Here is a 131,283-nt window from a genome sequence, read left to right as displayed (position 1 = left end):
AAGCGCCTACTTCCCACAGCTTCCCAATACTGGCATCTTCAAACACTAGGCCTACACCAATCTAAAATAAGAAAAAAATTTCATTGTTTTGTTTTGTATTCCTTTAATTATTTGTGAATTTGAGCATCTTTTTATGTATTTATTGGTCATTTGGAATTTCTCTTCTGTGAACTTTCTATTCATATATTCTGACCAGTTTTCTACTAACTTCTTTGGCTTTATCTTATTTTAAAAAATCTTTATATATTGGGGATATTAGGGCTTGCCCTAATTTTGTGTTCCAAAACTTTTCCCAGTTTGTCTTTCCACTTTATTTACTGAGTTGTTGGGGTTTTTTTTCCTCTCTCTCTTTCAATCTCTCTCCAGAAGTTTTGATATTTTTATGCAGTCCAAGCATCAGTCTTTTCCTTTAAGGCTTCTGGATTTTATTTATATTATGCTTGGAAAAGTTTTCCCTACTTTGAGATCAGGAGACTTTTTTTTTTTTATGAGGAACATCAGCCCTGAGCTAACATCCACGCCAATCCTCCTCTTTTTGCTGAGGAAGACCGGCACGGAGCTAACATCTATTGCCAATTCTCCTCCTTTTTTTTTTTCCCCAAAGCCCCAGTAGATAGTTGTATGTCATAGTTGCACATCCTTCTAGTTGCTGTATGTGGGACATGGCCTCAGCATGGCCGGACAAGCGGTGCATCGGTGCGCGCCTGGGATCCGAACCCCGGGCCGCCAGTAGCGGAGCGCACGCACTTAACCGCTAAGCCACGGGGCCGGCCCCAGGAGACTTTTAACCAGTGCTTTTTTCTAGTTCTTTTATGGTCTCCTTGTTTTATCTTTCAATTTTTTTCCAACTGGAATTAATTTTTACATAAGGAATTTTTACTTAAGAAATCATCACCTTTCAGATATATTCTTCAGGAATCTATTTTTCAGCATTTGGATGTGTTCAATTTTGATCTTTTTTCCCCCTACAAATGAACAGAGTCAACAGGATTAAGTCCAAATACGTGATTGATGCTAGAAGGCACCCCTTCCAGCATATGTAATGATTTCCAGCTTTGTCTCAACTAAATTCATAAAATCTACTCTTCTTATCACTAACATCAACACATTCATTTTTCCATGTATACATATCAATGTACAAATAGATGTACAATCACCAACGTACAAAGATATTGATGCCATTGAAACTAAATAATGCAGCCATTTTAAATGTTCATTCATGAACTCAAGTACAAAAATCCAAGTTCTGGGGCTGGCCCCATGGCCTAGTGGTTAAGTTCAGTGTGCTGCACTTCGGCAGCCTGGCTTGGTTCCCAGGCACGGACCTATACCACTCGTTGGTGGCCATGCTGTGGCAGCGACCCACATACAAAACAGAGGAAGATTGGCACAGATGTTAGCTCAGGGCAAATCTTCCTCAGTAAAAAAAAAAAAAAAAAAAAAAAAAATCCAAGTTCTGGGAGTTTAGGAGTGTCAATGCATAATGTCCAAAAATTCCAATTATTTGAACATCAAACATATGAAAGGAAGGATTTGGGTTCATCACAATAAGACATGATCAAGGCTACATAGCAGGGATCTCAACTGCAGGAACCCAGCTTTCCTAGGAGAGCCACAGAAAATGTTACAGAGAGGTAATCTTTGAGATTGGTCTTAAAATTGAGGAGGTGTTCAACATTTGAAGAGTCCAGCATTTGAAGATTTGGTGACTGGCGTTTCAGGCAGAGGAATCAAGTGAGGGAATGTGGCTAGGCTGAAAGGGCTTCTTAAAGTCCTGATATCATCTTTCTCCACCCCTCCCAACTGCCCCTCCTCAAAGGAGGGAAGGCTCTTATGCCAGACTTAACTCTTACTGATTGTTTATTTGACCTCATTCACAATAAAAGTATTACTCCAATCCTGCACATGCATTTTATACCTTCTTATCTTATCTTTGATTGTGTAATAAAAGGCTTTTCCCTCTTTAAAGGAACTTCAGACAAAAGCAAAGCAGGTCAGGAGATTTTACAGGAGATGGCCAAATGACCTAATTTACTCCTTTATTAGTGTGGTGGCCTGGGGTACCAGGTAGCCTTGGCTTCTCATCCCCAGAAAGCCCCTCCTCACCTGGAGAAGTTGATATTCTCCTTTTTTCAAGGCCTGGACGCTCACCACAGGTCACCTTCTTCTACACCTTCCCAGTTGCACTCCCAGCCTCTTGCCTTCCTCTGTCCAAGCCCCCTGCTTCCCTCCTATTCCCAATATACACAAAAGCATTATTATACTGAAAAAAGTATTTTCTTCAATATTATTTAAAAAGTTAATCCTACTTCCTCCACTCCCTAAGCCCCAGGACTCTGCACATTTGAAATTAATTAAAAGATTTTAATACCAGAATTCCCAATTTAGCAGCCATCAGAATATATCCCTGGATCTCCTACATAACTTATGGATTTTCTAAGAAGTGTGCTATGTGTTGTATTCTTTAGGCAGTGGTGTGATGGAGCTGCTCAGACCGGCTTGCCAGAGCCCTCTATCCAACTCAACATTCAGTGATGTCACTTTGGTAGCTTGAAATAAGCAGTATGGGAAGTATTTATATCATGGAAACCAGCAAGTGCTACAAAATCAGAGCTTTTTAACAACGAAAGCAGATTGTTAAACATGTACCAGCACACCACTGCTTTAAGGATTCTTTTGGTAATAGAAACCCACTTGAGCTAGCGTAAGCAAAAAGGGGAATTTATTATAAGAATCTGCTAGTGAAGTGTCATGACACTTATGAGTGGGTAAACAGATGGGCCTTAGGAATTAACTGGAACCAGGAACTTGAAAATCGTCAGGACTTTCCTTCTCATTTCTCTGTCCTTCTCTGTTTGTTTCATTCTTTTCTTTCAGTTACAACCTCCTTTCTCTGGTTCCCAATCTACACAGAGGGAAATGTGGACCCTGAAAACCTGCTCTAAGCCCAGTCACCTAGAGAGACTTATCTCTTTCCTGGTCCCAATTCCAAATTCTCACGAGGGGACTCCGATTGGAAGAAAGTCCCACTGAAATCAATGCCTGGAGGGGGGAAGGTAGGGTGGGAGCAGGCAAGATCACACTGTACCAACACTCATGAGAATCCAGGAAGAAGAAGCTCCTGGAAAAGGAGAGGGATGAGGGAGTCAACCCAAAAAGGTCCATAACATTTATAAAGATGTTTTCTCAGCTATTAATAGCTCTCACCATCATCAACACAGGCAAAGCGACAGACCTCATCAAAGGAGTACAGGCACTTTATTCACTATTTATTTAACACCTGAAGCATTATAGAGCACCTTCTAGGGAGAAGGAGCTGCTCTAAAAATTATAGAGAATAAGAAGATGACTAAGATCCTGTATTGGCTGCAAGTAACAGAAAGCCAACTTAAAATGCTTAATAAGGGAAATTTTCTTGCCCAACAAGAAGTCCCAAAGTAGAATGGTTCCAGAATTTGTTAATTCAGCAGCTCAAAACCTAGTCTTTTGCATATTCTCACTCTGACATGTTCAGACTAATGCCCTTATAGACACAGATAGCCGTTCCAGTTGCAGTCATCATGTGCAGACTTGACATTATCCACCAAACAAAAAGGGACCATTTCTTCCCTGTGCAGGTCTTTTTTAAGACTGAAGAAACTTTCCTCAGCATGCACCTACAGCGAACTTCCCTTTCCAGAATTAGATCACATGCCTTTGCATGAACCACTCAGTGACCAGGGGAACAGCACCACCACGGTTGGCTTAGACCAAGTGGGGTCTAACTCTAAGTCTTGAAAGGAAAGGAGAACAATGGAGCAGAATGGGGATCTGCTAGAATGGAGGGAAAACAATCTACCGAGGCTACCACAGACCCTTTCTGCATCTGAAGGGATGCAATCAGAGAAAGGAGACAAAAAGACTCTGGCCCTAAGTGGCATTTCTCCAAGCCCTTTTGTCTCCGACTCAACTCTCTGACCTGCCAGTCAGTCTTACTAACCCTGGCTGCAAACCCCTCCCCTGGGACCTGGTTTTTATTGCCCCACTGCCCCCTTTTGAGTTATACTAATTAGTAGCAGAGTTGGCTCCCTGCCTGATGCTCTCACTGCTAAATCAAGATTTTGAACACACAAAACTTCATAGTGAGAGAGGGCCCTGATAAAGACAATTACAGACAACAGGCCCCTGCAATAAGGCAGCCTGAGGAACTGCCTGTGAAAGAGACCAAGCTCAGAAGATAAAGGATAAGAACTAGAAGACAGCATTGCCCAGGATTATAACATTTTTGTTTTTTCTTTAAAAAAAAGTATTTCATGCATTTCCTTTTGTGCACTGAGTGGAAATCTGCAATGAGAAGTAAGTTGTTCAAAAAAGGACAAGTATAACTTTTTACATAATATGTCTTCCCTCTGCCAACTTCTTGAGGCCTGTCTAATAACTTCCAGTCTACATACGAAAAAGCTAGTTTTCCGTTTTCATCTGTAGCTTTGTGAAATTTAAAGCGCAGCACTTCTTTACACCAAAAAGTGCCTACAATCTAATATTCACTTGATATGTGATACTAAAAAAACAAAAAGCATTTTCTCCCTTTTGTCTCCCCTACATGTTGGTGCCTGACTTGCGTTTCCCTAACCCTCCCATGCACCTCTGTGACCACATGTTCCTGACAGATAGAGAATATACAGGTGGCCTGGTACTTGGAAACTTGTCAGATGTTATTCAAAGCAATAAAGAACACATCATGCAAGTCTTCGGTATATTGTTACAGGGAAACCCTGTTTAGAATTCACTAATTGGGAATTTGCCATAATTTGAGGAAGGGCTGGCTGAAGTTAACCTTTGTACTATCTATGGAAGAAAAAGAATTCACTGAAGTTCTGAATAGTGTAAACAAGATTGGAAGGCGAATAATTATCTACTTAAAAGAACCAGTTGTTTTGAAAAGCTTTAGAAGTATCCTTTTACATACAAACAGGATAATTATGATTTAAACAAAGGCTGGCCTGTTTCTAAGGCCCCTTTGAAATGTCAATTACAAATTACTCTTGTCTATTCACCAAGGCAAAACCCACCCCTGTGTACCAGGCAACAGTTGGTTAGCTTGCTTCCACTTAGTCTATTGGAAAATAATAAACCTCAAGTTCTTTTAAAGTAGTATAATTTAATTCAAGCTTTTCACTAATCTAGACAGCACGGATTTACTAGTGTGGGTGAAGATTTACTAATTACTAGCATACATAACAATCAGGAATGCATGGAGTGACAACTCTCTTCACTAACTTAGTGGAATAGCTGGCTAATTCAGAAAGTCTACAAAGAAAACTACTCCAGAGCAGTGGCTTTTATTTTTTATCTTGCCATAGTAAGAAACACATTTTGCAATGCAACCCAGTACACACACACAGAAACAAAAACAATACTTACCCTTATGTGCGATACTCTTATTTTCTATTTATTTTTTAATAAATGCTACTCACAACCCACTAAACTGATTCCACAGTCTATTAATGGGTTACTGTTTTGAAAACACTCCTCTAGAATCTGGTGGGAGACAGCATTCCTTCATGAGAGAAAGGGTGGCTGTGGGGAAGAGCTGTAGCTGCTATCTGGTTTTCTTCATGGTGTCCTCTCTGCATTCTCCTGCTCTCAAACCCTTGGCCATCAGCCTCACTGCTCTAGTCACTACTGCCTCTTGTTCCTCAACACTCAGTGGGAAGGAAGCTCATTCCTACCCTCACCAACTCTTCCAGCTAAGTTTCCATTTCCCCCTTTTTTTCAAAAGATCTCCCTGAGTTTCTACCTGATGTACCGGTGAGCTGGCCAGCCTTCACCACTGCAGATGAGGCAAGCAGATGCCGCCAGGCCTCCCCACTCAATAGTGTGAACCCTCTCCAGCTTTACTTAACTGCTCCCATCTCTGCTCCATTTCTGACTCTTGGCCCCATTTTCCATTAACAGTCCGTCTCTGGTCTCTCTGGACTCGGTTTGGTATTTGGTATTTGGTCTCCCAAGTTCTTACCTAATTGCTCTCCATTAAGAACATGGATAATGTATTATCACGGCGAAAACAAAATCTTTGTGGTCAGAAAAGACCAAGACCCAGCTCCCCCACACTCAACAGCTGTATGACCTTGAGTATGTCATTTAATTTCCCTAAGCTTCAGTTTCACCATCCATAAAGTTGGAGACATACCTTTTTGCAGGCTTGTGACAGGTAAATAATCCTTATAAAATGCTCACTTCAGTGCCTGGCATATGGCAAGCATTCTAAATGTTATCTATTATCAATATTATTATTATTGCTGCTATTATTTTTGGTTTAGATTTAACCTAGTGGCTCATCTCTCCTCCCACGGAAACCACACCACCTGGTCCTCGAGGGCAGATACTGGTTTAGAGTGTGAGACTGTCTACCCGGTAGCCATAGTTCCCAGCTCCCCCATTCTCCAACCCCTCTCCAAACACCTCCTATGTACATATTCTCATTCTTCACCACATCCATCACAGTTGGACCCTTCCCTGCATTCCATAGTTCCTTGTACCAGAATTGTGATGCTTGATATAGGTGGACATTGCCACAGAGGTCAGTTCTAATCATTTAGCTGCATGGATGGGCCACAAATAGGAGGCAAGCCCAAGAATTCCATGCCTCCCCTCAAGTAAGCCACGCAAACAGGTTACAACCTTCTACCATAAAAACCAGAGGCAACCTACTTTATCCCATTCAGCAAGGAGGGATTAAAGCTCAGGGACTCTACCCTGAAAGCTCATACCGCGTTCTGCATAAAAGCAACATCCAGCCACAACTAGTGTTTGCAGCCCTAGTTTCACGAACTATCTCGCACCTCACCAGTTCTATACCTAACTCATTCATCCAGTTCCAACAGGCCTGGCCACACTTGCGCCCCTCATCCTACCATGTCCTTGCCTTTGATTCAGTGTTTTTCTCTCCTTGGCTTTGGATATCCTCCCAGCTGTGTCTGGCTCTGTTTTGAGTTCAAAATACTTACAGATTACCCTATTTAATCCTCTCATATTTATAGCCCATGATTCCTTCTTCCTATAGGCAATCTCCCACCCCCCAACTCTGATCTGTTCTAGCCCATGGATGAGACCATGAAAAGTAGCAGTCTTTGATGTAAATGACTCTTCAGATAATAGTGTCACTGGTTTATAGTCTAGATCCACAAGCAAAACATTTGGGGCATGGGCCCTTACTCTAACATCTGGAAAACAGTCATTGTCCCCCTTTCCGTAGTGAGATTACATCTGCTTGGACATCACTTATGGCCATGCGGGAAGTGATGATAACTTACCTTGAAATCAGGATCTTCCATCTTCAGAGAATAATGGCTAAGATCACAGTAATTAAGAGCCCAAACTCTGAAGCCAGACAACTTGGGTATAAATCCTGCCTCTGCAACTTAATACTATATTTTGAGCTTGTTTTTTGGCTTTTTGGTTTTTGTTTGGGTGCTATTTAGATAAACAAGATAACTTAAGCATCTTGATCATATCAAGCTAGAAATATCAGAATAATTCACTAAGTTTTAGATATTGGCCCCTGCCCTGCTTTCTCTGCCTCTGCTTTCCCCAGCTCCTCCCTTTTGCATTCATGAATCCCTTTGTATATTGGCTCAACTGCATTATTTAGCTATCACGTTGTCTGGCGCTATGGTGGGTCATAGAGATACAAAGATGACAAATCATGGACTCTACCTTTAAGAGTGGATAAATATATATAGGCAACAGAGAGACTTGCAAACAAATACATTCACTAAAATGTTAAGGGTGCTGGATGCAGGACTTTTCAAGGTTACTGGAGCATAAGGGAGGGCATAGTGAGTTTGCCTGAGGGAACAAAGTAAAACAGGGTGTCAAGGAGTAAGGGAAGTCTTCATGGGAAAGGTTGATGCTTAAGCTGAATCTTGAAGTTGTCCTGTTTTTCACCTGTTCCAATCTGAGGAACAGACCTGTTCTAATCCTGAAGCAATCTGAAGAAGACAGTCTCCACAAATCTGAATAAGACAGTCTCCACAAATAGGTTCAGAAATGTTACCCCAAGTCCTGGATTCTAGTGGCCTACTTGCAATAGTAGGGGATCCCATATTGCCCCCCAGGACTCTTTGCAATCACTTAAAGAAACTGCTGTTATCAGGAGTGACTCCAGAGACCAAAATCATATTTCTGTGGTCTCATTCCCAGTCCCCCTTGGAAGGTTCAGTCCTTAGTATTAGGCTGCAGTCTTTACTATGTATAGTACCTAAGTCCTTCTCCAAGATTTAAGCCCTTCTTTGAACTCTAGCCCAGTGACCAGAGTCCCTGCTACTTTTTTCGTCCTTGCCAGCCCTCTCCTCTGGGATCTGAGCTTTGTTTTATATCCCAGCTGGAGTTTTGCCATCTATCTGGAGAATGATCTCCAAAATGGCCACCCATCTACCTAGGCCTGCCTGAATTCCCCACTACTAGGGTCCCCACTTAACTGGAAAACCTAGCCCCAACTATGTCTGGATTGAGGCTAACTTGCAACAAAGACTCTCTCTTTGACCAAACTTTAGTCAGGCTCCTCTGAGCCCTTTTCTTGACCAGAACTCGACTTTGGTGCCCATCCTGTCTTTGGCCTGCCCAGTCCAGTTTTAGCAAGAATCCTGCTAAATAGGTTTAGTGAGAGTCCCCCACCCTTGATATCTGATCACCCTTGATATCTGACCAAGTTCCTCATCCTTCACATTTGATGTATAAATCTTTGGTCTGCCTTTAGCAAGAATCCTGTTAGGTCAGTTCAGCAGGAATCCTCCTACCCTTGATGTCTCCTCTTAGTAATTTTCCATCCACTGACCCCCTCAGCCTGCTCCTTGGGTATAAATCTCTGCTTGTCCTTGCGTATTTGGAGTTGAGCTCTATTTCTCTTCCCTATTGCAACAGATTTAACCTCTATTACAAGACTCTTGAATAAAGTCTTCTTTACCACCTTAATAAGTCAGAATAATTTTTTCTTTAACATTTGCCATGCCCTTTGGACAATCACCATGGACAGTCCATGGCCCAGCTGCCCCTCTGGGTCATGCTGCCTCAGCTCCTTGGTCTACTGGAGGAATCAGATCTTATTTCAGGCTCTTGAGCTCCTCTTCCTCTCTTCCTCACACCTGTGCAGGAACACAGCTCAGGTAAGAGTCACCTGAAAATATGGACCTGGAGAATATGGGCCAATTCTATTCCAACCAACTTTGCCTAATTCATTCAGTCAGATAATCAAAACATATGAATGAATTTAAATGGTTTCTGAACATAAATATATTTTCAAAGAGCTTCCTTATTTGTATTACATACATAAACAAAATACACTCAAGACATAAAATATCTGTCTTGTGTTCTTTTGAATAAAAAATCATAGTGGATGCAGATCTTTGATGTTCCAATCATGCCATAAACAAATTCACTGGCCTGTTTTGGGACAAAGAATTATCTGAAATTTTACCTCTTGGGTTCCAAGTATGTTTTTGTTGTTAGTGTAGAGACTTTACTGTAAAAGCCTCCTCACCTAGAACTCTGGCGATTTTTCGTGCTTTATTCATTTCTTTCATTTGGCTTCAAGTAAGGTAAGGACTTGATAAAATTCAAAATTTACTGAATTTTGTGTTAATGTCAGGTGAAGAATTTTCCTCTTGAATATCTCCCTTCATTGGGGTTGCTACTGAGGTGTTTTGAAGGAAATGGCGTGTCAACCACTCATTGGTTCTCAGGGCTTTGCAGTGGAGGCAGGGCCTTTCCCTGATCTGGTAACTTCCCACATTCTTTTGCCTCTGAGCTATTTTTCTCTTCTTAATACTGGCTGGTGATGGATGGTGTTCACTTTCACTCTCCTTCCATGAGGAGGCTCCTGAGTTAGATTCTTCACTGTCAGACTCCGTAGTATCACTGTCACGCTGGGTCTGATTCATCTGGCTGAATTGAGAATGGAGCCTGGCTCGTCTTTGTTCAAGACAGGCGTTGACCAAAGCCAGTTCTGACTCAGTTACAGGGGTAAATTGGCTCTGCTTTGGTTTTTTCATCGTCTGTAAAGAGTCCCAGGTACCATCTTTGCTTTGCCGCTTATAGGAAGTATCTTTGCTTGCTAATAACAAACAAAACAAATCAACAAGTTAGGCACATTGTTGGTTAACATAACTTCGTAATACCTAAGGAAGCCTGTGGCATGTGCAGCTCACTTTTAGTTGCCATTTGCCAAGCCACCACTTTTCTCCACTCATTTTGCAAGTTTTGGCAGCTGACTGCATTTTTCAGTACCATACCAAATCTCCTACAGGCCAAAAGGGTCAAATAGATGCTTAACATATTACTTTTGAAGTTCTGTGGACTTCTGATATAAGATCAAGGGAAAGGTCTCTAAACTTTTCCAGAGAAGAACACTTTTTTCCTTTGCCTTGAAGTCTTAAAGGTTCAAGTGTGTATATGAATGTGATTTGGGTAGCAGGAAACTAAAGAGGATCTTTTCTTTATACAGTGGTGTGCTGGAGTTGGCTCATACCAGCCAATTCACAAGAACTGATTGTTGAACTTTTCAGGAATTTTGCAAAATTGTTGTTAAACACAGCCATTAGTAAAAATTAAATTATACAGACATACCATTAAATCAGTTTATTACAAATAAACACTCAAAACCCATTACATCTTAATTATTTTACTACATTTGTTATTATGTATGCTCTTAAAGCTATTATGTCTGTTGTATTTAGATATTAGAAATACTATGTAATGATGTGCTATTGTGCATCTCTTCTCAACTCCATATTCAGTGACATCATGTTGGTCACTTGAAATCAGTTTTCAAGACATAAAAATGAACAAACACTAAAAATCAAGGCTTGGTTTATGGTTTTGCTGATTATCTAGGCTTAAGAAAGTGATGGAGAACATGTTACTAACACAGATTACATTTAAAAGTGCCATGCCTGTAGCCACTACATTGTGAATAGCACCCAAAAATGATGAAATATATTTCCACAGTGTTCTAAAACTATTATCCAATTCAGCAAAGAAGTCACCCATGACACTGACAACCAAGTCAAGTTCCAACATACATCTTCCTGTTTCACTTTCACCTTAATCCTTAACTTAAGGAAAACAGTATTCACTTTGGACCTACACTTACTTGTTCATCAATTGCTGCTATAGGTTGGCTAAGGATGCAAGGGTCTGGCAAAAATCAAGGAAAGTATTTTGTGAGAATCAGCAGTCTATATGGAATTTACCATAAAGAGCATTATATAGTTTATTATTTGTAAACTGTGTGATATACATTCTTTATATCAGTAAAAATTTTTTAAAAACATGTATACACACACACACACATATTTTTGGAGAGCCAGTTGTTAAACATTTACCAGTACACCACTGCTTGTAGGTCATTGAAACAGATGTCTTATAGAGCTTATAATCCTAGTAGTAACACCAACAATAAAGATGTGTGAAAGGCAAGCTGTGTGAAGTGAGAATGCTGAAAAATGAAAAGAGAGCTTGAGCTTTACCTACCAGTGATTTATGGCCTCTAGTGGCTCTGCTAAAGCAGCTAAGCTGTCCGCCTGTACTAAGGCAAGGAGCTCATCCAGTGGGCCACCACAGGTTGGGGGAGCCCTATAACACTCTTGGCTGTTCACCTCTGTAGTTTGCTTTCCACACTCAGTATATATTTCTCATCATAGTCCAATACCGAAAATGCACTTGCTCTCACCTTTACTTATTGAAGTGCTTGTCCCACTATCTTCATCCTTTTTCTTCTCAGACATCTGTTTCAGAAATATAGATTAGTAATAATGAACTCGGTTGTTTTTCACTCATATTTACTTGTTAAGAAACACTATTGCCCTAGGCCCTTTGACAATGTCTAATTTTAAACATTCAATGCAGTTCAATAAATACTTACTGAGTTCCTATTATGGTGATCCTACTTCTGCTGCATATCAGGAAGACCAGGCTTTGATAGCAGAATATACCAAAATGTTTTAAACTAAGCAGAATGGAACAAAGACTTGAGAGAAAATAATACTGATAAGGAGCTATAGGTTATAAAGTTTTCCTGTACTCACTTACAATATAGAGTGATAATAATTTAAACATCATTTAAGGGCCGGCCCGTGGCTTAGCGGTTAAGTGCGCACGCTCCACTGCTGGCGCCCCAGGGTTCAGATCCCTGGCGCGCATCCACGCACCGCTTCTCCGGCCATGCTGAGGCGCGTCCCACATACAGCAACTAGAAGGATGAGCAGCTATAACATACAACTATCTACTGGGGCTTTGGGGGAAAAAAATAAATAAATAAATAAAAACTAAAAAAAAATTTAAATATCATTTAATAACAGATTTGATAGTACTAGGATTACTTTTACTTTTTAAAAGACATTTTATCAGGTCACATTATTGATAATTCTTTAAGATCTTTACCTGAATTCATAGACTTAATATCTCCTAAATCCTTCAGAAACTTTCCTCCAAAATGCAACCAAGATATATTATCTGTGAATATGGCAACCAGAATAAATGGATTTCTTTGAATAGTTCTAATTTCAAATATTCTGCCCCAATATTCCATAAATATATTTGTCCCACTTTTCAGATCAGTGTCCCACTTTTTGATGCTGAAAAGGGTGTTGCCAAAAGATACAAATATAAAGCAAGTCTTTCAGAATGTATCAAAAATTTTTGAAATACAACACTTTTGACACATAATAATTCTTCTGGGAAACTATCACCAGGAAATAACCCCCAAAAGAGAGAAAGCTTCGTGTATAGAAATACTCATCACAGTGTAATTAGGATAATATAAAATACAAAAATCAAAAGTAGGTAATGGTTAAATAAATTATGGTACAATCATACAATCATATAATATTTAGTTGTAAAAATTATTATAATAAAAGTATGTCATAATATGAGGAAATAAATGTTATAATATTAAGTTAAAAATCATGATGCAAATTTGTACATGCAGTAGGATCACAAGCTAGCTAAAAATATGAAAATAAAAAAGACTGTAAGAGATGTATGCAAGTGTTGGCAATTGTCGCCTTTGAGTAGTGAAACTGATTTTTTTTGTCCTTCTAATTTTTCAAATTCTCTACAGTTAGGGGAAAAAAATGAATTTATGTAGAAAGTCAAACTTACTTTGGGTTGAAAACTGCCATACTTGGGTATTCATAACTTCAATCTAAGATCCTTGGCCCATTTCTTTCTTAATATCTGATCTCTACAATGGTAGGAAAGTTTCTTTAACAAGGTACCGCTTTGCTTTTTGGGTAACTGCAATCATTCTCTGAAAACTTTAAGAGTAGAATCCTCTTTTAAGATACCTCTTTTTTCAAAAAAATGTGGGGGGCCTTATTTTAAATTTAATACGTATAGAGATGATTATTAAAAGATTAGAAGTTTATAAACCTAAAAGTTAATTGTAGTTGGTTATTTCTATGTAATCTGGAGTGGTTTTTATTTTTTTCTACTTTCCTATAAATTCCACATTTTCTATAATGGGTACTTTTGTAATGGAGGAGGGGAAGTGTTTAAAAACACTTATTAGGTTTATATCATTTTCACAGAAAGCCTCCATATTTGACTTGATGTCAAATCAAAATATAATCATAAAGTCAAAAGAAAGATTCTGCATCAAGCTAAGTGGAATCATATGAACTGTGGTTACCAAAAGCGTCTTATTAACTGTCTTTGTGTGTGACTCAGTGAGTGAAAACAGCAGCAGTGCCTGCCTAAAACATGGAGAGATCTGGGCTATGGCTCTGCCTTTCTGCCACTAACCAACTCTGTGATTTTATCAAGCCACTTAACACCTCTAAGTTCAGTTTCCACATATGCAAAATGCGGTGCTTGGACTGGTTTTGTTTGGAAAAATTCCAACACAAGCAATCTGAATAAACACTAAACAAACATAGAAACTAAATATAGTATGTATAGTTTCTGAAAGCAAAAGGGCAAATGCATCTTAAAGAGTGGCAAATCCAGAGGAAATCAGCGTGTTTCATGTTTGAGGATAATTACCACCACATTTCCATCAGGCTTTTACCATTACTTCAAAGTTTGTAAATAAAGGCTCATAGTTTAGCAGAGAAAATGAAGTTCAAAGTGAAGGAAAACTTCCATCCTCCTTGACTAGCTCTCATATGGTTCTCAGATTTCAATTCTGTGACCCTTCAGAAGAAGCAGTTCAACTGATTGTAGCTGCTATAAGGGTACAAAGTGAAAGACGAAACCTCTAAGGTAATTTAGGTTTTAATCAGCATGGAATAGATTTAATTCGACATTTCAACTGTGCTTTGAAGCAAACAAATGATATTGCAGGAAACCTGGGTCTACTCCCCTCTTTGTCACTAACCACTTGAATGACATTGGACAAGTCATTTAATTTCTTTGGGCCTTATCAATAAAACAAAAGGAGAGATACTGATATCTTACTTGCCTACAAATAGGAGGCTGGACCATATGCTCTCTTGAGGTCCTTAAAGCTCAGGGTTCTATGACTCCAAAGAGCTGATGCAAGCAAGGGAGCAAAGGAATAGCTTAGACCTCTTCAGAGGTCTTCATGATGAAATTGCCAGGAATCAATTTCAATTTTTTGTTAATTTTCTAAAGTAGCTTTTCTTGCCAGGCCAGACAAATTCAATATACTTAGCTAGGGAGTCTAAGACATGTATAACCTATCGCTATTCTAAATCTCCTTTTGGCAAAGTATCTACCTTAAGAAGCATTTAGACTTGAGATGAAACTTCTTAGGGGGAGGAGGTGGTGAGGGGAAGAGTCTTTGATTATTATAATGGAATCCAGCTGGCATAGACATAAGACACCTCCTCTTCTCCATCTAGAGCTGATATAGCACACAGTCTAGCTGACCATGGCCAGCCCAGCACTCTGGCTGTAATGCTAAATGATTTGATTTAATCAGCAGGTGGTTTGATTAATCAGCAGGCTGGTGTTAATGGCCAGGAAGGATCCCATGTCAGCGATTTATAAGCTCTCAGTTACTCATAATATGTTGGAGCATCACAGACCTGATAAAGTGGGCTATCCCATTCCTAAGAGGATGGCATTTTCTTCTGCTGGTAGGTGGTCTGGAGTGATGACTTCAGTTCTGTTTAGCTCTGCCTCTTATTCTATGCGGAGAGTGTACTGCTTCCTTCTAAAAACCCCCAAATCCTACAACATGTATCCTATAAATACGACAACTTCTGTATCTTTAATTAGAATTACGTGGCTACAAAAGGAATTTGGAGGTCATTAACCAGTAGGGAAGTATATTCCAGCATTACGTAGCATATGGACAAACTGCAACCAACCTAAATGTCTCAAAATTGCAGATTTACTATGGCGCAACCACAAGACAAAATTATACAGTCATTAACAGTGTTGCTATGTGAATACAATTTGAGGAAGTGTTACAATATAATATTAAGTTTAAAAAAAGCAGAATGTGAAAATATATACAATATAATGCCAACCATGTAAGATCAAAGAGATGGAGAGATGGAGAGAGAAAAAGAAAAAAACTAGAAGAACATATTCCAAAATGTTAACAGTGGTTATCTCTAGGAAATAGGATTACAGTAGTTTAAATTTTCTTCTTCAACCTTTTCTATATTCTTGGATTCTCTAGAATGAGACTGCATTATTTTTAAAACTAGAAAACAAACTTTTAAAAAGTAGTTTCATCCAAGTAAAGTGAGCTTATTTTATGGAAAATCTCCTAGTATACAGTAAATATATTACTTAAAATGAAAAAGGATATCCTACCCAGACAGAAGCCCGAGAGAAGAACATCAGGACCAATATAATGACAAAATACCAAAGTAGGAAGCTCCCTATTGTCCCACAAGAGTCATCCTTCCGGCATTCATAATCTTGATTTGGAATGGTAAAGCTTAAAGGTATGGGGGGAGAATCCACCTCCCAAAATAGGGAAAAAAGGTCTCCCATGATGACTTCTTGCTTCGAAAATAAAACATACTCAAAGTGATGAAGGTGACTGGGAAGTACTCTCTTTGTGTGTATGACAACTTCCTTGGCAACCTATTATGACATATACTTTAGCAACTGTGACAGGAACTGACGAAGTCTTCTTGGATTTCTAAGTTTTTGGAAGATTTATTTAACTTACTTCTATGAAAGTTTATAGTATTTCCTCCATACCTTAATATGGTGCATTCTGCCTTATCTTTTTTTCATGAAACTTGAGATACTGTATTTTCTTTAAATACAATATTTTAATGTCTTTAAAATCTAAGTCCCTGCGGTATCTATTCATCTTTTTGCAGTCTCTTTTACATGTATCATATCATCGTAAATTAACATACACAGTTCTAATGTGTTACAGACTGAATTATGTTCCCCATAATTCATATGTTGAAGCCCTAACCCCCAATTTGACGATAACCGCAGATAGGGCCTTTATAGAGGTAATTAAGGTTAAATGAGGTCATAGAATGGAGCCCTAATCCAATATGACTGGTGTCCTTACAAGAAGAGGAAGAGACATCAGGGGTGTGTGAGCACAGAAAAAAAGGCCGAGTACACATGGAGAAGGCAGCCACCTGCATGTCAAAGGAGACGAGCCTCAGAAGAAGCCAATCTTGCTGGCACCTTGATTTTAAGACTTGCAACCTCCAAAACTGTTTAAAAATTAATCTCTGTTGTTTAAGCCACCCTGTCTGTGGTATTTTGTTAAGGCAACCCTAGCAAACTAATACATAATGCCAACGATATCTCTAATTTGGGTAGTAGTAGTGTTCCTTTTTAAGCCTCTAATAAATGCACAGTAATTTACAGATTACATTAGAAGAGAAAATATAGACGTGTCTGTTGTGAATTAATCAGATGTATACAATATCTTCCTAGGAAAGAGTCAGAAACCGGGTGGAGAGGAACCTGGTATTCTAATTTTGACTGTACATTGAACCCTTTCACTTGGAACAATTTTCAAATTAGTTTATCTCTAAATCTAAAACTAGAGCAAAACACCATTGCTGCCAAGGCAATTTAAAAATTACAAAATCCCACTTTAAAAAAATCTGTTAGATCTTTAAGAGCATAGCATACCTGCAGATTTTCATTATCATGCAACACCACAAGCAAACTTCGCTTTCTTCTATTTGACCGTAGGCCCATTTTAGGGAAATTTTAGGCCATTGGGACAGACATGATGTAACAACCCACTACCTTATTGTGACATGGCAGATGTTTTTATTAGGGGCACACTTGTCCACATCCCCAAGGGCAAGTCCGCAGGCCCTACGCCTCCTGGCCCTTGGCCCTCTGCCTTAGACCCTCGTCGCCTCCCCCAGAAGTTCGAGGGGAGCCTAAGCTGGGTGTATCGCGCCTCCTCGGGGCTCACGGCGCCCCACCTGCCTCCCCTAGCGCACCTGCCGGCCACCCTCGAGCTGAGCTCCCCCAGACAATAACCAGGGAGCTCTACTTTCACATCCCCGCGTGTGGCTCAGTGGCACATTGGTAGGCGTTTTTATTTGTTAAATAAAACCAAACTCAACTCCCTGATGTACCTTTTCCTGAGGATTAGTACTTCCAAAGCATATGCAGAAAAGTAAAAAAAAAAAAATTTTTTTTTAACCTCAAAACCACTAGCAACTTCGACAACGAAACACATTTTGGTTTTTCTTGTTACTGCTGCACCCTTATTACCAAGATATTTAAGAATTTACATCGGGTCAGGACATTTGTTTTTTTGTTTCTCTCTTGTTTACCACAGAGGTGTGAGAAATGCTTTGTCATTGCTGATAGTATCTGGACACACGGCCACGTACTCTGTATCCTACTATTAGCCGCCCTGCTTAATAAAATCTGCTTAAAAATATGAGTCCATAAATGCCCTAGGAAAGCTAAAATTATATTAACATATAGAAAGTCGGCTTATTATAGTTACTACTTTTTACTGCAGGTTCAGAACCTGGTCTGAATTTTTGCTGCACAGCTTTCTCCACGCAGCTGAGTGGGAGCCACAAATCCGAGAACTGTTTCCTTGGTAACGCTCCTAGACTCCGTCCACCCTGCCCCCAGCCCCCAAATTTCTCGCGAGAGAGACAGTCCTGTTCTTCCGGTAACTGTAGACCCGCGAGCCGGTTGCCTTCGCTTTAGCGCTTGGCTTTGCGCATGTGCAGTAAAGAGTGGCGCGAGGCTGCGGCTTCCGGCCGAAGAACATGGTGCGTTTTCGGGGTCGTTTTTGTGCTTCCTGGACGCGGAGTCCACGCGAGCCGTGGGAGTTCCGCGCTTGCGGATCTGCGGAGGTTTCAGCCCAAGGGGGATGTGGTCACGCGTCCCAGTACGCGTAGTGAGGGAGGAAAGAAGCAATAGGGGTTGCTAAAGTTTGAGCTGGGAGAGCCAGGGAGGGAAGCTCTCCGGACAGGGGAGTTTTCACTCGGGGCCTGGGTGGCGGGAAGAGTAGTGCTCTGTTCTCTATGGGATACAACTCCCTATGGCTGGAACAGGTCTTACACGTGTCTGCAAGAGCTGAGGCTTAGCAAAACAAAGGAAATATAAATCCAAGTGTGGACCAAAACTGAATGCACATTGTTCCCACGCCCTCATACCCTTTACATCATTAGTACTCGCCCTTCTAAAATTTAAATCCTTAAACTTGCTCAGCAACACAAAACAGAGGTTTCTGGTGTGAGCGATCTGAGCGCAGAGTGCAGAGTTGTTTAAGATCGCAGGCAGTTAATGGCTTCTGCATGAGGATGTTGGAGGAGTCTTTAATGGCCTTTAACTTATATGGAATATTTTCTCCCCAAACCTGGTATTTTGAGTTTGTTAAATTAGCCTTTGGGCTAGTCCATGTGACATATTCCAAAAACAATGCAGAGCAATAGCAGACATAATCACCCACCCTTACATTACAAAATAAGACATTTTTATTTATTGGAAGTATTGTTCTCTGAAGTGAGCAGCTAGTTCTCTGTTGATTACAGTATGGTGCCAATGAAGTGATAATTTAAGCTTCCGTTTTCATGTGCTACTATTGAAATGTAAAAATTTTGGAAAGACATTTTAAAGATGAGGAAAAGTGTGTGCAATTGTTAGTTACCGTTATAAAGGACACCAATTTGATTTCTTAAATGGAGAAGTAGTTTCTTTTGATTAATTCTTGTGCTTTTTGTTTTTTGAATAGATGCAAGGGGACCCAAACCCTAGTGCTTCCCTTATTGACAGAACCATCAAGATGAGAAAAGAAGCAGAAGCTAGGAAAGTGGTTTTAGCCTGGGGACTCCTAAACGTATCTATGGCTGGAATGATATATACTGAAATGTAAGTTAATTAGCCAAAAAAAGTAAAACTTTAAGAGGCTAATGGTCGGTTCTACAGGTTTGTGTGTGTTTGTTTTGATTTTTGGTGTTGTTTTTTTAAGATATTGAAAAAATTTTCTAACTTTTTTAGGACTGGAAAATTGATTAGTTCATATTATAATGTGACATACTGGCCTCTCTGGTATATTGGTAAGTAATTAATTTTCACGGTGATTTAGATTTACTACCAATGAAAAACTGCATTCATGTTTAATTCAACTTAGTATTCATTCCTTCAGTCAACAAATATTTGAATGCCTACTATGTTCCGAAAACTGGGAATGCAGCAGGAAGGGAACGAGGTCCCTGCCCTCATGGAAGAAACATTTTAGTAGAGGAGACAATCAAATTAATAAACAGTATAATTCTAGGGAATTATGAGTGCTGTGAAGAAAAATAAAGTTTGGAGGTGGTGAGATTTATATTTGTTACTCTCCCTGAAATGCCTTTCCTGCTTTTCTACCTTTTCACCTTTGAAGACCAACCAGATTTCTACTCCATTGATGCTTTTCTCAGTTTCCTCGTTCCTTCCTGTTCTCTGCTTCTGTCTGCTCTTCAGTAGTCCTTGGGTATAAAGAGTCCTTATGGCCATTAAAGTAAGTTCCATAGTCTATACACATTCATCCAAAGGCTGTGACAGGGAGGTGGTATGGAAGTGGAAGAACAAGAGGTTTGGAAGCTGCATACGTAAGTCAGAATCACAGCTTCAATACCTGGCTGTGTGCTCTTGCAGAACTCACTGGACTTCTCTCCAGCTGTTGATTGATCTTTAAAATGAAGGTGAAAATGTTTGTTGTACAAGGTTGTAAGGATCAGTGATGATATTTTGAAACTCACTGTTAGATGCCCTACGCATGATAGATGTTTATTAAGTGGTAACTGTTAGGAGGAATAAGAAGCTAATTTTCAGTTTCGTCGTTGTTGTTGTTAATTTGCTAACATATGAAGAGTTTTGTTTCATCTCTTTAAATTTTCCACACCCCTTTAAAAAAAACAATTGTTCTCTTCCAGAGCTTGCCCTTGCGTCTCTCTTCAGCCTAAATGCCTTAGTTGATTTTTGGAGATACTTCAAATATACTGTGGCACCAACAAGTCTGGTTGTTAGCCCTGGACAGCAAACACTTTTAGGGTTGAAAACAGCTGGTAAGTGTTTTATATCTTTGCAAAGGTGGTCGAAAGGTTGGCAATAAATCTTTCTCGATTTAATTTTCCCTTTTCATAGACTCAGCTGGAAGGGAATTCTAAGGCCATCTAACTTTTTTTTTTTTTTTAAGGAAAATTGGCCTTGAGCTAACATCTATTGCTAATCTTCCTCCTTTGTTTTTGTTTTTCCTTTTTTTCCACCAAAACCCCAGTAGATAGTTGTATGTCATAGTTGTACGTCCTTCTAGTTGCTCTGTGTGGGACGACACCTCATCATGGCTTGATGAGCGGTGCATAGGTACATGCCCAGGATCCGAACTGGCGAACTCCGGGCCACCAAAGCAGAGCTCGAGAACTTAACCACTGTATCACTGGGCCGGCCCCTCTAAGGTCATCTAGTTCAACTATATTCAACAAGTCTACAGTAAATTGCCTGAAGACAAATGATTATCATTCCTATTTGTATAAATTGAGTGGAACTAACTATTCAACAGCTTCATGAAAGTTTGTTCCATGGTTTAATTACAATTAAAGTTAAAAGATTAACTCTTGCTGTATTGAAGCTCGTTTCTTATTTTGAACTCTGGAAATAGTAAGCAACTAATTTGTGTCCTTTGGTAATTTAACAACGAAGTCACTTTATTACCTCTCCTTTTCTTGAGGAAAACGATTCAGTTCATTAAATCTGTGTTCATAGAAACTTTATTTATACATACACATATATATTATTTATTTACTGACTATTTATTTATTTATTCCTTCTAGTTGTACAGACTACTCCTCCACATGATCTGGCAGCAACCCAAATCCCTCCCTCTCCACCTTCTCCTTCAATTCAAGGTCAGAGTGTGTTGAGTTATAGCCCGTCTCGTTCACCCAGTACCAGCCCCAAGTTCACCACCAGTTGTATAACTGGGTACAGCCCTCAGCTACAAGGTCTGTCCTCAGGTAGCAGTGGTTCTTACAGTCCTGGAGTGACCTACTCTCCCATCAGTGGTTACAATAAGGTAAGGACTCTTTTCTGTTGGTCACTCACTTTATTTTAGAATTGGGAGGTACCTTGAAAAGCATGTAATGAGTTAAAACTCCTCATTTTATCAATGAGGAAACCGAGGAACAGTGGGTAATTGATTTGGCCAGATCACCCATTTAAGAGCCAAGAATAGAACCCAGATTTGCTGACATCCAGTTGGAAGTTCTTTATACCACATCTTAAAATGAGAGAAAAAAATTGAGCTTTTGCACAGATAATGAACTGAGGTTCACCATCTAGGATCTTTCTGCAGGGTCTTTAAAACAAGTTGAGACTATAATAATTTTTTACTATAATAATTTTTTACTTTAGTTTCCTTTACTCGTGTTTTCCCTCTTTTTTTGCTTCTTTATGTGAAACTTTTGTATATTCTTATAGAATTTTCATCATGTTGGAGTATCTTTTACGCTAAAAACTGGGATTGTCATGTAGTTTGACTCCTGAGTATGGACACTCTCCATGGGATGATGAGAAATCTTCATTCCAACTCCCACAGTGAAGGGGGCTTTTGTGCTACTTTTTAGGCCTGATAGAAGCAAAATTGAGGGCTGGCCCCGTGGCTTAGCGGTTAGGTGCGCGCGCTCCGCTGCTGGCGGCCCGGGTTCGGATCCCGGGCGCGCACCAACGCACTGCTTCTCCCGCCATGCTGAGGCCGCGTCCCACATACAGCAACTAGAAGGATGTGGAACTATGACATACAGCTCTCTACTGGGGCTTTGGGGGAAAAAATAAATAGAATTAAAATTATTAAAGAAGCAAAATTGACACATTTAAAATTGTGACTCCTGCCTGAAGCATAAGACTATAAGAAGGGCATTAAAAGGGCGTGGTCACATTTTCAGATGCTCTCACTAGTTAGACTAACATCTCTGTAGCTACTAGTTAATGAGGAATGTCTGGAAATGAAATTAACACACTGTCTGCCCTTACTCTTTTACATAATATTTCTTTATAATGAAATTCCATACTACTGGTTACCCAATAATAATTTTGGCAAGAGATAGAATTTGGAAAATTTTGTATAAGTTAAATATTATGAGGAAATGTGTATATAGTGATAATTCATAACCTATAGGTAAATATGACTTTTTAAAATAGTTTCAGTTTTCATGAGAAAAGTACTGTGTTATGATTATTATAGAAAGTTAGAGAAGTAGAAGAAAAATCATTCATAGTCCTACCACCCAAACATAATTTCTGTTTAATGGCTACTTAGTACTTGTCAAGTAGATATACCATAGTTTACTCTTGAACATTTAAGTTATTTTCATTTCGCAAAAACTATTTATTAATCTGCACTAAATAACTCTGTGCATCAAGTTTATAACATTGTTTAATTATCTTTTTTCTACTAGATTATGACCTCCTTGAACACAAGATTATATGTTTTTATTCATCTTTGCTTAGCACAGTGTATGGAATATAGATGCTATATAAGTGTTTGCTGAACTAAACTAATACCTTGGAAAAGTTAATGAAATGAATAATTATTTTTCTGGGAAAAGAATGCCAAAATTGACTAAGAAGTAGAAAACCTAAATAAATCAAGGAAGAAAATTTAAAAACTATTAATCAAATACACGTGCAGAATATATTAGGGCCCTAAAGTTTTACCATTGAGTTCTTTTAAATTTTCAAAAAACAGTTACTTTATAAACTTTTGATTATGGAAATTTTCAGACATACACAAAAATGAAGGGACTAGTACAGTGAACTCCTGTGACATCTTCAGCAGTTATTAACATTTTGCTAGTGTATGAACAGCTAATTCTGATCTGATAAAACACGTTAAAAGCTTAAACTCTAGAGTTAAAAACTCTAGAGTTAAAATCCAGGTGAAATCTTGGTATGATCTTGAGCAAGTTACTTAGCCTCTCAAACCTAAATTAGCATAGTAGTAATATTTACCTATTATTGAGAGGATGAAATAAGATAATGTATATTAAGCGTTAAACATTACACCCCTTGGGCAAGAATAAACCAATTAATAAACAATAGCTCAAATATAGTCATAGTATATATAAGGATTTAATATGTTAATTGAAGTAAAAGGGAAATCAATGTGAAAGAGGATTAACATTTTTATTTTCAAACAGCATTAAATAATTATAAGATTTGTTAATCTTTAATTTATTACAAACTAATATAAATTGATCATGAAACTCCAGTAGAAAAAAATTGTCAATGTGTTGGAGTAAACAGTTAATAAAATAGGTAATACTGGTGACCAGGAATTGTATTTTTAAAGTGTTTAACTTCGTAAGTATAAGGAAATACAAGTTAAATGTACTACATTAAAAAAAAATCTTATATATCAAATGAACCTATTTTAAAATAGTAATGCTAATGGACATATACCAAAATGGGTACTCCTATCTATTCTCTTCAGATAAGAGTATAGCTTAGTACAATATTTTCATTTAATAGAATGGGAGGGTCGGCCCCGTGGCTTGGTGATTAAGTGCGCGTGCTCCGCTACTGGCCGCCCAGGTTTGGATCCCGGGCCTCACCGACGCACCGCTTCTCCGGCCATGCTGAGGCCGCGTCCCACATACAGCAACTAGAAGGATGTGCAACTATGACATACAACTATCTACTGGGGCTTTGGGGGGATAAAAAGGAGGAGGATTGGCAATAGATGTTAGCTCAGAGCCAGTCTTCCTCAGCAAAAAGAGGAGGATTAGCATGGATGTTAGCTCAGGGCTGATCTTCCTCACAAAAAAAAAAAAAGAAGAATGGGAATATGTATTAAAAATGCTCATATGCTTTGATCAAATCATTTTAGTTCTAGGAATCTCCTAAAGGAAATCATCACAAATTAACCAAGATTTATGTACAAACATGTAAATCATAACATTGTTTACAGATAATCCAAATGTCTAGAATAAGAGAATGTAAAAATAAATTATGGTGTATTTGTATAGTGAAATATCTTACAGCCCAAGGAGCACAATTGTTAGATCATCTGGTAAGAGTATGTTTAGTTTTGTAAGAAATTGCCAAACTGTCTTCCAAAGTGGCTATACCATTTTGCATTCCACTTGCAATGAATGAGAGTTCCTGTTGCTCCACATCCTCCCAGCATTTGGTGCTGTCAGTGTTCTGGATTTTGGCCGTTCTAATTGGTGTGTTCCGTTTTGAAAGTCAAAAACCAAAACAAAAATAAATTTCAATTAAAGAAAAATAAAATAAAGTTCTTTTTTTTGTATAGTTGGCAGGCTACAGTCCCTCCCCTTCTCCTCCGTACCCTACCACTGTTGGACCAGTGGAGAGCAGTGGGTTGAGATCTCGCTACCGTTCTTCACCCACAGTCTATAACTCCCCTACTGACAAAGAAGACTACATGACAGACCTACGAACTTTGGATACTTTCCTTAGAAGTGAAGAAGAGAAACAGCATAGAGTTAAGCTGGGTAGCTATATTTTGTTTTATTTAGATCTAATGTACGTATTTTTGGTGTCACTTTACATTATCCTTAACCCGTTATTTTTGTTACTTTGATACCCGTACATAACTGTTTGTCTCCTTTACTGATATAACTTGTGTAGCTTAGGAGAGAAATGCGTTCTGTTTTTAGATTTTATGCAGTTAGAATTAAGCTCACCAAATTTAAGAAGTAAAATATAGCTGAACTAACTGAGAAATCTTGAATTTTTCATCTCCATCAAGATTGAAAGCTTTTTCGTAGAATGTAATTTATAATTTCTATTTAAAAATTGAGGCTGTCAAATGTTTTTAAAGTGGTGTGTAGCAAAGCTTATTGAAGTGATAGTTGTCTCCTTCCAGGGGGTCCTTGGGAAGGTTGAGGTGGCGGGGAAGGATGAGGGAGAGAGCATGGGTTTGCTCTAGAAGTGCTGCTGTTTTTCAGGACATTTTGAACTTTCTTAGGTTACTTTGGGAAACAATGTTAGCAATTCTTAATCTGTTTGGGGTGGATTTGATTATTACAAAGTCGATTATTTGAAACCGAATTAGGTTATTGAGCCGAGTAATGATTTTTTCCCCCTGAGGAACTCTCACAGAAAGCACATTAGGTGCTAAAACATGGCCACAATGAGGAAACCAGTTATTGGACCATGGCTCTTCGTGTCACCTGAAGTCTCTCCATTGATTTTTAATTTAATTTTGCCTGAAAGTGCTACAAATGTCAAAGAAACAAATCAATGTTATCTTGTTATTTGTTGATACATGCTTTTTCTTCCTTTTAAATTTTGAAATATTTCAAGTATACCAAAAATTATGGGGTAGAATACAAAGAACAGCCTGTATACCCTCTACATATTGTTGTCATATCCAGATATTTTTCTGACTTCCATTTTTATTTCTTCCTTGACCTATAAGAGTTATTTAGAAGTATGGTTATTATTGTTTGGAAGTATTATTGGTGGTTGGCAACTGGTGTTGCTTTTAATTTTCAAACCTGTGAAATGAAAAGCTTGATTATCTTTTTTTTTTTTTTTTAAAGATTTTTTATTTATTCATTTTTTCCCCCCAAAGCCCCAGTAGATAGTTGTATGTCATAGGTTCACATCCTTCTAGTTGCTATACGTGGGACTCGGCCTCGCATTGGACGGAGAAGTGGTGCCTTGGGGCATGCCCGGGATCCGAACCCGGGCCGCCAGCATCAGAGCGCGCGCACTTAACCGCTAAGCCATGAAGCCGGCCCTATCTTTTTTTTTTTTTTTTTTAAGTTAATTACACCGTGGCTAGAGATTCTGATCTGTACCTTATTAACTTTTTGGTGTTTCTTGAGACTAGGATTTAGGCCTGCTGTGTGATCACTTTTTTGTGTGTGTGTGAGGAAGATTAGCCCTGAGCTAACATCTGTTGCCAATCCTCCTCTTTTTGCTGAGGAAGACTGGCCCTGGGCTAACATCTGTGCCCATCTTTCTCCACTTTATATGGGACGCTGCCACAGTATGGCTCGACAAACGGTGCGTCGGTGCGCGCCCGGGATCCGAACCCCAGGCCACTGCAGCGGAGCGCATGCACTTAACCACTACACCACCAGGCTGGCCCCGTGATCGCATTTTATAAATGGTTCTTGGTTTGTTGAAAAGAGTGCACAGTCTCTAAGTATTGAGCTTCATATTTGTTTGCTGAGTCAGGCTTCTTGATAGTGTTCTTAAATTCTTTATCTTATTAATTTTTATCTGCTTGATCTATTAGTTACTAAGAAAGTATGTTAAAAGCTCCCACTGATTATCTCTCATTAAATGTCTCCTCATAGTTCTATCAAATTTGCTCAGTGTATATGAGATTATGTAAATTCAGAATTGTTACTGTCATTCTGGTCAGTTATTCCTTTTGTCTTTATCTCTTAGGCTTTTTACCTTGGAGTCTGTTTTGTCTGACATTAAGACAGCTATACTCATTTCCTTTTGGTTAGTATTTGCCTGGTATGTCTATGTCAGTCCCTGTACTTTTAACCCTTCTGTGCCCATGGGTTTTAGGTAATTAACTATTTTGAACAAATTAATTTGTAAATTATTAATAAGTATTTTATGGGAAGCTACTTTGTGATTGTATAAATATCCTATTCCTTATCAAATTTTGACTTACTAGTTTTAATGTCTTTTTAAGAGTCTTTTCAAAATTAATACTATGTTGGTTTTCATAGTGGCTTTCTAATTCCATCATTCCTTATATATTTATCCCTTTTACATTTTTTAAACTTTTTTTCTTGTAAAATATACAGAAAATTGACCATTTAACCATTTTTAAGTGTGTAACTCAGGTATTAAATACATTCACATTGTTGTACAACCACCTTTTACATTTATTTGTTGGCATTCTACTGTAAGATAGAGCTTTTTCTTCTTCCCTTATTATGTCATTTATTTTGGTGGTTAGATTTTCTCAGATTTGGCTATGGGATCCTCTGGCTTCTGTGTTCTTTTGACATGATGCTATCATTCTTTGAGCACTTTTTTTCTTTTTTTTACTTTCTAGCACCACAGGGTATTGCAGGCTCCTCTTATACTTTCCCTGGCTAGCTAGCTCTGGCGTCAGTCTGTTTCTCCAAGGGACCATGATTGCTTTCAGTGGAGAATAATATTTATAAGTTAATGTCTGGGCATTGGATGTGCCATTGTTAATGGGGTATCATTACTCAGCAGACAGCTAGGAAATATATGTATATACATACATGTACACACACATCTATATGTACTTCTGCATCCATCTATCTGTATATATTAAAAACCATGAGTTCATACTGATACCTCCAGTTCCAATCCAACTATATAGGCTTTATTCTAGCCTCCTCCCTTTCCATATTTGTAATTCCTTTCTCCAATAGTGAAAAACCAGTCACTCACATATATTCTTTCTCTACACAAACACTTTTTTGCTGAATGACCACTTTATCCCTAAATATTTCTCATGCCTCTCTTAAGAACAAGGACATTTTCCTTTCTGACTATAATGTGATTATCATACTTAAGATACTGCTGTTATTCATTTTCACATTTCCTCCAGTTGACCCAATAATGACCTTTGTAGCTTTTTTTTTCTTTTACTGATGCAGGATCCAGGATGGTGTCAAGGATGGTGTATTGCATTGAGTTCTTATGCTTCTTATGTCCTCTTTAATTTAGAACATTTGTGCATTTTTGATTTTTTTGTCTTTTACGACATTTACATTTTAAAGGGGTCAGGCTTGTTGTTTTGCAAATTTGGATTTGTGTGATCATTTTCTCATTATTAGAATCAGTTGAAATATTATTTTTTGGCAAAAACACAGTAGGTGGTGACACATGTGTTCCTTTCAGTATATCACATCAGGAAACTCGTAATATCATTTTCTCCCTTTATTGGTAACATTCCACTGGATCACTTGGTCAAGGTGGTGGCAACCTGATTTCTTCATAATAGCTTTTCCCTTTTGTAATTAATAAATAATCTATAGTGTGATCCTTCGAGACTTGTGAATTTCCTGTTCTCCCAACAGCCTCTCATTTAGTGGTTTTAGCATCCATTGATGATCCTTTCCTGAAGGAGTTAATACAGTGGTGGTTGCAAAATGGAGCCTTTGTAATACTTCCATTTCCTCTACATTTAGTAGCATGGCATTGTTCTGTAAAGAAGAGCTTTCTGTTTTACCCCTCACCCCACGGTTTGTTGTTTCAGCCCATTTGGACTGATGGGTGATTCATTCTTTAGCAGTGTCTAAACTACTGTTTAACAAACTCTTTGAGTTTTTTAATTTGTCATTTTTTTTTTCATTTTTCCAAGTTTTGTTTGGTTCTCTTTCAAGTATGCCTGATTCATTTTAGGTTATCTTGTTTTGTTCATATGTTTTCACTTCTTTTTCCTATTACAATCACTTAAAACATACTTTTTAGGGCCGGCCCCGTGGCTTAGCGGTTAAGTGCGCGCTCCGCTGCCGGCGGCCCGGGTTTGGATCCCGGGCGCGCACAGACGCACCGCTTCTCCGGCCGTGCTGAGGCCGCGTCCCACATACAGCAACTAGAAGGACGTGCAGCTGTGACATACAACTATCTACTGGGGCTTTGGGGGGAAAATAAATAAATTAAAACATACTTTTTAGAAGTCTCTGTCCAGTAGTTCAATTATCTAAAGTTCTTGGGGATTAAATACTAACATTTTAATCTTGTTGACTCTTTTGTTTGGAGGCTTGTTTTCTTGTGATTTATATATTTTTAGTTTGTTTTGGTAGACTCATCTTCAGTAGAGTTTTTATCTGTGCTTTTTCTATCCTGGCCAGGCTGAGTGGAAGCCTTGTCTCCTCCTGGCAGTTTTGTTTGCCTCTGCCAGGTGCCTAAGGAGTATCATTGACTTTGAACTAACTTAAGTAATTTCTGAGCTTGGAGGTTCCTGGACCTCACAGGTAGTGTAAATGGGTGCTCTAAATGTGAAGATGGATCTATAATTTTTTAAATCTCAGAGATTTTGTAAAAAATATCCCAGCAACCTGACTAACACAGACAAGCTTCCTTGATATCTCCTGGTGCCAGGAGACAGATATTTTTCTCATTCACTGAGAATATGGTCCTTTGAGGTTCCTGGCCCTATGCCCGGTGCAGGGGATGGAGGTAGGAGAAAAGTCTCAGTCCATCTCTCTACCTCTGCTGGGCCTACATCTTCTTTTCCCACTTGGGCACTGAAATCCAAGCTAATAGGTTTCCCAAAGCCTACAGAATTCTCCAGAGCAGCCACAGCATCAGCTCACACACAGGCCACTCTGATTTTCAATTCCCTTTTCTTTTTTTTTTTTTTTTTTTTTTTTTAAAGATTCTCACTTCTTTTTTTTTTAAGATTTTATTTTTTTATTTTATTTTTTTTTTCCCCCCAAAGCCCCAGTGGATAGTTGTGTGTCGTAGCTGCACATCCTTCTAGTTGCTGTATGTGGGACTCGGCCTCAGGATGAACGGAGAAGTGGTGCCTCGATGCGCACCCGGGATCCGAACCTGGGCCACCAGCATCGCAGCGCGCGCACTTAACCACCAAGCCACAGGGCCGGCCCCCCTTTTCATTTTTTAGCCACTGGCTGTTCCTCTTACTTTTTGCAAGCTCCATTATTCATTTAAATAATGTTTTTTATTAAATAAACATTTTTAGATATATGTAGTGGGAGATGTTTCAGGTTACCTGGTTTGTTATGTTGCCAGAATTGCAAATCTCTATGTGCTTTGATTCTTAGATCTTTGGGGTTCTCCAGGTACAGATTTTGTGCTATTTTGGTGGTGGTGGTGGTGATTACAGAGAGGCCCTATTTTGTCACTGCTTGCTATATATATTTTGCTTGTACTTTGACTAATACACAACAGATATTAAAAATTCTTATTTCTATCATCTGTATAAAACTCCTTTTGTATCTAAAGCCAGTCTTTATTGAAATTTTTCTCAAGTTCACGTTTTGTCTGAGAAAGCTTGATTATCATTTTTAAAATTAATATTCAAAATGATTAATCAAAATAGGATAACTTTGTGCTCTATCATCACCATGTCTTTTACCTTCCTTTTTTATTCCCTACTTATTAAATCAGTTGTGTTAGTTTAAAAACTTCTTAATTCATTACTGTAAGTCAATTTTGCCAGAAGTCCTACTTGAAAATTTCACTTTACACCAAGTGTGATATTCCTTTGCTGTGCATAATTATTTATTTTTATGCCAGCATGAAACATACTACTGTTCACCAAAGCTACTAGCACAAGACTGGCTAACCTTCAGGGTTTCAATGCTGTGAATTGAAATATTCTAACATATTCTTTTCATGATTTCTCATCCTTTGTGTCTGTAAACATCACGAGAAAACCAGTTTTATTATCTATAGTCACTTCTTTTAGAAATTCTGCTAAGATTAAAAAAACCTAATTTCTGTTTGTGATTTTTCTGTGTGTGTTTGAAGTATCAATTGATATTTTTGATATCGGTTAAGCTCTGAAAAAAATAAGGCCTTCGTAAGTATCATAAACTTGTCATTGAAAATTTGTTATTTATTCAGGTACTGTGCTGGATGCTAGGGGAAAAAATACTCCCTGCTCACAAGGAGCTCAAATTGTATTGGGAAAAGAGACAAACTGTAACCTTAAAGTGTGATAAGTACTTGGTAGAGGCCTCTATAGGATTAAGTTCCTAAATGTAACTATTTACATTGCCTAAAAGTAAATTTATAAATTTAGGGGTGTAATCAGCAGATAGTCCCTTTTATACCACACAGGAATTACTACAGGCTGTAACTAGAACGCAGTGTAGTGGAGGGAAGAGTGGGTTTAGCTACTAACCCGAAGAATAGTTTATTAATAGGAGACTCTAGTTAGGCCATTCAGAAAGAGCTTCTAAAAATTCAAGCAAGTAACTTCCTTAGCCTGTTTTTTTCCTAAAGAAATTTGTCTTGTGTTTGTTTCTCACTGAATCATTTAAAAGTCTTAGATAATAAAATAAGCTTAGTTTTACAACAAAAATAAACAGACACTTTCATCCACTTAGGGTTCTTATGGCTCTTAAATTGATACTGCTCAGGAAATGTTCTTTCTGATTTTTAGCACAAGCAGTCCATGTTCTCTGAAGAGAAGATAATGTTGGGGAGGAGGGAGGAGAGAAGCCCCTGGAGGCTTCATCTTCCTTGATTGATATTCCCTAGGTGCCTAGAGACCCACTTCATGTGCTAACTCCAGACCTCAAAATTACTCCAACACACTGATACTCTTTAATCATTGTAGGGAGCCCAGACTCTGCCTCGCCTTCCACCAGTCCTACTTTCTGGAACTACAGTCGTTCTGTGGGGGATCATGCACAGACTTTAAAGAAGTTTCAGTATCAGCTTGCCTGTAGGTCTCAGGCCCCGTGTGCTAACAAAGATGAAGCTGATCTCAGTTCTAAACAAGCTGCAGAGGAGGTAAATGGAGAATAAAAATGACTTAATATTTCTGATTTACAGACTATTAGAAAGTCTTCTCTTCTACTTCTGGAACTTTTTTTTCTGTAACCTCCACTTTTAGTGTGTAGAAACATAAATCTGGCACACATTAAACAGTGGAAAGGCTCCTATCTAACTTTGGGTACCTAAAACTGAATTCTTTTGTACATTTTACTCTTTATGACACATAGTTGACATTAGTGTCCTGGCTAAAGCATTTTTCTGCATTCATTTATAAAAAGGTATCTCAAGTATCTATTTATACTTAACATATACAAGACTCTTGCTTTTAAAATACATTTAGATTAGAACATTTGAGAGTCTGTAATTTCATCAGTTTAATACCAAATATAAGATTTTTATTTTGTTCTTAAAAGCAAAGAGGAATGTTCTTTAAACATACTAACGTAAGGAATTTTAAAGATATATTTGTGCATGAATAGCAACCTAGTGAGTAATAAGAAAATTACTGCATATTTATTACATCAATATTGATGTTTGTGAAGATTTTTTTCAGTGTTCCAAATATTTTTGAGGGTTGGGGGAAAGAATGACTGATTTCTGGCAACATTTTTCCTCACTGATTATTCATTTTAAACATATTTTTAATAGGTTTGGGCAAGAGTGACTATGAATAGACAACTTCTTGATCATATGGATTCATGGACAGCTAAGTTCAGAAATGTGAGTGCTGACATTGCTCTTTGGACAATATTAGTGCCTCTTAATATGCAAAGTATGTTATTAGAATATCAGAGATGTTAATTGTTAATTAGAATATCAGAATTAATTGTTACTAAAAATGCAATATGGATGGCACATGTATAAGGGTAAAGATGACGTTTACCTTCTGGTGTCCATTTTCAAGGGGTTTTTTTCCCCTCCATACTTAGTAAATCAGTGTATTTTGAGTGGATAAAGGAACAATGTATTTAGTTATTAATATCTTCCCTTTCTCAACGTCTCAATTTTATTTTTCAAAGAGCATTTCTGTCAGAGCCTATCATGTGTATAGAAATGTGAGGGAACAAAAATGAGGTCCTTGTCCTCAGAAAACTTCCGAGTTGGAGAGAGAAGACAACGTATGCTTGAAACTACTTCAGAATATATCAGTTTCTTCGATTTTTCTAGCAAAGAACCCTCTAATCTTTGGCCTGGAGGTGGGAAGGCCAACTTCTCCATATACAGAGTGAATTAGTTCCCTTGGTTCAGTGCCGCCTCTTTCTCTCACTCCCTGTGGTACCTCTATGTCCCAAGTGCTGTTGGGCAGATTGGCTCCTTGTCCCCTGTGGTATCTCCACTTAGATTCTGTAGAGGCGGCCGCTTCTTCCACTGTTCCATCTGTCAGCACTCATCCATCCTCTCTATATCTTCTAGAAATATGTTGAAATCACTTGTACTCCTTTTTTATTCTTTACCTATAATTTAAATAGGGTGTCAAGAGAGAGTCGTGAAAAATAGCAGCCTACTTTCTTGAACTAGAAGCCTGGATGGCTTTTAAAAATAAAAATTCCTGAGCCCGACCCTAGAACTACTCACTTTCTGGGGATGAGGCCTAGATCTCTCTCCTGGACCTGTTAGATAATTTTGTTGCAGCCAAAGAGTGTCTGGCAAGTAGGATGCATTTAGTAAATGCTGGAAGAATGAATGAGGGAAATGTTGTCCTGAAACTGTACTCTCTTTTTTTCCACTTATAGGCTTGTCTAAAAATGCTAATATATTTAAAATATAAAGTCTGAGGAGTTTTAGCTTAGAAGAAATACAAACACAATCCCTTATCTGAATTCCTTAGGCTACAATGTTCTGAAATTTAGAGTTTTTTGGATTTTTTAAAAAAGCTATATACATATACCATATATTTTGTAATACCACTAAAGGAGTCTGGTTAGCACTCAGTAATCAACAACATTAATATTTCTGCAGCAAAGCATTTGAATAGTTACGCTAAGTGGGATAAAGTCAATAGCTTCATGGGAATTCAGTTCAGGTCTTGATATATCTAATTTGCTTGCTAAATGGATTAGAAAAAAACTTTCAGTTTTCAGAGGTTTTTTAATTCAGAATTTTTGTAAGGAATTGTAGACTTGTATTTCATCTGAAACTTTTTCATCCTTCCATTTTATGGTTAAACAGAAGCATGGAAACAGAAATGGTGGTTGAAGTTGCTACAAACACAGACACGAAACACATAACACAGAACCAATACAGATGGGGTGTTCCCTTGGACAGTCTTTTCACATTCCAGAATTAGTCTAATATTAGCCATGCAAAGTGGCATTTGAAATTCCTAGTCCTAAAGTAATATTGTAATATTCACAAACCAGTTTCAAATGTAATAAATCTGTTTTCCACATGGCTAGGGTGAGCCTGCTGAGAGTTAATCAGTTATGTTAGTTTCAAAAACTATCTTATTAATCGTAAACCAGTATAAACACTACATGAATAAATGTATAAATAATTACCCTAGACTTGTAAACTGAAAATTATCTTTTTAGGTAAGTATAGTAATTGTAGAAAAATTTAAGAAAAACTTAACATATAACTGAAAGTCTTATATTTTCTTCAGAAAAAACAGACATGTAATTTAAGAATATAACTTAATAACTTAGACTCCAATAGCATATTTACGTAGCTCTCTCTAGACTTCAGGTAGCTACTGCTTCTCTTCTCTTCACTATACTCTATTAATTAATACTCAAGTACAAGACGGTAAAAAAAAATTCTTAGTTTTATGAAAATAATTTGAGAAATGCTTCAGAATTATGTGTGTAAAATCTTTACCTCATTTCTTCCTAGTGGATCAATGAGACAATATTGGTGCCGCTTGTACAGGAGATCGAGTCTGTCAGCACGCAGATGAGACGAATGGGTTGTCCAGAGCTGCAGATAGGAGGTATGTGAAAAGAGAGCCCAGCGTTTGATTTACCTTCAGTGAATCTGCCAAGAAGAAACTTTCTTCTTGTAATGGGCTATGTAACAACTTCCTTTGTTATCTTGAGGTGAAGAAAAAAACTAAATGTCTATAATATAGTTTTTTTTAATATAAACAGTTTTATTGTGATATAATTTAGTTACCATACAATTCACCCATTTAAAGTCTGTAGTTCAAACGTTTGAGTTGTGTAACCATGACCATAATCAATTTTAGAGTATTTCATCACGCCAAGAAGAAATGCCACATATCTCTTAGTGGCCCCCTCCCCTGCCCCGTTTCCCACCACCCCCTATTCTCCAGGCCAGGCAACTACCAATCTGTCTCTATAGATAGGCCTGTTCTGGATATTTCATATAAATGGGCTCATACAATATGTTGTCTTTTGTGACTGGCTTCTTTCACTTAATTTTGTCAAGGTTTATCCATGTTGCAGCACTTATCAGTACTCCGTTTCCTTTTATTGCCAAGTAATATCCCATTGTATGGATCTACCACATTCTGTTTACCCATTCCTCAGTTGGTTGACATGTGGGTTGTTTTTACTTTTTGGCTATGATGAAAAATGCTGCTATGAACAGTTGTGTAAAAGTGTTTGTGTGGGCATATGTTTTAATTTCTCTGGGGTATTACCTAGGAGTGGAATTGCTGAGCCATGTGATAACTCCATTTTTAACCTTGTGAGGAATTACCAGACTTTCCTAAAGCAGGTGCAACGTTTTTCGTTCCCACCAGTAGTGTATGAGGGTTCCAGTTTCTCACATCCTCGCCAATACTTGTTATTGTCTGTCTTTTTTATTATAGTTATCCTAGTGAGTGTGAAATGGTATCTCACTGTTGTTTTGATTTGCATTTGCCTAATGGCTAATGATGTTGAGCATCTTTTCATGTGCTTATTGGCTATTTGTATATCTTCTTAAGAGAAATATCTTTTCAGATCCTTTACCCATTTTTAAATTGGATTGTCTTTTTATTGTTGAGTTGTAGGTGTTCTTCATATATTTTAAATACAAGTCCCTTATCAGATACTAATTACACAGTTGTCCAAAGCATAAAGAATGTGTAACCATGCTAATTTAAAATCACCTGTTTTCAACTCTCTTATCTACTAAAAATAAAACTGTTAAGGTTCCTTATAATATAATTTACTTGAAATATATATATATCATAACTTATTTAGTGTTAAGTAATTAGGTTTCAAAGTAAATAAGGAATATTGTAGTCAGCCTGCTCTTCTAGAGAATAAAGTTCTCCTTGAAATGTGTAAGGGCTTTGGATTGCTCATTAGCACTTTGCACTTACTTTGGGTATCTTTCAATCAATCTTTATTCTCTGGACTGAGAATAGAATTATACATCCCTAAAGTGTTTATTTATGGAGTATCCAAATGTTTCATGTGTAATTTACACAACCCTGACATTAACCTTGAAAGATAGCTGTTATTGCCCCATTTTATGGAGGAGGCTACTAAGACTCAGAGAGGTTAAGTCACTTGCCCAGTGTCACAGAGCAGTGCTTTGAGGTCAGAGCTCTCTGACTCCAAAGCCAGAATGGTTACTTTCTAGGTCTTGGTAGTGTTATTTGAACCTGTGCTTATCCTTTTGAGCTTTCTTTATAAGCTATAAAAATAGGTATCTTTCACCATATTTTACCAGTGTGATATGCTTTTTTAAAAAGAACATTGCTTTATGACTACAAAAGCAATATACCTATGTTCACTGTAGACAGTTTGGGAAGTACAGAAATACACAAAGAAGAATATTACTCATAATTCTGCTTCCAGAGATAACCATTATCAATTTTAAGTCACAACCAATTATTATTTTTGGATAACAATATTATGATACTAACTATATATATCAATTGTCAATTATACCATAATTTAAGAACATTAAAATGTGAAAACTGTATATTTAGGAGTTGAGAAAATACAGTATCTGTATGTATATATTTTTAATTAAATTGGGGTCATCCTGTTTTTTTATCTTTTTTGTTCCCCCCACTTTTTCTATTTTGTTGAATATTCTCCAGTACTATTTTTATGGCTAGGTTGTATTTCTTTTTTATATATGCAATATATTGTATTTAACTGATCTTTATTATCTAAAATTCAGGGTTTTTTCCCTTTACTGTTATTAATAACACTGTGAGTCAATATCCTTTTACCTAAATCTTTGTGTACATTTATAATTATTTCTTTAGGATAATTCCTTAGAAGTGGAGTTGTCAGCTCAATAGGTATAAATGTATTAAGGCTTTTGATGTACACAACCCTTCAAAAACCTTATAGTAGTGTATACTCTAGCAACCATGTCACACGTGAGCATGGCTTTTTCCCAACATTGGATATTACTAGTAAGGTTGGACATTTTGGAAATTTCTGGTGGTTTATTAATTTCTTTGGATAGTTGTCTTTCATGATACGAGGAGAGAAATCACTGTCATAAAAAGTTTCTGCTTGTCACTGCCATAACTGGCAACTTTTAATTCAACCTGATTTTGAAAGCTATCATGTATCTTTTTATACGTACCCGACAAAAATCTTCTGGGTATTAGTTGTTTATAGATCTGCTGATATGGATTTGGCTTCTGCTTTTGGAGTGTGTGTGTGTGTAAATCTGGCCACCTTGCCAGAAATGGTAAAATAAATTGTAGGTAAAGTAGATAATGACCAGCCCTGGTGGTTAAGATTCGGTGCTCTCACCACTGTGGCCTGAGTTCGTTTCCTGGCCAGGGACCCACACCACCTTTCTGTCAGTTGTCATATTGTAGCAGCCGCATGTTGCTGTAATGCTGAAAGCCATGCCAGTGGTATTTCAAGCACCAGCGAGGTCACCCATGGTGGACAGGTTTCAGCGGAGCTTCCAGACTAAGACAAAGTAGGAGGAAGGACCTGGCCACCCACTTCCCAAAAAATTGGCTATGTGGGCTGGCCCCATGGCTTAGCAGTTAAGTGCGCGCGCTCCTCTGCTGGCGGCCCGGGTTCGGATCCCGGGCGTGCACCGACGCACCGCTTCTCCGGCCATGCTGAGGCCGCGTCCCACATACAGCAACTGGAAGGATGTGCAGCTATGACATACAACTATCTACTGGGGCTTTGGGGAAGGGGAAAAAAAAAAAAAAGGAGGAGGATTGGCAGTAGATGTTAGCTCAGAGCCAGTCTTCCTCAGCAAAAAGAGAAGGATTAGCACGGATGTTAGCTCAGGGCTGATCTCCCTCACCAAAAAAAATAAAAATTGGCCATGAAACCCCTACAAATAGCAGCGGAGCATTGTCTCATATAGCATCTGAAGGTGGGAGGACGACACCAAAAGACCGGGCAGGGTTCCACTCTGCTGTACAGAGGGTCGCTAAGAGTCAGAATTGACTGGACGGCACTAACAATAAGAAGTAGATAATGCAAATTGTTAAGACTATTATTGCTTTCATTTATTCCTTCAACATCTATTGAGGGAAGAGCATTTTCAGTTATTTTAGAGACCCACGTGAAGAATAATCGGTGTGTGTATGTTTTGTTTTTAACAGAGGCTAGTATTACTAGCTTGAAACAAGCTGCTCTGGTTAAAGCTCCTCTCATTCCAACTCTGAATACAATCGTGCAGTATCTAGACCTTACACCAAATCAGGAATACTTGTTTGAAAGGATCAAAGGTAACTATTGATTTGAAGAAGGAAAAAGCAAGAGCTTTTTCTCTGGTACTTTGAGATTTTTATAAATAAAGGTAACAAGGAAAAACTTTCTTTGAAAAAATGAGAAGTATCACTAAGTATTATCTTATATTTTATATAATTATATATATATATAATTATATAATTATATAATTATATAATTATATAATTTTATATAATTTATATATAATTTATATATAATTATGGCTTAATTACGGCTTATATTTGAACAGCTTTTGGGTTTTATATTTTATGTGCTTAAGAATTGTCAAAATAATGTAGTTAGCCTTGAATATGTTAATTAATAATTTTATTCTATATAGGGAAACTTAAATATGAGCTAAATGGGCTCAATTGAATATTTCAGTCATTTTCTACTAAGAGTAGAAACTACCAAGAATGGGTGCCCCTATGACATTCTTTATAATTTCAGCATGCTGATCCTTATTTCTTTGTTTTTATAATTTATATTTAATATGTTGTTTCTTTATATTTTTGTTGTATTGTAATTATTTGGGGGGAATGTGATCTTCTGAGGAGCCTGACTTGAGAATCAGGAAATTTAGCCTCCCTGACACTCCCACACACTCTTTATGCCTCCCTACTTTTATTTGGATAAACTCTATAAAATGTTCTCATCACTAAAACGAGTTTTAGAAATAATATTTCACTCCTCAGAATTATCATAAATGTTAATTTGAAAATTTTATGGTGCCCCCTCCCTCCCCTAGGTTTGGACTGGGGTTCAGGAATAACATTTATCATGACTTTTAAAAACTTTTTATATGAGGAGAATTCAAATGTACGTGAAACTAAACAGAATAGTATGGTCAACCCTCTTGTACACAGCACCTGGTCCCAACAACCCTCAGTCCTTGGGCAACCCCTGCCATAGCCGTGTCCCCACCTACCTCCTCCCTTCCTGTATTATTTGAAACAAATCCTACATGTCGTTATCACTGCATCTGTGAATATCTCTGTATGTATCGCTAAAAGATAAGGCTTTTTAAAAATGTAACCACAAAACAGTGATCACACCTAGTATTTTTTAACAATTTCTTTGTATCATAAAATATACAGCCTATGTACAAATTTCCAACTATCTCATCAAATGTATAATTACTTTTTTGGTATTGTTTGTTTGAATTGGGATTCAAATATTATCACATGTTGTGATTGGTAGATATATTGAGTTTCTTTTAAGCTGTAGGTTTCCTGTCCATCCTTTTTAGTTTACAACTTATTTGTTGAAAGAACTGGATTGTTTGTCCCTTTGAGTTTCCCATGTTGTGGATTTTGCTGAGCACATCCGCATGGCGTAGTTTTATATGACCCTCTGTCCTCTGTATTTCACGTAAATTCGGGTTGCAATTTTTTGGCAAGATTGCCTCATAGATATAAGAGTGTGTGTGTGTGCGCGCGCACGCGCGCATGTGTGTATGTGCATGCGTGCGCACACGCATATATATACAAAGTATATATAAGGTATTATTATATATCAACTATACAAAAAAGTTTAAAAAATACAATGAACACTGCACAGGCCTTCTAGATAGAACAGTTACCAATATTTTGCCGTTTTTGACACGCTCTCTCTCTCTATATATATATGTATACACATATACACACATTTTTTTGCTCTAGTATTTGAAAGTATATTACATACGTTATTATCTTTCAGCACAAGAATTCCTGAAAATGACATTCTCCTATATAACCACAATACGTTTATCAGACCTTTAAGATTAACAATATTTCTATAATATCATCTAATATACAGTTCATATTCAAATTTCCCAATTATCCAACGGATGTTATATGTTCTTTTCTTTTTTCCTAACCAAGATGGAGTCTAGGTTCACACGTTACATTGTGTTGTTTTATCTTTGTTTTTGTCTCTTCGTCTAGAACAGTTCTGCCACCTCTTTTGGCCCACACGACATTGACTTTTTTAAGAATCCAGAATAGTAGTCTTGTCCCGCATTTTGGATTTATCTGATTCTTTCCTCATGGTGATGTTAAAGTTAATCTTTTATATCTTGAATTTCTTTATGTTTGGATGTTTTGATCAGGTTTTTCAGATGATATACTTCCCAGGGCCAGCCCAGTGGTGTCGCGGTTAAGTGCCCTCGCTCCGCTTTGGCGGCCCAGAGTTTGCCAGTTCAGATTCGGGATGCGGATCTACGGACCACTTATCAAAGCCATGCTGTGGTGCTGTCCCGTATAAAGTGGAGGAAGATGGGCACAGGTGTTAGCCCAGGGCCAAGCTTTCTCAGCAAAAAGAGGAGGATTGGCATCAGATGTTAGCTCAGGGCTAATCTTCCTCACACACAAAAAAAAAAATAAATAAATAAAAAATAAGATGATATGCTTCCCTTATTATAACTTCTTAGCCTTTTTCTTCTTTTTTTTTTTTGCATATTCTTAGTTTTTTTTTATTTCACCTTTGTGCTACAGAACTTTCTCAAGGAGGCTGTATGAGCTCATTTCGGTGGAATAGAGGTGGAGACTTCAAAGGACGCAAGTGGGATACAGACCTGCCCACTGATTCTGCTGTAAGTTCCTAGTTTTACTGTGTTTTTTCAGTTTAACATTTTTGTTACTGGATTTATGTGTTTTTATTTTTCCATTATAAAAATAAGTATTAAGAAGAATTTAGAAACTAAGGTAGAAATAAAAATAAAATTGTACAAGCATCTTAACCCAACCACTGTTAATATTTTGCTGTATTTTTTCCCCCTTTACTTAGATTGTGCTATTTTTTAGTGTTTTTATCATAGTTGTAATCATCCCATATGTAAAATTTTGTATCCTGCTTTTTTTCACTTTTGCAACGTTTAAGTATTTTTCCATTATTACGCACTATCATTTAATTATTTTCCTATATTGGACCTAAAAGTTTGAGAAACATGGGAGGAGGAGGGATTTTTGTTTTTATATCTCAAATAATGTTGCAAGGAATATCATGATGCATATTTCTTTCTTGTTTGGGATTATGACTTTAAGAAAGATTCCTAGAATTAGATTTATGAGATCAAAGAGTTTTATAAAGTTTTTGAGCATTTAAGAGTTTTTCAAAATTGTGTTCTTTATTTTTTTACAGTGACTGTTATGTGTGAAAATGAAGTTTTAAATGCTAATATTCAAATTGAGTATGGCATGTGTGTGTATTTTAATCTTAGTTTTGCTGTTAATTAACTCTGTGGGTGTGAACGATCCACTTAACAGAAAACTAAGAACGTCTTTTATCTTTTCATTTTATGGATTTCATCTTATAAATGTAACCACTTGAAAGCATTTTTGCTAATTTTCTCTTTAGAGGAAAATTTAAAAATTGGAGTCATTATAAACACAGATGTTTTTAAAGGGCTACATCTGTGATAGATTTTCATGCTGACTTTGAAAAATTGCTTCCTCCTTGTCAGATCATCATGCATGTGTTTTGCACCTACCTTGACTCCCGATTGCCTCCGCACCCGAAGTACCCTGACGGGAAAACATTTACTTCTCAGCACTTTGTGCAGACACCAAATAAACCAGGTATAAACCTCTCCCAAAAGGATGAGTTGAGCTGTTCACCTGAAATGTATCTAGTGGTTTTGTTTTGTTTTTTAATGTAGCATATTTCCTTTACAGATGTGACAAATGAGAATGTTTTTTGCATTTATCAGAGTGCTATCAACCCTCCCCATTATGAGCTAATCTACCAGCGCCATGTCTACAGTCTTCCAAAGGTACTTCTAAGTGTAGAAGTTGCGGTTACAGGATGTCATGGGTGACTTGCTTTGATAGTATTTTTAAAATTAGATTCTCTTGCTTATGGAATAGGTAAACTTTTTAAATTAGGGAAAATGTGTTTTTTGTATATCTTTTTTTTTTTTTGTACTATAAAAGTAATTTTGGAAAAGGATAAAGAAAAAGAAGAAAAATCACTCATTATTCCATTACTTAGAGGCAGCTGTTATTAACATTTTGGTGTATTGCCTTTGGTAAATTTTATTTCGGTCTTTGTACCTTTTTATGGGTTGAAATCATATTATTTATGTAGTTTTATTTTTTTATTTTTTATTATTTTTTATTATTTTTGTGTGTGTGTGAGGAAGATCAGCCCTGAGCTAACGTCCATGCTAATCCTCCTCTTTTTGCTGAGGGAGACTGGCTCTGAGCTAACATCTATTGCCAATCCTCCTCCTTTTTTTCCCCAAAGCCCCAGTAGATAGTTGTATGTCATAGTTGCACATCCTTCTAGTTGCTGTATGTGGGACGTGGCCTCAGCATGGCCGGAGAAGCGATGTGTTGGTGCACGCCCAGGATCTGAACCTGGGCCACCAGTAACAGAGTGGAAGCACTTAACTGCTAAGGCACGGGGCCGGCCCTATGTAGTTTTATATCCTTTTAAAAATTAACTTTATAACATAATTTTCCATGCCATTAAAAATCTTCATAAAAATACTTTTTAATGGCTATAAAAAACTTCATCATAAGATTGTAACATAATTTATTCAACCATTCCCCTGCTGTTGGACATTTTGGATGTTTCTAATTCTTCATTATCATAAATACAGCTGAATATTCAACTTTATGCATATAACTATCTGCATTTGGGGTAGTTTCTTTAGCCCAAAGTCCAAAAGTGGAATTCTGGCTTACAGAATATTTTCAAGGCTTTTAAAATATATTATCAAATTACTTTATAAAAAAGGTTATTGTACCAATTTACACTTCTACCAAGGTATTTTACTCTTGATTGCAAACATGGTTGCAGTTCTGTTGGTGACCTTTGCCGTTATTTTTGTTCCCAGCGTCTATACTAAGAAATTTTACATTGACTATAATCATAAATTGTGTTCTCCATCAGATACCCAGGAGAGAATATTGATTTCACTTTTTTCAAGTTTAGTATTTCCACTTTGTAAGTGTAAATATTTTGGGCCATTGATGTTCCTGTGACTACACGTGCAAATCCTTTTTATTTTTTTTTTTAAGAAATACTGTCTTTTGAAAATTATACATCCTCAGATTCTTGAGTAACAACACTAAATCAGAGTAAGCAGGGACAAGTTAATCAGTAAGTTGAAAATCTTAATTAGGAGCTATTTTACAGACCAGAAACTACATATAATAGTTCGATTTTAGGGCTAGCAAAATGCTGCCTCATAGTTCCTTGTAGATAAAATAAATGTATATTTACCATGTTACTTATCCTATTATTAACATATACTGTAATGTATTTTGAAGTGTGATTAAAAGTTTTTTAATCCCAACACTTCTGTTTTTGTTGTTAATTTTTGGGATAGAACATTTTTTGTGTGTAGTATACAGGGGCACCAGCCTCGGAATAGCTCTCTTCCAGGCCTTCATAAATGCTGCTCTCCATGTGTGGAGACTTCCCAGTCTGTTTACTTTCTGCTCATCTTTCAGGTCTCAACTTAAAAATCTTTCCCTCAGGGAGGCATTCCCTGCCTCACCGTCTGGGTCAGATGCCCGCGTATGTTCCTATGGCACCCTACACCTCCTCTCTCATAACATTCGTCACACTTTATTGTAATTCTGAGTTTACTGTCTGCCTTTCCTACTAGACTTTAAGCTCCTTGATTACATAGATTCTCTCTGTCTTATTCACCACGATATTCCCATTTCCTAGCACAAAGTAGGCACTTTGTTTAATGAATAAATGAAAGTCTGAATTACATGCATGGAATTCTGAATTAGTAGAATGTGAATTGATAGGATCTGCATTTACCTATCAGACTGAATCCTTGATTTGGTTTGGTTTAAATCTTGCTGTCTTTTTTCTCTTTATTCCAGGGCAGAAATAATATGTTTCACACCTTGTTAATGTTTCTCTACATCATAAAGACCAAAGAGTCGGGAATGCTTGGGTAGGTATCGATGCTTTAAAAACACAAGTATTTAATTTATTTACTGTTTTTCTTCCTATGGTAAGACTCTGCAGAAGGCAGCATCATATACTGAAAAGATTTGTAAACTTTTTTTTTTTTTTGAGGAAGATCAGCCCTTGAGCTAACATCCATGCTAATCCTCCTCTTGTTGCTGAGGAAGACTGGCCCTGAGCTAACATCTATTGCCAATCCTCCTCCTTTTTTTCCCCAAAGCCCCAGTAGATAGTTGTATGTCATAGTTGCACATCCTTCTAGTTGCTGTATGTGGGACGCGGCCTCAGCATGGCCGGAGAAGCGGTGCGTCGGTGCGAGCCCGGGATCTGAACCCGGGCCGCCAGCATCGGAGCGCACGCACTTAACTGCTAAGCCACGGGGCCGGCCCGCTCTTGCCACTTGAAAATTTTTAAAAAATAATGAAAAACTGGAGTCTGTTTGTATTCAAGCCATCCTATTTCAGACACAAAGCCCTCTGCAAAATGTTTCCACGTCCAGACAGACTGAGTCAGCACCTGTTCCATAATGTTGTTAACTGGGGTGGAAAAATGGTCAGCTGAAATGTTTACTTTGTTTATTCTAAATACTTAGTAATGAAGCTCACACACTGTTACAATAAATTCGAAATTGCTGTATTGTCTTTTTTTTTTTTTTTGTGAGGAAGATCAGCCCTGTGCTGACATCTGCCAGTCCTCTCTTTTTGCTGAGGAAGACTGGCCCTGGGCTAACATCTATGCCCATCTTCCTCCACTTTATATGGGACGCTGCCACAGCATGGCTTGCTAAGCGGTGTGTCAGTGCACGCCTGGGATCCGAACCAGGGAATCCTGGGCCACCACAGCAGAGCGTGCGCACTTAACCACTTGCACCACCGGGCCGGCCCCTGTATTGTCATTTTGATGATTCAGGATTTTAGTGTATCGAGTAATATTTGAAGTAAGTGGACCCCAGCTAAAGCTGGGGAAATCTGGTATTGCAAGGTCTGGGGGGTCTGAAAACCTAGATTCTGGATCCAGCTCTGCCCACACTAGGTAACCTGAGGCTAAGAAAATGTAAAAAGAAGGGCTTGGAGTAGAAGACATCTGAGGTCCATTCCAGTTCTGATATGCGTGCATCTTTTCTAAGTTTTGTTTAGGCGTCCTGTTTTATACATATTCTAGAAGTGTATTGTCCAATACAGCAGCCATCAACCACATGTGGCATTGAGCATTTGAAACGACTAGTCCAAATTGAGATGTGCTGTGTGAAATATGTAGACTAGAATTCAAGGACCTAGTACCAAAAAAAGAAGTAAAATATCTCATTAATAATTTTGTATATTGATCACATGTTGAAATAATACTTTGGATATGTTGAGTTAAATGAAATCTGTTATTAAAATTAATTTCACCTGTTTCTTCTTTTTTTAACTTTTTAAAAATGTATATTAAAAAATTTTAAATTGTGTGTGTGGCTTACACTTGTGGCTCACATCACATTACATTTCTATTGGACAGCACAGTTGAGAGAAAGCCAAGCTTCCTGTCCTAAACATATTAGGTGCAAAGATTTTAAAAGACATAAACAGAAATTTATAAACAAATATAAACATTTATCAGCTTCTTTTATATTTTTTAATGTAAGAAAGGTTAAATAAGGAACGCTTTTGTGAGGCATCTGAACTACCATGGTTCTTTTTTCTTTATTTTTTAATTACAGAATAATACATGCTCAATATAGAAATATTTAAACAGTACAGCAGCGTGTAAACTAGAAATTGAAAATTCTTCTCTGATCAGCCTCTCTCAGTTCTACTGCTGTGAAGTACCCAATGTTAACAGTTTCAGGTGTATGTTTCCAGACTACTTTTCTGGGAATAAGTTGATTTTGTTTTTGTTTTTCGTTTTGGTTAAAAATATATTGTACCCAAATATATGACTCTATAATTTGCTTTTTAATCTTATGGTATATCTTGGACATTCTGTGTCAGTAAATACAGGTTTTTTTCCTAAAATTTTCAGCAGTGTTCAGTTATAAATATATGCTTACATAAATATTAGAAAGATGGAATATACTATAAACATATTGTTTTGTAATTCTTCACTTAACAGTGTTTCTGGAAGGTTATTTTGAAGTGAAAAATCAATTTAGAAATATTTTAAATAAGCAGTGAATTTTTAGTTTAATTGAAAATTTATTTTTTCCTACAAAAGATCCAAATGGATATTTTGATGCATAAATGATTTGTCATGATAGCATGAAGCTTGGGTTGAGTGCCATATACAATTTGTTGTATGCATAAAAATGTAAAAACTTTAAAACTACTTAGTGGGGCAGTAATTTACTCAGATGCCAAAAAGAATTGACTTAATTTTTGAAGTGCTTATCTTCTCTTAATGAGCAGCTTATATGTGGAAAATGAAACATTTTACACTAAAATTAATACATGTTTTATTTCTTTGGGTTTTTTTTTTAAAACCCAGAAAAAAACTTGGAATTTATTAACTTTTAAAATATGATTGATTAATCTTTTTAACACATTCTAAAACAATCAAATGATTAAAAGGTACTATCCTGTAACTTAAAGGAAATAAATAAGTGGCTCAAATGTAGTCTGTTTGGAATCATGCCCATAAAGTAGCAGTAGATTGATCCAAATACCTTATCAATTCAATGCCACATGTTTGTGTGGTTACTGCAATGAGGTGAATGTTTTACTTCCAAAAGGGAAAAAAGTCTGGATAGAGTTAACTACACCGTAATTTAAGTGTTCTGTTCAGCAAAAGACACCATAAATAAAGTTTAAAGCTAAATGACAAACTGAGACAAAGCATGATAGTTGCAACACATACAGCAAATCCAAGTTAATATCCATCATATATAAAGAGCATATATAAGTTAATTAGAAAAGAGAAATATAGAAAATGGTCAAAGACACCAAAGATTTTTTCATAGAAAAGTGTTGTGCAAATGATTAATAAAACATGAAAAGATGCTTAATTAGCTTCATATACAAACAAGCTAAAATGAAAACATTTTTTTCTATCAAATGGAGATTTATCATTTGCAGTGTTGGTGAGGACATGAAGAAATGGGAAAGCATAGTTGATAGAAATTACCTTTTGTGTGTGTGTGTGTGAGGAAGATCAGCTCTGAACTAACATCTGCCAATCCTTCTCTCTTTTTTTGCTGAGGAAGACTGGCCCTGGGCTAACATCTGTGCCCATCTTCCTCCACTGTATTTGAGATGCCGCCGCAGCATGGCTTGACAAGCGGTGCATCGGTGCGCACCTGGGATCCAAACCTGCGAACCCTGGGCCGCAGAAGCGGAGCACGCGCACTTAACTGCTATGCCACCGGGCCGGCCCCGAAATTACCTTTTTTGAAGGGCATTTTTGTATTATATGTAACTTCCAATTTTTAATCAAAATGAATACATACTTATGATTTAAAAAGTCATTTCGTGCTAAAAGTTCATGACAGAAATAAGCAATTCTCTGTATTCCCCAAGCCTACTTCCAAAGGCAACCACTTGAAACTCTTGTAGCTTTTTCTTCTGATATTACTCCCATGGTTCCACATGATAGAGGTATGGAGCGCTCTCTTAATTCCTCAGTTTCGGACATTGTAGGTTGATTTCTCACTTTGTTGGATGAGTAATTTCTCTCCTGGCCCTCTCTCCCTCCCCTCATACTTTGAATATGGTTATGTTACTCTCTGGAGTAGAAGTAGATTTTTCTTTTTGTTATATGCAGTATGGTTTAGTTTAAGCTGTATTAATAGTACCCATGTGCAGATTCACTAAAGCATTTCTAATAATTAGAGAATTCCTAATTTAAGTTGAATAGGTAAAATTCTCTAAAAGGTCTGGCATCTCTATAGCCTCCCTTTTTGAAATTTAATTGACACTTTAATCTTACTAAAATTGTCCTGCAACTGTCATCTGATGTGATCTTGAGGTCCACTGAAAAATTAATTTTCAACACTCCATAAATCCATTTATTCTAAATTTAGGTTTTAAGCACAGTTAAGAAAGTAATTATTACTACTAGAATTCACCTGATAAACCATGTGTAACATAACTTATTGCAGAATGGCATTAAATGTCATCAATTAAAAATGTATTCCTTGTGAAGACTCTTGTTTTAGTTATTTGAAAAAAGACCTTAAATGCTTGGCAGTCAAGTTCACTAAAACTTTTTTTTCTCTTTCATAGGAGAGTCAATCTTGGTCTATCTGGTGTGAATATTTTGTGGATTTTTGGCGAGTAGTGGGTCATTTAATTCCAAACATTTGGACTTTTCTTTGACTGAATCAGAAGTTGAATCTGAGCATCTGTGAGTCACTGCCTCTTTTGAAATAAGATACACTTTATGTTACAGACTCTTTAGATTTAATGAAAATTTAGCTATTACGAAACTTCCTTGTGAAAGTATGTCCTATATCTTCTACACCAAGAGGCATCACCTTCAGTTTTTTATCGCATTTCAGGTTTTTCAGTTGCCTACAAAACTGCAACCCTTCAGATTTTTGTTGACCCAAACAGTACAGTTGACCCTTGATTAAATAAATTTAAGAGTCTTTTTTCATTGTAACCCTCAAATAAGAATCATCCACTTGATTCTTCTCTACAAAAATTGTTTCTTCGTTCATGTTATTTAGTGTAAATACTTAAAAAGAAACAAGCAAATTGCTAATTTATTTTTTTATCTCTGTATTTCCCTAGTGTTCAGCAAATCAACCCATATTTAAAGAAATGAGATAAACTTCTAAGTAATGTATTTAGTTCATGTGTATATTTAAAATATTATTGAAAGAGGTTTGACAGTATTAGCATTTAAAAAGTCAACTCTTGGATTAAATTTAGCTGATAGAATTAAACTTTTGGGTCTTAGTTAAGAGGTTGAGGACGTCAAGAAAACTACTGCTCTGGTTTTAGTAACTCAATTTCACTACTCCATAATATTGTATTATTTTAAGAGTTCCCTTTAAGATCATATGATATCGTATCTGTTTAAATATTTTAGATATGTTCAGAATATCTGGAGAGTAAGAAATTACCAAATTGGTAAGTTTTTCTTGACTCTCCATCCTTATTTTCTTATATGTATTATCTCTAAGGCTAGCTAGCATCTGCGTGTGTTTTCTGGATTGACGTACTATTAGAGACTGCTTCCATCACCTGGAAACAGCTGAAACCGGTATCTTGAATCACTGCATGTCCGTATTTATATGCAGCCCATTTTGTATCATTTGTAAATTCCGTTTTTCAAAAAGTTGTTCCTGTTTTTTAAAAATTAGACTTCCAAAGGAAAGGAAGTTTCTGTTTTTTAACTGCTTTTGATATATGTTAAATATGTTTGCTACAATATTTTAAAAGAAAATACCAATTAAACATGTTAAACGTAAGAACATGTTAAAATCTAAGTCTTCTATTTCAAAAGTTATTGAAGGTGTCATGAAATAACAATTGTTATGCTGTTAAACTATTCATTTGCATATTCTTTATTAAAAGCAATGGGAAAAACTTTAAGAATACATAAGACAAAATTTTTTTTCTTCTTTATAGGACTTAAGGCAGTTTTTAGTCCAAAAATTCAAAGTTATAATATTTTATTTTTTAAGTGACTGTCAAAAAATACAATATGCAGTAAATACACATGTCAAAAGACTAGGGACACACACTAAAAAAGAAAGGGTGTTTTATTTGCATACTGAGTTTAGTATGGGTTCCTGTACTCTGGGTAGCTATCCTGTGTTAACTTGTCCTCACAAATGTTTGAGCCAGCTTATACTTTAATATAGCTTTTATTAGAAATACTTTGATGAATTAGCTTGAATTTACACTTCAGGAAGACAGTACACTGCAAATATGGTAAATGGTCCTTGTGTTAAAATGAGTAAATATCAACTTTTCTCTAATTAAATGTTATTTATAGTATATTTTTCACAAGTTTTTCTTTGCATTGCTTGACTCATTCTTGTGGGATCAAATCCGCTAATCTAGATTATGTTCACGGTATCATTTATCCTTTTCTTCTCTGTGAATATCAGCCTTCAGCCAAATTTGTTTTAGGGGCATACTTAGGTGTTTAAAATTTAGTTCTTACTAGGACATAAAAATGCTGTGTTGCTTGGCTTCCTCAAACTGGTGTCCTCTTTAAACTGACATTTTAATGGTGATGACATGCAGCATGTGGGTGGTGCTTCTCATCTCCGCTCTGTAATATAAATCCTTTAATGTGGGCATTCCTCAGAAGTCAGGCTTTGGGCCTCTGCTTCACTGTATATGCTTTTCCTTAGAGATCTTATCCATTCCACGACTTCCTTTATCACCCCTCTGCATTTGGTTCTCAAGTTCATCACCAACCATAACATCTCTCCTGAGCTCTAGTGTTACATTTCCTGTGACCTGTCTGACATTTCCACTTGGATGTCCTGCAGACTCTCAGTGTCTGGAACTGAATTCCCATCTGCGGAAACCAGCTCCCTCTTCTAACATCCCTTTTTCTGTTCATTGTACTACCAGTCACCCACGCTCAAAACTCTGGTGTCATCTTTGATTCCTTGAGCTCCCTGGGTCCCCAGTCCAATCAGGCTGCAAACCTCATCCATTCTTTGTTAACAGTGTCTCTTGCAGCTGTCCCTTTCCATTTCTGCTGCCACTGTGCTCATTTACACCCTTATCAACTCACACAGGACTACTACAACAGCCTAATTAATTTCGCAGCTTTCTAATTGTCGCCGTGCTTCCAGATTTTCCATTTCATCCTGCACATTCTCTTCAAATTCATCTTCCTAAAACACCTGTTTGATCATTTCCTTCCCCTAATAAATTCCTTAGCCTGACATTTAAAGCTCTCCACAATCTGGCCTCAAGCTAGCCTTATCCACCCAGAACCTGGGCTCTAGCCGGTGCAGGCTGCTCCTTGCTGGGCTCTCTGCATGCTACCTCCTGCCCATCCTGATCACACTCTGGGGATGCCCCCTCCCCCTCTACAGTCCATCCCTGCCTGGAGACTTCGCTCTAATTAAACCTGCTATTTTTTGGAGCTGGTCTTGACCACTCCAGCTGGCAGTCATTTTTCCCCCAGGGTGATTAGATCTGTGCCCCTTTTTTGGCACTCAGCAGCCATATGAATGGATTCAGAAGTGACTTTTAGTCTCTGAGAGTGTGTCCCCATATCTTGTCTCATCTTCATAAAGGCACTGAGTTTTTTACTAGTCTGAGCTGTGCTGCTGTTCAGGAGGACTTGATGATGGCTAAAGCTACCTTTTGGGAAGGGCTTGCATTCTCCTCTTTGAAGGACACCTTTTGAGCAGCCAAGCATACTGGCTTTCCTTTTGTGGCTAGGCCCAAGGAGGAGGAAGCACTCTCAGAACGGGACAGCAGCAGCAGGGGGACTGCCTGAAAAGTAAAGGTGTTAGGAAAATGACGCAACCAATTCCATGTACTCTTGGGGGTCTTCCTTAGTGAGCTGGGGTGAGGCCGCTGCACGTAGCAGCAGCACATTGTCCCCGATGCTACAGGGTGCACTGTGAGCGACCGGGAGAGGCCACTGGTCCACCCATCCCTCCTGCCGGCTTCAGTCACAGCTGCTCCCTGACTGTGGGTGGGGGCAAAAGTGCATGAGGTTAACAGCAGGGGGCTGGGCTCTCTGGTAGGAAGGCTTTGGGGAAGGATCCGGGGTGGAGGGGGGCTTGTGTGCCCACTTAGAATGAGAGAGGTTTGCACAGTCAGCGCCTGTGCTTCTCGGGCCCCAGTGACATTGCCACACCTCACCGGGGATGCCAGTGGCTTTCTGCTGGATCTTCAGGATTGCTAGGCAGTAGCTCTGAGCCACATCTCTATTTTGATCCCTGAACGGTCATTAGTAATTCCATTTCCACGTTGAATGAACTGCACTGACCTGGGGACAGGTTATAGATTCTGTAGAGGGTGGCCCCTCCGGCAGGGTGAGGAGGGTCCAATACAGCAGTCGGGGATGGAGAAGAGCCTTGTGTGCATCCGGGACCCTGACCCCCTCAGACAGCAGAGACCCCAAAGATGCTCCATAGCGAAGTCACATGCAGACAGTCCCAGACCCTGCTATGGATGAAATTGAAAGCTATAAATCTTTTCATGCTCCCATACAAAGTGAATTTTCCAAAGTCAGCCTAGCTAGAAGAGCCACTGGCCTGAATGGGCTGAGACTTGGGCAGACTGAGCTCTGTCACTGATTGGGGGCAGAGCAATTAACCTTTTACACTGTGATTTCTGATTATAAGATAAAGATACTCTTCATGCCTCAGAGATCATTGACAGGCTAAAAGTGAAAATAATGGGTGACAGTGCTTTTAGGTAAGGAAAAAATGGCTTTAAAAAGTCTTTGAAAATAACATGTTAGTGTAAAATGAGGAAATGGCCCCTTGGGCATTGTAAAGCAACTGATCCATTCTGGGATCGTGCTGAGATACAGATCTTCACATCTTTGTGGCCTTGACACACTCACACCCCACCCCAGCCATCCTAGCCCAGCTGGATCTGCCTTCTGCTCCCTCTTCCCCAGCCCCAGCCCTGACCATCCCCCCAGTCATCAACAGTACCACCCTTGTATCCTGAAGGCTGGGCTTTCTGGTCTACCAAGAAAACACTGTCTCCTTCCTTTCTCATTTCTGAACTAGAAGGAAAAAATAACAGCCCTGAATCAGACTCTGCTTTCATGAACTGCATCCCATAGGAGGAAAGTCAGAAGGTGGTGATCTGCTCTGTTGGGGGCAAAACTTGTTTTTTCAGGAGCGGCAGCCAGGCATGATTCTTCCTCAAACACATGGTGTGTAGACTGGAATCAGGCAGCTCTCTGATAGTTTTGGCCCAGAGTACAGGCATTAGCTTACTGAGCTCCACTTCCGAAGAAAGGCCCCTTGTGTTCCTCATGGGGAGGAGTATCATCCACTGGACAGCCTGAGGGGCAGAGTCCAGCTAACTCGTGAAAGTGAGACTTGGCAGAAGGAAGTCTGAACTAAAGCCACCAGCCCCCAAACCCGGTGGTTTGAAAAGATGTTATATGGCTTCTATCTCAAGTTAACTAACTTAAAAACAAACCCTTAAAAACAAATTCAGTACAATGCTCTGCTTCTGGTCAAATGTTCTGCATGAGTTCTTTCGAGGTTTTTTTTTTATGCTATTTTGAAAATTCCTGGAGTTAACTACCGTAAAGTGGTGGTTAGACTCCACTTAGACCAAGTGCCTTGGATAGAACTTGGAGGCAAAGTCCACATCCTAGTATATGGTGTCTCTTAAATAAGACACTAGATAGTTTCTGTGTAGCCAGAAAAATGATCTTTCATTTAAACTACTGTATCTCTCTGAGTAAATTGCTACTTTTTCCCACCTCACAACTCTACTTCTCCACACATGTCCCTCCCCACTCACCTACCCCCATAGTTTCTATGGGTGAGGGATCTGCATCTGGTGAGAGATCTTGCCCTCCTGACCCTGTCCTGGCAGGTGCAATAGTGGAGCATTGCTAGAACAAGTCCCCAGGGAAGACTGCAGGTCTCTCAGGTGGATGGAACTCCTGTAAATGACGGAGCTTCTAGTAGACTGCACTTCCTTGAGGTCCTGGAGGGCAGGTGCATGTTGGGTGCTCAGTAAATATTTGTTGAATTAATAATTAGGTTAAGTAGACAGAATTCACTTGAAAAGCAATCCTTTTCTTTTTTGGACTGGAATTTTTGGTGAGTGTGCTTTCCATGCTGACGACCATGGAGAGCTCTCTGGCTGGTGAGTAGAGGTGTGGCAGAGAAGGAAAGAAGCAAGGAGCTGGCAATAGGCAGTTGGATCTAAACTTGTAGAATTGAAGGCCAGAGAGCCCACCCTACATCTCCATGCATTCCTCTCTGTTGGGCTCTATGAAAATTGATTCAATAGTAAAGAGTATGTGTATGCCTGGGGGAAAAAAGCCATCTAGATACATATCTGCTAGTAGTTTCTCAGTAGGATGCAAAATTGGTGGCATCTTATAAGCCATCACAGCTGGAGCTGTATTGGGGTAGATGCAAGGTATGAGTGCTGGGGACACTCTGATCCAGTCATAGGACACTATTATCCTGTTCCCAGAAACACTGTAGAGTTTTGGAATGCTTTCCCCCCAGCTATCTGTAACAGCTCCTTCCTGTCTTCATCAAGATCTCTGCTCAAATACCACCTCCTCGGACCCTTTCTTGCCACCCTAAAATGGCACCCCTGTCACTCACTAACCCCCTTACCCCACTCAGCTCTTCTTCATTGCCCATACCTGAGATTTTACTTATTATCTGCTCCCCCCACCAGCCTCCTCTCCAGGGATGGGACACTAGTCTCATCTTCCTGTTTGAAGAACTGAACATTAAAGAGCAACTATGTGCCAGTTGACTTTTACTATTTCTATTGTGAAGTGATAAATAGCATATGTTTTTCTGACTCCCTCAGATGTTAGACTAAAGGTTTAAAACTTCTGCTGTGTTATAGATCAAAAATACAACTCAGAAGAAAGGGCACACACCAACTGTTTCTTAAGGAAGGCTCCTGGATGGTGGCAGACACTTCCAGGTACATCCCATTGGCCAGCACTTAATCACATGGACACGGCTAGCTGCAGAGGAATCTGGGAAACATAGTTTTTGTTAGCCATGGCCATGGCTGTGTCCTGCTAGCTAGTAATCCCAGCACTATGGAAGAAGGAAAGGATGGACATTAGACAACAGCAGCAGTCTGTCGCTGCAGGAGACGTCTGAATAAACCCACAGAACCTCGGCTGTGCCTGACGCCAAGGACAGTGACTGCCGTGGAAATGGAGTCCTTGTCCCCTTGAACGACTTAACTCTCACCAAGCGCTTCCTTAAGTGGCTCGCCCTCTCCCCCTCCCCCAGGCACTGAAAATGAGGAAAAGTTCTACATTTTTGTATTCCAGATACCAAAATCCTATAGAGCAAAACATTGCAGACACGTCCACACAGTGGACCAACTTCCCCTCGACCAACGTTCCAAGTATTTTTAGCCAGCACCAGCTACATAATTTGCGGGACCCAGTTCAGAAATTATCAGGAATTTCAGGACAGCCACAGCAGAGCATTAAACCAAGCACAGGGCCCTTCTAAGCATAGGCTCCTGTATGACTCCCCAGGTCTCAGGCCTGTTCTATATTCACTCTAACAAAAGAAAGGAGCTGTTTATATTGTGAAACACCACGTGCAAGTAATGTTGGCTTTTCAGGCTGTTTCAGCTTTTAGGTGAGATTTTTCCTTGTCATGGTTCAGAAAACTTAGAAGTGGTCTTGGGGGTCAAACAGCTGGATTGTCTCATTTTACAGAAGCCCAGAGAGGGCCTGCAGGTGCCCAGGGTCCGGCTTGGAGCTGCTGTCAGCACCTGCTCTAGAAGTCCTGTCTCCAGACTCTGTGGCAACAGAGCCCTTGCTGCACTGCAGGAAGTGGTTGTTTGTCCCCATCGGGTTGGCTCTGTGGTGCCAGGTCAAGGGCCTCGTTGATACTCCTGGGACCTCCCATTGTCTGCTTGGATTAGACTCTTCCTCCGGCCTCTGGTCAAAGCAGAGACAAAACCAGTAGCCACCCTGTTCTTGTCTACCTTTAGGAAGGTACCACTGGGCATGGAAAGGCTGAATGGTGGCCTGAGAAGGGAGGGCTTGGCCACCGTGCTCTGACGCTCCCTCTCCACAGACACCTCCAGGCTGGGGTCTGTGCCTCTCAGTGTGGAGGTGGGCAGAGAGGTTATGGGGGGACTGCTGGACACACAGCCTGCCTGCCAAGTGCCAAGGGCTCACTCTCTCGGCACTGGATGGGGTGGGGACAGGCACTTGGGACACTCGTCCTGGTGGAGGTTGGAGCAGGAGGTGGCAGCCTGGGGAGGGCAGTGGGGGGGTTGCATAGAGCAGGAGCAGCGGCAAGTTCAGATTAACGTGTCACGGGGAGCAGGCGGGCCAAGGTATCAGATGTGTCAGATGGGCACGCTTGTCTCCAGGGGAGGGAAGGCTGTGCGAGACGCGAGGCGAAGGAGAGGGGAGTGATTAGCAAGCGGGGAGTGAGTCACGCATCCAGTCCCCTGGGCAGCCGTGTGCACAGCGAGCTCTCCTGGGTGTGGACTTGGTGCCAGCCCTCGCAGCTGGCACCAGGAAAGATGCCAGGTTTCCTGCAGGGGCCTCACGAGGTGGGCCAGGAGCCTGGGATCTAATGGCCACCTGCTCCTGGCTTGAATCCAGAGTCTGCTGGCATCTCTGCCTCGGGGCCTTGCTTGCCTCAGATATCTTCTGAGCAGGCCCTGACTCCTCCCCAGGGACCCACACCCCCTAGCCCTCAGTCCCTTGCCCCTCTGAGTCCCCCACCTGGCCTTCTCCTCCTCCCTCCCCCCTCCCACTGAAGAGTACGGGTTTCTAAAGAGCTGCAGAAGCAGCCAGGGTGTGCCCTTCACTCCCTGTCTTGTCTCCAGTGCTGCCCTGGCCTGGGGGCGCACTGCCCTGGCCTGGGGGCCGCCCTTAGCAGGAGGACAAAACCTGGGCCCCGGTGGGGACAGAAATCCAGGCAATAGCACAAGGGCATGCCCCACACCCTGGAGGTGCTCTCAGTCACGGCCAAACCAACACGGGCTGTCCCTGCCTCTTCGTGACTCCTAGGCTGGCGACCTCTAGTTTTTTGGTGACGTGAGGAATTGTGAGCAAAAGAAACCCAACTGTTTTTCCTCCCTTACAGTAGGCTGGAGAGCTGCGAGTAGCTTGCCAAGCCGCCAGGCCCCCCATCCTGCCGGCTCCTGGATCCCCACAGCCTTGGGAACATGCACACTCTGTGGCCCATGTTTCTAGAAGACCCTTTTCAGAGTCGACTGTCCCTCCCTCTTCCTCCCCAACATGGAACCTCGGTGGGCACCTCTCCACTGAGCTGTGGTTCTTGGTGAAGCATCAGAGGGCTCTGAGAGGGGTAGGCTGGCCGTGGGCAGAGGGCAGTGGCTGTGGGTGAGAGGGAGCCTGCTTCCAGGAGGGGCTGTTTAGAAAACGCAGGATGTATCAGTACTTGTGTGGAGCCGTAGGAGACCCACTTGGGGCCTTGGGAGGAGCTTCTGTTCCTAAATTCTGGCTTCCACATAGGCTGTAGCTGACACCCACCTGGACCCGGAGGGAGAGGGAGGAAGGGAAACAACGGCCTCTCCTCCCTGGGCCCTGTAGTTAGTTATCCAAGCACCTGCTCCACCAGCTTTTCTCAGCTTCTCTCTGGATCCAGGAGGTTACTCGGGGTGCCACATGCTGGATGTTAGCCTTTCCACAGCGGTGCCAGCCGCTCCTGAGGATGAGGGAGTTTTCTACACCCCTGTGGTGGTCATTTGTGTTTGCCTCTCTCCTGCCAGAAGTTTCTCTGCCTTAGCTGGGGAGGGGACTGGGCGGGGGTGGGGGGCACCAGCAAGTGTCCAGGAAGCTGGAGGCCACTCCTCTGCTTGGCCAGCCCTAGGAGACGGTAGGGCCAGTCTTGCCCCAGCTTTTGTCCCCCTGCCCGGCCACCACACACGGCCTCGGAGGAAGGGATCTGGCTACCACACTTCAGTGTCATTTCCCTCCTGCGTGAGGCGGTGAATTTATTGAACAGCTGATATGCTCAGGGCCTAGCTGCTTTCACCTTTGGCTGATCACTTTCCTTCCCTGTATCCATTTTCTCCATCTGCAAAATAAGATCAATAAATCTCAGCGCCAAGGGAAGAGGCTTTTTCACAGCAGAGCTGGTAAAGGAACAACAGCCAGGGGCCATCACCCTCTGCGCAGCCATGGCCTGCGTGAGGCAATGACGCAGGTTGTCTCTAATGGCAAAAACGTCAGAGTGAGCCGTCATCCTGAGCCCTCCCTCACCTGCTCACTGCCTCGCTGCAGGGGTGGCAAACTCGCCCTGCCTTGCCTCACAGACTACAGGCCCCTACCATGGATTCCAGCCCAGGACAGGGGTGAATGCGCCCCTGGTATATTTGTGGGGTGCACACGTGTGTGTGTGTCGTGGAGTATGTGGTATGTGCATGTAGTGTGGAGTGTGGTATGTGGGTTTGTGTGGTATGGTGTGTGGGTTTGTGTGGCTTGTGCATGTGGTATGGCGTGTAGTGTGTGGGGAGACATTGGGAGAGGGCACTGCCCTGTAGAGGAGTCTTAGACAGTGGGAAATCTTTTTTTTTTTTAGAAATTTTTTTATTTTATTTTTTTCCCCCAAAGCCCCAGTAGATAGTTGTATGTCATAGCTGCACATCCTTCTAGTTGCTGTATGTGGGACGCGGCCTCAGCATGGCCGGAGAAGCGGTGCATCGGTGCGCGCCCGGGATCCGAACCCGGGCTGCCAGTAGCGGAGCGCGCGCACTTAACCGCTACGCCACGGGGCCGCCTGACAGTCTGAAATCTTGATGTCCCTTCCAGAGGCTGGTACAGGGAAGGGTCTTGGTTGGAGCTCCTAAGAGAGATTCTCAAAATGTGGTTCACAGCTGCTCTTACAACAGAACCATCCATGGACCTTACTTAAAATGCAGATTTGGGCCCACCTCAATTTACTGAAGCAGAACCTCTAGGATCAGGGCCTCATAATCTGCATTTTTTAAACAATTTTTTTTTTAATTTTTTTATTTTTTCCCCCAAAGCCTCAGTAGATAGTTGTATGTCATAGTTGCACATTCTTCTAGTTGCTGTATGTGGGACGCGGCCTCAGCATGGCCGGAAAAGCGGTGCATCAGTGCGCGCCCAGGATCTGAACCCGGGCCACCAGCAGCAGAGCGCACGCACTTAACCGCCAAGCCATGGGGCCGGCCCTTTTTTTTTTTTTAATTTTTTAACAAGACCCTCAGGTAATTCTTCAGCGCACTCAAGTCTGAATGCCGCTGATCCAGCCAGGTGAGCGCACACGAGCCCCCCACGGGTTAGGGAGCACTGTGTGCGCAGGCTCCGTTCACTCTTGCTGAGGGTGCTGGAAGGTGTGGCCCGTCTTCAGCCTGGGAGCAAACATGGCCCTGGGTCACAGTTGTGCCCTGCATCCTAGTGTTCTTGCACTTTTAATGTCACCTCTGATTAGCCTCCTTTGCCTTATCTTCTGAAGCCTCATGGTTTATGCACCATAAATATGCACTGCTGCTGGGTTGGTTTTGTTCTCAGGCCATTTTGTGGGTAGATTTGTGTTTCCTGGCCATTTTAGAATATCCAGGAGAGCAGACACGTTTCCTGTTTCTTTTGTTTCCTTTTTGCTGCCCAGGGTCTAATGTGGGGTTCTGTACACAGCTGGTGCTGAACTGCATGCTAAATAAAAAGGTGACAACTTAGAGACTCTCAGAGGCCCGTGGGAGTTACTGGAGTTGTGGTGGGGCCCCCTCTGCGAAGCCCACATACCTGCGGCTGCGTCCTCAGCACCCACACCTGCCGAGGATGAGGCACTCCAGGCAGACCCGGAGCAGATGTGGGTGCAGCAAGTGGCCCTCCCGTGTCCTACATCCGCTTGGTTGAGAGCTCAGTTGGGAGGGCGCAGGCACTTGCAGCCCCGCAGAACTGGGAGCGCCGTGCTGCTGTTGGGCTGCTCAAAGCTCTTCTGCAGGGAGCAGGACCTGAAGCTGCACCTCATCATTAGTCCCCTAACATTTGTCGTTAGGGGAGGGCGCAGCACATCTTCAGTGCCCCCCTCCAGCCTCATATGCCAAGCAGCCCCCCAGGGGGAGCAGGATTTGGAGGCGTTCAGGGTGAAATGTCCTGACAGGCCTCTTAGTCTCCCCACCCCCCAAGCTGAGTCAAATTTTAATTGAAGCCTCTGAAGCGCAAAGTCCTACAGAAACCATTACAAGAGTCTTCTGGAAAATAGGGACTGACAACACTCTGCAGGGAGGAGGATGAAAGTAATTCATGGCTCACCAAGCCCTCTGGGCAAGGAGTCCCAGGGCACCCAGCAGACAGCTTCTCCATCTCTGTCCTATTCGAGTCTTCTCCCAATCCTGATCTCATTAAAAGGAAACCAAAAGGGCTATATTATTTGGCTTCCATCTGGCCTCTTGAGATTTAAGGACTTTAATCAGTAGAACGTTAAAGAATTAAATAACTACAATAACAAGAAAGCCGCCAGCTGGCCCTTCCAGTGACCTTGCCAGAGTGCATGGGAGATGGATCGCACCATCTGGGCTTGACTTCTCTCCCAGGGAAGACTGAGCAATTACACCACTTTAGGATCCAAGTTTACAAAAAATTTGCTTCCTAAATGAAGAAGAGTTTTTCCCTAAAACAGCTTATGTTTAAAATATCATCTGCTTCCTGCTTCCCACTGCCCCCACCCCAAACCAGCCCTCTTCTGTTCTCTGTTTCAGGTCAGAAATTCCAGTATGGCATCTTCAGGAAGGGTTGACAGTTCAAGACACCCCAGAGGGCTCCCCATGAAGAAATGTGGGAAAGTCTAAAGGCAGGAAATAAATTATACTGGTTGAAAAGACAAGACAAGTGGTCAAATTCTTCCCCCAAGCCGAAGTCTAGGATTTACCCGTTGTCTTCCTGGAGCCATCTTGTTCTCATGAGGGAGAACCTAAACCTAAATCTGTGAAGGAAAGACGGAGAGCAGGTGCCCAGCGGGTGACAGTCTAGGAGAGAGAGGAGAAGAGCGTTGGTGGTTCATGCTGGCCCTCCCTTTTTCAAGGAACCACTGAGACGGAGCCTAAGTTTCTAGACCTGGGAGGCAGCCCCTCCATTCCCACACACCCTCCTCTGGCAATGGCTGACTAGCCCTTGCCCCATGTGGTGTGTCCCCAGGGAGAAGAGGCAAAGGGAAGCAGGAAGACTCCACAGGAGACAGGATTGAAACAAACTGGGGTTCTGGTTCTGCTCTCTGAAGCTGTGAGGGAGGCCCTTGAGCTCTTCTTCCCCAAGAGGGAAGTGATGGAAGAGGCAGTTTGAGGTAAACCTTCCCACTGAAGGAGACTCTTGAAGGAGACACTTGCAGCCTTGAGCCACTTGTCTGGCTCCCCCTCTCACCTCACTCCCCACCCCCCGCCCAGACTCCTTTCCACAAGCTGTGGAAGCCTGTAGAAGCTTCTTCCACAGCCGTGGAAGCTTCGCCCCCTTGTACTGTTCTGTTCAGGCACCATAAGCAGGCCCTGGAGATAATTGGCATCTTGACCATTGGTGCCCTTTCTGAAGGAAAGGCTCCCTCCCAGGGAGCACCCCAGGCTACGAAGGTTGGGATGGCCATGTTGTGGGAAGAAGTGTGGTGAGGAAGAGCCTCTTCCCTGAAGCTCAAGAAGCAGACTCCAGGGAGAGACCCTCATAAGGTCGGCAAGGACTTGAGGTGGGAATAGAATTGGTGGCACCTGGGTGGGTGGTGAGGCTCCCATGGCTAGGACCAGAGCTTCTCCTGGGCTGTTAAATGTGGCATCAATCGCCCAGGAAGTATCTAACCAGACACCTATCGACATTCTGGTGCTTTCCAGGTCACCGTTTTTCTTCTTGTGCTTGATCCTTACAACCTTTTCAGGGCAGATTTTCTCGTTTTGGAGAGGAGGAAGGCAAGGCCCAGAAGACCACGTTCTGAGTAGAATCGCTGAGACCCAAAGCCACATATTGTTTAAAGCTCACGTAACTAAAGCACACACGGCATCAGAACCCTTGGCCTGCTGGATTGTTCTCTTCAGGGCCGGCTCTCCCCAAGTGGAGGCCACACGGCCCTGCAGCTCCAGGTTCAGAGCCTATCCGGTCAGCAAGCCCAGGAGAAAGAAGCCGAGTCTTTAGTTCTTTAAGACAAAGTACAGAGAATAACATAGACAATACTCTTGTATCTACTATCCAGATTTGTCATTTGTCATATCTTTACATTCTTCCCTGAGCCAGTGTTAAAAGAAAAAAAAAAATACAGGAAATGAATAAACTGTGAGACATCCAGACAACGGAATATTATTCAGAACTAACAAGAAATGAGCTATCAAGCCATGAAAAGACATGGAGGGACCTTAAATGCATATTACTAAGTACAAGAAGCCAATCTGAAAGGGTGACATAATGTATGATTTCAACTCTATGACATTCTGGAAAAGGCAAAACTGTGATGGAGACAGTAAAAAGATCAGTGGTTGCCAGGTGTTAGGGAGAGGGGAGATGAATAGGCAGAGCACATAGGATTTTTAGGGCACTGAAAATATTCTGTAAGACACTATAATGGTGGATACATGTCATTATCTATTTGTCCAAACCCATGGAATGTAGAACACCAAGAACGTAAACTATGGACTCTGCGTGATAATCATGTGTCAGTGTAGGTTCATCAGATGCAACGAAGGTACCTCTCTGGTGCCGGATGTTCACAGTGGGGAAGAATGTGTGTGTGGGGGCAGAGGGTATGTGAGAAATCTATGTACCTTCCTCTCAATTTTGCTGTGAACCTTAAACTGCTCTAAAAAAGATAAAGTCTCTTGAAAAAAAAATACAGAACATTAAGAACAATGTCACCCAAGTCTTGATGACACCCAGGTCTCCACAGTGCTTCATTGAATTAGTTTCCTAGGTCAGCCGTAACAAAGTACCACAAACTAGGTGGCTTAAACAACATAAATTTGTCACACCGTTCTGAAGGCTAGAAGTCCAAGATCAGGTGTAGGCAGGGTTGTTTCCTTCTGAGGGCTGTGAGGGAGAGTCTGTTTCATGCATCTCTCCTAGCTGTGGTGGTTGGCTGGCAATCTTTGGTGTTCCTTGGCTTATAAATGCATGACCCGGATCTCTGCCTTCATATTCATATGCCATTCTCCCTGTGTGTGTGTGTGTTCAAATTTCCCATTTTTATAAGAACACCAGTCATATTGGATTAGGACCCATCCTAATGACCTCATTTTAATTTGATTACCTCTGTAAAGACCCTATCTCCGAGTAAGGTCACATTCTGGGGTACCAAGGGTTAAGACTGCAACATATCTTTTTTGGGGGGGACATAAGGCAACCCATAACACCCACCGAGGACACAGCCTTGCCCCGACATGTGGCGGCTGATTGAGTGCTATGTTGCTATGGAACTGCTCAGACTGTATATCACCAGCCCGGGCCAAGTTGATTTTATTCCATCTGGGAGCTCTCAAAGGTAATTTCACAAGCAGGCTGCAACTCACACCTGGCTCTCCCATCAGAGCAACCTGTCAACACGCAGTGTGGTTAGACACATTTTCCAGGTGTCACAGGATAATTCAACACGTGGCAGGTCAGCCTTTGCTCAGCAGGTGCAGACAAGCCTCCACCTGTCACATTCAAAGGGTCTCTGAGGGACTTGGGTGCACCCAGAGCGTTTCACTTTCTTATTTTGTCTCTGTGCCACGGAACCCACACCAGACATTCCACTGGGGTAGTTCCAACGAGAAATCTCTCGAGATCTATTGCCCAAAACATATACTTACTGTCTGACACAGCCATTTTTATACCTTTTAGAGTCCCTTTTTGCATTGTTGACTCCAAGAAAGCTAATTAATTAATTTAGACACCACTATTAAATTGACACAGTGATTAGTATGATAATCCTTTTTATGAAATTACCTCTGAAATGCTAACTTTTCATCTTTTGAAACTCACTGTGTAAATTACTCTGAAGATTACATTGTACCAGCTTTTGTCTCTGTAAATCTTAATGGCAATTTTTTGCCAAAAGCAATAAAAGCTGTCCTGAATTTACCAGGTCAATCAGGAAGGGAGCAGGCAGGCAGGAAATTGAAGGTGACTCACGCTGCAAATGGGGTTCTGACTGACGCATTGTTAGAACCTGCTGTTGCCGGTTAGCTACAGGGGACTTTGTGCCAATGAGAGGAACAGTGGTAGCCTCATGAAGCAGAGGGACACGCAGAGCCCCTGGTGGCAGGTATCAAGGCTCCCTGTCTGAGAGAAGAGCTAGTGTGGCTCTAAAAACTGGTCCTCTCCCCTTCTCCCTCCCCCTCCCCAGTGCCACCCCCGCATCTCCTCCCAGTGCAGGGGCTGAGTCTATCAGTGGTGGAGACCTCCCAGCGCATCCCGTGTGGGCTCAAAGCCCACAGAGAGCTGCCTCATGGCCCCCGACCCTGAGCAATCCCCAAGTCCTTCTCATGGAGTAGGGGCAGGGAGCACACCTTGGCTATCGCCCTCCACCCTGCTCTACCCAGTGGGCAGGCTCCTGGACCTCAGGGCAATTGAGTCGCTCCAATCATGCGCTCAATGCTGTTGCAGAGAAGGAACTTAAAGCCTGCTGGAGCTACCAGGCCTGGTAGAAATAGCAGCATCCATTTTCCTTCTTCTTTTAAGCTAGCTTTTCTTCTTTTTCTTTTTTTAAATTTTTGTGTGCGCGTGTGAGGAAGATTGGCTCTGAGCTAACATCTGTGCCCATCTTCCTCTATTTTATGTGGGATGCTGCCACAGCATGGCTTGATGAGTGGTGCATCAGCTTGCACCCGGAATTTGAACCTGCAAACCCTGGGCCACCAAAGCGGAGTGTGTGAACTTAGCCACTATGCCACCAGGCCGGCCCCGTTTCTTTTTCTTTTTAATAGTAAGCCCTGTGCATCCCATCTGTGCCAGAATAGTGTTAGATCACTTTGCCAGCCTCTTCTAAGGTTGCAGCACACTTCTCTCTTGTTATGAGAACAGGTGAAGGACAGAACCTATTGAACCTGTGGCCTCATTTATCCATCCATCCACCCCTCCAACCATCCACCAGTCCATCCATCTGCCCATCCATCCACACATCTGCCCACACATCCACCCACCCATCTACGCATCCGCCCATCCCTCTACCCACCCACCCATCCATGCATCTGTCCATCCATTCAGCAGTGTATATCGAGCACCTACTACATGCCAGGCTCTGTTCTAGGTCCTGGGGAAAAACAGAACAAGAACATGACAAAGACGATCCTGCCCTCATGGCACTTAGCTTCTAATAGAGGAAGTCGGACAATAAACGATAAACACTAAGTGAGATGGTGCTCCATCTTTTGGGAAGAGGATAGGGAGTACTAGTGGGAAGGGGCAGTATCTGATTTTAAACAGAGGAGTCAAGGAAGGCCACATTGCCTCCCTCCCATCCCCCTAGCCCTGGCCCCGCCTCAGGGAGAAGGTGACACTTGAATAAAGAACTGAAGGAGGTGAGAGGCTGAGGAAGAGCCTTCCAGGCAGAGGGAACAGCCAGTGCCAAGGCCCTGACATGGGAGCATGCCTGACTGGTCAAGGAACAGCAAGGAGTTGTGGCTGGAATAGAGAGCAGAGGGACAGTGATAGGAGGCAAGGTCAGAGAAGTTTGGAATCCATGGGCCATGGATGAGCTAAGTAAACTTGGCACTTCTGGGTGTTTTACAAGGGAAGAGTGGGTCAGTTTGCCTTGTTCCTCTTCTCCCTTGGCATTCCCTCCTTCTCCTTGCTTCTGTCCTAAGGTAGCTCCCAGGCAGACCACAGCCTCTGAGGGCCCCTGCTAAGAGAAGGGTGTGAGCTGGAGAGCCTGTGGGTGTTTCCTGGGCCCTGAAGCTGGGATTCTTTACCTGGCCTGGGGAAACTGAGGTTAGAGGGCACCTCCTTCCAGCTTCCTGCGGAGCGGCGCTGCTGTCACTTCTCCGGGCTGCCACTTCTCTGGCCAGGTTCTTTCTGCTTTGCTGAGGCAGGAAGCCTACCACCTACAGCCTCCCCTTGTCCCGAGTCTTCTCCCATCCCTGCGTACAAAGGTGAGAGCTAAAAGCGAGAAAGGCCCTCCCAGGAGCTGCTGGGCAGAGTCTTGTGGTGGAATGAGTTTCTGATGAATCTAATCTGAAGCCCTGAACGGGAAGAGGTTTCTGATGCCCTCACGTTGCACCTGAGAGAAGACCCCAGTGTGTGAGAGGGCTCTGGTCAGAAGCTGGAAAGCAATACAGTGAAAAATAGACAGTCCTTGTCCTCTGGAGGGGTAGGGGGCTCCTCTCTGTGACCCCACCCCCCAACCCGATGCAGGAGTTATTCGGTTACTCCATGACACTCACCCCTTTAGCAAAAGGATGACTTTTCTACAAGCGTGATCCCACACTGAGGTGTCAGCTTTCCAGGGGTCTGAAGGAGGGTCAGGGAGGGCTCAGGAGGCCTCTGAGGGGAGCACAGCAGGGGGCAGCTGCATCCCCCACCTCACCCGGCAGTTAGAGAGCAGTGGGGCAGTTAGAGAGCAGTGGGGCAGTTAGAGAGCAGTGGGCGTCTGTGCTTCAGACAAAACCTGTCTTTGGCCTGGGGCTCTGGAGCCAACCTCTGTGGCTGCCTTGGCTGAGCTGCCCCATGGAAGGATTTTCTGGAAAACGACAGCCAGGTGTGAGTTTGGGGAGGTTCTGAGAGCTTGGGCATCTGTCTTCTGCTCCCTGGGTGTGACGATTGAGTGACAGGTGGATAGCTGTCACAATAGCATGTGTGGTTGCATTTTGGGTGTGTCCCCAGCCCTCCTGCTCATCTGCCACTCCACTGAGGGTGCCTGACTCTTCCCCTCTTCTCCCCCCATCCGGGCCCCACATGGTGTTCCAGAACAACCCTCTACCATGTGCATGGTGAAGGGGCCTTCCTCCCTATTGCTTTTCTAGTGAGCCTTTTCTTCCACCTGAAATCACTCACACATCCAGAGAGCTTTATCAACTGCCCTCTGAGTTGCCATGGAAACAGAGCATTCTTCCCTTCTCCTTTTTCTGTTTACTTTGGTCAGGGACTGCGGCAAAAACCAGCCTGTCGCTGAAGGAGAGGGAGGGCAGTGGGGCGGGGGAGAGGGAGGAGGGAGAGCCAGCCGCTCTAAACCAGATCATTCCGGTTCAGAGTGGCTCCCGCTTCAATCCTGAGGGCCTCTCCAGCTAGGCGTGGTGGGCTGCAGAGGGAGGCTCTACAAGGGAGAGGCTTGGGAGGCCACTCTGGCCAGCACTAGCCGCTCAGTTCCACATTAGCCTCCCCTCCTCTCCTGCCCTCTCTGCCTCCTGCTGGGGCTGGGTGTTATGTGGCGCTGCCCCTGGTCGCTGGACCTCTGCTCGGAGGTGGGCGGTTGTTCAGTTCACAAGGGCGCTCTGCTGAGAGTGGGGAGTGATGGGAGCTGAAATTCAGCTCTGCGCTGGGGCCAAGCACCCTCACCCCGCCTGGACCACCGCCGTGTCCGCCTAACAGAGGGTCCTGCTACCCCGGGCACCCTCCTTGCGGCAGCCAGAGGGATCGTTTTGTGTTCTCTCTGGCTTCAAGCTTCCCACTGCTCTTAGAATAAAAGCCAAACTATTTGCCCAGCTCTTCATGATCTGCTGGCCTGCCTCTCCTTCCTCCGCTCTTCCCCAGGTTCCTCTTGTTCCTGTCGCATGGCTTCTTCCCCTTCCAGAAGACACCAGGCTGGTTTTGTCCCTGTCTGGATGCTCTGGTCCCTGATGTAATAACGTTCTTCCCCATACGCTCTCTAGCTCCTCGGTGCACATCTATTGGGTCCTCAGAGGAGACTTTCCGTAACTTTTCTTTGTAAAGCAACTCCTAGCTACTCACAGCAGCCTCCTTCGTTTCCTTCCCCGGGAGTTATCTCCCTTCTCCCCACCAGATGGAAGCTCCCTGAAGGCAGGGCGTATTCCTCGCCACATGCCCAAGTACCCGGCACTGCACTCGGCGCGTACTAGGTGCTCAGTTAGTAACTGGCCCAAAAAGAGTGAGCGCCAGCCCCCGGCTTCCCAGCCCAGCGCTCCCCGACTTCCTCCCCGGGGCAAGCGCAGCAGGGCGCACCGCCGGAAACAGGGAACCCGGCGGCGGGTGCCCCCTCCTGGCGGAGCTCCGCCAGCACCGCTCCCCGCTACGGGGAGGCAGGGAAGCCACCGAGGCGGCTCTTGGCGACGCCTGAGTGCAAGCACCAGGCCATCTTGCTGCAGTCGGAGAACTTGGACTCTGACGCCCAGTCATGTGTGCAGCGGACGTCCCACTTCGGGCAGCGGGGCAAAGGCCCAGGCGGCGGGCATCTCCCTCCCGGGGAGGAGGCGGCGCTTTGGGGACCCAGCGCCTCCGCGGCTGTCGCCCCGTCCGTGGCGGGGCCGCCCAGAGATGCTCCAGCACGGCCCTCCCCGCCCACCCGAAGGCTAGGGGGATGCGGTTCTCCAGACGCCATTCAATAAGGTCTTCTCGTTAACGACCCGCTGCCCGCAGCCAGGCCCCGCCCAGAGGATGACAGTTCTTTCGCAGGAAACCTTTGGGAACAGCAGGCAGGGCCACCTTTTCTGGGCTTTGCGGGTCTGGGTAACTCCCTTGGCCAATCACTTAACTTGGATTGCCTTGGACTACCAATCTGTGAAATGGGGGTAAGATCTCCAGGCTTACAAACCAAACACAGGTTTGCTGAGGAGAAAAGGAACCATGAAAATGCCTGGCTGACACTGCCGGGAGGAGAGGCTGGGCTCTGCAGTTGTGGTGGGGTGAAGCAAGGCTGGAGTTCCGGGCCCTGACACCCTAGTGCACCCCTCAGGTAATGCCACTCTGAGAAACCTCTCGGTTCCTCATCCTCATGGAGCGCATCTTGGTGGGTAGCAAGTCAGGCCTCTTTCTTTCAAGGGAGTCTGGGCAGTGCAGGGGGAGGAAGGAGTAGAGGCTGACATCCTGAGCCATGACCTTGGCTGTGTCAGTTCCCACTCCGCCTTTTCCTCCAGGTGAGGCTTAGGTAGTAAACAAGACCCCAGATGCCGGGGTGTATTCCTTTGCTGTAGGCAGAGCAGGTAAGTTTGTTCCCTTGGAGTGGGGGAGATTTGGAAAACACCCTTGACAGTCACAGTGAGAGCCGCCTCAGCTCCAAGAGCCAGACAGCTTTAGGTGAAAGGTTCAAGAAGGATGAACTGACCAGTCTGTCCCCTCTAAGGTGGCACAGACTGAATGACAACTGCCTTCTCTTCATTTCACAGTTGCCAACTGCAGTAGTGCTTTAAACTCCTGGCCTGGGGCAAGGTCCTGAAATAGTAAGTGGCCAGAGCTCCCACCTGTCTCTGTCCTTCTCTCCTCCTCGCCCTGGTACCTGCTGGGATGGTCACTGCCCCTCCCCACTGAGCAGGGCTTTGCACCTTCCTTCCTAAGTGAGCTGCTGAGCCTTCCTGTTGAGCTGACTGCTGGAGAGGAGCTTGGACATGTTTGTGTTTGCGAATCTGAGAAAAGTGTCTCCCTCTTGCACTTGAGACTTTGAGGCCAGACCCTGAGGCAGGACGGGTGGATTTGCCGGGTCTGCTTTGTCCGTCACTCACAAACCCTCTACCTCTGCTCTCCTCGCTGTGGAGTATGTGAAAGAAAAAGCCTCTGCCCTAGAATAACATTCTTGCTTGATTTTATGAATGGACAGGATGGTGAGGAAAAGGCTCTCGGCAACAGGATAAAACCACACTTAAACCTCGAGAGTACTTTTTAAAAATTCCCTCCCTCCCTCCCTGGCATTTTTTCCTTCTACTAGCTTCCAAGATTGGCTTTTAAATCAAAGATTCCCAAATACCCAAATACTACATCTGAATCAATGAAGAACTTAAAAATACTAATACTCCAGGCCCACTGTTTGAGTCACAAGATCACTTACAATCATTGACGTAGTCAGAAGGCACCCAGATTTACAGTATCCTGAAGAAGAGCTCGATTGAAAGAGCTGTGAAGGGTTCTGCTTTATAAAGGGGAAAAAAAGAAAAAACAAACTACAACCAGGAACATACTTAAAAAAACAGTCCCTGCTGGAGCCCTTCTCACCTGCCAACCCATCTGACTACTGCTAGCTTTTTGGGCTGTTTTTTTGGATACCTATCTTGACATCTCTGATTAATCAATCTGCTTCCTGGTTATTGCTTTAATTTGAGACATTCTATATATTACCTTCCTGCTATGGAAGATAAGGATTTAGTTCATTTACATCACCCCACCTCCCCTGCCTCATCCTCTCATGTTTAGTCTCTTTATTGGTTAACTTTGTAATTTTAAGTAAATACTTCACCTTTATTTCTTGTTCCATCAATTACAGAGCGCAGTAATACTAAGTACCTACCCATGCTGACTACGTGCCAGGCACTGTTCTAAGCACTTTACACACATCTACTCATTTAAACCACACAATAACATCCAGAGATAGGTTACTATTATTGGCCCCATTTTAGGGAAAAGGAAACTTAGGGCCATTTTACTGTTATTTTAGTGGTTCTCCAGGAAGGAGAGGAGATGAAGTTGGGTGGCCAGTCTGCCATCTTTACACTGAGTTCTAACAGGGCAAGGACTGGGAAGTGTTCGTTCTGGCCTTTGCTCTAGTTCCCTGCTGGACAATTAAGTATGACGGCGACAAGTAAAGCAGCGAGGTCTCTCGGTCATCTCGCCCAGCACGGAGCACTTAGCTCAGCTGTGAGACAAGGATTCCCAAATGTTGTAAACCAGCTAAATTGGAATCAACTGAGTTTGTTAAACTAACTCACCTACTAAAACATAATCTTTGGGATTTGGGCCCAGGAATCTGTATTTTTAAGAATCACGCTTCATGCTTTGGAAACCAGTGGTCATGGGGGCCTGGCAGCTGGCTTTGTTCTAGTCCATACTGCATTTTTTGCACTCTTTCTCAGAGTCTGCACTGCAGGTATCCTTACTGTGGCACTCACTAAGGGATGACCTGCCTTTTGCAGTAGACCTCCTATCATGGTAGGATCAAGGATCTTAAATACCAAGATCAAGGTGAAGAGCTAACTCGAGTCCAGTCCTCGTGCCGCTGCTCAGCTATGATGCTCACCATTATGCTCCAGGCTTTTGGTCATGATCACAGAATGTTAGATCTGCAAGGGACCTTGGAAATTATCTACCCAACCTCCTCACTTGACAGATAAGTAAACCCAAAAGGCCCAAAGAAAAGCAAATTGCATATAGAACTCTTCTGGACTGAACCAAGAGCCAAGCCTGGTCTCCCAGCTCTCCAGGTCCTCTCTTTCTAGGACCATACTGTCCAAAAGATAGCCACTAGCCACATGTGGCTAGTTACATTTAAATAAATTAAATCAAATTAAAAATTTAGTTCTTCAGTCACACTAACCACATCTGAAGTGCTCAATCGCCAGTGGCTAGTGGCTACCACATATTGGACAGTGCAAATATAGAACATTTCCATCATCGCAGAAAACTCTATTGGTCTAGCGCTGGTCTGGAACCTGGGACTTTCATTTGAAGGTAGTATGGAAACTGGATGGTTTTATCATTGTCCTCTCCCCTCAAGCAATTACTGCAGAAGATTTAACTATAAGAGAATATGGTTATACTGTTCAGTTGTAATAGCTTAGTCATAGCATTTTGACAAACTAGCATTTTATACATGTAACTGGAAGAACAAAACCACCCAAACCAACTAAGCCCCTGAAATCTCTCCCCTAAGCTAAGATGGGCTTATCTAAGGACCGAATCAGACACAAACAAGAGTGCATTTCACAGCTCTGCCTGGTCTAAAGTCTAAAAGGTATAGGATCCATTTCTTATTCCTGGTAGGTCTGAGGGGAGTGTCCTTTAGAAGTGGTAGGAGAAATACACCAAAGGAAACAAGACTGCTCTGCATAATAAATGTAAAGTATTAATTGTAAGGTGAGCTGGGAAGCCTTATAAATTAATTAAGGGGTAGGAATTCTATCTTTTTCTCTTTGTAGATTACTATTATAATATCTAAGATTATTTGTTCTGGGAAGGTGTATTTGATCCAACAGTTTGTCAATGGAAACACTGAAAAACAAGAGGCATATATGCAATTCTGGACCTTAAATGTGACCAGACTCGGAGTGTCCACACCTACTCTGGACTTAAGAGACTTGAGTAAAGGTATTGCTGGAAGAAGGCATCCTATTAGAGGATGAAGTGACACAAAGCAGAAGTTCTGGAGAGGGAAGCATCTGGAAGACCAAGGCCAGAACTAGGAACTGTGGTTTCATTCCCAAAAGACACCTGCAAAGAGCTCACCTCTTCCTGGGGCTTTTCCCTTGAATCATAAAGAGAGTCAGGACTCTGTATGTAAAGTTTCACATTTTCCCTGTGAATTCCCTTAGTTCCTCCAGCCCTTCAGAAAAGTCTTGATACATTCATACAAACTTGTCTAGTGGTGGTTTGGGGAATGTATGGATGGGGCAGTAAAAGGGAGTGTGACCTGCCCCATAGTCACTCCCCTGCTGATGTCCTGGAGGGAGCAGCATTCTGTTGAGGGGACTATTGTGTGTCCATGAGTTCCAGATGGTGAGCAGAGAGAAGGAGCCCAGTGAGTGGAGGTGGACAGTGGATGACCCACAGATATTCGAGAGAAAAGTGGACCCTGGTGGGGTGGTAGAGAGATGGGTGGAAACACGGGGGCCGGTGTAAGCATAGAGGTCATACAGGTGAGCTCACAAACACACAGGTGAGCTCACAAACACACAGGTACTGTCGGACAATCAAGGTGGCCTTGAACCAAATAGATTTGGGTAAGATTTATTGATCAGATTGTTTTAGAAAACCAACAGCAAAACACTGACAAGGTACATAAATACAGATTGGACATTTTAGGGTAAATTCACTATATTTCCTACTTGCTTGTAGGAAACCAGGTAAGGTGGAAAAGCTGTCCTGATCATACGGCATGCACACCACACTGCAAAAGGACGTCCACACTATTTAACAGGACTGTGGCAAATAGCTTTAAAGTAAGGCAAGCATCATGTGTGGCCTAAGCACACCCTGTACGAAGAGCCAAGCCCAGGCTCGCCCTCAGACTGTGTATGACAGAGGCTTCTCTTTCTTGCCTAGGTTCTTCCAGTAAAATCCTCATTGGTAGGTGCCTTTACAGGGAAATGCCTGGCCCTGTCCCTACTTCAGACTCTGTGTACAAGGAAATCACTTTAGAGAAAGTCAGTGTGTTTCTGATGCCTCCTTTGTATTCTAAATGTGCAACTAGTAAAACAGCAATTACTATAGCTTTGTGAAACTGCCTCTGACTCACCCTGTACAGTGACTAAGCAGGGCCTTTAAAAAACTTCTAAAAAGTGACAAAAATAAAAACATGAAAATTATACTAAAAAGTGGTATCACCTTCGAAGCACAACTCAGAACTTCTTTTCGTAACACCAGATGAGGGAAGAGGTCGCTTTTCACCGAATCTAATAACCTTGGAAGGGAAATGCCATTGCTGGACATGATCTGGTGGTGATGCACACGGAGGTCACAGAACTCTACCAAGCCTATCTCAGGCCCTGCCAACGCTCCTAGAGTCCCAAGGTATTTGGGGAACCAAAGCAATTTAAGCTAATGGTGACCAGTTTTTGGAGCTTAAGATCATGGGACCATAAACCCTCATCCATCCTGGAGCTCAATGCCAGAACAATGAAGAATAAGGAAAATGGCTTTTTGTGCTACATCAGAGTGCTGGCAGGTAGACAATTCAGAAACCAGTGCCACTTTCTAAACATCTGTAAGACCACATAAAAACAAATTGTAAGACCAAGATAGTCTTACAGGATAATTCAACCTTTCCTACATGCCAAGCTGTATGGCTGGAAAAGGTATTTCCAAAGGAAAAAAAAAGGCTCCTGCAAGAATAGAGGAAAAGCAGGTATTTGTCAAGAGCCAAAGATATGTGTTCTAATGATGGGATTTCCTCTGCGTCATACACAGCTTTTTCTTCCCATAGGTGCTAAGAGCTCTTTGGTGGTTATAAGAGAGACAGCCTAGAACTCAGGGCAGGAGACTATGCCGAAGCAGAGTGAAGAGTAACATCTACACTCAGGATTACGACCCATGGGTCCTAAGTTCAGCCTTCAACAGTTGTCATCAAATTGACCAACTACAGCTCATCAGGCTGCTTACATGTTTGCTGGTTTCTAGCCCCTCCGTGAGTCTTTTCCATTTCTAACCACTCATTAGCCCCACTCCATTGAAAAGGAGGTGCTGTGGGAAAGGGGTAGGGAGGAAGAAGAAATAGAAATCAATCATTTAATAGAAAAGTTGACACACTGATTATCTATGGATTTCAATGATCTGTGCTTTACTCTTGCTACTCCTGGTAACCAAAGGTCACTGTTAACATACCTTTTGCTTAGAAATGTTAATGTTTATTATTATATTTTTAAATCTAACTATGTAATGAACATAAATACATTAGAGCAAATTTACATCATGTCACTAGGGCCCTGAAAAAAGATTCTGCCAGTGGAAAGGGTTTCAGCTTGGCCCCTGAAGAATAGTTAAAATTTCAATCTATTCTATATTGGTTTATAGATTTTCCAGGAAGTGGAAAATACTTTATTAAATGAAGAAAGCACCATTTTCTTCATTTAATAAAGTATTACATTCACAGGTAAATTAGCATATACATAAGAGAACTGACAGTATTAAATATTAGGTTTTAATTCTCCATTTAGGAAACTCCTTATAGGTAGACTTCCTTGTTCCTGGGCAAAGAAATGTAGGAAGATATGCAAACATGAGATAGGACAAAGATGACAGGGGAAAGGTCTCCACTCCAACAAACCCAAGGAACAAAAGTATCTAAGAACTGGAGTACGAAAACATGGACTTGAAAATCCAGCTTTACCAAGAGTTAGCTTAAGCCAGCTGATCACATCTCAAATTCTTGGTATAACTTAACTCTGAATTAATGAGCTGGCTTTCCCAAGAGAAATTTAAAAAGTAGTCTACCTGCTTTATAGTCACACCGTATATATAATCTGTATATATTCATATGTGTTACTATATATTGCACTTAAATTTACAGGACTGCAGTAAGATGGCTGGGAGTGCCTCAAAGAGGCAGAGAAGCAGCAGACATAAATCTTCCTAAATCAAGTAACAGTGTCAGGATTTCAGAGTGCTGGTTATAGGTACAAAAATGACTGGGGATCCCTTATATAAAATTCTAGTCATCTACATTTAAGTCATCATACACACAGTCTCGTTTGGCATCCAGAACACGTGCATACGTGTGGTTCCATAGCACTCAGAGCTGGTCATACTACATCATTTTCACTAGTGTTATATTAAAAGAAGACATTTTAGACCAAGGATATGTACTTTTATGAAAACATCACACACAAAGTTTTGGATGTCAGGCCTCCAAAGTCTAAAAGAAGACAGCCCTCAGAAGGCTTAAAAAAGGATGCTAGCAAGTGTGGATTGAACCAGACTCTCTTTCTAGCTCTCTGGTATAGCAGAGCTAGAGACCTGCTTATATCCCAAGGACCATGGGGAATAAGCACAGAGGCTGAGTGTTCAGTCTTTGGTCCCTATACAAATCCATGACAAAAATCCTTCACCACCCTAGATAGCATGACTTGTTTAATTCTGGATATGTTTCCCCCAAATATCCAGAGACCAGGCTGGAGTCATGCAGCAAAGCTTTGAACTAATGGGGCTGCTCAGACTGATTTGCTCTGGAGAAAACTCGTCTTTGGAGCAAGCCTAGCAGTGGGTGATAAGAGGTTAAATGTCAAACAGACTGGTCACAGCAAGATGGGGGTTGGACCTCTAGAGGAGTTGCTCCTTTTCCTGCCTCTCCCCCACTCCCCTCCCTCCCCCAAAAGGACCCAAACTCACAGGTAAGTGGTTATTACAAGACCTTGCAGAACACAAGCTCCATGAACTCAACCCAACATGGATGGGATGGTATAATAAGGCCTGGAAGTTAGGAGTCCAAGTAGAGGCCACAGTTTTGTTTTCCCCAGAACTGAACACTGAATGGCACCTTTTTAGCCATAACTCAAAGGTGATTTTAAATCCACACATGAGCTAAAGAGATCCCTTCTGGGATGAAGGAAAAAGAAGAATAACTTCAAAAGCTAAGTGAAAAAGAGGCACTTAAAGGAAAAATGTGTCCCAAATCTCCCATCTGAGTCTCCTGTTGTGAGGTAACCAATGGGATGATCGGCACTTTGCCCTCTTGTAGGCCTTCAGCACCTTTCATACACCTAAAGACTTCCAAATGCTCAGGTCTCAGTGACTTGCCCAACTACTCCAGCAGCCTGATGGCAAAGTAAGTGAAAATTTAGGTCATTTCTTTTTTAGAATGAAAAAACAACACAAAACAAACCAGAGCTAAAATTTCACACCAAAAAGTGAATGATCTTCACTTTCATTCCTTCCTCATGCTGGTTTTTAAAATGATATAGTTCTTCAGGAAGGATGACCTGTGGCTTTTCCCCCAAGAGCTTTTATCCAATTACTCGACAATTATTCACAGCACCATGCACATTAAAGCAGACAGAAAAGGAGGCAATAAGCCAAGGAAAAATCAAGGGCCAACTGGCTTTCTAGAGATAAAATCCATTGCCTGAGAAAATGGCAGGTACAAGGCCCAGAGTTAGAAAAGAAATAAGTTCGGAAAGAAAGTGGCCAATATGACAGTCAAAGCTCACAAACCAGAGCAGAAGCCCTCCCTGCCCTGCTCTTCTCTGGCCTCTCACGAGCTTACGTTTATGTCCCATGGCATTTACACCACATATTTAGGGTCTACAATTCCCCATGAAGAAGTCAAAGAGATACTTGAAACCATTAATAAGTATAGGAGAATTTCAAAATTGCCCAGAACAAAGAACTTTGACCACCATGTTTCTTGATTTGAAATGTTCTTGGTGCCATAATTTCTAAGAGCAACCATAAACAGCACAACTACAACACACACATAAGTCTTTGACAAGGCAACTCGAACCACTGCTGGCACCATAAGGATGAGAAAAGAAATCACTAATCAAGAGCTGCTGAACTGCTTAACTTTCTTCCTAGTCCAAGGATAGGTTTGGGTATCTAAGCAGCAAGATGTCAACCACTGCTGCCATGAGATCCAGCTACTCAATTAGATGTATCTTTGAAAACAGTAAGTTAAATATCTAGCTTTACACATAACCTGCAAGATTCTCAAGGTTAGCCTTCTTGTTCTATCCCCAAAACTTCTTGTTGCTGGATTTAAAATTTTTTAATTTTATTTTTATTGATGATGTTGCTTGAGCATTGGCTGACACGGTCATATGTTCAGAGTTCCTTTAAAAAATTCTTTATCTCATCTTGATTCATAACATTATTAAGGTACTTTCAGACTTTCTCTCAACTTCATCAAGGAAGAGGGAGCATGTGAGTATGTGTGTGTGTGTATTAGGGCAGGAGGGAGACAAGCAAAGAAAGAAGCACAAGGGAAAGTGAGATTCCATAAACTTAAAACCAATTTACAGAAAGGCATCTGATGTATTTTCTGAATAAGGCCTTGATCAGGGTAACCAATCCTCTTTGTAGCACATTCTACACTGCCCATAAATAAAGGAGTCTCTTTAAATTAACATTTCCAGTATCAATGAACAGTCCTGAAATCCTCATTTCAAGCGCTCGATGAGTCCCTGTGTGAGTCCAAGGTGCAGAAGCTGTGTTCGGGAGAGGTTTGCTAGGTTAGGGAAGGCCGCAAGCAGCTTCTCCCACGCCAGTTCCAGCAGGCTAGGTACCACCAACCAGATCTTAAACAATGACCCAGTCCGTTTGTTTTCGTGGATGTTCACTACTCCTCCATGAATGTACATGCAACCAGCCTATAAACAAATGGCAGTCAAAAGAGGATAAATTCAAATAGGAGAGAAACAGATATTTAGGCTGAAGATTCAGCAAAAAGAATTCATAGTAGGCTGAATTGAGATGAGGTGAAACAAAAAATTTCACACTGATCCCAATAAAATTCAGAGATCAAAAAGGTTTTAAATAATGAATGAGTTACTAAGGAAAAAACTAGAGTTTTTTTTCACTTCAACGAACATTAAACTTAAGACTATATTAAGTATCTATTGTGCCAAATACTGGGAATACAAAGATAAAAATAAAGGTCTTCATATTCAAGATCCTCATAGGATCTTCACTAACATGGCATCTTGGGGGTAAAACTATTCTGCCCTCCCAGGAAACACCTTTGATATCACTGTCAGGGCCTGAATGCCATGCATAGCATTTCACATTTATGCTGCTCTTTTAAACTTGTATAAATGTTTTTTCTCCTCTTTTCTCAGAGGAAGAGCTAGCTTTGGAAGAAAGTTTTAAAAACATCTTCTTAATCTAAGGTTTGCTAACATGAGAATCTTTTTTTCCTGCTAATATCCCTAAAAAGATTTCCTTATCATCTGCAATCATGTAAGGAAGATATGAAAATTAAAACTTACTGGTGTAACAGCCGCACAGTGAAAGTAAACTGGCTCTGGCATGGTAGCTGGGAGCTTTACCCACTGAAAAGTCTGCAGGTTCAACTTCCAGATATCTCCCAGGATCACTTCTCCATTATAGCCCCCACAAATAAACACATCTATCAAGAAAAGGGAGAGCCAAGATCAGACAAAGGAAAAGAGCCACAGCTACAGCATGTCTTATAGTAGATCACACAGCTAGCCGACATGGGACCAGTTCCGTGATTTCCCCGTATCATAGAGGACTTCAGCTGTGTGGTCTTCTCCTGCTGCTGTCTTGTCCCTCAACAGAGTCTGGACCCTATGTCAGAGTCTTTGCTAGGACTAAGGATGTAAGCCTCCAAGGAGGCTTCATGTCCAGGTTCTCGAATTCAAATACCTACAGGTGCCATATAGAAAGTGAATGAGCAAGGTCTGAGGAAAATAAACAAGTAGGAGGTCCAGGGAACAAACAGCTCTAAAGGGGGAGATGGCAGTGCAGCTCCAGCTGATCAATACCATGTAGGACTTAAGGTCAGCAATTGCCAGATCTTCCAGTTTTTCAAGAGAAGCTGGAAATCTGGATTTTTTTTAAAAAAATGAAATATTTTTAAGTATCAGCCACTAATTCAAGAAATTTTAATACACATATGAGCCAAACAAAACACATTTGCAGGCCACCAGATTGCGAACTCTTCTTTTAAATGACATCCTAGAAAGGATAGACATTCATCTGCCCACAGAGACAAATGTTCTCTATGTAGACATTGAACCTGAGGAGAAACATTGACTGCGATGTTCAGTTTGGGGGCACAAAAGAGGCTCCTCCAAGCTTTCTTCAGCCCAAAGAAGACAGTTTGAAGCCCCATTTGATCTGTACAGGTATTTATGTCAGGAACAAAATCTTTCCAAAATCAAAGGTTTTTTTGTTGTTGTTATTTTGTTTTTTTGTTTGTTTGTTTTTGTAAAATCAGTTAGTTATAACTAATTGGACAACTTGTAACAAAGGCTTTGTGAATCTTCAAACTAAATGCTCAAAGCTAAGGCTGAATTCCATTTGTATGGTGGCTGGTCTCAGATGTCAATTCAGGACTAGATCAAGTTTAAGCCAATACTTAATTAAACTATAAAATACACTGGAAACTTTTTTGGCTAGGACTCAAGAAAAGTACAGCTCCATTCTTAGAAAGGCAAAGCTGAACAATGCCACTATCTGTAAATCTTACCCAAAAAGCAGAAGCATGATAAAAAGCACCTCTGTACTACAGGCCGCAGCACAATCCTAGTAAAATCTGAACTAAGCTGCTGAAAGGATACAAACTATCAATACATTTATACACACCTTCCTCCCAGAAAAAATTTAAGGTGGTATATCAAACTATAAAATAAGCTGTAAATTCAGAGACAGCAAGGTTACCCAGAGAGGAGTCATTTGTCACACTTAGATAAAGCAGCTGCAGCTGCTTTCTAAAGCCGTACAATGCCTCTGCTGTGATATGGCCAAAGAATGAGCTAAGAGTTCTATTTGGCAACAGACAGAGAACAGAATAAACTTTATAAAATGACACTCTGAAGGAGTTATTACAATTGTAATCCACCAAGGTCTCTCTCATATGTCAAGATTATTAGTATTACCCACTGTAACCGCAGACATCTGTTGAGGTGTGGTCTGAAAGATCAGGTGGTATAAGAAAAGCCTATTTATCACTGATTTTCAAGTTCTCTGATAAACACCATACTAGTTTACTTTACGAAAATTGCTGAGAGAGGCATAACTTTATGGATTTCCCTTTAAGTTTAAACTACAAGAAATAGACTCTTCCCAAAGTTAGGCCTCTTTTAAGGAGCTATCATTAAGAAATAAGACATTCTCAGCATATACAATTACAAAATTGGAAACAGAATGTTATTTAGAATCCTTACCATTTTTTATTTGAACACAACTGTGACATCTTCGGGCTGCAGGAAAACCTGCCAAACACATAAACATAGAAATTCCATTATTCACAGAAAGACTGAGAACAACGTTGATATGACATAGCAAAAGACATACTATGAGTAACTCACTTAAAACAATCCCTTTGTTGCTCTAAGCAAATACTGACTAGTCATTCCAATCCTTCCTTACTTCACGCTAAAATAAAGCCACCAGAAGTCTCATCATAACAGTACAACGTTAAGGTGCCAGGGAAATAAAGTGGGGTGGCAGGGGGCAGGGGTTACTAATGGCTTTCCCAAGCCCTTTTACCCACAAAGAGACAGGTAGATCCTGATTTAAGTGCCTATTTCTTATCCCACTCATATTTCCCCACTTCCACAGAATTCAACAATCCTCATTACAAGTCTCTGCTCAAATGCTAAGGAAGAATAATAATTGAGCTAAGGAATACAAGTGATTTCTAATACCAGTTCAACAGATATTTTACTTGTCATATAACTCAATAAAATTACTTTTTCCCTTCCAAAACCAGTAAAAGTATAAAATACATTTATTAAAGATAAATGAATCAATATTTTAAATTTACCTATTTTTTCATGGGGTTTTGTTGCAATTTCTTCCCATGCATTCGTTTCAAGGTTGTATGCATGGATCTTGGAGAGAAAAAAAAGGTGATACACACACAAATAATTTTAGTTAACCTGAAAACCAGACTTTTAACAACAGCCTGTACAAACACATATTCTTGGTTGAAAAATCTTTTCCTTTGCTTTTCTCTGAACTTTCCTAATTCTAACATAAGGCAAAACATTAAATGAAACAGTTGAAAATCAAGCACGTATATGATTTCAATTTTTAAAAATCACAGGAAAAAAATGAGGTAAAAGAGTTGTAATTCTGCAACTTGCACATTTTCTACAATGAATATGTATCATTTTTATAACAGAAGAAAGCAAGTGTTGGTAAGAAAACACTGGAATGCAGTTTGACAAAACTTGAAAAGACCATTAAGGTTCCAAAGCAGACCAGGGCCCTGTAGCCTAACCTAGATTTCCCCTGGGATATGTGGATTCAGAAATGCCACAGGGATGGATGAATAAAAGCCCTTCAGAGCTCACCTGTCTAGAGTTAGTGACATGTAGCCCTAAACGTGCCTGTTCTTTTTAGATACACAGCATCGAAGATGAGAGGGAAGTGACATTCTGAGAATCCTGGTTCTAATTCTACTTAGTCGATCCATTCAAGCTATTATATCTTCCTTTTAGTCACTTTCTTCATCCAGCTTATGCTAGGGATAATTTTCATGAAGTATTTTCAGTGTGTGACAAATGCGACTGTCAACTGGAAGGTATATCACGGGCAGAGTTTGGCCTTATACAATAAATAGCATCTAACACAAACCAGGTGTTGATGAAGAACCTGCTCAAAAATTAAAATATCTACAGTAACAGAATTATCTTGCTTAGTATGACAAATGCCTCTCTCTATCCTTCTCCCTCTTCTTCTTTTTTTTTTTTTTAAATATACCTTGTTTAAGGAATAAGCTGTCCAGGAAGTACCACCGCCCAAGATGTAAATCCTCTGCCCATCATGCGCAATTTCATGTCTGTATCTGAAAATTTACAATAAAATCCATTTATAATGAAGTGAAAAATGATCTACCTGAGATTTAGCCACAAGGCTTTTTATTGCATCATTATTTACAATAATAAATTATTAGAAATAACCTAAGTGTTCAACAAAAGTGAACTGGTTAACTAAATTATAGAATATACATAAAATGGGGGCCTGCCCCGTGGCTTAGCGGTTAAGTGGGCGTGCTCCGCTACTGGCGGCCCGGGTTCGGATCCCGGGCGCGCACCGACGCACCTCTTCTCCGGCCGTGCTGAGGCCGTGTCCCACATACAGCAACTAGAAGGATGTGCAGCTATGACATGCAACTATCTACTGGGGCTTTGGGGGGAAAAAAGGCGGCGGATTGGCAATAGATGTTAGCTCAGAGCCAGTCTTTCTCAGCAAAAAAAAGAGGAGGATTAGCATGGATGTTAGCTCAGGGCTGATCTTCCTCACAAAAAAAATTAAAAAAAAAAAAGAATACACATGAAATGGATTAATATGCAACAATAAGAATGTAGGCACAGAGAATGGTTAATATATTGAGAACTTCTTTTCATGTCATCAACTAGAAAAAAAACCCAGTTATGTAAGAGCAGATAGGCTATAATCTCATTAAAAACTTATAGATAAACAAATATGCAAAGAAAATGACTATAAGGATACATCCAAAATGTTACCCCTGGTTATCTCTGAGTTTAGATTTTGTTTTTTATTTTCTTCATTTTGCTTCTTTCTTTCTTTTTTTTTTTTTTTGTGAGGGAGATCAGCCCTGAGCTAACATCCGATGCTGACCCTCCTCTTTTTTGCTGAGGAAGATTGGCCCTGGACTAACATCCATGCCCATCTTCCTCTACTTTATACGGGACGCCGCCATAGCACGGCTTGACAAGCAGTGCGATGATGCGCACCCGGGATCCGAACCTGCGAACCCCAGGCCGCCGTAGGAGAGCACGCGCACCTAACTGCTTGCGCCACCGGGCCGGCCCCTCATTTTGCTTATTTCTATTTCCTAGATTTCTATAATCTTTTTGGGATAACTTGTATAAGGAGGGGACTTATTACAGAGTTTTAAAAAGTCATCTGCCTACGTTTAATTAGAAACCCTAGACTGTGGGCTTTCAAATTAAGATACTTATTTAACAGATACAAAGATATCAGAAAGATTATGCTACAAAGAACTGTGAATATAGTGTGAAACGCCTACCCTAGAACTTTTATCCAAGTAGTCTAGCTAGAAGCTGAAACAATTTATAGTATGTCCATAAAAACGATTCAAAGAAAGCAACCATGTGAAAATGCTTTGAAAACTTAATCTATTTCCTCCTTTCCCTGAAGGCCCTGGTGCTGATAAAATAAATTACATCAAAATTATTCCAGTAACAGTCCATCTCCCAAGTCCTCTCATGGTAGTTCTACTATAATCAGCCCACTAACATATTACAATGAAGATAAATTCTTCCTTAACACCTTTATGCCATTTTGTTTAAGGGCAACAAAGAGATATTGGAGTAGCCTAAACAGGGTGAATAAGAAGCTGTTTACTGTCTTTGCTTTTAAACTGGAGGGGGAAAAAATGTCTTTAAGTTTTTCAGTGAGTTTAATTTTAAGAGGCAACTGCTATTAGGAAAGAAAAGTGCAAGATCTAGGACTGCTCCTAGAAGGCAACTAGAGAGAATCATGTGATGTTTGAGTGTCTGACAGAGCCCATTAAAATGCATGACTCTTCTTCCATTCTACCCTCCCTTCCTTTTTCCCTCCTTTCCTCCCCTCCTTCCTCCCTCCCTCCCTTCCTTCCTTCCTTCCAGCCATCCATTCATCCATCCAATCAATATTCAATGAGTACCACTATGGGAATGGCACTGTGCCCTGTTCTCCCTGTTCTGGGTGTAGAGCTGTGAGCAAATGAGCCAAAGAATCCTAATATGAAAGTTAAGAAGGGAAATAAAAAAGTAACTAGAAAGTAATTGTTTTGCCAGTAATATGATATTTAGTTGCAACTGCTACCACTGGTTTCTTCTTCAAAGTGTTACTACCACCCTAATGCAGAAAAACTGAAGAGGAAATAACATGGAAAAAATTCTATATAGTTCAGGAGGAAATATCATTCCCTCACCACAAGACCCTTCTTTAACGCTGAACTGGAATCTGACAGCCAGGCTAAAGGGTTTTCTTCAAACCATATTACCAATATTCTCAAAAAAGTCAAATCTTAGCAAGAAAGAATAAATATGCTTTAATCCTAGAACCTCACCTCTCTTCTGGTAGATCACACGATAGGTTGTTTGGTTTGAGTTGTGTCCACTCTCTGGTATTGAGATCTAATTTGTGCAGATCTGTGCTGTAAATATAGCCAGTTGTCCCTCCAAAGACATAAAGTGAGCCATTGATGATCGCCATGGCCTGGATAAAGAGAAAAGGTGAACAAAACTGACTCGTGAACACTTGATTAAAGAATGTAAACTTACTACATATCCCCAAATCAGGTTTTATGAAATTCTCTTGTACTTTTTAACCTTTTAAAATATCAGACCCCTAAAGGACTAAAGATTTTAGAGAACCCAGAGATGATTTTTAAAGGTAAAGCTTTGCTCAACTGGAAACAAGGTTCTACCTTGATAGGCAAGGGGATTAGACGATCCTTAGGGGTCCCAGCCAACCAAAGAATTTATATATCATGGACATGAGCACTTCCCTGGAAAGCTGCTTCTCTTTCTAAGCAGTCTGAACAAAAATGCTCTCAGGAAGCAGCAGCAGATATGAAAAGAAACCATCAGAATCTCTTAAGGAAAAACTCTAGAGTTGGCAGTCCTAAAAACTTGACATTTTCCACCAGATTCTTCTTCAGTGTAAGTTCAGCTTTTGTAATGGTCATTTCTTAGAGTTTAAATGCCTCCTGTGGTGGGATACAGAGTTATCCAGTACGTGCCTCTACACATAGCTCAGAAGCTATTTATTAGTACTAATGCCAGCCAGTTGAGAAAGAAGCCAAAGCTTGGTTGTTTTAAGCTAGCCCCTTATTCTCAAAGGGTCTCTGATGTATGGTGGGGTGCTCCCTATCTTTTTGGATATAACTTTTCAAACCTAAGGTTTGAAGCACCTTAGAACTAATCTCTATATAATCTGGAGTTTTAGCTCAGATCCATCTGTATAAAAGTCTCTTACCAAGTGCAGGGATCATCTACTCTACTACTTAGGTTAGAAAGCTCTTCAAAGAATCTTATCATTCTAAAGATGACAGGACCCATACCATATGAAGCCCAGTCTCTCACTGGGGGTGGGAGTGGGGGTGGGGTGGGTCCTGACATTTAAAAAACTTCCATATGGGTCTAGATTATGATCCTAAATTGTACTAGAAACAAACAGTGAGGGAAAAAAAGGAAAGGAGAAGGCAAGCAACCAGATTTGCAAATTGTAATTTCACATCAGAACTGAAAAATCACGGGCTGGCCCCATGGCTTAGCAGTTAAGTGTGCGCGCTCCGCTACTGGCAGCCCGGGTTCGGATCCCGGGCGCGCACCGAGGCACCGCTTCTCCGGCCATCCTGAGGCCGCGTCCCACATACAGCAACTAGAAGGATGTGCAACTATGACATACAACTATCTACTGGGGCTTTGGGGGAAAAAAAAAGGAGGAGGATTGGCAATAGATGTTAGCTCAGAGCTGGTCTTCCTCAGCAAAAAGAGGAGGATTAGCATGGATGTTAGCACAGGGCTGATCTTCCTCACACACACACACAAAAAGAACTGAAAAATCAAATATTAACCACAGTGAATATTTTCTCCATTAAAAAAAAATGATAGTAATATAAATATTCTGACATTGTCCCCAGAACTAGAAAAATCTGAATAAATACAATCACCATGACTGGCCACAGATTGGTACCTGTCCATATATACGACTGGGTTTCTTTCCCCGACAGCTGAGTAAAGCCCATCTCTTATACTTCACGTTACAGACATGGACGTCATTGCCGTTGCTCTCACCAAATGGGATGCCCGTACCTCCAAACACTAACAAGTTGTTTCCATGCAGCACAACTGGGGAAAAAGAAGCACAAATTCCATTTACGTACTGGCTACCTGCAATGTGTTCCCACGCAAACCCAGAATAACTGAGAAACTAAAAAATATCTGTTTTAATGCTCTCAGAAGATAGCTCAAACCACTGACATCTAACTACTACCAAGTTCTGCAGAAAAATGTCTAAATCACACAATATGGACTATATCACATAGCTCATTGTTAGGTATGTGACATGTATTCAGTACATATTTGTGAACTCATGAAACACTGTGTATAACAATACTGAATGATATGAACTACGGTCACCACCGCCACTCAAGACAGGTAAAGTACGTAGCACAGCAGAAGAAAATGCAGTATCATCTTTGCCTTAGCAAAGACCCAGTGGGACTCAGGATGAAGGGATAAAAGGATCATTCTGTTTTTGCCAGGGGAATGATCTCTACATTTTAAATTATGGTTTCTGTCATCTTAATCCTCCACCAGATAAAAAGAAACACCAATACCCTGCTGGTAACTTTGGTGTTCTTCTTCTCTATATCACTTCTGTTCCTGCCATGACACACACACACGACACGCTCACACATACGTTCTTTCTCTTTCTAATGGCAAATACTCTCAAAAAGTACTACTGTATTATTTCAATGGCATTTTTTTTACCAATTCTTCAATTGATATAGTATAAAAGTCAACAGCATGGGTTCTGGAGCCAGCGACAGCTGGGTTTAAATTCTCATGTGACCTCAGCAGAGTTGTTTTTTGTTTTTTTTTTTTTGAGGTTAAGTTTTTGTTTAACAGAGTCATATAAGGTTTTTTTTCTTTCTTCAAGTCTTTTTTTTTTTTTTATTGATGTTTTAATGGTTTTTAACATTGTGAAATTTTGGATTGTGCATTTTTGTTTGTCCATCACCATATATATGACTCCCTTCACCCCTTGTGCCCACCCCCCACCCCCACTGCCCCTGGTAACCACAGTACAGTTTTCTCTGTCCATGTGTTGGTTTATATTCCATGTATGAGTGAGATCATACAGTGTTTGTCTTTCTCTTTCTGGCTTATCTCACTTAACATAATACGTTCCAGGCCCATCCATGTTGTTGCAAATGGGACAATTTTGTCTTTTTTTATGGCTGAGTAGTATTCCATTGTATATATATACCACATTTTCTTAATCCAATCGTCAGTCGAGGGACACTTAGGTTGCTTCCACCTCTTGGCTATGGTGAATAATTCAGCAGAGTTATTTAATCTCTCTAAATTAATCTTCATAACAACCCTATGTGGTAGGGACTATTATTTTCTCCTCCATTTTTATAGATAATGAAACAGAAGTGGAGAGTGGTTTAAATAACTTGTTGAAGATTTCCTATGAAGAACCTTGCCAAGCTGGGATTCAATCCCAGGCATTCTGGCTCCAGAGCCCCTACTCTTAGCCATTACCCTCAGGGCCTCTCTAAAGCCTCAGTCTCCTCATTTGTACAATGGCAGTAATTCCAGTACCGGCATCACAGGGATGTTGTAAATAGATACCATGTGTAAAGTACTTTGCTCAATAGTTATTGTTGTCGTTATAAACCCCATTTGTTGATCTTCTACTACATTTTGCCTAGCATATATATGATACTTTATATTGAACCCTCTGTGATATTATTATTCCCATTTTACAGGTAAGGAACTTGAGACCAAAAATCATCTGGCAAATAAATGGTATACAGCTGCATTCAAACTCACGACTATCCAACTCCCAAGTGATTCTGCTCAACATGCTATATTATTACCACAGTAAAAAGTCTATATTAACAGGGTTTAATCATATTACAGTATTATTATAAATTATTAATAAGGAACATGACCTCTCAGACATTTTGTAAAGTCAAAAGTTCAGAACTGCTTGCACTTACGTGACATAGATGCCAATTCCCGGGGCATATAGCCATCTGTGCCCATCTGGTGCCATACTCCCGTAGCAAAATGATACCGCCAAAGCTCCCTGAAGAGAGGATAGTCTTCATTATCTGGCCCTCCCGATTCATCATAATCTGGGTTATAACCTCCAAACACATATAGATTGGTATTATCTGCCACACAACGATGTCCACTTCGTGCTGGTGGAGGTCTGTGGCCTAGGAGAGAAGAGGACGGTTTTCCACAGATGCCCCAGCAGATTAAAAGCACAAACAAAATTTGGTAACAATCATTTTAGCTTTAAAAGGGGATCAGGGAAGATTTATAACATGGTTGAACTTTTTATTTGCTTAGGTTATCTTATACATTCACACACACTACTTAAGATTTTAAGGAGCTAGTCTCCATTTCTATTTCATATGATTACTTTCAGATTTTGAAAACCGTAAAAAGATTTTTTCTAAGGGAGGCAAAATAGCATTATAAACTCAAGAAAATGGCTGACAACCTGAAATTTTCAAGAAAAGAAGGAGGTGGGGTTTGATAATCCAAAAGCTAACAGGACAAATTTTCTTATTTCCTTAGAGGAGGAAAAAAAAAAACAGGCCAACTAAATTAAACTAAAATATTAGAGAACTACATAAATATAATCACAAATGTGAATGAGTCATGTATAAATAAAAATACATATAAACAAAACCTATGATTTTTCACAATATATAATTACACACTTAAAAAGAAAACTGGCTTTCAAAGAGTTACAGCAAAATTTAGATTTTAAATACCATTCCAGACATTATGGCAGTTAACAAAGAATATCCTGATATTCATCTCAAAGAGCATCTTCCACTTATTATGAGCTTTACTAAGAAAAGCTATTTCTACAATTTATATTTGAAAGCTTTCTGAAGTTTAAATTACGCCAACTAGTTCACTAAAAACTACTTCAAGATTATTTTAGAGTAAAAAACTCTAAAACTTTATATTATTTCTATTATCCTTACAGTTTTTTATACCAGTCTACACAAACCCTTACATAGCTACAGAACCAAAGATGCTTAAACATATACTGTATGGAATAGGAAGCTACTATAGTTGTCTGTTATCCTAAAGACTTATCTACTTTCATATATTAGGAATAGATGCTAGTATAACATTAATTAATATTTAGGGCAACACTGGACACTTAATAAACATCTGCTATACAAATAAACATTTATTACCATCCTAACATAGGCCTTATATATATATTTATATATATATATTTTTTTTTTAATCAAAATCCCACTTCCTAGGGTATACTTTTAAACAAGAACTGAAAAGAAATTGCACAGATCTAGAGAAACTAAAAAACAAACAAACCACGAATCATTAAATTACTCAAGCCCATCCTGTTAGGAGAGTTTTTGATGGTTCCCTACTGCTCAAGTACGAAGTCCTCAACCAGCAATTTAGAGCCTTTCATGACATAGCCTTGTCCTGATCTCTCCCACTGCTGCCTATTTAAGTCTGTCTCTCTGGTTGGAACGTTAGACTTTGGCCTGGCCTATCTGCCCTCCAATGCCTAGCTGTGGAAATGCGACGAAGTCCAGCCCATACAGCTCTTTCTCATCAACAAAACCCTAGCGCCCTTACAGTTCAGTACCATACTACTCAAATATTAAGATATACACGTATAATTAATAAGATTATTACATCATAACTATGTAAATACATGAATAAATATAATATTAGGCAAACTATAATCAGTTAGAAAATTTACTCATGAGCTATGATTTACCTAAAGTGAAGAACTCAATTTCTCTTTCTAGGAGTCTCGAAACACAGAAAGTGTGGTGTGGAAGAAAGAGTAGGGGCTCCTACAAATCTAGATTTGAATCCAGGTTCTTTCTAACCACTACCTTGAGCAAGTCACTGACCCTCACTAAGTCTCAGCTTCCTCATCTGTATAAGGGGATATTATTCTTGTACCTCACAGATTTATTATTACTTGTTATTATGTTAAAATATGTTTATTGGTTTATATACGTATCTTGCCAGGCGGCTGTGAGCTATTTGAGGGAAGAGAAATGTATTTATATTCACCTTTCTATAACCAAGCCTAAGGCACCCAGAAAACACTAATCAAATTTAATTTTTCTCTACTCATTTCATGAATGTTTGTTTTTCTTCTCCAAATAGATTATAAACTCCTCAAGGGCAAAGATCATGTGGAACAACTATCCTGTATCACCCACAACAACGAAAACAGTTGGAAACATATAACAGATACTAGAAGTTTCATTGACTTTAACATCAGGTCAAAGTAAACAGTGACATGGATGATGAAAACAGTGTACAGCTCTCAGTGGACTTTGATATTATTGTGCTTAAGAGAGATATGATTTTGGGGACAGGGGTTGGATTATGCAAGTCTCCCCAAAACACAAATGCTTCTAAGAATTAGCAAGACAAATTTAAAGAGAAAACATAACAGAATTGCTATGGTCAACAGATGGGAACTTTAAGAATCTCTATAATGTAATTTGCTTTATTATCCAGAGCAAACAGTTTTTAAAACTGCTTTTGGGCAAAAATGAAAAGACATACAGTATATTCTAGGATTTTCTCTAAATGGCTGTACAGCAGAGAAGACATTCCATTATATATTTACTGCCAACTATTTTCGTGACAAATATAACTCACATGGATTAAGGGTTGAGGAGTCACATGGATTAAGGGTTGAGGAGTCAGTGAAAAGATGGTTTTGTATTTATCCACTCATTCATTCATTAAACCAAAAATATTAGCAGACACCTGCTATGTACCAGGTACCATGCCAGGGGTGGGGCTACAGTGATAAGACCACTACTATTTCTGTCCTCTGGAGCCTATACTCTAGTCCTGCACTGTCTAATGCAGCAGCCACTAGCCACATATGACTACTGAGCACTTGAAACGAGGCTGGTCCAAACTGAGATATGCTCTAAATTTAAAACACTCACTGGATTTCAAAGACTTAGTATCCAAAAACGAATATAAAATTACTAATTTTTATATTGAATATATGTTGAAATGATATTTTTGATATCCCGGGTTAAAGAGAAATATTAAAATTGAGAAATATTAAAATTAACGTCACCTGTCTTTTACTTTTTTAATATGGCTACTAGAAAATTTTAAATTTTGTGGCTCACATAATATTTCTATCAAACAATGCTGGTCTAGCTCAAGTTCCGGCTTCTGTAAATAATTTCATTATCTATGGAAATTAAACTGCTGGGTAAAGAGCATCTGATCAATGTTTGATAAATATTAAACATTCTGTCAAGGAGTCTTAATATCTTAATAGCTGGGAGTAAAGAGGTAACTCTTCCTTCTTTTTACAGTTAACTACAGATTTCTCTGTACATATTTATAGCTCATGAGTGACTAACATATTAGAAAGACAAATTTTATTTTGAATAAATCATGGGAATTTGTCAGGGCAAATGCCATGGAGACTCAGCATTAATTTTCATCATGTGGGATACAGCATAGGCTCATGAACCTTGACCAAAATGAAACTGGGTTTTAGATTCTTAAAATAGTTCTCTGAATCTTCCCCTAAATTCGCCATATGCAAATCCCACTTCCCTAAAAATTACTTGCTACTAATAAAATCACCCATAAAATTAGGTTACCTGATTCAGGAACTCCCATTAGAAAATGTAGAAATCAAAAATGAAAACTGAACTCGTGTGCAGAGGTGAACTCTTAATATCCAGAAGGGAACAGGCAGCTAAGGGGGTGTGTACCTGTGATGTGAGCCATCTTCTCTTCCATGTGCTCACCATGTAAAGAGCAAATACTCGATCTTTACCCCAGGGCGTAAGCAGGAGCTTATGGGCACCAGGGAAATGGGCTTTAGTTCCTAGCCCAAAGGAGGAAAGAAGCTAGCTGTCTGAGACAAGGTGACAGACAATTAAGTTGCTGCCAATGTTTGCACTATCACAAATAATATTGTTAACAAAGCTTCCTTTACATATATTCATATGCAAATGTCTAAGTATTTCTAGAAACAGAATTCCTGGGTCAAAGGAATACACACTTAAAATTGTTATAGATGCAATATTGTTATAGAGCCATACTGCTCTCCAAAAAGAATGGAACAATTTATATCCCCAGCAATGGGGCATGGAAGTGCCTATTTCTTCATGCCCTCTTCAACCTTTTTCATTTGCGCAATCTGATGGGTGTAAATTGTGTCCGGTTAATCTGCATTTCCCTGATTTTTACTAGTTCACATGTTTTTTGGTTCATTTGTATTTCTTCTTTGGGGAATTGCCTGATCATACCCCTTGCCCACTTTTCTATCTATTGGGTTGCCTTCTCACAGATTTGTAGGAATTAATTTATTATATTTCTTTCTTCCAGCTTGCTACTTGTTTTTTAATTTTATGATATCTTTTAACATATGGAAGTTTTTGTGTAATTGAATCTCTCAATATTTTAAGGCTCCTATGCAAAAAAAAAAGGCTCCTTTGCTTTATATCTCTTTTATCGCTGCATCCCTATAAAATTATAAAAATATTCTTATTTATTTCTAGTAATTTTATAGTTTTTATTTTTATATTCAGAACCTGAATACATTCAAAACTTATTTTTGTGTACTGTGTGACGCAGGGCTCTAATTTCCCCCCCCAAATGGATAGGCTATTGTCCCCAAACCACTTATGGAAAGCCATCCTTTCTACACCGAATTGAAATGTCACCTTTATCATATAGTAAATTGACATGTTCTAGAGGAGAATTAGGAAAACTTCAATCTCCAGGTCTAATCTCCTTGGACACAAAATCTATTGCTCTTTAAGAATGCACACAATCAATATAAAGCAATATCACAGAACGTTAAAAGCAAAAGCTTGCAAATAAAGTAGCACGTAACATTTATCGCTTAATAAGTCTATTACTTACAAGACGTAGCCACCTAAAGATGTGCTAGCAAACATTTGTGGTGAGGTTATTTTAAAAAAAAATAAAAACCTTTATTGCTAAAAGTATTAACTAGTTATAAATATCAAACAGACTAAAGGATAAGTTCAGTTTAATTTAACCGGTCACTTTCCAAACATAAAGCCCACTATCATCTCTACCTGAGAAGACAGGTCTTCTGTTGTACACCTGGAAGCCTCGACAGAAAAGCCAAGGAAGACTGAGCCAGCTGGCTCTCGCTCCTGATCAGCAGGCAGACATTTTTACTATCCCCAGAGTCCAAGCTGCTCAGGCAAAAGCAATCCATTCATATCAGCACACAATATTACTTCTTGGTTATGTAAGCGTCTCCTACGGCAGAGACTCCATACCCTGAACAAGATGCATGTGTAAAGATTTGGCTTCTTAGGGCAAAATAATCTTAGTGTCTAAGATAGCAACAATAAAAGCAACTTGCTTTGACAGACTCTGGTGCTACCAGGAGTTAGTTTCAGGTGCTGAGCAAAGCATACTTGAGATAGCTGTCACACTCTATCTAGTTATATATCGTCATGGGCTTCTGGGCTCTGTGCAGTTTCACTGTCTATTTATCGATTCCTATACCATTACCAGTTTTAATTACGATAGCTTTGGCCTGGCCCCGTGGCTTAGCGGTTAAGTGCTTGAGATCCACTGCTGGCGGCCCGGGTTCGGATCCCGGGCGTGCACTGACGCACCGCTTCTCCAGCCATGCTGAGGCCGCGTCCCACATACAGCAACTAGAAGGACGTGCTGCTATGACATACAACTATCTACTGGGGCTTTGGGGGAAAAATAAATAAATAAATAAATAGTTTAATTATGATAGCTTTGAAGTAAATATCAATATCTAATAGGACAAATTTCCCTTTGCATTACTCCTTTTCAAAAACTTCTTAGCTATTTTTCTCCATTTACTCTTGCAATGAATTTTAGAATCAGTTTGTTAAAATCTATAAAAAGACCCTTAGGCAGACACCATGTTATCCAGGTGATCAAAGTTAACATCACCAGTAATAGGACAAAACATCTTGTGCAACGAGATGAACACAATATTACTTCAGTGGTATTCTTGCCAAAAATGCATAAGCTCAATGTAATCATGAAAAAACAGGAGATAAACCCAAAGTAAGGACGGAACATTCTACAATATAACTAGCCTGTACTGTTCAAAAATATCAACGTCAATGCTAAAGATACATGAGAACTGAATACAACACACGATCCGGGATTTTCTTTTACTATAAAAGACATTCTTGAAATAATTGGCAAAATCTGAAATAAGGCCTGTAAATTAGATACTAGTGTTAATTTTATCCATTATTTATAGTGTTCATAGTGTTAATTTCCGATTTTGGTACTTGTTCTGCAGTTATATAAGAGAATATCTTTGTTTTTCAGGAAAAGACACTACAGTATTTAGGGATAAAGGGGTATCATGTCTGCAGCTCACTCTCAAATGGTTCAAACAGAAAAACACTACGTATATGCATATGTATGTATGTATTACGTATAAAGAGGGAAGAAAGGGGAGAGGTGAGGAAAGAGAGAAGAGAGGGAGCAGGAAAAAGCAAATGTGATCAAATGTTAACACTGCGGACTCTGGGTGAAGTACACAGAAAAATTTTTTACCATTCTTGTAACTTCTCTCTGAGTCTGAAATTATGTCAAAATAAAAATTAAATTTTAAAAAAGTCCGTGGGGATTTTATTTGGGATAACCCATGAAGGAGCATAACCTCTAGCCATTTTCCTCATCTTTTTTGGTATTCATCACTATGGTTTCATTGTTTTCTTCTAGTTTTTTATTTCTAAGTACTTTATAATTTTCCATATAGTTGTTAATAGATATCTTTTGTTTTATTTTCTAATTGCTTGTTGTTAATATATAGAAAAGTAATTTATCTTTGCAAGTTTAAATTTTATCCAATTTTCTGAACTCTAGTATTCGTTATCATTACTTATCTTAAATTTTATAGTAGACAATCATATCATCTGTTAATGACAACTTTCAGCTCTTTCTTTCCAATATATGTACCTTTTATTTTTTTCGTCTTTTATCGTATTGGCTGAAATCTCCAGAACATGGTTGAATAGAGATGATAATGAGAATTTTTGTCTTATTTTTCACTTTAATGAGGATACTGGTAATGTTTCACCATTATATATGATATTTGATATTGGTTTCTTGTAGATAATCTATCAATAAAATAAATTTTCTTTCATTCATGGATGTCTATGAATTTTTTTCCTTACCAAGAATGGGTACGGTTTTTTAAAATAAAATTTTTATTGAAATATAACATACCAGAAAAGGGCATAAGAGTACAGCTTTATGCATTTTAACAAAATGAACACACTGAATATCAAATTTTATTAAATTGCTTTTTTTGATATCAGGAAAATCACACTTTTTCCTTTAACCTGTTAAAGCAGTAAACTAAATACATTCCAAAGATAAACTCATTTTGATCTTGATTTCTTTTTATTTAGATTTAACCTTGCCATCTTATATATTTTTTTATTTACCATTCTTTCTTATTGTTTTGTTTTTCTACTTTTCTGATTTTACTGAAATAATCAAGCACTCTTTTTTTCTTTCCTTTTTTTCCTAGGAAGATTTACATTCTATTACCCCTAATATTTTTTAAAAATCCATAAAAATTATTTTTCTAACAATATTAAGAATAAACCACGTCTGGAAAGAAACTTGGCTATTAACAGCGGTTACCACTGGAAAGAAGAATAAGATAAGGAGTGAAGATGCGAAGCAAGACCTTTGCTTTTTTAATTTAACCTCTTTTATTGTGAAATAAACACACATGTATAGGAACATACATAACTATAAATGTACAGTTTAACAAATTATCAAAAAGGTAACATGTAATCATCATCCAAGTAAAAAAAACAGAATATTGCCAGCACCCAGATGCCCCCTTACCTGCCCCTTCTGATCACAACCTCCTCCATCACACCTCCTTCACTTCTAGAGGAAACCCATATCCTGATTTTTATGGCAATCATAAAACTTGCTTTCTTTTAATAGCTTTATTATACCTAAGTATGCATCCTTAAACAATATTGTTTATTTTGGCCTAGTTTTGAAGGATATTTGTATAGAACGATATAGTATTCTTTCTGGGCTCTTTCATTCACAGTTATGTTTCTGAGATTCATGCACGTTGTTGCCAAACAGTATTTCTTTGTATGAATATCCAGTCTATGTTGTGAGAATAGACATTCGGTTTGTTTCAAATTAGTGGCTCTTAATGTTGCTATAAACATTTTTGTACAGGTTTTCAGGTACACGGGGGCCTATATTTGTTGGCTAAAACTCTAGAAATGGAATTTGAGTAATAATGTATGGAAATCTTTACCTTTACTAGATAAGGCCAAACTGTTTACAAAATACTTAGTTTTGGTATTGTCAGTATTTTTAATTTAGCAATTCCTGTGGGTTTGTAGACCTATCTCATTGTGGTTTTAATATGCATTTCTCTCATTACTAGTGAGGTTGAGCACCTTTTCATGTTTATTGGCCAACTGGACTTTTCCTTTTGGGAAATGCTTGCTCAAGCCTTTAATACATTCTTCTACTGAGTTAGGGGTCTTTTTATTACTGATTTGTACAAATTTGTTATATATGCTTGAGATAAAGACCTTCACTTTTCACCCTATATATTTCCATATTATCTGAATTTTAATAAGCACATATTACACCTGTAAATTCTAAAACAAAATATTATATGATCTTTAGCACAGTTTTACTTCTCCCTACTCCCAATTTGTTTAAATGTTAGTTACAGAATGTTATACACATACATACACACACATATGTATATATTTATATTATTCTTCTATATTTCTATAAATCTTTTCTTAAGAATTATATTGGGCTTCACAGTCCCTTTATTTAGATGCAACTCTAAGTTTTACTGGTTTCTCTGCACACTACTGCTTCTTATATCCAAATCTTCCTCTTTTTTAGATTTGTTTTTCATTTTATTGGGAGTATCTCTTCAAAGTATTTTCTCAAAAAGGGTGAGTGTCATAAACTTGCAGAGTTTTTATTTATTTTGACCCCCACTTAAACATTAGTGAGGCTGGGTACAGTTCTGTGTTCAAGATAATTTTCCCTCAGAACACTGAAGGCACTTATCTTCTAACAAACCATTTGCCGGTAAGAAATACAACACCAGTCTGATTCTTAGTCTTGAGTCTTCCTATGTGACCTGTTTTCTATCTCTGGAATCATAAGTAGTTCAGTAATATATAGAAAGATGCTTTTTGTTTGTTTTTGCACTGTTCCTGCTCGTTCCTTGGTGGGCCCTTTATACTTGAAAACTCAAAGTCTTTCTTCAGCATAGGGAAATATTCTTTTTTTATTTTCTCCCTTCCACTGTCTGATCTTTCCTTCTGTAACTCTATAAAATGGATACGGGATCACTTAGATCTATCCTCTAAGCATGAATTTTCCTCATGTATTTTCTCTTTTGGTTGTCTTGCTTTATTGTCTGTATATTTCCTCTACTTCATTTTCATAAAAATTGGTCTTAAGCCTATATTATTTAACCCTCCAACTGCATCTTTATTTCAGCAATCGAGTCTTCAATATAGAACTAATTCTTCAATCATTCCTTTTTCTCCACGGCAGCTGGTTTTTTATTTATGGATCCAATTCACTCTTGACTGTGAGGAAACCTCCTGTGATCAGAACTTCCTAAAGTTCCATTCTGCTTCCTCAATATCTGTTTCCACCATGGTCAACTGCTTTACTTGTTCATCTTAGTTATATGCCTTCAAGTTTATTCATATTAATAAATGAAGGACTACATTGGTTAGTAATTGTAAGAGACATGGATTTCTTCAACAGTTGTATTACTCTGTCTCCAAACCTCCAAATGTGGTCTCTGCAGGTAGGTGGTACACCACAGACAGGTTTCCCTTTAGAAGTGGAGAAAAGCAGAGCAGTTTTGCCTTACTATTGCCAAATAACGAAGTCTGTATTTTGATAGTATGGTCCTTTAATGTACATCAGTCCTTGATGGAGCTCCCTTTCTTTTCTTGTCCCCATTCCACCCTCCTCACCCAATCTATTGTGGAGGTCCATTACCTAAACCTCTGCTTTGTGCTCGCACTCTCTCCAATCCCAGAACATGATAGCATCGCCTGCTCAACCCTCCCCAAAGCAAATCACCTACTTTGCTTGAAGAGTTGTTCTCAAAGCTTTATCCTGGGAACTAATACCACTGCCAGAGCCCTGTATATGAAGGGAGGGAGAGAAGGAGTAAGGGAAATAACTGTTTTGGAGGCAGTCCCTTAATTATTTGCCCTGATGTTCCATCTTTCCCCAACCTGCTCCCTCCTCCTACACTTGCAAACTCTAGGCTGAGAGTTTCAGGAAAGAGGCCCTTCTAAGAATTCTCTGACTTGCAGCATAGAGCAGGAGCATCTATTTGGGGTTGTATTTTATTTTGTTCTGGTTTCTCAATCAATATCATTCCAACTGCTTTCTATTATCCTGAAATTCCTCAGATTTTCTGGTAGTAGAACAATAATGATAGCAGCTAACATTAATTCAACATTAGCTAAATGTAAAAACTCTAAGTGCTTTGCACATATTATCTCCCTTGATCCTAACAATAACTCTAGGAGGTAGGTACTAGTATCATCATCCTAATTTTACAGATGAGGAAATTGAGGCCAAAAAAAGAATAAGGAACTTGCTCAAAGTCACAAAGTTAGTTGGTAAATGGCAGAGCCTGGATTCAGACATAGGTAATCTAGCTTCAAAGCCTCCCTTTTCTGTTTTTCAATACAGTTATGACTTATTCTTTTTCTTATGTCTGTTTTGTCTTTTTCAATGCTATCTGAGAAGTATGGGAAGGTAAATGGGTGTGTTTGGGCCATCATTTTGTAATGGATACGCATTGTTTTCATTACACCAGTATTGTTTTCACACTACACTTTTAACTGGTAGAAATACTTTTAGAAAAGATGTAGGATCTAGTGAAGGAATCTAGTGATAGAAAATAAGCCCTTTGAAACTGTGTTCAATCAGAATCAGCAGACGTAATGTATAGGATTCCCAAAACGAGAGGCTTGAAAGCGGCAATTTCAAAAGTATAGATAAGTTTTAAAAAAAAAAATCTAAGGAAACACTACACAACAGCATTTTCAAGTTCTCAGCAACTCATTAATTTACTATCACCACCACCAGAGAGAAGTTGAGAACGTACTAAAATTTTAGTCCCATCCTACTCCCTGACAGTGGCCTTTTTAATAATTCAATTCAACTCAAATACATATGATATACCTACTACATGCATTGTGCTACAAACTAGAGACAAAGACAATGAAAGGCACTGTCCTACTGTCCCTGCCCTTACAGAGCTTACAGTCTATGGGAGACATGGATAAGTAAACAAACAACTATAACTCAGTGTGATAAGTGCTATGATACAGAGGGTACCATCAGAACAAAGAAACAGGGCTTCCAAGGAGATTTCCCTGGAACAACTCTTAGACTGAGTGTTCAAGGATATACTATTATTCGTTTGGGGAGGTTAAACTGAATTTATCATCCTTTCTCTCAAATATCCCCCTCTATCCACCTATATAACAAGGGTAAAGAGCACAATGATCCACACAGAGAGCTGGAAGCTTTCTCGACTTTTCCTTCCTCCTCTTCAAATTAGTCATCAAGTCTCATCGAATTCCGCTTCCTTGTATTTCAAATCTATTCCCTACTCTCTATTCCTACTACAACTAGCATAGTTGCAGCCTCCATCATTTCTCACCTTGATAACTGTAATAACCTTATCACTGGTCTTTCAATTAAATCTCTTCACTAGTTTAAAAAACAAACTGATGCAGAAAACTCCTCTTGGGTGGTGCCCCATTTGATCTTAGTCCTCTCTAGCTTCTTCTCTCCACACTCTTTCCCACTATGCTGAACTTCCTACAGTTCTCAAAAGACCATGCTCTATTTTGCCTAACTGCCTTTACTCAAGTAGCTTGGTCCCCATGGTTTGAGATGTTCCAACCCTCTCTTGCTAACACCTACTCAGCCTTTAAGCACATCCCTTCTGAAAATTTTCAGCCATCCTGATGGCCAGTCCTCTCTCTCCGTCCTCCCCACAAGCTGAGTGAGGTACCTCTCCTGTGTGCTCCCAACACCATACTATCTCATCAGGACACTTATCACAAAGAATTGCACTCAAATTATTCTGTAATTATCTCTTTACTAATTCCCTATTATCTAGATCACTGAGCTAGCACAGTGCTGTTAACACAGGAGGCAATCAAGAAATACTAAGAGAATGAAAGAATGAACGAATGAACGAAGATAGTTAAGTCTGTGAAAGCTGATGAGATAACCAAAGGAGAAAATGGAGAGAAGGACAGAACACTGGAGCAATACCCACCTTTAGTGGGTAGTAAGAAAGAAGCTAGTGAAGGAAACAGAATGAACAATCAAAGAGGTAGGAAGAAATACATCTAGGATTATACAGTAAAGTAACCCAAAAGAAGAGAAAAATTTAAGAAGGTACAGGTGGTCGACAGCATCAAATACTACAAACAGGTCAAAGAAGGTGAGAACTAAGACAAGACCACTGATTTAGAGGCGGTCACTGGTGGTCTTGATATTGCTAATGCTGAGTTTACTCCCACCTCACTCTTCTCAGCACTCAGAGACCATATTCCTCAGCTATTGAGGCAAATCAGGGCTTACAAAATAACCAAAGATATGAAACTTACCTGTGCTAACCTCTTTTTTCCATGATTAAAAAATTAAAAAACAGGATATACAAAAGAAAATAAAATCCCACCATCCAGATATAATGTTATTTCACTATTTCCTTTGTTTTTTTATGTTTATATTTGTACAAAATTGATATTATATTGAATTCTATATCCTAATTAAACAATTTCTTAATTATACTTAAACTTAGTCGGCCCAAGTTAGCTTTCTCATTCTAAATCAATAAATTAGCATTGTAATTTATAAATAGAAAAAAGAAAAAAATGTTATAGAATTAAATGTGCCTGCTTGGCTGTGTGCACAATGGTTTTTCTGCCATATAGTACTAAAATTACCTCTTAATTTGTATCAGTAAAATTATTTGTGCTAAACAGTAGCACCCCACCCTATATATCTTGACTCATTTAGGTTAGAGTTTATTCTTTTCATGCTCTGGAGCTTGGCTGCTAAAATAGGTTAGGCACTAAATATAGAAACATCTATAGCAGCTGCAGGATTTTTTCCCAGTTTTGTTTTGTTTTTTAATAATCTCTTCAGTCAAAATTAAATACACTGACTTAAAAATAATTTAATAAGTCTAAATTACAACATTATGCATGCTTATCTGACCATTTGTTATATCTAGAAAAATAGTGTGAACTAGAGTTTTCAACCCTCTTCTGAGATGTTCTTTTTTCAGTCAGAGTATGTTTCAGTGGAAAAAATTAAAAATAGAAGGAATACAATATTTCTAAAAGTAAGAATTACTAGGTCAAAGGATGTGAACATTTTTAAGGCTTTTGATACATATTGCCAAACTGAATCCAGAAAGGCTGTGTTAAATTTACACTTCCTTCAACATATGAGCTTCATTTTCCTATACTCTTGCCAACACTAGGTATTCTTAATCTTTGCCAACCTAATAGATGAAAATAACATCTTATTTATTTAATCATGTTTATAACAATACTGAAAATAAATATTTCTTCCTATTTATTGATTTTTCTTTTTTATGAATCGATTATTCATGTTCTTTTACCTATTTTTCTAGTGGGCATTTGCTTTTAAACTATTGATTTATAAGAGCTCTTTATATATTCATGATATTAATCATTTGTTATAAATATTTCCCCCTTCTAATTTATCTTTTAATTTATGGTTTTTGACATGAGAAGTTTTTAATTTTACACAGTCATATAAATTAATCTTTATTTCTTCCTTGAAATTATATTTAGAAAATTCTTTCCCACACTCATACTTTATAAATTATTCACTCAAAGTTCTTTCTAATATGGTTACAGTGGAATAATACTGATAGCAGTGAGATGATTTATTTCTACCATCTAATTCACATTAACTGATTCTAACTCCCTAAAACTTATAATTACAATTTCAATAGTGGTCAATAGGAAACACAGGTTTAAAAATTAAGTTCTAGACTTTTCTTACTCCAATTTTAGCTGTTTAGACAATTTTTAAAAACCAGAGTTTTGAGTTTAGAAAATTCATTCCAAGTTCCCTTTAACCCATATGAAACACAGATCTCTTGCTAGTTATCACCCACCTCTCAAAAACCTGTTAGGGATCCTTATGATGGGACAGGACTGAATGAAGCGCCTCCTAACTGGGTCCCATCGTATTTTCTTCTTACCTGTTACCACAATTATCAGCAATAAGTCAGACACATACAACACATGGCAAATAATACATAGTTACTGTAGTTATAAAGACAGAAAAACAGGAAACAAAACAATACTTGAATACAGAAAGAAGTGATGTAAAGTAGCATTTAACCCTGTTTTGAAAGTCAAAACAAAATTAAATTAATATATAAGCAGTGATGAAGGTTTTCAACTCATCCCCAAAAGAATACAAACAATTATGTGCACCATTTTCCGGAATTCTGGTTCAACGGAACATGCATTCAGTAATCACCAATGCCATCTTGTGGCAAAAATTCACCAGGAGTTTTACAAACAGATTAGAAACTATGACATTTTTAAAAGTCAGCAAATGTCAAAAAAGGACTAAAATTAATTTGGCATAATGTAGGCTCCTGTTCTCTTCCAGGTTTGGTATTCTTTCATCAGTTATATGGTTAAGAGGATAAAGCAATGGGCACCATTCTTTAAATATGAAGTAACCTGACCTTGCTATAATTAAAGTTTTATGGTAGCAACCAAATAAAACAAACATTTAATATCTTGGCACCTCCACTGGGGGGTAGGAATAAAGGAAATTCATCTGCTTTCCCAGGAAGCAAATTAGCTCCACATTAACCCCTATTAAAACTTGTTTTCTTAGAAGAAAAATGCAAAGCATTATACAACTGTTAAATGGGATAATTTTGGCCCTTCCCAAAGTTTTGATAGTTTCCAAAGACAGCTCTTATTGGCAATAAAAACAATTAACATTTGTATAGAGTTTAAAGTTTACAAAGAGCTTCCACACATATTACCTCATCTGATCCTCACAACAATCCTATATGGATTCAACAGTCATTTCATTAAGCACCTGCTATGCGGTGAGCCCTAGGCTAGACTCTGGGGTAGCGAATGAAGGATATGACTCCTACCCTCAGGAGCTCACGGTCTTGTGAGGAAGGCAGATGTCTAAGCAAATAATTACATTACAGTGAAGTAATTGCTATTACATGGGCTAGGAAAACATTTTGCGGAAAATACTATCATCTTAATTTTACAAGTAAGGAAGCTAAAGGAAAATTAAATGACTTAATGCCAGAGCCAGCATTCAAGCCTGGGCCATCTGACCGTAAAATCTGCCTTTTTTCCACTACATCACACTTACTCTGTCTCAAATTCCTTAGAAAGCATATAGTTTTTGGTTTGGGCAATTGGAAACATATTTAGATGTTCATCAGCAAGATCTAGTTTGTTTACATAGAGATACACAATGAAATGGCATTACCTGCACACGTGTACTTAACATCGTGAAGAAGACAGACTCGTGGGTAAGGGGAAAAATTATTTTGCAAAAGGGTTTATCTTTTTAATCCTCTAAGTCTTTTAAATCAGTAGTTTCCAAATATTAGTCTACAGAACACTGCTAGGCTAAGGTGAAGATTCACCAGTCCAACACAAAATGAGAAAAATATGCACAAAGCAATGACTTTTTTAAAAAGCTAAGATGTTCCATCTAAAGGCCTGTCCTTTTTTCAGAGATTAGAAACCTTTTGTTATTAAGTATTCTTTATTTTATGAGATGAAAGTGATAGGAAATGGTAGTTGGTTTTGTTTTTTAATACTCTTTCTTGGAAAAATAGAAAATTTGCAAGCCTATATGTATCCCCCAAATATACATACTTTTAAATTTAAGGTTTATGACATCCAAAAGTCTGGAGAACCACAGCTTTAAATCAATACAATATTGTTGATGACTCATAGGTCCAACATTGTAAATGACACTGTCAAAGGATACATATGATGTATAAGAAACTTCCCTTGCCCTCAAGAAGCTTATATTCTAATTTGGGAGACAAGACAGACACATAAACAATTAGATTGCAATACAAGACAGAATATAACAAGTGATTAGCTTAACATTTGACATTTTTATGTATCAAAAGCATTAAAATGTACATACCCTTTGACCCAGCTATTCCACTTCTAGGAATTTATTCCTAAAGAAACAATCATAGTTGCATGGCAAGATGTATGGACACAGATCCTCACTATGATATTATTTATAACGGTAAAAAATTAGAAACACTTTCAATGTCCAATGATAGGGAGATTAAGTAAGTATGCTAAATAAACATACTTAAATACATTCACATTCTACGCACTACTAAAAAGTATATACAGTCATGTGTTGAATACATTCACATTCTATGCACTACTAAAAAGTATATACAGTCATGCGTCGCTTAACGACAGGGATACATTCTGAGAAATGCATTGTTAGGCAATTTCGTCATCATGCGAACATCATAGAGTGTACTGAAGGGGAATGAAATGTGCCACCCCAAAATGTGTCTCTTTAACACGAGGATTATTTTACGCTGATTATTTTTAAAAGACAAAGTTTTTCTTGCTACCCTCGCCTTAACTGCCTAAAAGAATTCAGATAAAAAAACGTGCCTCAGGAAGCAAGCTATCACCTTAGCATAACACGAACTAGGTGGTTGACAGGCAGGAACCTAGAAAAGCCTGTTTGTTGGGCTCCCCTCTGAGTTATTCTGTTTCTGTGTGGCCAAACAAACACTTGTTGTCCAAACATTTGCTCCGTTTCACCTACCTGTGAATTTCCTTCCTTTCCTTTGAAGTCCCTGACTCTCCCCACCCCCAACATCTTCTTTTGTCTTTAGCTGAGGATGGTATTTAAGGCGAGGGCTTCAGCCATTTTGGTGAGTTACTCAGTTTTCCTGGGTTTCTCCCAAATATACATGTTATTAAACTTTAATTCACTTTTCTCCCATTGTCTCATGTCAATTTAATTCTTAGACCAGCCAGAAGAACCTTGAAAGGTAGACAAAAATTTCTTCCTCCCCTACAGTACTTACAGAAAACTAGATGGTATAGCCTACTACACACCTATGCTATTTGGTACTAATCTTTATGGGACCACCATGGCGTATGTGGTCTATCATTGACCGAAACGTCATTATGCGGTGCATGACTGTACAAGAATATTTACCAACGTGAGAAAACATTCACAGTATATTGCAAATAAAAAATACAAAGTACAAAATAGTACTAGAGTATGAGACCACATTAATAAAGAAAAGGTTTTGTATATATTCATGAAAAATACAGTAAGGATATACATCAAATTTGAATTATGGTTATCTTTGGGTGGCTATTATGAGTGATTTTTGTTTTTTTCTCCTTAGTGCTGGTCTTTACTTTCCAAGCTTTCTCATTGAACACACATTACTTTTGGACTGAAAGAAAAAGAATACCACATTACTTTAATTTTTTTTAAAGATATGATTAAAAAATACTGTAAAGAAACATACCAAAGTGTTAACAGTGGTTATGACTGGGGTTCAGGGTTATTACCCTTTTTATTTTATCCAAAAATTCTATGACATATATTATTTTATAATGGAAAAATATAAAACAAATTTAGAATAACACTGAGGGAATAACATTGAAAATTACTGAACCAAAGTTGTAATCAAAAGTCCTTTTTGACGTTTTCTCAGAGCCCTGTCAAACATCTTTGGCCTGTTTCTGTCTCAGTAGCCAATGTAAGTCTGTCATTGGCATAGGCGAATGTTGACTCTACAGAGGTTATTCACACAAGGTGGTCACTGACTTCAGAACCCATGTTTTCTTTCTTTACCCAAAGAGCAGAAAAAAAGAGAAACCAGCAACATAGCAAATACATGTCTTTCCAATTTCATGTAAATATATTCCTGGCCTGAAATTTTGTTCATTGAAGCTTAATTTTTATATATTTGAACTGCCAATCTTCACGTGATTGCTTCTACTCTTCAAAACAAAAACAAAAAACAATTTCTTCAACCATTTCATCATTATTTTTTTTCTAGCTTTTTAAATTTTTCTCCTTTTTATTAAATTTATTTCACTACAAATATGACATAGCCATTGACTGAATTGAGATGACGAACTGAGCACACTACAAGCAAGCTCCCCTTCCCCCCAAGCCCCACAAATAACACAAAAGCCATTTTTTAAAAAATCCATAATCAAAAGAAAGCAAGAAATGTCCTTAGTGGACTAAAACTATGAGGAATCACTGAAAGATGAAGAGCTGACAGAATCAGCTTAAAAAGGAAATCAGGGGCTGGCCCCGTGGCGTAGCAGTTAAGTGCACGCGCTCTGCTGCTGGCCGCCCAGGTTCGGATCCCGGGTGCACACCGATGCACTGCATGTCAGGCCGTGTTGTGGCGGCGTCCCATATAAAGTGGAGGAAGATGGGCACAGATGTTAGCCCAGGGCCGGTCTTCCTCGGCAAAAAAGAGGAGGATTGGCATGGATGTTAGCTCAGGGGTGATCTTCCCCACAAAAAAAAAAAAAAAAGGGAAATCACAGTCCTATAGGCCCAGAGTAGAGGGCTATTGCAAGTGGTTGGAGCAGCCCTCAGAGTAAACTAAGCCCAGAGGTGAAAGGCAGCAAGTAGAACTGAAAACAATTTACAGAATTTGCAACATGACTGGCTACGGGGTAGCCCAGAAGCTATAAAGCAGGTCAACCTTTCCCACCTATTTTCCTCTCTGGATCAACCATTATAGAATAGAGGTAGTTGCTCCCAGATGGGAGCACTGGCATCAAACAAAAAAGGTGTCACTCCCAAGGTAGGAATAATGAGTTTAAACACTTGGGATCTGTAGGCCAGCCCCGTGGCTTAGTGGTTAAGTGCGCACGCTCAGCTACTGGCGGCCCGGGGTTCGGATCCCGGGCACGCACCGACGTACCACTTCTCCAGCCATGCTGAGGCTGCATCCTACGTACAGCAACTAGAAGGATGTGCACCTATGACATACAACTATCTACTGGGGCTTTGGGGAAAAAAAGGAGGAGGATTGGCAATAGATGTTACCTCAGAGCCAGTCTTCCTCAGCAAAGAAAAGAGGAGGATTAGCATGGATGTTAGCTCAAGGCTGATCTTCCTCACACACACACACAAAAAACACACTTGGGATCTGAGACAAGAGAGCCCTGGGTGGATATTAACCCCCAGGCAGAAGAGGGGACACACTAAAGAAGACTGGCAATTGGTACACTACATCTCATTGTACATTCCATCTCTACCCACAATCAGTGCAGACCCGCTGCAACAAACAGATGTTACACTCACAGGAAGGCTAACAAGGACTCTCAAATAAAGATGAAAGAGCGCAAAACCAAGACTCAAACATGAAAAAGAGGCATTGGTATGACAAACAGAAGAAGTTACACCCAAAGAAAGAGTTACCAAACTAAATAGAATAGGACCTTAGATTAAGTACAATTAATATCCGCAGAGATATGCAAGAGAGTAATATATTTATTAAAAAAGAAATCAATTGGAACTCTTAGAAATTAAATTTTGATCACTGAACTAAAAAACCTAATTAAGAACTGAAAAAATACAGTTAAAGAGCAAATTAAATTAGTAATCTGAAAGATAGAGCCAAGAAGCTCACCAGAACACAATACAGAAGGAAAAAGAAGTGGAAAGCATTTTAAAAAGTTAGGATATAAAAGAGAACTGAGAAATCTCTATCAAAATTCCAACTGCCTTTTTTTGCAGAAATGGACAAGCTAAGCCTAAACTTCATATGGAAATGCAAGGAACCCAGAAAACCAAAACCACCTTGAGAAAGAACTAAATTGGAAGACTCGCACTTTCTGATTTCAAAACATACTACAAAAATACAGTGTTCAAAACAGTGTAGTACTGGCAAAAGGATGGACAATGGAATAGAACTGAGAGTCCACAAGTAAACCCAAATATCTATGGTTAACTTTTGACAAGGGTGACAAGACTACTCAATGGGGAAAGAATAGTCTTTTCAACAGATGGTGCTGAGACAACTGGATATACTTTTAAACCTAGAACTCTATATCTCGTCAAACTCTCACTGAAATGTGAGAGTGAAATTAAAACATTTTTGAATGTACAAGGACACAAAAATTTTGCTTACCTCAGACTTCTGGTGAAAGAATTACTCAAAGACATATATGTGGAATAGAAAAAAATTAACCAGAGAATAAAAAACAAGGTACAAGAAAAGAGTAAGCAGAGAAATCAATAAAGCCTTTAAGTTTAAAAAAGTGCTAATTAGAAAAAAAAACACACAAAAGCTTACAACATTCAAAACTACAATTTCAGATGATATCAACAGGAATAACTGTGAGGGTAAGAAGAGGAGTTGGGAGAAGGGAAAGGTGATGAATGGCAAAGTCTCTGTCTTATTCAGAAGAAAGACATAGAAAGTGATTAATATAGATATCGATGGAAAATATAAATTTAAGTACTGCATAAAAAATTTAAGAATATTTGATGGCTTCACTCCAAACATTTACGGCAGATATAATACCTATTCTACACAAACGCTTTCAGGGAATAGAGAAACTCATTTATGAGACTAGTAGAACTCTATATCAAAATCTGATAAAGACATTAAAAATAATTATAGGTCAATTTCCCTTATAAATATAGGCACAAAAATTCTAAACAAAATATTACCAAATCAAATCAAAGTTATATAAAAAGGATAATACATCATGACCAATTGAAATTTATTCCAAGAATGTAAGGCTGATTTAACATTCAAAAATCAGTATAATTCACCACATAATAGAATAAGGAGAAAAACCATATGATCATCTCAATAAATGCAGAAAAAGCATTTGACAAAATTCAACAGCAAGCAAACTGGGAAAAAAAGAAACTTATGCTCACATAAAAACCTGTACACAAATGTTCATAGGAGCTTCATTCATAATAGCCAAAACCTGGAAACAATCTTCCAACAAATCAATGGTTAAACAAACTGTGGTACATCCATATCATGGCATACTACACAGTATCAATGAACTATTGACATGTGCAACAACTTATGGCTCTCAAGGGAATTATGCTGAATAAAAAAAGCCATTGTCAAAAGGTTACATACTGTATTATTCAATTTACATAACATTCTTGAAATGGCAAAATTATAGAGATGGAGAACAGATTAGAGGTTGCCAGGGGAAGTGGCTGTGGCTAAAAAAGGGTAACATGAGGAAGCTTTGTGATAGATCTGTTCTATATCTTGACTAGGTGGTCACACAAATCTACACATGTAATAAAATTGCATAGAATTAAATATAAACACACACACACACACACACACACACACAAATGAATGTATGTAAAACTAATGAAATCTGAGGAAGGTCAGTGGATGGTATTAACGTCGATTTCCTGGTTGTATTATTGTATAACAGTAACAAGATGTTGTCACTCGGAGAAAATGCATGAAGAGTATATAGATCTCTCTGTACTATTTCTTACAATTGCATGTGAATCTACAATACCTCAAAATAAAAAGTATGAAAAATTAAATAGATAAAAACCAAAATGCAGAAAAAACATTATACTGACATGGGGCAGATTACGTTCAAAGTGATATATGTGAAACAATTATAAATATTTTAATAATAAGAACTATTGATAGAGAACACGATATAAAAATTCTGATTTAGGTGGCTGAGCCATGTGGTATTGGCCTACTGCTTTATACAACGCAGTATCTATAAAGAACTTCAAAAGAGAAGCAAATTAATACTGTATTCAGAATCACTGCGTTGATTCTGAATCAATACAGTTGTGCAGACTGCTTACTGCATAAGAGCTCCAGGCCAAGTGGCTAGGTAGAGGCTAAAATCCAGCCTGCACTCTACTCCTCAATGCACCTATAGGACTACGTCTACCGGAAAGAGGCATTTTTTAAAAATTTGCACAATGGCACACTTTGGGCCAGCAGTGACCCACTTGCTAAGTAAATGGTTTTCTTTTAAACATAGGAAAAATAACATTTATTGAGTATCTACTCTATTCCTAGCACTTATATATAGTCATTTTTAAATTCTGTCTTTTGCCTTTCAAAACAAGAAGATCTGAACCCATATTTTAGTTCTGTTGCGCTGCTTGGGTATAGAGTATTCCTTAGAAAGCTTCAGTTCTGTCTCAAATCCTTTTTGAAACAAAGTGGTATATAAATTAATAGAAACTAAAATATGAATTACAGTGCAATGGACTGTGTTATGGTTTAATTAGTCATAGCATTATACATATATATGTTTGTGCATGTGCGTGTATGAAAACAACTGCACTTTAATATCAACACTGTTCCAAGAACTCATTTAATCCTCACCACAAGTCTATGAGATAGACGCTATTATGATTTCCAATTTATAGACGAGGAAACTAAGACACAGTGAGATTAAGTAATTTGCCCAAGCTCACTTAGCTAAGCAAATGAAAAATCTGGGATTCAAACCCATGTGGTCTGGATCCAAATCACTCTTAACCACTCCACAATAATGTTCTTTGTCACAATTTGACACCTGAAAAAGTGTGCCTAATAGAGGCACTTGATAAATAGTTAGTAAATGAATGAATGAATGAATACTAAGGCAGTGATTCTCAACCAGAGGTACACTCTCCCAATACCCCCCCCCACTTGCTCTCCTCTCTCTGAAGATTTTGGTTTTATGCCCTATTATACCACCATATTGCTATAAAAATCATAGTAATCATTGTAACTAACGGAATAACTGTAATATTTCCCATCTCTTAGGTTTTTAGGAGTCAAAAAAAGAACTGTGCTGGCAACTAGAACATACACTCTGATTCTTTTAAGGGCCTTCAAGCTAGGGTGTGAGCAGCTGTTGACTACTTACTGGCTTCTACTGTACTTCCCTAACACACACACAGGAAATGTATCTGTAGGGAGTTACAACACTGAGGCAAAAGCAGCTATTTGCAGCAGCTATAACTTATCAGGGACATTATATCTTCTGTTTTCAATCACATTCCACAGTTTATTTATTTATTCATTCACTTATTTATTTTAAACATTCTATTTTCATACACACATCTCTGTTTATAACCCAACTCAAATATTTTTGGCACTAAAAGAAGAATAAATGGTAAATGAATGAAAATTGCTGGTTCTCGCCTTCTCTGTTGCTTGCCATTTCTGTTGTTCATTAAAACATGTTCATTTTCCCTGCCATGCTTCATTTTTCTGTTTTATTTCACTTTAATCTCTTATTTTTTCCGACATTTGTAGCAAAAAGTAGGCCTATTATAGACTTTTCAAATCTTAAGCTGCTCTTTGTCATTTGGTTTATATTATTAGTGATAGTTATAGTAATTCAAGTATTACTTTACTGAAAAAATAGCCTTGTTGGTTGAAAAGTTTTGTCTTTGGGGGAGAGAGGGAGCACAGGAGGAGTTGTATCAGGCTCAAACTGTTCCGAAAGGTAGATTTGATATTGAAACCAGTGTTCATAAATTACTGAATTCTAAGCTATACCCGCCTCCCTTAGAAACAGTAAAACCAAAATAGGCTAAAGATTTTACAGATTAAAAATTAATCAAAAAGTATTACAATTCGTAAACCTGTGTTAGATTAAAACATTAAATCTGAATCTAACAAACAAAACTCCTGAGAACTGTTCTGATTTTAAAATAGCATCATCACATTCTTAATGTTTATGAATGGCTGCTGAGACTTTAAAATTTTTAAATAAAAACTCCACCCTCTTGGACCAGTTTAATCTTTTGATAGGAAGAATTAACTATACACCATAAACTATATGTATACTGGATGGTCTCTAAAGCTCTAAAAATTCTACAATTCTCAATGTAATCAGAAATGCTCTAAGAATCTTAGAACTTACCTGGTGCAATGGTTCCTGAGATGCTGGACTAGCTGGCTCACTGCAAGCTTATTAAAAATAATAATAGTAAAAATAAACACAAAAACAAAAAGAAGATTACCAGGTCCATCCCAGTAGGTCTGGTATACTAACTTTGGTGAGGAATCAGGTTCCACTGAGACTAATAAAATTACTGGCTCTCTTTCCAGAACAATGCACATATACTCACAATTTTACATATGATATAATCCCCTGAAGACCATCCACAGACTCATGAATTGATGGACCCAGGTTAACAAAAAAAACAGAATGTTATAATTGTTTTCAAAAGGGTAATTAAATGGAAGAAGGAATAGATTTATTCCATATTCTACCAGAAGATACAACTGGGAGAAACTCATAAAAATTGCAGCTGAATTTAAGGCAACTCTTCGTGATAATTAGAGCCAACAAATAATCTGATAGCTCTCTCCACAAAGTGACGGGCAGCCCATTCATCTAAGAAGTTAAAGATCTCTTTAAAACAGAGGTTAAAAAAAAAAAAAGATTAGAACTATTGAAGAAAGGACTCCCACACTGGGTAGAAGAGAGGGCAAAATGATTTCCAAGGTCTTTTTCAATTTTAACATTTTATGATTCTAAGAAGTTTTAGAAGAGAGGAAAAAGGAAAAGGATAAAAAGTTAATTTAAACATTTTTTTTTTACTGCTTATAGGTTGTTTTCTGTGTTTAAGACTTGGGAAAAAAAAAAAACAACCTTCATTTGTACTCTATGTGTATCTGTGTCAATGTGCCTGTCCTGAAATGTACACTATAGCCGGAGGATCTGTTTTTCTTAATTCAGTATCACCTCCTTCCTTTTTATCTCCAGCAAAACTTCACCTTTTTAAAAAATGAGTATAGAATACAACCTACAACCCTAGAAAATAATCCAATCAGTTTCTTTATTAAGAACTACATATTTGAATCCTAATCATACTGAAATAAAAATTTATAGTAAAAACCACTCAAGAGTCAGACTACCTTATTTGGTCTTTTCTTGCTTCTGGATTTCTTGCACTCTAACTTGTGTACCCAGAGAATAACCTCTTTCCCCAAAAACATCCTTGAGAGAGAGAAAGAGGAAAAAAACCTATGTACTGGGTGAATATAGATGTAGGAGACTAAATATGAAAAACAGATTTGTAAATCAATACATTTTGGCAATGCCTAATGAAGTAAAATTTTGCAAATTCCCTCCTTTAAGGAGCACCAAAGATGGGTAGCTCTTTAGAGACACACAGCCCTCCCTATTTCTGCCAGTGAAACTCAGGAACTAAGCAGAAAGAAATCTACGAGTTAAATGATTGTATCCAGAAATGTCATTTGTTACTGTGGCTACTCATTCTGTTCCTTGATTAAAACCAGAAAAGTAATCAATTTTGAAAGCAAAAACACAACTGTTCTTTATGAACTCACTTTCCCTTCTCTCAGGTCACCATTTTCTGCTGGCAAATGCAATGTCTTCTAAGAAAATACCTAAACTTGACCAAAAGCAATAAAAACTTGGTTGGACTAAAGCTGGCAAAAAGAAACAAAATATTTACTAAATAACAAATTTTTAATGTCTGATATTTTAAAAACTGCTTTAAAAAGTCTAATATTTAAAAACAAGCTATTCTGAAAATTTGATAATAATCTTGTTATGTAACAAGCAGAGTCAATAAAAATATCTTAAATACAAAACTAAAAAGTGTCAGATACGAATACTGCCAAATTAGACATGATTTCCACTAAGACATCTGCATGAAGCATTATACTCAGAAACAACAGCTATTTCTTTACTCAGAAATAAAAATTTCAAAAGATAAGATTTCACAAGAACATTGAAGCATTTTTTTCTATAAATGCACAGATAAGTTTTGGACTTAACACACACAAACACACAAACATGATTCAGGAATACGAAATTTCTAATGTGCACTCCAAACTGGGTACTTTAGAGAGACATAATATATTTAACTTTAAATATATGTGCATATACAAAACAAAACTTTGAAAAAACCATTCAGGGAGAGAAACAACTTAAAGCTACATCAGGGGCTGGTCCCGTGGCTTAGCGGTTAAGTGCGCGTGCTCTGCTACTGGCGACCCGGGTTCGGATCCTGGGCGTGCACCAACGCACCGCTTCTCTGGCCATGCTGAGGCCGTGTCCCACATACAGCAACTAGAAGGATGGGCAACTATGACATACAACTATCTACTGGGGCTTTGGGGAAAAAAAGGAGGAGGATTGGCAATAGATGTTAGCTCAGAGCCGGTCTTCCTCAGCAAAAAGAGGAGGATTAGCATGGATGTTAGCTCAGGGCTGATCTTCCTCACACACACAAAAAAAGCTACATCAGTATTTTTTCGGCTCAATTACGATTTTGTTTTATGTGACACCAAGATGTTTGTGGTTAGTGTTAGTTTGATCAATTACACATCTGATTCAAATTAACTGAGTTGACAGTTTGTTGATGAAACCACATGGCCGGAGCTACTGTGGGTAAGAAGAGAAACAACTCAAAAAAACCACACCATTCAACTCCAAAGACTATTTATGTCATTATTCTTGATAGTCATCATCCTTCTAATTTCACTATCTAGTCTTATAGACAACTCAATGATCACATCTTAGATAAAGCTTGGAGCAAATTCACTGACAGTATCGCAAATATAAAAAGCAAGAGCATGAGATCAGGCTAAATCCTAAATGCAGCAGGAAGCCACTGAAGGATTTTGACCCAGGAAGCAATAATCACAGTCACGCTTTGGGAAGATTAATCTTGTTTCAGTATATAGGAAAAGACTAAAAAAACAAAAATAGGAGGCCTTAAAAATAGTTCAGGGAGGGCCGGCCCCGTGGCTTAGCGGTTGAGTGCGTGCACTCTGCTGCTGGCGGCCCAGGTTCGGATCCCGGGCACACACCAACGGACCGCTTCTCCGGCCATGCTGAGGCCGTGTCCCACATACATCAACTAGAAGGATGTGCAGCTATGACATACAACTATCTACTGGGGCTTTGGGGGGAAAAACATAAATAAATAAAATCTTTAAAAAAGAAAAAAAAAATAGTTCAGGGAGAATAAACAAAGTGAACCTTAAAAAGTATACAGGCTATTAAAAATTAGGCTGTATTTCAAAATTCTAAATTTATATGTCAGTTTGTGATGTGAAATTCTGAATATATTTTCCCCCTTTATAAACTGTTAACAGGTCCCTAGGTCAGCCCACAAAAGCCTACTCTACCCACCGTAACTATAGTACTGTAGTAACAGTAGTACAAAGTCCACCATTTTAGAACCTTATCTTACTCAAGTCCTCAGGCACATGTGACAAGGTGACCTCTCCCTCCTTCTTGAAACACTTTCTTCTCTTGGCCCCCCAGAAACCAATCAGTCCTGCTTTTCCTCCTATTTTACTGACCTTCTTTGCTCGCTTCTCCTTTCCTTCTGACCTTCAAGAGTTACAGTCTTCTGTCCTTATTTCTATTTAAACTTCCTCGGTGATATCATCCAGGCCAGTGGCTTTAAACACCACCTGTATGCCAAGAATTCCAAAATTTATATCTTGAGCCTCCACCTCTCCCTTGAGTTTGATTTATATATGAAGATTGCCCACCGTATATCCTCTACTTGGAGGTCAAATAGGCATCTCAAGCTTAACAGAGCTAAAACAGAACTCTTGACTGGTCCCCACAAGCCTGCTTCTTCCAGTCTGTTCCATCTCATTTAATGACACCATCACCCATCCAACTGCTCAAGACAAAAACTTAGGAGTCATCCTGATTCCTCTCTTTCCTTCATACTTCACAGTGAATCTTGTTAATGCTACTTTCAAAACATCTCATTTTCAATCACTTCTTACCACCTATACCACTGCACCCTAGTCCAAGCCACCACCATCGTTTTAAGAGACTACTGCGATAGTCTTCTAAATGGCCTTTATGCTTCACTTTTACCATTTCCCCCAACCCATTCTCCATCCAGCAGCTAGAGGGAGCTTTAAAAAATGTAAATCATGTCACATCACTCCCCTGCTTAAAACTGTCCAATAGCTCCCCTTAGAATAAAGAAAGGTCACAAATTCAGTTTTAGACATGTTGAACTTGAGGGGTATGAGGGATATAAGTGGAGACATGGAGAAAAGCAAGTATATGGCCCTCAAGAGAGATTTGGGCAGAAGTTAGAAAGTGGCCTTACCTATTGGCATATGGATGGAAACTGAAAACCATGGATTTGAAAGAGAATACCTAAAATAAGTTGACAAAGAAGGGCAGAGGCATAGGATTAAGACTTGAGAACTCCAATACATTAAGGCCTGGTACAAGAGGAAGAACTGACAAAGAAGACTCAGTATGACAGAAAACCAGAAAACACAAAAAGAAAACCAGCCCCGATGCCAGGGAGGCCAAGAGAAAAGGATGTTTCAAAATGAAGAGAGATCAAATAAGACGGAGATTGAAAAACGTCCACTTGGTTTGACAACACATAGGTCATTTGTGACTTTAGCCAGAGCTACTTCAAAAACATGATGGGGAGGTATGGCAATGAAGACAGCAACTCTAGTTGGCTTGGGTATAAAAGAAAAGGGGGAGATCAAAAGAGATAAAACTTGAGCAAGCTCAAATGTTACAGAAATGATTCGATGGAGAGAAAGAGATTGAAGACACAGGACAGAGAAGTGATGATAATGTAAATGTTCTGAAAAGGCATGAGGGGATGGAATCAAGGCACAGATGGAAGGATGCTACCACTACTTCTGATAGTATTCAACATTAAATCGTACTTGAAAAAAAAAGTATTTGGAAAGCCATACAAAAATTGTCTGTGCTAAACTCCTAGGTAAAAAAAAAAAATGTATTTAGACTTATGTAATGTAAAATAACCTAAACTCATCTCTCTTGCATGAATAACTATAGACACTGACAATTACCAACTCATTCAATAAACATGTACTAAAACGCTGCTATAAGCTGGGCAGTGTTCTTGTCTCTGTGGAAGATATCGAGAATAAGAGATTATTTTTACCTTTAGGAGTCCATGGTAAGCAGATAAGTTCTGAAACAATTGCAGTGCAGTATAATAAGTACTGTGATCCTTTGTATATACAAAGGAAGGTGGTGGCACAAAGAAGAGGCACCATAGCATGGACTTTGAAGTCTAACAGATCGGGTCTGAATCCTAACCTTGACATTTACAAGCTATATAAACTCTGAGCAGGTTATGTAGCTTCTCTCTAAGCTTCAGTTCCTCAACACAGAATGGGATGAAAAAGTTACTTACCTCACAAGATTATGAAGAGTGAATAAATTAATGCTTGTAAAATACCTTGAACAGGGTCAGACACATAGTAACTACTCAGTACAAATAAGCCATCTGTATTAAAAGAGAGAATAGAAAAAAGCCGTATAAAGTATATTCGGGTGGGTCTTAGAAGACAATTGGGAGAATGGCACTCTAGGAAGAAGAAACAGTACATTCAGAATCATGACAGTGTAGTATTGCAGGAAACCCCAAGTTTTTTTTTTTTAAATCTCTCCCTCCCAATCTACCTTGTTCCAAAAACTTAAGACAACTAACTGCAAATGCTTCTATACAGTAGTCCCCTTTTAGCCATGGTTTCAGTTACCTGCAGTCAACCATAGTCTGAAAATATTAAATGGAAAATTCCAGAAATAAACAATTCATAAGTTTTAAATTGCACGCCGTTCTGCATAGCATGATGAAATCTCATACCACCCCTCTCGGTCCAGCCAGGCAAGTGAATCATTCTTTTGTTGGATCCCCAGCCAGCAACATCATCACGGCTCGATAATCTTCCTTCTGACTTACTGACAGAAGGTCAACAGTAGCCTAACAATACGTCACAATGCCTACATCATTCACCTCACCTCATCTCATCACATAGGCACTGTATCATCTCACATCATCACAAGAAGAAGAGTACAATACAATAAGATATTTTGAGAGAGAGAGAAACCACATTCATATAACTTTTATTACAGTATATTGTTATAGTTGTTCTATTTTATTATTAGTTATTGTTGTTACTCTCTTACTATGCCTAATTTATAAATTAAATTTTATCATAGGTATGTATATATAGAAAAAACATAGTAAATATAGGGTTTGGTACTACCCACGGTTTCAGGCATCCACTAGGGGTCTTGGAACATATCCCCCTGTGGATAAGGGAGGAGGACAACTGTATAGCTGAAATATAAAACAAAAGACATTAATGGTGAGGGGCCGGCCCCGTGGCTTAGCGGTTAAGTGAGCGCACTCCGCTACTGGCGGCCCAGGTTCGGATCCCGGGTGCGCACCGACGCACCGCTTGTCTAGCCATGCTGAGGCGGCATCACACATACAGCAACTAGAAGGATGTGCAACTATGACATACAACTATCTACTGGGGCTTTGGGGAGAAAAAGGGGAAAAAAAGGAGGGGGATTGGCAATAGATGTTAGCTCAGGGCCGGTCTTCCTCAGCAAAAAGAGGAGGATTGGCATGGATGTTAGCTCAGGGCTGATCTTCCTCACCAAAAAAAAAGAAAAAACAAGACATTAATGGTGAGGTTGGAGAGGTAAAAAGGGACAAACAGAAGAGTTAGGGTAAGGAGCAAAAATTGACAAGACTTTGTGACCAACTGGATATGGGTGAGCAAAAGGAAGGAATCTAATGTGATTCCCAGGTTTCGGGCTTGAGTCTCTAAATTGATGAGGTAGCCATTCAATTAGTCAGGATAAGGAGCACAGAAGGAAGAACACATTTGGCAGGAAAGATGATGAAATTGTTTTTGGACATGTTGAAGTTAGCATGTGTAGTAGCCATTGGCAAACAAGCCAGGAAAAGAAGTCTGGGTTGGAGACAGATTTGGGCATTGCCAGAATACTAATGATATCACCCAGGGAAAATAAAAGAGTAAGAAGGGAAAAACAAACAGATATACTGTTGGATACCAATATTAAGGGGCAGATAAAGGAAAACTAATGAGAAGTTCAAGAGATAAAAGGATAACTAAGAGCTCTTTAGGAACTGAGACTTTGTCTAATTATTATGTATTCCTAGGCTCTAGTACAGAAGGTAGTCAAAAGCAAAATCTAGAGAAGTTGGGAAGGATAAAAACTAAGAGATATCTAATGGATTCAGCAATTAAGACATTATTACCTTAGCAAGAGCACTTGAGTAGAACGATGGAGGAGAAGCAAGACTGCATTAGAGTGAAGAGAAAAAAAAAAGAAGTTAAAATAAACAACAGAGCCTATTCCTCTGAAAGCCTGGCTGTAAAGGAGAGAAGTAAAGGACATCAGCTAGAAAAAAAACCTAAAAGGTTATTCATGTGAGAAATTCAGGACAAACAGATGCTACCTGATAAAATAACGGAAAACATAAACAAGTGTTTATAAGTAAAACATTTAAATATAGAACAGTTTTAAGAGAATCTGAAGTTGCTACTAGTGATATGTAATTATTTATATAGTATTAAATAAAACATTATTCACTGAGAAAGAACTAAAAGGAAAGTAAAATATCAAAATATTGATATAGTTGTCTTTAAGTGGAATTACTAGGGATGATTTTCCCCTTGTTTCAAGTTTTCAATATTTTCCGAATTTTAATAAGAGCTTGTATTCCTTTTATAGTGGTGGTGGTAGGAGGTGGAAGACAATAAGCTTTACCAAAGCTAATGCTGGTTCAAGGGCAGAAAAGACTGAAGAAATTCTAACTCAAGGAAGATAGAAAATAGAAAGAGATGAAATACAAGTAGGCAGAGAACAAAAAAGAAATGGAAGGAAAAAATAAAACCAACACATATGAAATCTTCATTGGAAGTAGCACAAGGGAGTACAAACACTGCTGAAAACATAGTAAGGGATATGGACAATAGGACTGAGAAAGGCAAGCACAATATAAATGAACTCTGAAAACCATAAAACTTTGATGAAAGAACCAAAGAAGATCTAAATAAATGGAAAAAACCTCATGTTCAGGGAGTGGAATACTTAACATTATTAAGATGGTAATATTCCCCAAACTGACATACAGATTCAACACAAGCCCTATGAGAATCCCAGCTGAGTTCTATGTACAAACTGACAAGGTGATTCTCAAATTTATATGGAATTGCAAGGTACCCAGAATAGCCAAAACAATCCTGAGAAAGATAAAGTAGAAAGACTCACATTTTCTGACTTCAAAATTTGCTACAAAGCAATGGTAATTGAGATAGTGTGGTATTGGCACATGGATAGATATATAGAGGAATGGAAGAGAACTGAGAGTCCAGAAATAAACCTGTATGTTTACAGTCAATTGATTTTTGACAACAATGCCAAGACTATTCAATGGGGAAAGAACAGCCGTTTCAACAAATGGTGCTGGGACAACAGGACAGCCAGTTGAGATAACCCTATCTCACACCAAACATAAAAACTAACTTAAAATGAATCAAAGACATAAAAGTAAGAGCAACACTATAAAACTCTTAGGAAAAAACACAGGAGTAAGTCTTCATGACCTTGGATTTGGCAAAGGATTCTTAGATATGACACCAACAGCAAGAGCAACAAAAGAAGAAAATAGATAAATTGGACTTCATCAAAATTATAAACCCTTGTGCTTCAGAGGACACAATTAAGAACGTGAAAAGACAAGCACAGAATGGGAAAAATATTTGCAAATCATATATCTGATAAGGGATTTGCATCTACACTATATAAAGAGCTCTTACAATTCAATAATAAGGACAAATAATCCAATTAAAAATTGGACAAAGGATCTAATGGACATTTCTCCAAAAAAGACATACAATTAGTCAATAAGCACATGAAAAAGATTCTCGATGACAATTATACCTCAAAAAAGGTGGAAAATAAAGAAAGAAAAATAAATATAAAATTATATATAATTACTAATATATAATTTAATTATATATAAATATAAAAATAAAAGAAAGAAAGAAAAGATGTTTGACATCATTAGTCATCAGGGAAATGCAAATCAAAAACCACAATGAGAAGCCACTTCATACCCACTAAGATGGTTAGAATCAAAAAGTCAGATAAAAACAAGTGTTGGGAAAGATGTGGAGAAATTGGAACTCTCATACACAGCTGGCAGGAATGTAAAATTCCAGCTGCTCTGGAAAAGTCTGGCAGTTCTTCAAATCATTAAACATAGAGCATAGAGTTACCACATGACCCAACAATTCTACTCCTAGGCATATACCTAAGAGAAATGAAAACATATGTACACACAGAAATCTGTACACAAATCTTTATAGCAGCATTATTCATAATAGCCAAAAAATGGAAACAATCTAAATGCCCATCAATGGATAAGTAAGTGGATAAAGAAAATGTGGTATATCCATACAATGGATTATTATTTAGCCATAAAACAGAATGAAGTACTGACACTTGCTTCAACATGGACAAATTTTGAAAACACTATGCAAAGTGAAAGAAAGGAGTCACAAAAGACCACATACTAGGGGCTGGCCCCGTGGCTTAGCGGTTAAGTGCACGTGCTCCGCTGCTGGCGGCCCAGGTTTGGATCCCAGGAGCGCACCGACGCACCACTTCTCCGGCCATGCTGAGGCTGTGTCCCACATATAGCAACTAGAAGGATGTGCAACTATGACATACAACTATCTAGTGGGGCTTTGGGGGGAAATAAAATAAATAAATAAAATCTTTAAAAAAAAAAAAAAAGAACACATACTATATGATTCCATTCATATGAGAAGGTCCATAATAGAGAAACCTATAGAGACAGAAAGTAGGTTAGTGGTTGCTTAGGGCTAGGGGAGGCGGTGAGGGAATGGGAGCAGGAGGATAAAGGAGTGACAGCTAAAAGATATGGGGTTTCTTCTTGAGGTGATGAAAATGTTCTAAAATTGACTATGGTAATAACTGCACATATCTGAATATACTAAAAACCATTAAATTGTATACTTTAAATGGTGAATTGTATGATATGTGAATTACATCTCAATAAAGCTTTTAAAAACATAAATGAAGATGTTAAGAAAAAGTTTAAAAGGATTAACTACTCTTGTGCAAAAGAAAATAAATCAAAAATGGAACTGCAAGATATTTAGAAAATAACTACAACAAGAAGCCTACAACCTACAGGACACAACTAAAGCAGTGTTCAGAAGAAATCTTATAATTTAAACAATTGGAAAGAATGAAAAGAACATTAAGCATCCAACATGAGAGAAAAACAACCACAAAATAAATCTAAGGAAAGCTAAAGGAAGAATGTACAACAATGAAAGAAAAAAAATAATAAACAAGAAAAGAGAGATAACAGTAGAACCAATTTTAAAAAATCCAACAGCTGGTTTTCAACAAGAAAAAAGGGCAAGTCCTCACACGTACAAGATAAGAAGCAATAATGAGTAAAGTGACAATGTAGTCACAGACAGGAAATTTTTTTTAAATCATAAAAGAATATCTTGCTCAACTTCACACAAATAATTTTGAAAACTTGGATGAAACTGATTATTTTCTAGGATAATATAAGGTATCAATGCTTCCCCCAAAAGATATAAATCGTAGGCAGTCAAATTATCATAGAAGTAGAGATAACTGTTGAAGGGCTACTCTCCCCACAAGATACTCAAGGTCCAAATGATTTCATGGGCAATTCAACCAAACCTTGCTAGTCATGCAAAATTTCTAGATAAAGCTTAGCAAACAGAACCCAGCAGCATATTTAAAATAATAATACATGATAACAAAGTGAGTTGATTCAGGAATGTAAGGATGATCCAGTAATAGCAAATCTATTAGTACAATTCACCACAATAAGAGATCAAAGGAGAAAAACTGCATAATTCCCATAAAGGCTGAAAAGGCATTTGACAAAATTTACTTCCATATTAAAAAATCTTAACAAAATGGTAACACCTGACTACTTTAACATAATAAAATATGTACACTTCAATTTAAGGTCAGGTCCAATCTGAATAGGAAAACACTAAAAACATCCCATTGAAGTCAGGAATAAGACAAAGATCCACTACTATCTTACTGTTTAATATTTTTGGAAAGTACTAACCAAATCATTTTGACAAAAGAAAGAAATAAGTAAAAAAATTTGAAAGGAGGAGATAAAATTATCTTTATTTGGTATTGATATAATTATTTAACTACAAAACCCTAGAAAAACAACTAGGAAACTATAATAGATAGTATAATTCCAAAGCTGGCTAGGGACAAAATTAATACTCAGCATTCCCATATTCAAACAACAAGGTAAAAGATATAATAGAAGTAGAAAACCCACTTACAACAGTAACAAAAAAGATAAAATACCAAAGAATAAACATAACAAGAAATGTGAAAGGTTTATATGAAAAAACTTTGAAATGTTATTGAGGGGTGCAAAAGAAGACTTGAACAACAAGAAATGACTACAAACCCCATTCTTGAAAAGAAGACTGAACCTCAAAAAACGTCAATTATCTCTAAATCAATCTATAAATTTATTGCAGTACCAATAAAAATACCAACAGGATAGGGGAGGGGAGCTTGATAAACTAATTCTAAGTTTCATGGAAAAATAAGCAAGCAAGAATATACAAGAAAACTCTGGGAAGTAGAATGAAAGAGGACTATAATCAAAGAATGGGGTCGTGAGGTATAAATAGGTAAACTGATCAACGAAACAGAATAAAAGTCCAGTAAGAACCTCAAATTTTATGTCGGAACTAAGTACACCTATAGACAAAATTTCCATACTGCGAAAACTGGGTAGCCACCTGGAAGAAAAGTAAAGTTGGATTCCTACCTCAATACATTACGCAACTTATATTTTGTACGGATAAGTGCATTTAACTTAAAATTATAAGAGTACCAGGAAAAAAACACAAGAATTTTCATTTTAATTTTAATTAGAAACAATATTGAAATAGTGAAGGCCTTTCTTATGACACAAAACCTAAAATCCAAAAAAGATTGATAATTCAACTACAAAAAATTTTTTAATTTCTGCTGAAAAAATATACCATAAACAAGGTCTGGGCCGGCCTCGTGGCTTAGCAGTTAAGTGCGTGCGCTCCGCTACCGGTGGCCTGGGGTTCCGATCCCGGGCGTGCACCGACGCACCGCTTCTCTGGCCATGCTGAGGCCACGTCCCACATACAGCAACTAGAAGGATGTGCAACTATGACATACAACTATCTACTGGGGCTTTGAGGGAAAAGAGGAGGATTGGCAGTGGATGTTAGCTCAGGGCTGATCTTCCTCACAAAAAAATAAATAAATAAAAAATCCCCCCCCCAAAAAAAAACAAGGTCAGAAGCCAAATGACAAACTGAAAAATATCTGCAACACATATCAGACAAAGAAATAATTTCCTTAAAACAGAGAGTTCCTACAAACAATATTAAACATCCCAAGAGAAAAATGAACAAAAAATATAAGTAGACGTTATAAATAAAGGAAACAAATATGGTTCTTATACCTGTTGAAAAAATTAAGAAAAATATACCTATTAAATTGATAATTTAAAAAAAGTTTGAGAACCCACTCTGTTACCAAGGGTATGGGAAGCCAGCACTCCAACACTGATAGTGGAACATAAACTGGTACAACCTCTATGGAGGGCAATTTGACAATATCGATCAAAATTTAAATAATACATATCCTCTAACCCAGCAATTGTACTTCTAGGAATTTAATCTAAAGAAAGACTCAATTATGTGCAAAATTATATATGTACAGGGATATTCAATGTATCATTTGTATTAGCAAGACTGTAAACATTTTTAATGCCTATCCAAACAAAGAAATGCTACCATTTCTCCCCCACCCCATACACATACATATCTTTCTGGAAAAGATACACAAGAAATTTATCATGGATTGCTTCTAAGGAAGGAAGATAATTAGCTGGGGTCAAAGGTAGAAGGAAAACTTGCCTTTTATCATATGCTTTTTTGTACCATTTGGATTTTATATCGTGAACAGAGATCACATTCTAAATTTTTAAGTTAAGATTTCACTATTATTTTTACCCAGCTTTACCAATTGTTAAATTTTCCCCCTCTTTCTTTTTCAGTTTTCCAGTTCCTATGTTAGCAACAATGTTTAACCGTTTTCCTAGCTAATACATGGTATTTAATCAAACTCACACAGTCAAATCATAATAGTAACTTGGGTTCCATTATCCCCAGGATCTCCTTGCCCCTGAGCTCTACCTCTGCATACCTATTCTACAAAACACACTATTCCCTTTTCTTTACTGGGTGTATAGAGATCATGAGTTAATGGAAATCCAGGACTAAGAAGCTATGAATTTCTTGGCCTATGGGGCAAACACATAATCACTATTGTATTTTAGGAGACAGCAAAAAGGCAAGAAGCTGCTCAAACGAGGTTTCACAAGGTATCACTTGTGCTATCACCATAGATGCTGAGTCTAGTCTACTATTTTTATGTTTAAGAACTTGATCTTATCCATTTGTCCCGAGTCAACGGGGCCATAGGGGATTGAACCAAACTAATCAACCAAACTCACAAGAAACTACCTGCTTACACACAATGCCAATGTATTTAGAATTTAAGAATATATATTAACATGTGTGTATATGTATAATGTGTATATACTTACATATTTGATGTGTATGTGTATATACATCAAGAGTATCAAATCATGCATATCAAGGAATCACACACAAATGATAAGCATGCCCTAGGAGAACCACACGGTGCTATGAGTGTGTATAGGTAGAAGAGAACAAATCAGAAGGTCAGAGAAGACTCCCCTGAAAAACAGTGTGATCAAGCTGAGACCCAGTGTAAGAGAAGTCAAAAAAAGAGAATAGAATGAGGAATAAGAGGGCTCCTGGATGATGGGATAGCATGTAGAATGGCCCCGTGGCCAAAGGGAGCATGATATGTCCAAGGATGCAGAGAAAGATCAAAAAGCAAGACTATATGATATAGGATTAAATAGAGAGTTAAAGAGGGGCCCGACCATGCAGTGCCCTTTAGGCCACGTTAAGGATTTTTGCCTTATCCTAAGAGCAATGAAAAGCTAGCAAAGGGTTGTAAACAGAGATGAGAACCCATTTCTGCTAGCAGAAGATTAGCGTGCTGTAGGAACTGGAGGGAAAGAGTAGAAGCAGGAAGATTGCTTAGAAAGCTTCTGCAGGAGACCTAAGTGAGGGATGACGGCAGCATGGACTGGACTTATGGCAGAAACAAAAGAAACAGGACCTGGTTATTGATTATACCTGAAATGCAAGGGAACAGAAGATGGTAAGGAGGATGCTCCAAGTTTCAGGTTTGCATAACTGCATGGATAAAGGTGCTATCACTGAAAGAGTAACACTCCAGGAAGACCAGGTTGTTTTGTTTTATTTCACTGGGGGCTGGACAGAGGGTAGACATGCAAAAAGTAAGAAAGGGTTCTAGGTGCTCAGCATCTGGAACTTTTGGTAGAGAAGGAAATGGAAAATGCAATTAGAGTTCAAGAGAGAGAGAAAGTTAGCTACCTAAACTTAAAAAAAATTTTTTTTTACCTCCAGGGTCAGCCATAGAACAGCCCAGACATTTCTATCCCTCCCTATCACCTAAAATCTTTTTAAACATCTCAAAATAAAACCTTTCAATCAAGCGGGGAGGGGAGGCTTACAATGCAATACTTGGGAAAAGAAAGAATTGGTGTGAAAGAAATTGAAAGTATATATTGAGATATCCGACGTTCCCAATTTTGAGAGTGAAGAAAAGACAGAGGCTGCCTCCTTGGGCAAGAAAGAGTGAAGTGCCAGTCAAAGGGAAAAGAAAGTGGAGAGAAGAAGCTGATGACCCCACTGCATGAATTTTCACAGTTTAAACACGTTTATCTTTACCTCTGGACAACGGCTGTTTTTGGCCTTGTGTGCTAAGGGAATGCAGAAATAGCTCCACACCTAAGCCCTTTATCAAAAATCATGGCTTCCACTGCCATCAGGTGGTGGCAGTAAGGAAGTGCATCAACCAGGTTCTTGGGAGCCTGGGAATGCCTATATGAAGCCCATGGCATAAATCACCCAAGATCAAAGACCTAAAAATTGCAGTAGTGGAGAGCAAACTGGTGATAGTCTTTGGGAAGAGATTTATCTTCTGATCTGTCAATACACAAAAATGTAAGTTTTTGCTATTAATTTGGGGTAAGAAAAAGATTTCTCCTTTTTTCTTTTTCGTGTTAAAGATCACATATTTAGCAATTCTAGAATACCCAGTCTGATACTATCATCTCAAACCCATCTCCTTATACATTATATATTTTACGATTTAAAGCTATCTCAATGTTAATTTTAATAGCACATATATATGGATTAATGTGCATTTTTAGCACACATCAGTAATATTATCACAAACACAAGCAGTTGTCTCATTGAATGCACAAAACGCCCTTTGTTATCTTCAAATTAATCAAATAACAATTTTTGACTACTAAGAAATACAAGGCAGAGCAGCAAACAATTCGGGAAACCATCATGTTCTCAAAACTCATCAGGTAAACAAATACATCACTGATAAAACCAACTTCAACATTATTCACAAAAAACATGGTCAATGATTAACACACCATTCCTGATAGTTCTCTTCATGGAAAAATAAGCTTGCCCAATATAACATTTGACATTCTGCGCAGTATTTACTTCCTTACCTTCCTTCTACTATAGTGAATATTCACTTACAAATGTATCTCTTTAAAACTATCTGCACACACATATCGATTTGATTTGTCTTTGTTTTTCAAAGCAGCAGAACTCACGAATAGGGAATTGTAGGCCAAAACGTGAAATAATCACATTTTTCCAATTCTCAATCAGCTGTTTCTATATAGTAGACAAAGCATAATTTTGTCACTAAGTATATTCTTGATCTTCGTTTGCTCCCCTTAAAATCCAGACACACTATCCATTCTGCCTTTGGACACTCCAAAATATTAATAATCCAACTAGTTTCCCTAATTCTCTTGGTTCTGTTTCCCACCCACCTTCCAACGACCCTCCCCACCTTCCTCCTCCTTTCTTGTTTCAGAATGCCTCTTACACACTAGAAGTGATTTTTACAAAATCACTTTTGGGAATGCTCTTTCCTCTTCTCTCCTCAATTTAGCACCCTTTTAAAAATAATTTCCCACAGCTAGGCGCTAATGTTTTTCTTTTACAAGATCAATCTGCGGAAGAGAACGAGACTGGGAACCGAGTAAGTGAAACATTTTGGAATGTCAATGAGACGGCGGCCTCTCCTTTGAAAAGAAAACACAACTCTCAGCACAGAGCTTTCAACAGAGCAAAACTACTTTTCTTCGCTGTGTTCCTGTTCTCGCCACGACCTCAAAGACACCTTTCCTTTCCCCTAAGCTCCAGTTTTTCAGATATGCGTGGGGCCTGCCTTTTCTACTCCCAAGGAAAAGAAAGCTGGGGAGAAAAGAAAAGGTAGCAGTCACCTTCCCGCCGCGCCCGCAAGCTGTCAGGACCATGTCCCACGACTCACCTGGCAGGTGCGGCCGCCCGGAGAGTTGCACGAATCGGTTGAGCTGGCCAGTCCCCCGACCCCCGCTGCCCCCACTGCCCCCGCCGGCCCCGCTACCTCCGCCGCCGCCACCACTGCCTGCGGCGCCTCCTCCCCTCCGGCGGTTCCTGTCCCAGCCCTGGGCGGCCGACATGACCCGCTAACGAGGACCGCAGCCGGCCCGGCAGCCCCTGGCCCGGCGGCACTAGCGGAGCCTCCTTCCTGGGCTCCTCAAGAGACCGGGAGACAGGGGAAGGGGGAGCGCCCGCTCCTCAGCAGGGGCCAATGACTGACTGACTTGGTGACAGACAGCCAATAGCCAGTCGTCTTCTTGGTAGGTGGAGGGAGGCGGGGAGAGACGTGGTAACCATAGCTATGGCAAAAAAAAAAAAAGTGGAAGGAGAAGGCAGAAGCAGCCACTCATCACTCGCATTCACCGCGCTAAGCAAGCCCGCGTCTCCTGCGGGATCAGGCGGGCCAATCGAAGGCCGAGTGAGCGAGGCCACGCCTGCAGAAAGAGTCCCGGCGACTGCCGGTACTCCAAGCATGTTCAGGATTCAGGAAGTCTTTCCCATAAAACTAAAATCAGAAATAGGATAGGCACATAATACACATATTGGGGGGCAATACGGTGTTCTGTCAGCTTTACAGACTGAGATCTCTTTCCCTGACCGCTGAAACACACAAAGGGCTCTTTTGGAGTGGGAAAAAAACAGGGGCGGAGTCAAAGCTTAAATGTAAAATTGAGGTATTCCTGGGTTTCATTTGTTTTGTCTTTCAGTCCACTAGCTGAACTCCTCCCTAATTCAATATAAGCCACGTCCCAAGCAAACAATTTTAACGAAAATGTTCAAGCTCGCCAGCAATCATAGAAATACAAATTAAGACCCCAATGAGAAACTATTTCTGGCTTATTACGTAAGGATTTTTTAAATAACACCCAGCAGTGAGTAGAGTGCCAAGAAAAAGATACCTTTCATAGATGTCTGATGGCTATGTAAATGTTTTTGTTCAATCAAACCCCTTTCTGCTCATAGAAAATTTGAATCAGCTTAAAGACCGGAACAGGTACGGAGGATCAAGATGGAAGGAAAATGTAGATGTACAGATCAGAAATTCCTGTTGTTCCAAAATTAAACAGAAAATTTGGCTTCGAATTTACTGGGCGCAGTGCAAAGTGGGAAAATATAGACTGTTCACTGATGTTTATGAATGATTATGGAAAAGCATATAAATTCCTTAAGGAAAACAAAACTTTTTTTAGATCTGGTGGCTTTTTCTTTTTTTTTTTTCTGTTTTTGCCTGATGCTTCATCTAGGAGAATCTTACGTGATGCGGCCAAAAAAGAGAAAAATCTGCTGGAGCTGAAGACGCGAATCCTGCTAGTGCAGATTTCCTGTCGCCACTAGCCCCGCCCCCTTATTTTCCTACTTTTAGTCCCGGTGGGCAGGTGTTTTACCCATTAAGCACTATATCGCGCTGCTTAGGAAAATGTTTGAGACCTGGGGGGGGAAAAAAGTCTTTGGCTCTACAATATGAAAATAAAAATTAATGTGTTAATTTTTCTAAAGAAACTGTACCACTGAGTAACCAAATAGTAGATGAAGGAAATTTTCTTTTTATAGGAGTATTTCAAGTAATAAATAAAGAATGAATGATAGAATATCACCATTTTGCAACCCCTAATGAATTCAGAGATCAACCCATTGAGCATCAACCTCTGCTAGCATCACAAAATGAAAGATGAGACATACGTGCCGCTAGAACATAAACATGACTATAAAGTAGTCTTGTAGAAAAAATTGAACCTGAATCTCATCAGATATCTATATCTAACAACCAATTTATAGGAAATATAGAGGACAGAGGAAAATAAAAAAATACTACGGAGATGCAAACAGCAAAATCCAGACGAGTTTCTTGGTGGATTTGGAGAACCATATTTCTTGAATTGCTACTTCACCAGTCTGGTGTATTAGATCATAATCATTGCCAATGGCCAGAGCCCCAAACCCTGGAGTAGAGACCTCAGTTCCAGCCTGGGAGTTTAGGGTACACTTGAAAGGGGATCTGGTTTCTCTACAGTATATTGTTGGCTTCCGAAACAGGAGGCAGCTGGCAGTACTGCCAGTGCTCAGAAATTAGAAATCCACCATGGAGTTTGAGGGACCCTGTGGCAGAGGGTTTTATACTTCATGGTTTCTTAATAGAGACAAAAAGACACCAGATCTTAACTTACTTCCCAAGCAAGCTTGGGAAGAGATCAAGTACAATATAATCTTAAGGGTGTGACAGCAGAGGAGTGAACCAAAAGTAGTGGGACAAAGAGGAAGGAGTGGCTTATATAAACTGCCACTGTCAGCAGCCTTAAGACAGCAGGACCATCGCTACCATTCTGAGGCTGACCCACGAAGATAGCATGACATGCAGTTAGAACTTGCAGTTCACACCAACTCAGAAAACAAGTCAGTCGGAGTCAGCAAGAAGTATATGTTGAGAATATTTTCCAGAGAATTCTGTTTTATAAATGTTAAAAACATACGATTCAAACAAATTGCCAAAATTGTTTTCCAGCAGAGATTCTATAATTATAACATTTGATGGAGTAAGAGAGTAGAGGATTGGGGGAGTGGTGAAAAATACTAGCATTTTATGATATCCAGTTTTATTTATTATATTGGTGTCTTAAGCTCAGCACTGTGTAACCCAGGGGCTCTCAACCTTGACTGCACATTGGACTAA

General features: G+C 39.4%; 3 protein-coding genes across 7 annotated transcripts; 1 reads left to right on the top strand and 2 right to left on the bottom strand.

Annotated features, from left to right (window-relative positions):
* Positions 1–9,596: 9,596 nt before the first annotated feature.
* On the bottom strand, positions 9,597–15,951 carry SSMEM1 (serine rich single-pass membrane protein 1). Its single transcript, XM_058530012.1, has 3 exons — positions 15,769–15,951; positions 11,711–11,765; positions 9,597–10,093 (listed from the first exon to the last, which is right to left on the bottom strand). The coding sequence occupies exons 1-3, from the start codon at positions 15,949–15,951 to the stop codon at positions 9,597–9,599; spliced, it is 735 nt and encodes a 244-aa protein (XP_058385995.1).
* A 2,147-nt stretch (positions 15,952–18,098) lies between these two features.
* TMEM209 (transmembrane protein 209) lies at positions 18,099–50,318 on the top strand. 3 transcript variants are annotated; one of them, XM_058529872.1, is made up of 15 exons: positions 18,099–18,188; positions 19,154–19,290; positions 19,420–19,478; positions 20,340–20,471; positions 21,237–21,478; positions 24,716–24,917; positions 31,694–31,869; positions 32,503–32,574; positions 34,687–34,783; positions 38,348–38,473; positions 40,949–41,046; positions 41,917–42,031; positions 42,128–42,225; positions 44,300–44,373; positions 48,584–50,317. In XM_058529872.1, exons 1-15 carry the CDS (start codon positions 18,186–18,188, stop codon positions 48,636–48,638), a joined length of 1,686 nt encoding a protein of 561 aa, XP_058385855.1. In that variant the 5' UTR covers positions 18,099–18,185; the 3' UTR covers positions 48,639–50,317. The 3 variants fall into 3 exon arrangements, with proteins under 3 accessions (XP_058385855.1, XP_058385864.1, XP_058385874.1); XM_058529881.1 differs by lacking the exon at positions 18,099–18,188 and adding an exon at positions 19,021–19,048; XM_058529891.1 differs by lacking the exons at positions 18,099–18,188; positions 38,348–38,473 and having other exon boundaries at positions 48,584–50,318.
* A 22,415-nt stretch (positions 50,319–72,733) lies between these two features.
* On the bottom strand, positions 72,734–128,778 carry KLHDC10 (kelch domain containing 10). 3 transcript variants are annotated; one of them, XM_058529930.1, is made up of 10 exons: positions 128,524–128,778; positions 102,216–102,302; positions 87,934–88,155; positions 85,893–86,047; positions 84,262–84,410; positions 81,921–82,005; positions 80,980–81,046; positions 80,378–80,425; positions 78,455–78,594; positions 72,734–77,836 (listed from the first exon to the last, which is right to left on the bottom strand). In XM_058529930.1, exons 1-10 carry the CDS (start codon positions 128,693–128,695, stop codon positions 77,627–77,629), a joined length of 1,335 nt encoding a protein of 444 aa, XP_058385913.1. In that variant the 5' UTR covers positions 128,696–128,778; the 3' UTR covers positions 72,734–77,626. The 3 variants fall into 3 exon arrangements, with proteins under 3 accessions (XP_058385913.1, XP_058385922.1, XP_058385932.1); XM_058529939.1 differs by lacking the exon at positions 102,216–102,302; XM_058529949.1 differs by lacking the exon at positions 102,216–102,302 and having other exon boundaries at positions 128,620–128,778.
* Positions 128,779–131,283: the final 2,505 nt, after the last annotated feature.

Source organism: Diceros bicornis, chromosome 3, assembly GCF_020826845.1.
Source record: "Diceros bicornis minor isolate mBicDic1 chromosome 3, mDicBic1.mat.cur, whole genome shotgun sequence".
Taxonomy (NCBI): domain Eukaryota; kingdom Metazoa; phylum Chordata; class Mammalia; order Perissodactyla; family Rhinocerotidae; genus Diceros; species Diceros bicornis.
This window is presented reverse-complemented; position numbering and strand designations above follow the sequence as displayed.

Excerpts from the sequence above, each read along its gene's own strand:
- KLHDC10 (XM_058529930.1), bottom strand. The coding sequence starts at position 128,695 with ATGTCGGCCGCCCAGGGCTGGGACAGGAACCGCCGGAGGGGAGGAGGC. Across the intron at positions 102,303-128,523 it reads CGGGCGGCCGCACCTGCCAG|GTAAGAAGAAAATACGATGG; the intron begins GTGAGTCGTGGG and ends TTGTGGTAACAG. Across the intron at positions 77,837-78,454 it reads ACTGTGCGGCTGTTACACCA|GCTGGTTGCATGTACATTCA; the intron begins GTAAGTTTTAAT and ends ATTTGTTTATAG.
- SSMEM1 (XM_058530012.1), bottom strand. The coding sequence starts at position 15,951 with ATGGGAGACCTTTTTTCCCTATTTTGGGAGGTGGATTCTCCCCCCATA. Across the intron at positions 11,766-15,768 it reads TCTCTCGGGCTTCTGTCTGG|ATGTCTGAGAAGAAAAAGGA; the intron begins GTAGGATATCCT and ends TTTCTGAAACAG. Across the intron at positions 10,094-11,710 it reads AAGCACTTCAATAAGTAAAG|CAAGCAAAGATACTTCCTAT; the intron begins GTGAGAGCAAGT and ends GTTTGTTATTAG.
- TMEM209 (XM_058529872.1), top strand. Across the intron at positions 20,472-21,236 it reads TTTAGGGTTGAAAACAGCTG|TTGTACAGACTACTCCTCCA; the intron begins GTAAGTGTTTTA and ends TATTCCTTCTAG. Across the intron at positions 42,226-44,299 it reads ATGTCTACAGTCTTCCAAAG|GGCAGAAATAATATGTTTCA; the intron begins GTACTTCTAAGT and ends TCTTTATTCCAG.